The sequence below is a fragment of the Elephas maximus genome, chromosome 6, assembly GCF_024166365.1.
Source record: "Elephas maximus indicus isolate mEleMax1 chromosome 6, mEleMax1 primary haplotype, whole genome shotgun sequence".
Taxonomy (NCBI): domain Eukaryota; kingdom Metazoa; phylum Chordata; class Mammalia; order Proboscidea; family Elephantidae; genus Elephas; species Elephas maximus.
In genome coordinates, this window is record NC_064824.1 from 100,597,908 (window position 1) to 100,742,086 (window position 144,179).

General features: G+C 40.5%; 1 protein-coding gene across 4 annotated transcripts; it reads left to right on the forward strand.

Moving 5' to 3' along the window:
• The first annotated feature begins 13,647 nt into the window (after positions 1-13,647).
• On the forward strand, positions 13,648-117,458 carry CDK15 (cyclin dependent kinase 15). Of its 4 annotated transcripts, none has more exons than XM_049887863.1 (14): positions 13,648-13,770; positions 14,499-14,648; positions 14,860-14,957; positions 18,269-18,348; positions 39,817-39,911; positions 40,684-40,746; positions 50,108-50,231; positions 51,850-51,970; positions 66,444-66,537; positions 69,745-69,808; positions 87,643-87,691; positions 94,602-94,741; positions 111,632-111,774; positions 115,759-117,458. In XM_049887863.1, exons 1-13 carry the CDS (start codon positions 13,648-13,650, stop codon positions 111,739-111,741), a joined length of 1,311 nt encoding a protein of 436 aa, XP_049743820.1. In that variant the 3' UTR covers positions 111,742-111,774; positions 115,759-117,458. The 4 variants fall into 4 exon arrangements, 3 of the variants coding, with proteins under 3 accessions (XP_049743820.1, XP_049743819.1, XP_049743821.1); XR_007517930.1 differs by lacking the exons at positions 13,648-13,770; positions 94,602-94,741; positions 111,632-111,774; positions 115,759-117,458 and adding exons at positions 13,976-14,006; positions 80,081-80,219; positions 86,406-86,459; positions 94,055-94,077; XM_049887862.1 differs by lacking the exon at positions 115,759-117,458 and having other exon boundaries at positions 111,632-113,534.
• The last annotated feature ends 26,721 nt before the right edge of the window (positions 117,459-144,179 follow it).

The window sequence follows — 144,179 nt, forward strand, 5'->3', positions numbered from 1 at the left end:
AAGATGATCCAACCGAATGTAGAAATTATAGAACAATATCATTAATATCACAGGCAAGCAAAATTCTGCTGAAGATCATTCAAAAACGGCTGCAGCAGTATATCAACAGGAAACTGCCAGAAGTTCAGGCTGGTTTCCGAAGAGGATGTGGAACGAGGGATATCATTGCTGATGTCAGATGGATCCTGGCTGAAAGCAGAGAATACCAGAAGGATGTTTACCTGTGTTTTATTGACTATGCAAAGGCATTCGACTGTGTGGATCATAACAAATTATGGACAACATTGCGAAGAATGGGAATTCCAGAACACTTAATTATGCTCATGAGGAACCTTTACATAGATCAAGAGGCAGTTGTTCGGACAGAACAAGGGGATACTGCATGGTTTAAAGTCAGGAAAGGTGTGCGTCAGGGTTGTATTCTTTACCATACCTGTTCAATATGTATGCTGAGCAAATAATTCGAGAAGCTGGACTATATGAAGAAGAACGGGGCATCAGGGTTGGAGGAAGACTTATTAACAACCTGCATTACGCAGATGACACAACCTTGCTTGCTGAAAGTGAAGAGGACTTGAAACACTTACTAATGGAGATCACAGACCGCAACCTTCGATATGGATTGCATGCACCTCAATATAAAGAAAACAAAAATCCTCACAACTAGACCAATAAGCAATATCATGATAAACGGAGAAAAGATTGAAGTTGTCAAGGATTTCATTTTACTTGGATCCACAATCAACAGCCATGAAAGCAGCAGTCAAGAAATCAAAAGATGCATTGCGTTGGGTAAATCTGCTGCAAAGGACCTCTTTAAAGTGTTGAAGAGCAAAGATGTCACCTTGAAGACTAAGGTGCGCCTGACCCAGGCCATGGTATTTCCAATTGCATCATATGCATGTGAAAGCTGGACAATGAATAAGGAAGACAGAAGAAGAATTGACGGCTTTGAATTGTGGTGTTGGCGAAAAATATTGAATATACCATGGACTGCCAAAAGAACAAACAAATCTGTCTTGGAAGAAGTACAGCCAGAATGCTCCTTAGAGGCAAGGATGGCGAGACTGTGTCTTACATACTTTGGACATGTTGTCAGGAAGGATCAGTCCCTGGAGAAGGACATCATGCTTGGCAGAGTACAGGGTCAGTGGAAAAGAGGAATACCCTCAATGAGGTGGATTGACACAGCGGCTGCAACAATGAGCTCAAGCATAGCAACAATTGTAAGGATGGCTCAGGACCAGGCAGCGTTTCGTTCTGTTGTGCATAGGGTTGCTATGAATAGGAACTGACTTGAGGGCACCTAACAACAACAGATACATGAGTCAGGAGATGCCTCCAACCTGACGTCTGACCCATGGACTTGGAACTTGCCAGCCTCTACAACTGCGTGAGCCATTTCCTTGAGATAAATCTCTCTCTCACCCTTTGTGTGTGTGTGTGTGTGTGTGTGTGTGTGTGTGTATGTATATGTATATACATACACTTCACTGGTTTTGCTTCTCTAGAGAACTCAGCCTAAGACATTTGGTACTGGGAGTGGTTCTAGAGAAACAAAATCATAAGGATGAGTTTTCTGAATTAGTTCTCAAGTCTGACTAATCTTAAAGGCACTGATGACTCTGCCCCCAGTAGTAAAGAGGGCACTGCTAATCCATGGCGTGAAGTGTTAATATTAATAAGCAAAATATCACCACCAATAGATCAGGTATTGGTGATAAGCAAGGCTCCAGGTGATCACATATTTGATACTTTTCTACAGTTTTGTCAGAATGAGACGTACAGGGAAGCTGGTTGGTTGATCCTGCTTTTGCTAGAGAAAGTGGTGAAAAAAAGAGATGAGCTCAGGTCTTCAGGGTCATAGCTCAAGGACTGCATAAAAGACCTCAAAGTTGCCACTTATGCCTTGAAAGAAAGCCTTATTTCTTGTAACAGAGCTGATATTGCCAAAAACCAAACCCAGACTCTTATCATAAGAGTGGCTGAGTGACAATGCCAACTGAATTCTCAACCTCAAATCATGTCTGAACATATCCCTCATTTGGGTGTGCTACTCTGGCCTTTGGAGCCCTGGTGACACAGTGGTTAAGAGCTATACCTGCAAACCAAAAGTTTGGCAGTTTGAATCCACCATGCACTCCTTGGAAACTCTATGGGGCAACTCTGCTCTGCCTTATAGGGTCTATGAGTCGGAATCCACTCGACAGCAATGGGTATGGCGTGGTATGACGGGGTTTACCTCATTGTCATGAGGCTGTGAGGATCAACCTTTGTGCCAGCATGGAGTCTGGCACAGAGCAAGCACTGACATGAGAGCTGTTGCTAATATTACTACTATTAGTCTTACTATTATTATTATAGTTCCCCATTGGAAGTAGATAGGAATATAAGGAAATAAATGAATAATCAAAATGTATGAACTTCATGTGAATACATCTTTTTAAAATATTGTTATTTTTCTACTTTTTATTTAGAAAATTCTTAGACATACAAAAATGAACCTCCATATAAATATCATCTAGCTTAAACAGTTATCATCATTTTCACAAATTTTGTTTTTTTCTATTCCCAACTTTATTTATTTTTTATTAACTTTTATTGAGCTTCAAGTGAACGTTTACAAATCAAGTCAGTCTGTCACATATAAGTTAATATACATCTTACTCCTTACTCCCACTTGCTGTCCCCCTAATGAGTCAGCCCTTCCAGCTCTCCTTTCGTGAAAACTTTGGCAGCCTCCAACTCTCTCTATCCTCCCATCCCCGCTCCAGACAGGAGATGCCAACACAGTCTCAAGTGTCCACCTGATATTATTAGCTCACTCTTCATCAGCATCTCTCTCCCACCCACTGTCCAGTCCCTTTCATGTCTAATGAATTGTCTTCGGGGATGGTTCCCGTCCTGTGCCAACAGAAGGTTTGGGGACCTTGACCGCCCGGATTCCTCTAGTCACATCCAGATCATTAAGTCTGGTCTTTTTATGAGAATTTGGGGTCTGCATCCCACTGATCTCCTGCTCCCTCAGGGGTTCTCTATTGTGCTCCCTGTCAGGGCAGTCATCGATTGTGGCCGGGCAGCAACTAGTTCTTCTGTTCTCAGGATAATGTAGGTCTCTGGTTCACGTGGCCCTTTCTGTCTCTTAGGCTCTTAGTTATCGTGTGACCTTGGTGTTCTTCTTTCTCCTTTGCTCCAGGTGGGTTGAGACCAGTTGATGCATCTTAGATGGTCGCTTGTTAGCTTTTAAGACCCCAGACGCCACATTTCAAAGTGGGATGCAGAATGTTTTCATAATAGAATTATTTTGCTAATTGACTTAGAAGTCCCCTTAAACCATGGTTCCCAAACCCCCGCCCTTGCTCCGCTGACCTTTGAAGTATTCAGTTTATCCCAGAAGCTTCTTTGTTTTTGGTCCAGTCCAGTCCAGTTGAGCTGACCTTCCATGTATTGAGTGTTGTCCTTCCCTTCACCTAAAGCAGTTCTTTTCAGCTAATTAATCAGTAAAAAAACCCTCTCCCTCCCTCCCTCCTTCCCTCCCCCCCTCGTAACCACAAAAGTATGTGTTCTTCTCAGTTTATACTATTTCTCAAGATCTTATAATAGTGGTCTTATACAATATTTGTCCTTTTGCCTCTGACTGATTTCCCTCAGCATAATGCCTTCCAGGTTCCTCCATGTTATGAAATGTTTCACAGATTCGTCACTGTTCTTTATCGACGCGTAGTATTCCATTGTGTGAATATACCACAATTTATTTACCCATTCATCCATTGACGGGCACCTTCGTTGCGTCCAGCTTTTTGCTATTGTAAACAGAGCTGCAATAAACATGGGTGTGCATATATCTGTTTGTGTGAAGGCTCTTATTTCTCTAGGGTATATTCCGAGGAGTGGGATTTCTAGGTTGTATGGTAGTTCTATTTCTAACTGTTTAAGATAACGCCAGTTAGATTTCCAAAGTGGTTGTACCATTTTACATTCCCACCAGCAGTGTATAAGAGTTCCAATCTCTCCGCAGCCTCTCCAACATTTATTCTTTTGTGTTTTTTGTATTAATGCCAGCCTTGTTGGAGTGAGATGGAATCTCATCATAGTTTTAATCTGCATTTCTCTAATGGCTAATGATCGAGAGCATTTTCTCATGTATCTGTTAGCTGCCTGAATATCTTCTTTAGTGAAGTGTGTGTTCATATCCTTTGCCCACCTCTTGATTGGGTTGTTTGTCTTTTTGTGGTTGAGTTTTGACAGAATCATGTAGATTTTAGAGATCAGGTGCTGGTCGGAGATGTCATAGCTGAAAATTCTTTCCCAGTCTGTAGGTGGTCTTTTTACTCTTTTGGTGAAGTGTTTAGATGAGCATAGGTGTTTGATTTTTAGGAGCTCCCAGTTATCTGGTTTCTCTTTGTCATTTTTGGTAATGTTTTGTATTCTGTTTATGCCTTGTGTTAGGGCTCCTAGGGTTGTCCCTATTTTTTCTTCCATGATCTTTATGGTTTTAGTCTTTATGTTCAGGTCTTTGATCCACTTGGAGTTAGTTTTTGTGCATGGTGTGAGGTATGGGTCCTGTTTCATTTTTTTGCAAATGGATATCCAGTTATGCCAGCACCATTTGTTAAAAAGACTATCTTTTCCCCAATGAACTGACACTGGGCCTTTGTCAAATATCAGCTGCTCATACATGGTTGGATTTATATCTGGGTTCTCAATTCTGTTCCATTGGTCTATGTGCCTGTTGTTGTACCAGTACCAGGCTGTTTTGACTACTGTAGCTGTATAATAGGTTCTGAAATCAGGTAGAGTGAGGCCTCCCACTTTCTTCTTCTTTTTCAGTACTCCTTTGCTTATCCGAGGCTTCTTTCCCTTCCATATGAAATTGGTGATTTGTTTCTCTATCACCTTAAAAAATGCCATTGGAATTTGGATCGGAAGTGCATTGTATGTATAGATGGCTTTTGGTAGAATAGACATTTTTACTATGTTAAGTCTTCCTATCCATGAGCAAGGTATGTTTTTCCACTTAAGTAAGTCCTTTTGAATTTCTTGTAGTAGAGCTTTGTAGTTTTCTTTGTATAGGTCTTTTACATCCTTGGTAAGATTTATTCCTAAGTATTTTATCTTCTTGGGGGCTATTGTGAATGGTATTGATTTGGTTATTTCCTCTTCGATGTTCTTTTTGTTGATGTAGAGGAATCCAAGTGATTTTTGTATGTTTATTTTATAACCTGAGACTCTGCCAAACTCTTCTATTAGTTTCAGTAGTTTTCTGGAGGATTCCTTAGGGTTTTCTGTGTATAAGATCATGTCATCTGCAAATAGAGATAATTTTACTTCCTCCTTGCCAATCCGGATGCCTTTTATTTCTTTGTCTAGCCTAATTGCCCTGGCTAGGACTTCTAGCACGATGTTGAATAAGAGCAGTGATAAAGGACATCCTTGTCTGGTTCCCGTTCTCAAGGGAAATGCTTTCAGGTTCTCTCCATTTAGAGTGATGTTGGTTGTTGGCTTTGCATAGATGCCCTTTATTATGTTGAGGAATTTTCCTTCAATTCCTATTTTGGTGAGAGTTTTTATCATAAATAGGTGTTGGATTTTGTCAAATGCCTTTTCTGCATCAATTGATAAGATCATGTGGTTTTTGTCTTTTGTTTTATTTATGTGGTGGATTACATTAATGGTTTTTCTGATATTAAACCAGCCTTGCATACCTGGTATAAATCCCACTTGATCGTGGTGAATTATTTTTTTGATATGTTGTTGAATTCTATTAGCTAGAATTTTGTTGAGGATTTTTGCATCAATGTTCATGAGGGATATAGGTCTGTAATTTTCTTTTTTTGTAATGTCTTTACCTGGTTTTGGTATCAGGGAGATGGTGGCTTCATAGAATGAGTTGGGTAGTATTCTGTCATTTTCTATGCTTTGAAATACCTTTAGTAGTAGTGGTGTTAACTCTTCTCTGAAAGTTTGGTAGAACTCTGCAGTGAAGCCGTCCGGGCCAGGGCTTTTTTTTGTTGGGAGTTTTTTGATTACCGTTTCAATCTCTTTTTTTGTTATGGGTCTATTTAGTTGTTCTACTTCTGAATGTGTTAGTTTAGGTAGGTAGTGTTTTTCCAGGAATTCATCCATTTCTTCTAGGTTTTCAAATTAGTTAGAGTACAATTTTTCATAATAATCTGAAATGATTCTTTTAATTTCATTTGGTTCTGTTGTGATGTGGTCCTTCTCTTTTCTTATTCGGGTTATTTGTTTCCTTTCCTGTATTTCTTTAGTCAGTCTAGCCAATGGTTTATCAATTTTGTTAATTTTTTCAAAGAACCAGCTTTTGGCTTTGTTAATTCTTTCAATTGTTTTTCTGTTCTCTAATTCATTTAGTTCAGCTCTAATTTTTATTATTTGTTTTCTTCTGGTGCCTGATGGATTCTTTTGTTGCTCACTTTCTATTTGTTCTAGTTGTAGGGACAGTTCTCTGATTTTGGCTCTTTCTTCTTTTTGTATGTGTGCATTTATCGATATAAATTGGCCTCTGAGCACTGCTTTTGCTGTGTCCCAGAGGTTTTGATAGGAGGTATTTTCATTCTCGTTGCATTCTATGAATTTCCTTATTCCCTCCTGGATGTCTTCTATAACCCAGTCTTTTTTCAGGAGGGTATTGTTCAGTTTCCAAGTATTTGATTTCTTTTCCCTAGTTTTTCTGTTATTGATTTCTAATTTTATTGCCTTGTGGTCTGAGAAGATGCTTTGTAATATTTCAATGTTTCGGATTCTGGAAAGATTTGTTTTATGACCTAATATGTGGTCTATTCTAGAGAATGTTCCATGTGCACTAGAAAAAAAAGTATACTTTGCAGCAGTTGGGTGGAGAGTTCTGTCTAAGTCAGTGAGGTCGAGTTGGTTGATTGTTGTAATTAGGTCTTCCGTGTCTCTATTGAGCTTCTTACTGGATGTCCTGTCCTTCTCCGAAAGTGGTGTGTTGAAGTCTCCTACTATAATTGTGGAGGTATCTATCTCACTTTTCAGTTCTGTTAAAATTTGATTTATGTATCTTGCAGCCCTGTCATTGGGTGCATAAATATTTAATATGGTTATGTCTTCCTGACCAATTGTCCCTTTTATCATTATGTAGTGTCCTTCTTTATCCTTTGTGGTGGATTTAAGTCTGAAGTCTATTTTGTCAGAAATTAATATTGCTACTCCTCTTCTTTTTTTGCTTATTGTTTGCTTGATATATTTTTTTCCATCCTTTGAGTTTTAGTTTGTTTGTGTCTCTAAGTCTAAGGTGTGTCTCTTGTAGGCAGCATGTAGACGGATCGTGTTTCTTTATCCAGTCCGAGACTCTCTGTCTCTTTATTGGTGCATTTAGTCCATTTACATTCAGCGTAATTATAGATAAATAAGTGTTTAGTGTTGTCATTTTGATACCTTTTTATGTGTGTTGTTGACAATTTCATTTTTCCACATACTTTTTTGTGCTGAGATGTTTTTCTTAGTAAATTGTGAGATCCTCATTTTCGTAGTGTTTGGCTTTATGTTTGTTGAGTCATTAGTTTTTCTTGGCTTTTATCTTGAGTTATGGAGTTGTTATATCTCTTTGTGGTTACCTTATTATTTACCCCTATTTTTCTAAGTAAAAACCTAACTTGTATTGTTCTATGTCGCCTTGTATCACTCTCCATATGGCAGTTCTATGCCTCCTGTATTTAGTCCCTCTTTTTGATTATTGTGATCTTTTACATATTGACTTCCGTGATTCCCTGTTATGAGCATTTTTTTTTTTAATTAATCTTAATTTGTTTTTGTGATTTCCCTATTTGAGTTGATACCAACTTAATTTTTTTACGGAATATTTTAAAGCAAATTTTTCAAAGTATGTTATGCTACCTGTAAATTATTTAATATGCATCTCTAAGTAGCTAAGCATTCAGCTGCTAACCAAAAGGTCAGCAGTTTGAATCCACCAGCCGTTCTTTGGAAACTCTATGGGGCAGTTCTACTGTGTCCTATAGGGTCGCTATGAGTTGCAATTGACTCAATGGCAATGGGTTTGGTTTGGTTTTTTAACTGATAAGGGTTTTTGTTTTGTTTCATTTTTTACCTTTTATTTATTTACTTATTATTTATTGTGCTTTAAGTGAAAGTTTACAGATCAAGTCAGTCTCTCATACAAAAACGTATACACGCCTTGCTACTTACTCCTAGTTGCTCTTTCTCTAATGAGACAGCATGCTCCTCCTCTCCACCCTGTGTTCCCCATGTCCATTCAACCAGTTCCTATCCCCCTCCACTTTCTCATCGCACCTCCAGACAGGAGTTGCCCACCTAGTCTCATGTGTCTACTTGAACCAAGAAGCCCACTCTTCATCAGTATCATTTTCTATTTTATAGTTCAGTCCAATCCCTGTCTGAAGAGTTGGCTTTGGGAATGGTTCCAGTCTTGGGCCAACAGAATGTCCGGGAACCATGACCTCCAGGGTCCCTCTGGTCTCAGTCAGACCATTAAGTCTTTACAAAAATTTGAGATCTGCATCCCACTGTTCTCCTACTCTATCAGTGACTCTCTGCTGTGTTTCCTGTCAGGACAGTGATTTGTGGTAGCCGGGCACCATCTAGTTCTTCCAGTCTCAGGCTGATGTAGTCTCTGGTTTATGTGGCCCTTTCTGTCTCTTGGGCTCATCTTTACCGTATGTCTTTGGTGTTCTTCATTCTCCTTTGCTCCAGGTGGGTTGAGGCCAGTTGATGCATCTTAGATGGCCACTTGCTAAGGTTTAAGATCTCAGACACCTCTCATCAAAGTGGGATGCAGAATGTGTTCTTAATATATTTTGTTATGCCAATTGACGTAGATGTCCCCTGAAACCATGGTCCCCAAACCCCCATCCCTTGATAAGGGTTGTTTTAAAAATATAGTCACCATGCAAAATTAAAAAGAAATCCTTAAGATCTTCTAACATCTAATTCATATTAAATTTCCATATATCTTTTTACAGTTGATTTGTTTAAATCATGATCCAAACAAAGTCTATATATTGCATGTGTTCGTTGTGTCTCTTAAGTTTTTAAAATTACCTTCTTTTTTAAAATGCCATTTGATTTGTTAGCAAAATCAGGTCACTTGTCCTCAGTTTGGCTGTTTGGTTCTTTGTGGTGGTAAGTTCTCAGCCCTCTGTATTTCTTGTAACTTGTTTTTCGGTCTAGAAACTTGATTAGATTCAGGTTCAATTTTTTTTTCCTTTAGTCAGAAACACATCATAGATGGTGTCTTAGTTTACTGGGCAACTGTAATAAAGTACTGCAAATTAGATGGCTTATAAGGACAGAAATTTACTGTCTCACAGTTCTAGAGGTTAGTAGTCCAAATAAGGAGCCCTCGTGGTGCAGTGGTTAAGAGCTCAGGCTATTAACCAAAGTCAGCGTTTCAATTCAATACCCGCTACTTGGAAACCCTATGGGGGCAGTTCTACTCTGTCCTATAGGGTTGCTATGAGTCGGAATCGACTTGAGGGTAACAGGTTTTTTGATTTTGGCAGGCCATGTTCTCTCCGTGTCTCTCCTGGCTTCTGATAACCTCAGGCATTTCTCGGTGTTCCTCGGCTTTTAAATACATCTTCTCATGGGTGCCTCTCCCCTTTCTTGTGTGACCTCATGTTAACTTAATTAAAAACATCTTCAAAGACCCTATTTCTAAACAAGGTCACATTCACAGGTACTGGGGGGTTGAAATTTCAACATGTCTTTTGGTGGCTATTATTTAAAAACAAAAAAAAAAAACTGAAAATAACAAACGTTGGTGAGGATGTGAAGTAAATGGAACTCATCCATTGCTGCTGGGAATGTAGAATGGTGTACCCACTGTGGAAGACACTTTGGCAGTTCCTAAAAAAGTTAAACACAGAATTGCCACTTGACCTACCAATTCCACTCTTAGGTATGTAACCAAAAGACTTGAAAAACAAGGACTCAAAAATATACACCAATGTTCACAGCAGCATTATTCACAGTGGCCAAAGGTGGAAACAACCCAAATATCCATCAACAGATGAATGGATAAACAAATTGTGTCTATATCCATACAATGGAATATTATTCTGGCATAAAAAAGAATAAAGTTCTAATACATGATGCCACATGATGAACCTTGAAAACATTATACTAAGTGAAATAAAACAGACACAAAAGACAAATATTGTATGATTCCATTATATGAAATATCTAGAATAGGCAAATTCACACAAATACAGTAGATTAGAGTTTACCAGAGGCTGGGAGGAGCGAGGAATGGGGAGTTATTGCTTAATGGGTCCAGAGTTGTTTGGGGTAATGAAAAAGTTTTGGAAATATATAATGGTGATGACTGCAGGACATTGTAAGTGTAATTAACGTCACTGAATTGCACACCTAAAAATGGTTAAAATGGCAAATTTTATGTTATACATATTTTACCACAGGGAGCCCTGGTGGTGTAGTGGTTAAAGTGCTCAGCTGCTAACCAAAAGGTTGATGGTTAGAACCCACCAGCCACTCTGTGGGAGAAAGATGTGGCAGTCTGCTTCCGTAAAGATTTACAGCCTTTGAAACCCTGTGGGGCCATTCTACTCTGTCCTATAGGATCTCTGTGAGTCGAAATCAACTGGACAGCAACGGGTTTTGCTATATTTTACCACTATAACATTTTTTAAAAAAGCACATCGCAGGTGGTGCTGTGTACTTCCTGTTGCATCACAAATGCATCACGATATCTAGCTCAAACCAGGTGCCTTGACACGTTGTTGTTCTTGTGTGCCATCTAGTCGTTTCCTACTTATAGCAATCCTATATGACAGGCTGTAATCTTTACAGAAGCAGAGCGCTAGGTCTTTCTCCTGTGGTGCTACTGGGTATGTTTCAACCGACAAACTTTCAATTAGCAGCCAAACCCTTAACCATTGTGCCACCAGGGTTCCTTTACTTTGACATAGCATGCTGTTAAAATAGTATTTTACATACACCAAAAAAACAAAACTCATTGCCACTGAGTTGATTCTAACTCATAGCAACCCTATAGTACAGGGTAGAACTACCCCGTAGGGTATCCAAAGAGCGGCTGGTGGATTTGAACTGCCGACCTTTTGATTAGCAGCTGAGCTCTTAACCACTGTGCCATCAGGACTCCATTTTACGCATAAAAAAAAAAAAACCAAACCCTTTGCAGTTGAGTTGGATTCTGACTCATAGGTACCCTGAACATTAAATACATTTATGTGGAAGGAAAGAGGTAAAGAGGGTGGGAGGAAGAGAGGGAGATGTTTCATGCAAACTTTCTCTCTCCATCATTGGCTAATATCATTATCTGTACAGGAAGAACTTATTTACCTTTGGTAGGTGCTCACTACATAGTTTTTGAATAAATGAAGGAATAATTGACTACTCCTTTGGGACTTGGTTAGTGGGTCCTTTGGGACTTTAATGACGTGGATGGAGTCAAGATTTTGAGATCTTCATTTGCTGATGTGGCATGACTAAAAATGAGAAGACACAGCTGCAAACATCAATTAATAATCAGAACACGGAATGTATGAAGTATGAATCTAGGAAAATTGAAAATCATCAAAAATGAAATGAAACGCATAAACATCCATATCCTAGGCATTAGTGGGCTGAAATGGACTGGTATGGGCCATTTTGAATTGGACAATCCTATGGTCTACTATGCCAGGAATGACAACTTAAAGAGGAATGGCACTGCATTCACTGTCAAAAAGAACATTTCAAGATCCATCTTAAAGTACAAACCTGTCAGTGATAGGATAATATCCATACACCTACAAAGAAGACCAGTTAATACAACTATTATTCAGATTTACTCACCAACCGCTAAGTTCAAAGATGAAGAAGCTGAAGATTTTGACCAACCTCTGAAACCGATCAAATATGTGATCAAAATGCATTGATAATTAGTGGTGATTGAAAAGGGAAAGTTGGAAACAAAGAAGGATTGGTAGTCGGAAATATGGCCTTGGTGATAGAAAGATGCCACAGATCACATGATAGAATTTTGCAAGACCAATGACTTCTTTATTGCAAATACCTTTCTTCGGCAACATAAACAGCAACTATACACATGGACTTCACCAGATGGAATACACAGGAATCAAATCAACTACATCTGTGGAAAGAGATGATGGAAAAACTCAATAACATCAATCAGAACAAGGCCAGGGGCTGACTGTGGAACAGGTCATCAATTGCTCATATTCAAGTTCGAGTTGAAGCTGAAGAAAATTAAAACAAGTCCATGAGAGTCAAAGTGTGACCTTGAGTATATCCCACCTGAATTTAGAGACCATCTTAAGAATAGATTTGATGTGTTGAACACTAATGACTGAAGACCAGACAAGTTGTGGGTTGATTGCTGAAAGTGAAGTTTACTTGAAGCACTTACTGTTGAAGATCAAAGACTAAAGCCTTCAGTATGGATTACACCTCAACATAAAGAAAACAAAAATCCTCACAACTGGACCAATAAGCAACATCATGATAAACAGAGAAAAGATTGAAGTTGTCAAGGATTTCATTTTACTTGGATACACAATCAACACCCATGGAAGCAGCAGTCAGGAAATCAAAAGACACATTGCATTGGGCAAATCTGCTGCAAAAGACCTCTTTAAAGTGTTAAAAAGCAAAGATATCACCTTGAAGACTGAGGTGTGCCTGACCTAAGCCATGGTGTTTTCAGTCGCCTCATATACATGTGAAAACCGGACGATGAATAAGGAAGACCAAAGAAGAATCAATGCCTTTGAATTATGGTGTTTGCAAAGAATATTGAATATACCATGGACTGCATGGACTGAATATACCATGGAGGGACCAGTCCTGGAGAAGGACATCATGCTTGGTAAAGTAGAGAGTCAGCAAAAAAGAGGAAGACCCTCAATGAGATGGATTGACGCAGTGGCTGCAACAGTGAGCTCAAGCATAACAACGATTGTGAGGATGGCACAGGGCTGGGCAGTGTTTCATTCTGTTGTACATAGTGTCGCTATGAGTCAGAACTGACTGGCAGCACCTAACAACAACCACCTCTGGGAGTATTAAGTCTGGGACTATTGCTTCAAGGTGAAGAGGTGGAGGGGATATCTTCAGCTTTCTTCCTGTTGTATGATTCTGTGCTTTCTTTATCTACTAAAGTTGGCTAGATTGCAAATTTATTTTAAAGCTGAAAAGCAAAATACTTTCAGATGAAAGGCAGGAAGAAAATACTCCTCAAGGTGTCCACTTTAGCACCAGTCAAGCCTAGTAAATACCATTATCATTTATATGGATAAGCAAAGTAAATTCATATAAATGATGTATACTAACAGCACTGTCTTGTGGCTGCAGTCTGAAATGAGAACCTTAACCATGACTGGTTTTATTCTATCCCACATTAGCCACGCTGCTTGCAGTTGGGCACCTACAAATGAAGACAGCAGCCTTTCTGATGTATAGTGTCTTGCGCTGATAACGGAAAACTGCTGAAGTCATGAGGCTGCTCCAGGCAAAGCCCTCATGTGAGTCATATGAAACCTCCCGCCATTCTGACCTCTGGCAAAAAGAGAGTGAACAAGGTCAGGAGAGGCAGAGGAGGAGAGGTTCAAGTGTGGATTTTCTCCTTGAACCTAGAAGATTATGGGTCAGGAGCTGTGTGCAAAGACTCTACACCCTGGATGCAGCTGCTATCGTTGTTCAGAGAGAAGCAAGGCACACAGTTGTCAGAGGACTCAGCCTGTGACGATGGAGGCTGCGGTCGAGGTATTCGTGTCCCTGGCAGGAGCATCTTTCTCTATCGATAAATCAAGGAGTTCAGAGACCCCCTTTCCGTAGTAGGGTCTGATTTTTCTGCAATAGGTCTAGATCAATATAAAGAAAATTCTATTAAAGTCACAGAGAATTTATGGCTGTTGTTATCATATTGGGAAATGTTCTTGTAAACCAAGAAGGAAAAACAATCCTATGCTTTGGGCTGCATGAAACTTACTGGCCTTAAAGTAAAGTTGTTATTCTCTTATAATCTCTGAGTTGCTCAATTACAGAACTGAAGCTCAAAAAGCAAGCTGCAGTATTGGTATGCTGAAGGTTCAAAATTTTGATAATTAGCTCATCATCCTGAGCAAAGCCGTCTAGAAGATTATTCCCCTAAAAAGATATATTAAGTGGACATGGAAAAAAAAAAAAAAAAGCCTGAGTTAGAAAGAGAAAAATTGGAAAAACAACCATCAAAGAGATTAAGGTTAACCCAAGTATCAAAAACATATTTTTAAGTAAAGAAAGGATGCTGTGTTTCAGCAGTAGATATCATTTTGGTCTTTTTTAGGGATCTGACTTTCAGGAAAAGTACCTTTTGGGAAGGTAGGAAGCTTAGAAAATGTTTGAAGAATGAAAATCAGGCAAATAAAGAAAAAATGGTGTACACCAGCCACCAAGTCTTGACTTCGCATAAATTTTACTTCTGCATTTTTGTTGTTGTTGTTTTTCTCTAGCTAACAGACCTAAAAGAAGCATCATGTTCCATGACTTCATTTCACCCCGAGGGACTTCAAGCTGTCCGTGCCCGGAAGTTTAAGAGTAAAAGGCCACACAGCAACAGCAATTCTTTTCAGGAAGGGGATCTGAAGCAGAGTTTGCAGTGGGTGAGTGAGCAGCTGATGTTTATCCTGAAGAATTTAATGTGTGCTTGTCTAGGGAGGCTGGCTCTTACTTCCAGGGGAATGATTGCCCATGCCTTCCCAAGGACACTAAGGCGATGATGTCTAATTTCCCTGGTGAGAAAAATGTCAACACTAAAAACCGTGCCCTTTCTCTCTTCCCCACCTCTCACCCCGCCCACTCCCCCTCGAGCAGAGGAAGAGTCTCCCTTTTGGGGTGGCCTCGTCTTACTTGAACTTGGAGAAGAAGCTAGGTGAAGGTTCTTATGCTACGGTTTACAAGGGGATTAGCAGGTGAGTGACTCAAAGCTGGGAGAGACTTTACAGATGAGTGTCCCACCCCTTCCTTTTACTTTCTAAAGCTAGATGAGGCATCCAGACCTGTGCAAGACAAGATGGACAACAGGGAGAGGGACAGGATGATGTAAACAGCCTTTAAAGAAAAACAAACCTGTCCTGCCCCAACTAAATCAGTGCACTATAATGTTTGTCAGCCTTTCCTCTCTTGTTTAATAGACTCTGTTCTAGTGGCCTGGAGGCAGGCAGTTCGGTGATAGAATTCTCATCTTCCATGGGGGAGACCCAGGTTCCACCTATCTGTCAGTGGAGACTTGTGTGTTACTATGATGCTGAACAAGTTTCAATGGACCTTCCAATCTACGATGGTTTAGGAAGAAAGGCCTGATGATTTACTTCCAAAAATCAGCCCATGAAAATCCTATAGATCACAATAGTCTGATCTGCAACCAATCGTGGGAATGGTACAAGACCGTGCACTGTTTTGGTCCATTGTGCATGGGGTCACCATGAGTTGTAGCCACCTTGATGGCAGCTAACAACAACAACTACTAATTCAAAGAACAATTACTTCTCTTCAACCTGGTGCTAACTGCAGTTTTTAAGGTATCTCTGACAGGTTTTCTGTATCCCTTCCTAAATCACAACGACAAACCTGAGTTTGCTACTTTGTTATTTCACTTTGCCTTCATAGAAGAAATTGATGTTGGTTTCTGTAAATTATAAAACCAAACCAAACACATTGCCATTGAGTCGATTCTGAGTGGAACCGTCCCATAGGGTTTCCAAGGCTGTAAATCTTTATGGAAGCAGACTACCGCATCTTTCTCCCATGGAGCAACTAGTGAGTTCGAACCTCTGACCTTTTTGGTTAGCAACCAAGCACTTAACCACTGTGCCACCAGGGCTTCTTCTCTAAAGTATGCAAAAAATGATAAATCCTGGGTTTTCTATACTTGTAAAACATACAAAATGGCTGGAGAATTAAACACTGCATACCAGGAAGCAAACTTTCCATTCTGATAAACAACAAACTTTGTTAAACATATATGGAAGATTCATGAGCTTAACTGCCTTTTAGTTAAGGTGGTGAAAATCAAAAGGTCCGATTTCTTCAATTTATATGTTATTCTAGTAGAAAAAAATAACGGTTCCACAGTGGTAAAAGTTAATTTAAAATATTTAATATAAATACTGTAAGAGTAAATATTGTGTTATCTTAGTAGTTGTTATTTATTCGTAATTGTTAAACAGGATTTGTGGGGAAATATAATTTTAAACGTATTGTATAGAGACATGGTTTAATCCAATTCAACAGACTATCCTAGGAACTAAGACCATAAAAGATTTCCTTCAAGGACTCAGCCTTGTAATAGGATGAAAAATACATTAGATATACTTGTCCAAGTGAAAAGCTATGTATACAGAAGCATGTTCATTGAAGCAAGATTTATAATAGAAAAAATAAAAACCTGGTCACAAATATCCATTCACGGAGGACCTGCTAAATAATCATTATACAGTGAAATAGTAAACATCTAAAGTATGATCTGGATGAATTAACATGAAAAAATGCCTAATATTTGAAGAGAAAAAAGGAAGTTACAGAACAATGTACCCTAGGATCCCATTTAGAAAAAATTACTCAGATATAAAGTACATGTATAAATTTATATCTACATAGAAGAGTATGGCAAAAATACACAAGAGATTGTTATATTAGAAAAAGGCAAAAATATCCATTACCCATTACTGTTAAAGATTATCATAAACATTCTGGCCAATACAAGAAGAAAAAAGACAGTATCATTTTTGTGGATTATAGAATCATCTACGTAAAAAAACCAAGAGAAACTGTTTGAAGTAGTAAGGAAACAAAAAGGTGATCAGTTACAAAGCCAGATATGCTTATAAAAAGTTGTCTTATGTATTAGCAATACCACTTAGAAAATATAATAGGGAAAAATTACACTCACAGTAGCCACAAAAACATTCATTAGCATTAAAAAATGGGCAGGATTTATATAAATATTTGCTAAGGGACATAAAAGACTTGAGTAAAGAGTTAGAGAAGAATTCATTCATTTCACTAATACGGGGTGCAGTAGTTAAGAGCTTGTCCGCTATCCGAAAAGGTTGGCAGTTCAAATCCACTAGCTGCTCCTTGGAAACCCTGTGGGGCAGTTCTACTGTGTCCTATAGGGTTGCTACAAGTCGGAATCAACTCAATGGCAACTTTTTTTTTTTTTTTTTAAATGTACCAAGCACTATTTTAGTTAGGAAGGATATATCAGAAAACAAACATCCCTACACTTATGAAATATACATTCTAGTGGTGGTGAGATTTACTGGGTTAGTGGTGGTGAGATAGACAATAAACACAATAGTAAAATACTGAGTTTGTCAAAGGGCAAAAAATGCTGTGGAAAAGAATAAAACAGGAGAGAAATAGCATATTAAAACAATACATTTACATATGTGTTAAAATCGTCTGTGTTCTAGGCACTTAGCTTATTCCATCAAAAAAAAGACAAAACAATGAATAAAGGGAGAATAGAAGGAGTTGGGGAGTCCTTGGGTGGAGAAAATGGTTAACGCACTTGGCCACCAACCAAAAGGTTGGAGATTCAAGTCACCTAGAGGCGCCTCAGAGGAAAGGCCTGGAGATCTACTTCTGAAAAATCAGCCATTGAAAAATTTTTGGCGCACATTTCTACTCTGACACACATGGAGTCACCACGAGTCTGAGTGGGCTTGTCAGCAACTGGTTAGAAGGAGATGAGGAGAGAGTGATAAAGGTGGGCCCTGGGCAGATCTATAGCACCTAGAAGGACATTATAAGAATTTGGCTTTTATTCTGCATGAAATGGGAGGTAATAGTAGGTTTTGAACAGAGACGTTCGTTTTAAAAGGATGCTTCTGGCTACTCAGTTGAGTATAGACAGTAGGGGTATAAGTGCACAAGCAGGGACACTGTTAAGAGACCACTGTAATAATTCGGATAAAGAATGTGAATGGCTCAAATAATTGCACAATGAAAATAAAAGAACAATATAGATCAAAACATTTCTTGGATGGATTTGGTAGGGGGTTTTCTCTGTGCTCTTCTGTATTCTTCAAATTTTCTATAATTAACAGATACCACTTTGGTAAACAGAAAAAGTGTTTTGGAATATATATACATATATATATAACTTTTATTTGGGATAATTATAGGTTTATGTGTTGGAATATATTCTGAAGGACAATTACTTCTGTTAAACCACCATTAGTAAGTGTGTGTCTCCCCCACCCCTCAACTCTTCTAGGATAAATGGACAACTAGTGGCTTTAAAAGTCATCAGCATGAATGCAGAGGAAGGAGTCCCATTTACAGCTATCCGGGAAGGTAAGAGCAATAAAAATGGACCCAAGGGACCTGTTTTGAGTCCTTGCCCTGGTCAAAAAAAAAAAAAATGTGTTGAATTTATCCGTGCAGAATCTAAAACCAGTTGCCATCGAGTTGAAACTGACTTATGGTGACCTTATGTGTGTTAGAGTAGAACTGTGCTCCATAGAGTTGTCAATGGCTGATTTTTTTACAAGTAGGTCACCAGGCCTTTCTTCTGAGGTGCCTCTGGGTGGACTCAAACCTCCAAACTTTCAGTTAGCAGCCCAGCATGTTAACCATTTTCACCACCTATTCAGCACCTAGTGTTTAAAAAATATTTCTAGAGGTAATATGATAATTTTTTTTAATATGATAATTACAATTTTGTTCTTCATACTAATTTTCCCAGAAGTGTTTGTTTTTTATTTGTTTTTGTTTTTGAGGAAATAAGATTCAGAACTATTATATCACTTGACCAAAACTATTAACTCAATGAGTATTTGCTAAATACCATCCACGTGTTTGGACCCAAGCATGTTGCTAAGGCTATTATCTATGTAACTCCAGAAAATCCATACAAAAGAGAAGAATGTATAATAATATAACATAATCACAATAAACCCTGGTGGTGTAGTGGTTAAGTGCTATGGCTGCTAACCAAATGGTCGGCAGTTCAAATCCTCCAGGTGCTCCTTGGAAACTCTATGGGGCAGTTCTACTCTGTCCTACAGGGTCGCTATGAGTCGGAATTGACTTGACGGCACTGGGTTTGGTTTTTGGTTTTGGTAATCACATTAATTCTCAGTGGACAATTTGCCTGAAAATAGCATATTGTTTAGATAGCACTTGAAAAACTTTCTGTACTTTTAGTGTTGTGCATGTATTTTCTCTATTTCCAGAGCAGTACAGCAAAGCGGGTGAGGAACTTGGTGTCAGTTGGACTTGGATTTAAATCTTAGGTCTATCTTGGGTAGATTATTAAGACTTAGTTTCTTAATTGCAAAAAAAGGGGGTAATTGTGGTGCTTATTTCATTGAGTCGTTATGAGATTTAAATGAAAAAATGCATATAAAATATTTATGACAGAGTCCATTTTCAAGGTTCAATAGATGTCAGCTATTATTATTTCATTCTTGTTCCTTTCCTTTGCTGATGTTTTATTCACCATCAAGATTACTCATAATTTATAATAAAAATTTCAAGAAGCCAACATATTGAAAACAAATCAGTAAAAATATAACTTATTAACATTATTTCATGACTCACTTGAAATAAAAAAAAGAATGTAGAGAAATAGCACTTCTGTGGTCTTGCTCTTTGTGTTTTTTAACTACTTATTTTCCCTCCTTTATCGAGCACTTACTATATGCAAAGTATATAGCTGGTTGTTGTGAAGGATGGGAAGAATAATAAGCCCTGATCTCTGTCCTGCATTGTTTCAGTCCAACAAGACAAGGATTCAAGTTACGGTGTGTGTTATAATAAAGGTAGAAAAGACACTGTAAACTAAGAGAAGAACAAGTTATTCTTGGTGTGGCTAATGGAGTCAGTAGGTTTTGAACCAAGGTTGGAAGGCATGGAAAAAGCAATTTAGAAAATGGGTTTATAACTGAATTTGATGCCATTTTCAAAAGTCTTACAGGGCCCTTGGGAAATATATCCTTTTTGAATTTAAGTTGTTGTTGTTGTTGTTGGGTGCCATTGAGTTGGTTCCAACTCACAGCGACCCTATGCACAACAGAGCGAATCACTGCCCGGTCCTGCGCCATCCTTACAATCATTGTTATGCTTGAGCCCATTGCTGCAACCACTGTGTCAATCCACCTCATTGAGGGTCTTCCTCTTTTCCGCTGACCCTGTTGTGCTTCTCCAGGAACTGATCCCTCCTGACAACATGTCCAAAGTATGTAAAACGTAGTCTCGCCGTCCTTGCTTCTAAGGAGCGTTCTGGTTGTACTTCTTCCAAGACAGATTTATTCGTTCTTTTGGCAGTCCATGGTATATTCAATATTCTTTGCCAACACCACAATTCAAAGGCGTCAGTTCTTCTTCTGTCTTCCTTATTCTTTGTCCAGCTTTCACATGCGTATGATGCAATTGAAAATACCATGGCTTGGGTCAGGTGTACCTTAGTCTTCAAGGTGACATCTTTGCTCTTCAACACTTTAAAGAGGTCCTTTGCAGCAAATTTACCCAATGCAATGCATCTTTTGATTTCTTGACTGCTGCTTCCATGGTTGTTGATTGTGGATCCAAGTAAAATGAAATCCTTGACAACTTCAATCTTTTCTCCGTTTATCATGATGTTGCTCTTTGGTCAAGTTGTGAGGATTTTTGTTTTCTTTATGTTGAGGTGCAAGTCATACTGAAGGCTATGGTCTTTGATCTTCATTAGGAAGTGCTTCAAGTCCTCTTCACTTTCAGCAAGCAAGGTTGTGTCATCTGCATAACGCAGGTTGTTGATGAGTCTTCCTCCAACCCTGATGCCCCGTTCTTCTTCATATAGTCCAGCTTCTCGAATTATTTGCTCAGCATACGGATTGAATAGGTACAGTGAAAGAATACAACCCTGGTGCACACCTTTCCTGATTTTAAACCAATCAGTGTCCCCTTGTTCTGTCTGAACAACTGCCTCTTGATCTATGTAAAGGTTCCTCATGAGCACAATTAAGTGTTCCGGAATTCCCATTCTTCGCAATGTTATCCATAATTTGTTATGATCCACACAGTCGAATGCCTTTGCATAGTCAATAAAACACAGGTAAACATCCTTCTGGTATTCTCTGCTTTCAGCCAGGATCCATCTGACATCAGCAATGATATCTCTGGTTCCACGTCCTCTTCTGAAACCGGCCTGAATTTCTGGCGGTTCCCTGCCGATATACTGCTGCAGCCATTTTTGAACCTTCAGCAAAATTTTGCTTGCGTGTCTGTCAGTTTGTCGTACTGTGGGGGCTTGTGTGTTGCTGTGATGCTGGAAGCTATGCCACCGGTATTCAGATACAAACAGGCTCACCCATGGAGAACGGGTTCCAGCTGAGCTTCCAGACTAAGACAGACTAGGAAGAAGGACCCAGCAGCCTACTTCTGAAAAGCATTAGCCAGTGAAAACCCTATGAATAGCAGCGGAACATGGTCTGATATAGTGCTGGAAGATGAGCTCCCCCAGTTGGAAGGCACTCAAAAGATGACTGGGGAAGAGCTGCCTCCTCAAAGTAGAGCCGACCTTCATGATGTGAATGGAGTAAAGCTTTCGGGACCTTCACTGGTGATGTGGCACGACTCAAAATGAGAAGAAACAGCTGCAAACATCCATTAATAATCAGAACCTGGAATGTACGAAGTATGAATCTAAAAAAATTAGAAATTGTCAAAAATGAAATGGAATGCATAAACATCGATATCCTAGGCATTAGTGGGCTGAAACGGACTGATACTGAATTTAAGTGGAAGGGCCAAATGGCTATAGGTTTAGCTAGGGATTCATCCTGGTAGGTTCAGGTGCATCCTGGAGGAATGCGTGGTTTTAAGTGTTTATTATAGTGGAAGCTGCATTTACTAATTTGCTTATTAGTGCTCCCCATGAAAAGATGATCGGATTTAGAAAATGATATATGGGTAGGTTAAAGAGTATTTCTGAACATAATAGAAATTCTCAGGTCACCAGCATAAGGGAGAGTCTCTAGGCCGGGTTTACCTCATCCTCCTTTTGTCCCCTTTGTGTACTTGACACTGCCTGTTGCTCAGAGGCAGATGACCTAATAAGCAAGGTAAGCACAGGCTTACTTGTGCTTACTTAATAATCTGTAGTGAACAATTTCACAGGGGTTTCACCACATTTTTGAAACTTTTCTCTACAGATTAGTAAGTGAGCACAAGTAAGCCCATGCTTATCTTGGTTACTGGGTCATCCGCCCCTGTCAGGGATTATAAATTTGAAAAGAGACTTTGATTCTGTAGGAAGGTGCTGTAGGGTTGGGAGAGAGACAGATGCCAGCCATACCTACAAGCAAAATCCTAGATGTGGTGAAAAAATGTGCAATTGTCCACTACAGATTAGTAAGTAAGCACAAGTAAGCCAGTACTTACCTTGCTCCCTGGATCATCTGCCCCTGTAAGGGGCTGTATATTTGAAAAGAGGCTTTGATTATATACGATGGTGCTGTGGGGTTGGGACAGAGACAGATGCCAGTCATATCTAGAAGCAGAATCTTTGAGGTTGTGAAAAAAAGTAAAATTGTTCTCTACAGATTATCTGGTAAGCAAGGTAAGCCCTGTACTTACCTTGCCTATTGGATAACCCTCCCCCCTATTGCTTAACCCTATACTGGAAACCCTGGTGGCGTAGTGGTTAAGAGCCATGGCTGCTAACCAAAAGGTCAGCAGTTTGAATCCACCAGGCATTCCTTGGGAACCCTATGGGGCAGTTCTACTCTGAGTCGGAATTGACTTGATGGCAATGACTTATTGCTTAAGGCCTGCTTTGCTCAGATTTATCCCATAGCCAGATTTCTCAGGTTGACATTTTGAGGAACAGTGAAATCTTTTGCCAGTTTTGCTAGCAGATGGTTCTCAGCATGGTTCAGAAAAGCTGTATCTGTATTCAGTCTACTCTAAATGTTTCTTTTACTGCATACACACTGAAGAGGTGCCTTTCTATCACAGGTGTTTGCAATTAAATTTAGTATTATTGTGGACTTTCTTAGTTTGTTTTATGCACTTACCTTACTGAATGCTTTGCTTGTATGATATTAAAAACCACAAAAGGATTTTTGACACATTTGAAGCTTGCTAGGTATCCAATTTCCAACAATGAATGTTTCTTTTCCACCAGTGTAAATGCTGGGAGTCCTTGTTAGAGGAGCCATCTCCCCTCAAGAAGATACAAGACCTCATTTGAAAACTTTGGCATTGTCCCATTTTTCCTGTATGAACTTTAAGGATGTGAGACCAGGGAGACAGGAAGTTAAATAAGAAGGGCTGGAAGGCAAAATAAGGACAGCTGGAGTTCATTAGTTAAAATCCAGGGTCACTAGCTAAAAAGGCAACCAAAAGCCACTTGCAGACAAACTGAAAGAGTAATGCAACCTTCTTTAAAAAGCCTTGAAGCAGGAATTACTTTTCCTGAACAGTTTGGCTGCTCTGATGGTATAGCAGCCAAAGATTTATTGGGTAGGATTTTACTACATGTACGGTTTCTCTATATTTAGGTACGATACATATGGCAGTTTATTAGTCTGGTCATTGAGAGCACTATTTGTTTGCATTTGATCTTAACCTGTAATGTTACGAAATTAGAAAAAGTATGAACAGCATTAAGGGAAATAAGCCTTAATATATGTGCCAGGTACTTTTCATGTGTTACCTCTTTCAATCTTCTTAACAACCTTTGAAAAATAGGTATTATTATTCTAATTTTGTATATGCAGAAGCTCCAGCTGGTTCAAGATCACATAGCTAACAAAGGGCTGAGCCATGATTCAAAACAATCTGTCCAATTCAAAAATCTATTTTATAAATGCATTCATCTTATGTATTGCATTGGGCAAATCTGCTGCAAAAGACCTCTTTAAAGTGTTAAAAAACAAAGATGTCACTTTGAGGACTAAGAAGCACCTGACCCAAGCCATGCTATTTTCAATTGCCTCATATGCATGGACGATGAATGAGGAAGATCAAAGAAGAATTGATGCCTTTGAATTATGGTGTTGGCAAAGAATATTGAATATACCATGGACTGCCAGAAGAATGAACAAATATGTCTTGAAAGAAGTACAGCCAGAATGCTTCTTAGAGGAGAGGATGGCAAGACTTTGTCTCACGTATTTTGGACATTGTCATGGATTGAATTATATCCCCCCAAAAATGTGTGTATCAACTTGGTTAGGCCATGATTCCCAGTATTGTGTGGTTGTCCTCCATTTTGTGATTGTAACTTTATGCTGAGAAGATTAGGGTGGTCAGCTCCCTGATCCAAGGTAAAGGGAGTTTCCCTGGGGTGTGGCCTACACCACCTTTTATCTCTCAAGAGATAAAAGGAAAGGGAAGCAAGCAGAGTTGGGGACCTCATGCCCCCAAGAAAGAAGCACTGGGAGCAGATCCTATCTTTTAGACCCAGGGTTCCTGCTCAGAGAAGCTCCTAGTCTGGGGGAACATTGATGAGAAGGCCAACAGAGAGAGAAAACCTTCCCCTGGAGCTGACACCCTGAATTTGGACTTGTAACCTACTAGACTGTAAGAAAATAAATTTCTCCTTGTTAAAGCCATCCACTTGTGGTATTTCTGTTATGGCAGCACTAGATGACTAAGACAGAATTGTTATCAGGAGGGAACTGTCACTGGAAAAGGACATCATGTTTGGCAAAGTAGAGGGTCAGTGAAAAAGAAGAAGGCCCTCAATGAGATGGATTGACAAGTGGCTGCAACAATGGGCTCAAACATAGCAATGATTGTGGGGATGACGAAGGACTGGGTGATGTTTCGTTCAGTTGTACATAGGTTGCTATGAGTTGGAACCAACTTGAGGAACTTAACAACATTGGAATTGTAAACCCAGTCATATACATCATTCTGGCATTATTTTGTTTTACAAAGATGTAACTATGTGCTATGTCCCAATTAAGGGTATAAGCAGGGCCACGCTTTCTCCAAAGGCTCTAGGGGAAGATTCTTTCTTGTCTCTCCCAGCTTCTGGTAGTATCAGGTGCTCCTTGGCTTGTGGCAGAATAACTCAGTCTCTGCCTCTGTCTTCATGTGGCTGTCTTCCCTCTATGACTCTTCTCTTCTTCTAAGGACACCATTTATAAAGAGATTAGGGCTTACTCTAATGAACTCATCTTAACTAATTACATTTGCAATGACCCTGACTCCAAATAAGGTCACAATTACAGAGGTTAGGACTTCAACTTATCTTTTTGGGGAACAACACACTCAACCCATAAAGCTCAGGGTCTAGAAACATTTTTATTCAAAGCACAGTGGGGCTAGGTATAAGAATTGGCTTCATTACAGAATCCTAGATAAACTCATTTTAACTGGCCTGGCCTTCATTAATTCACACACAGTTACTGAACACCAAATGCCAAGGCCTGCACTACATGCTGGAGGTGCAAAGACAACAACAGGGACAATCCTTTCCTTCAAGAAGTTCACAGACTAGTGAAGTCTTTGACTACCAGACATTCACTATGTGCAGTTGCACATAGTAACTTTGAGAGTCAGCCTTCTTTTTTGTCATTGTAATCTTTTATATTTTCTCATAAATTAAAGGAAAACAGAGTAGAGTAACATCAAAACATCATGACCCACTGCACTTGCAAAGCATCAATTTTCCTAAACCACAAACCCCAATGGGATTAACAAAACCAAGAAATTAGATATTCTTTTGTCATTGCCAGAGAAAAATGATAGTCTTTTTCTAAATTATTTAATATCTTATATTTATGAGAATCAGATTAAATTCCATTTAATATTCAACTGCTTGGCCATACTAAATACCTTTCTGGACATTTAGAATAAAAAAAAATGCTTTGAGTTTTTTAAACAAGCTGAATAAAGTTCACTCATAGCTATTTTCCCAGATCTTTTGTGTTAATGTTGTTTTCTTCAGGCTTTCACTTTGGCTTTCAGGGTATTCTCATGATCATACCAAGTTAATAAATACAAATGATCACAACAATGCCTGGCCCATGGTAAGCCCTCAATGAGTGTTAGGTTTTATTATTAATATCATCATTATAAAAATATTTTACAACTGGCTTAAAAATTTCATTTTGATTTGTATGGAATCTTAAAGACCCCCAATCTATTTTTGTCTTTACTTTGAGGAAAAACAAAAATAAGTATACTTAGAATACTTAGAATATATACATTATAAAAATAATAATTTTACAGAAATCAGAATGCTCTGGTTTTAGGATCTCTCTCTTTCTCAATGGACTTTTGCATGCCTCGGCTGATTAGCCTGCAGAACAGACACCACATCCTGCAGTGACATTGATGATGTGACCTTGAAATTAGAAGAACAGCCTTTCTTTCTCATGTTTAAGTCCCACACATCAGAGACTGCAGGCATTTTAGATCCCTTTGGTACATAGACCCAACATTATACTGACAATACTATGAGATAAATGTTTTAATCATCATCCACTATTTCATGCAAATTCCCTAATAATTACTCAATACAATTCACTGTTTCCATATAACTATTTCAGTAGTCCTGGGGTGATAGAAAAACAATAGTAGACCTGGCCATAACACACACAACATTTATAATCTAATGAGGGAGACAACTACAAGAAACAGAGTAAAAACATCTTCAACAGAAATACCCTTGCCAACCAATTATAAGCATATAAATGATAAAACAAAACAAAAAAAAAACATTGCCATTGAGTTGATTCCAACTCATAGTGACCCTATAGGACAGAGTAGAACTGTCCCATAGGGTTTCCAAGGGCAGCTGGTGGATTCAAACTGCTGGCCTTTTGGTTAGCAGCCAAATGCTTAACCACTGTGCCACCAAGGCCCCATATAAATGATAGTAGGTAATTAATGGCTGACTACTAATTCAGTCAACTCCACGGCAATGGGAATAATGTGTACTAATTCAACAGTAAATGTTTATTGAATGTTTACAATAAGCCAGACATTGCAACAAGCAAAAAAGACAAACATGCTTGCTCTCAGTGGAGTGCATATTCTCAAAGGTGGAGACGGACAATTAAAAAAATACATATACTATGTCAGGTGGTGATAAGTGCTAAAAAGAAAAATAAAGCAGGACGTGGGGAGGGAGGATCACTGGAGCAAATTGGGATGAGAGGGCTGCTATTTCATCTAGAGTGGTCAGGGAAGCCCATACCTTATGTATATCATTTGAGCAGAGACCTGAAGGAAGCAAGGGAGCATTCATGCAGAGAACTGAGAAAAGAGGATTACAAGCAGAGACAACAGCAAATGTAAGACCCTGAGGTGGAAATCAAAATTGCCAGATAAATTTTGGATGAAGGACTCTACAGATATAGGTCACATTCAAAGAGCAGAACCTATCAAAGTTGAAAATGATCCTACTAAACCTTTGCAGAGAATTCCTCACTATCCACTCAAACTAGAGGCTATTGAAGGTCTGAAACCAATAGTGGAAATTTTTATAATTAAAGGGTTAGTTAGACCTTGTTCTATTCCTTGCAATACTCCTATGCTGCCAGTAGGAAAACCAAATGGTAGAGGATGGAGATTTGTACAAGATCTTACAGCCATCAACAAAATTGTTGTTCCTAGATTTTTGGTATTTTCAAATCCCCATACTTTACTTTCCAAAGTTCCTTCCATATTTTAATTGGTTTACAGTAATAGATTTATGGGCTGCCTTTTTTTTTTTTTTTTTTTAGCATACCTGTAGATGAATCTAGCCAATACCTTTTTGCATTTACTTGGGAAAATTTGCAATATACTTGGACTGTTATGCCTCAGGGTTTTACTGAAGCACCCTTCCAAACTTTACATCAAAATCTTAGTGATCTAGATTTTTCTGAAGGCTCAACTTTAATCCATTAAGTGGATGATTTATGTTTGAACACTGAATTAAGTGCCTTAAAAGATTCAATTTATTTGTTGAAACAGTTGGTAATAAAAGGCCATAAGATTTCAAAGGAGAACTTGCAATTTGTACAGAAATCTGTTGCCTACTTAGAACACAATTTATCTAAAAATAGAATAAGACTTTCTTCAGGACGATTGATCACTATTAGAAATTTTCCTAACCCACTACTAAGAAACAATTGCATAGATTTTAAGGATTAGCAGGGTATTGTCGAAATTGCATAACCAATTTTTTTTTATAGCCTCTCCACTTCATGATCTAACTAAAAATTCTGTTCCTGAACCATTGCCTAGGGATGAAACATCTGAACAATCCTTTTTAGACCAAAAGAATAACTTAAGTAATGCACCTGCCTTGAGTCTTCCAAATTATGATAAACTTTTCTACCTTTTCATACATGAAAAAGGTGGACAAACTATAGGAGTTTTAGCTCAGAAACACAGAGGAAATCAGAGGCCTATTGCTTATTACAGTCAGAAAATTAGATTCAGTAGCTCGAGCCTATCTAAATTGTCCAAAAACTATAGTAGCAGCTGCTTTGATTGTAGAAGCCTCCTTAAGTTAAGTCTTAGGTAATCTACTGATCTTATAAGTCACTCATGCAGTAGAGGAACTATTAAAAGATTCTCAGACTCAGCATTTGTCAGGAGCAAGACTTACTTCATAGGAATTATCTTTATTAACTCCTTCCAACACCCAGATTAAACAATGTAATTCATTAAATACAGCTTCTCCAACTGCCCCTCTGCTGAACGTGGTGATCCATGTGATTGTGCACAATTAATTGATCAATTAACTACTCCTAGAATAAATCTAAAAGAGACCTCATTAGAAAATCTGTACTTTTTGTTGATGGATCATATGCAAAAAATACCAATGATAAATATCAATCTGGCTATGCCATTATAAATTAATTTTAATTAATAGAGAATGTTCCTTTACCTCAATTTACTTCTGCACAGCAAGCTGAATTATATGCATTAATTTGAGTGTGTAGAATAGCAAAAGATAAAACTGTAGGCATTTATACTGAGAGTAGATATATTTTTTGAGTAGTGCATGATTTGGCACGCTATGGAAACAAAGAGGTTTTTTGACTTCAGCTGGAACTCTGAAAAATAGCCCCTTAGTTAAGGAATTAATATATGTTGTCCAATTACCAAAAAAAATAGCAATAATCAAAATTGAAGCACATACAAAAAATAGAGCCAGAATATCAAGGAAATGCTTTAACTGATTATTATGAAAAATTAACTGCAACCTCATTGATTGCTAGAAGAATTACACAATATGTCCAAACAGTCATATGAAACATTAGAAGAAGTAGGTTGTGCCTGATTACACATATTCAGCTTTTTGATCAAAGATTCTATAGCAGAATCCTGATCAAAAGGGAAGAATGTAAGAACAAAAATTAAATTTCTCACAGATTTCAGACTCTCTGGGACCTCTGAGAGCAATAGTCCATTAATCATTACCCTGACTTGCCTTAACCTTAGGACTCAAAACCGTAAAATTTTTCCATAATGAAATCACATAGAACCTGGTCTTGGGTGGCTGATTAGTAAAATATTTCAAATAGAAGAAGCAGTTCTTTCTCACAAAGATAATCTTTTAATGGTATAAAAAGGTTTGCCTTGACCAAACATGAATCACTCTCCCAAGAGAGATATGTAACTTCTTATTCTGTACCCAGTTATTTATAACCTACATCTATATTGACTTTGGGAAACCCTGGTGGTGTAGTGGTTAAGTGCTATGGCTACTAACCAAAAGGCTGGCTGTTTAAATCCACCAGACGCTCTTTGGAAACCCAATAGGGCAGTTCTACTCTGTTCTGTAGGGTTGCTATGAGTCACAATTGACTCAACGGCAATGGGTTTGGTTTTGGTTATATTGACTTTGATTATAAAAACCTATGCAAAACCCCCTCTTCGAGGGCATTCTCAACTTTGAGTAGAGAGTGCTTCCTTGGTTTGCAAACCATGATAAGAATAAACTTCAATCATTTTCTTAAAATTTAACTCAATCTATTAATTTTGACAGAAGTGTCCAAGGACCAGAAAGGCTTGAGCCAAGTGAGCAAGGATAGGAGAGTGAGAAGGTGAGGGCAGAAAGGTAATGGGGTGGAGCAGGTAGCTTTGCAAGACATTGTTGAGACCTTTGGCCTTTGTTATTTTGTTGTTCCTGGCATAGTAGACCATGTGATTGTCCAATTCAGAATGGCCAGTACCAGTCCATTTCCACTCACTAATGCCTAGGATATCAATCTTTATGCATTCCATTCCATTTTTAATGATTTCCAATTTTTCTAGATTCCTACTTCATAATTCCACATTCCTATTATTAATGGATGTTTGCAGCTGTTTCTTCTCATTTTGAGTCATGCCACATCAGCAGATGAAGCTCCCAAAAGCTCAACTCCATCCACATCATTAAGGTCCACTTTAAGGAGGCAGCTCTTCCCCAGTCATATTTTGAGTGCCTTCCAATCTGAAGGGCTCATCTTCTGGCACTATATCATACAATATTCTGCTGCTATTTGTAAGGTTTTCACTGGCTAATTTTTTCAGAAGCAGACTGCCAGGTCCTTCTTCCTAGTCTGTCTTAGCCTGGAAGCTGTGCTGAAACCTGTCCACCATGGGTGACCCTGCTGGTATTTGAATACTGGTGGCATCACAGCAACACACAAGCCACCACAGTACAACAAACTGACAGAAGTGTGGGGTTGGTCTTTACTCTGAGTGAAATGAAAGGCCACTGAAGCGTTTGAGGCACTGGAGGGTCATGGTCTGACTTCCATTTGAGGTGGATCACATTGGCTGATCTATAGAGAGGATCAGCAGAAGTCACACAAGGAAGCAAGGAGACTAGTGGGGTAGCATTTGCAATAATACAGCCAAGATATGAAAGGTGTCCTGGTGATTTAATGGTTAAGCACTAGGCTGCTAACCAAAAGTTTGGCAGTTCAAACCCACCCAGCAGCTCCATGGCGATCTGCTCCCATAGAGATCACAGCCTAGAAAACTATATGGGGCAGTTCTATTTTGTCACATGAGGTCACTATGAGTCTAAATCGATTTGAGGGCACCTAACAACATGATTGTGTGTGACTTGGACCAGAATGGTGGCAAAAGGAATGGCAGTAAGTGACATATTCTGGACATATTTTGAAGGTATTGACAAAAGATTTCGTGATGGATTAATTGAGGGCATGTGAAAAGAGAAATTGTCATTTACTATGAGTGACTAATCCTCATAAAATGGATTAATGGCTTAAAAAGATTTCTGCAAAGAAATTGTGGATTGAAGATAAGATTTATAATGCAATTATAAAGAAACAATAGTGAAATAGCAAAATGGACACTCCCTTATTCTACAAAATTGACACTTCAAGAAAACTATATGAAATAAAAATATATCCAGTGTTATTAGCAATGGAATCCTGGGTACCACAAACAGGAGTTGCTGGGCTACTAACTGAAAAGGTGGCAGCCCAGATCCACCCAGAGGTTCCTCAAAAGAAAGGCCTGGCAATCTGCTTCCAAAAGGTCACAGCCATGAAAACCCTATAGAACACAGTTTTACTCTGATTACATGGGGTCTCCATGAGTTGGAATTGACTCCATGGAAACTGATTGTTAGCAGTGAACTTCAACCTACGTAGGTATTGTTCCCTGAGATTTTTAGCAAATGGTAGTATGAAGCCATCATGATTAACAAAACATTTTAAAAAAATAAACATCGGAAGTTTAAACAATATCATATTTAAATGAGAATAAAATTTTATTAAAAATAAAAGTAAAATATTTTAATAGTGTTATATATTTCAATTTTACATCATTTTTTTAAAATTTAATATTGGTGTATGCTTTGTAATGTGTGTGTGTGTAGATAGAGATATAGATATTTCTACCATGAAATGGAACACTTGAAGATCTATATCCTAGGCATTAGTGAGCTGAAATTGACCAGTATTGGCCAGTTTTGGATCTGAAAATCATATGACCTACTGTGCCAGGAATGACAAATTAAAGAGCAATGGCATCCCATTCATCATCAAAAAGAATATTTCAAGATCTATACCAAAATATAGCACTGTCAGTGATAGGATAATGTCCATACACCTATAAGGAAGAACAGTTAATATGACTATTATTCAAATTTACACATCAACTACTAAGGCCAAAGATGAAGACATGGAAGTTTTTACAAACTTCTGCAGTCTGAAATTGATCAAACATGCAATCAAGATGCATTGATAATTACTGGTAATTGGAATGCAAAAGTTGGAAACAAAGAAGAAGGATCAGTAGTTGGAAATGATAGAAACTACACAGGGGATAACATGATAAAATTTTGCAAGACCAATGACTTTTTCATTGCAAATACCTTTTTCCAACAATGTAAATGGCGACTATACACATGGACCTTGCTGGATGGAATACACAGGAATCAAATTGACTACATCTGTGGAAAGAGAAGATGGAAAAGCTCAATAACATCGATAAGAACAGTGCAAGGGGCCGACTGTGGAATAGGCCATCAATTGCTCACATTCAAGTTCCAGTTGAAGCTGAAGAAAATTAGAACAAGTCCACAAGAGCCAAAGCACAACCTTGAGTATATCCCACCTGAATTTAGAGTCCATCTCAGGAATAGTTTTGACACATTGAACACTAACGACTGAAGACCAGATGAGTTGTGGGATGAAATCAAGGACATCATACATGAAAAAAGCAAAAGATCATTAAAAAGACAGAAAAAAAAAAAAAAAGACCAAAATGGATATCAGAAGATGCTCTGGAACTTGCTCTTGAACGTCAAGTAGCTAAAGCAAACAGAAGAAATGATGAAGTAAAAGAGCTGAACAGAAGATTTCAAAGGGTGGTTTGAGAAGACAAAGTAAAGAATTATAATGAAATATGCAAAGACCTGGGATTAGAAAACAAAAGGGGGGAACAGACTTGGCATTTCTCAAGTTGAAAGAACTAAAGAAAAACGTCAAGCCTCGAGTTGCAATATTGAAGGATTTTATGGGCAAAAAGTTGAATGAGATAGGAAGCATCAAAAGTAGATGGAAGAAACAAGGCTGGCATTAATCCAAAAAACACAAAATAATAAATGTTGGAGAGGCTGGGGAGAGATTGGAACACTTATACACTGCTGGTGGGAGTGTGAAATGGTACAACCACTTTGGAAATTGATTTGGTGTTCCCTTAAAGAGCTAGAACTAGAACTACCATATGATCCAGCAATCCCACTCCTTGAAGTATATCCTAGAGAAATAAGAGCCTTTACACGAACAGATATACGCACACCCGTGTTTATTGCTGCACTGTTTACAATAGCAAAAAGATGGAAGCAACCAAGGTGCCCATCAACAGATGAATGGATAAATAAATTATGGTATATTCACACGATGGAATACTACACATCAGTAAAGAACAGTGATGAATCTGTGAAACATTTCATAACATGGAGGAACCTGGAAGGCATTATGCTGAGTGAAATTAGTCAGTTGCAAAAGGACAAATATTGTATAAGACCACTATTATAAGAACTTGAGAAACAGTTTAAACTGAGAAGAAAACATTCTTTTGTGGTTATGGGGGGGGGACGGAGGGTGGGAGAAGGGTATTCACTAATTAGATAGTAGATAAGAACTACTTTAGGTGAAGAGAAAGACAGCACACAATACAGGGGAGGTCAGCACAACTGGACTAAACCAAAAGCAAAGAAGTTTCCTGAATATACTGAATGCTTTGAAGGCCAGCATAGTAGGGGCAGGGGTTTGGGGACCATGGTTTCAGGGGATATCCACGTTAATTGGCATAATAAAATCTATTAAGAAAACATTCTGCATCCCACTTTGGACAGTGGCATCTGGGGTCTTAAACACTAGCAAGTGGCCATCTAAGATGCATCAATGAGTCTCAACCCACCTGGATCAAAGGAGAATGAAGAACACCAAGAACACAAGGTAATTATGAGCCCAAGAGACAGAAAAGTCTACATGAACCAGAGACTACATCATCCTGTGACTAGAAGAGCTAGATGGTGCCTGGCTACAAACGATGACTGCCCTGACAGGGAACACAACAGGGAACCCCTGAGGGAGCAGGAGAGCAGTGGGAAACAGACCCCAAATTCTCATAAAATGACCAGACTTAATGGTCTGACTGAGACTGGAAGGACCCCGGTGGTCATGGTGCCCACACCTTCTGTTGGCCCAGGACAGGAACCATACCTGAAGCCAACTCCTCAGACATGGATTGGACTGGACAATGGGTTGGAGAGGGATGCTGGTGAGGAATGAGCTTCTTGGATCAGGTGGACACTGGAGACTATGATGGCATCTCCTGCCTGGAGGGGAGATAAGAAGGTAGAGGGGATTAGAAGCTGGCGAAATGGACACAAAAAGAGAGAGTAGAGGGAGGGAGTGGGCTGACTCATTAGGGGGAGAGTAACTGGGAGTATGTAGCAAGGTGTATATAAGCTTTTGTGTGAGAGACTGACTTGATTTGTAAGCTTTCACTTAAAGCACAATAAAAATTACTTAAAAAAAAAAAAAGTAGATGGAAGAAATACAGACTTATTGTACCAAAAAGAATTGGTCAACATTCAGCCATTTCAGGAGGTACCATATGATCAAGAACCAACAATACTGAAAGAAGAAGTCAGAGCTGCACTGAAGACAATGGCAAAAACAAGCCTTCAGGAATTGATGGAATACCAATTGAGATGTTTCAACAAACTGATGCAGTGCTGGAAGCACTCACTCATCTGTGTCAAGAAATTTGAAGACAGCTACCTGGCCAACCTGGAAGAGATCCATATTTGTGCCCATTCCAAAGAAAGGTGATCCAATAGAATGCAGAAATTATTGAACAGTATCATTAATATCACATGCAAGTAAAGTCATGCTGAAGATAATTCAAAAAAGGTTGCCGCAGTACATGGTCAGGGAACTGCGAGAAATTCAAGCCGGATTCAGACGAGGATGTGGAACTAGGGATATCATTGCTGATGTCAGATGCATCTTGGCTGAAAGCAGAGAATACCAGAAACATATTTATCTGTATTTTATTGACTCTGCAAAGGTGTTTGACTGTGTGGATCATAACAAATTATGGATAACATTGAGAAGAATGGAAATTCCAGAACACTTAACTGTACTTGTGTACATAGATTAAGAGGCAGTCGTTCAAACAGAACAAGGAGATACTGCATGTTTTAAAATCAGGAAAAGTGTGTGTCAGGTTTTTATCTTTCACCATACTTATTCAATCTGTATGCTGAGCAAATAATTCAAGAAACCGTACTATATGAAAAAGAATGTGGTGTCAGGATTGGAGGACAAATGAAAAACCTGCAATATGCAGGTGACACAACATTGCTTGCTGAAAGTGAAGAGGACTTGAAGCAGTTACTGATGAATGGATTACACTTCAACATAAAGAAAACAAAAATCCTCACAACTGGACCAATAAGCAACATCATGATAAACAGAGAAGATATTGAAGTTGTAAAGGATTTAATTTTATTTGGATCCGCAATCAATGTCCATGGAAGCAGCAGTCAGGAAATCAAATGAGATATTGCACTGGGCAAACCTGCTGCAAAAGACCTCTTTAAAGTGTTGAAAAGCAAAGATGTCACCTTGAAGACTAAGGTGCACCTGACCCAAGTATCACTTTATATGCATGTGAAATCTGAACAATGAATAAGGAAGACCAAAGAAGAATCAATGCCTTTGAATTATGGTGTTGGTGAAGAATATTGAATATACCATGGACTGCCGGAAGAATGAACAAATCTGTTTTGGAAAATGTACAGCTAGAATGCTGCTTAGAAGCAAGGATGGTGAGACTTGATATCACATACTTTGGACCTGTTATCAGGAGGGACAAGTCCCTGGAGAAGGATATCATGTTTGGCAAAGGAAAGCATCAGTGAAAAAGAGGAAGATCCTCAATGAGATGGATTGACACTGTGACTGCAAAAAAAAAAAGATGGGCTCAAACATAGCAATGATTGTGTGGATGGCACAGGACCAGGCAGCGGTGGTTCCTTCTGTTTTACATAGGGTAGCTATGAGTCAGAACCCACTCCACAGCACCTAACAACAACAGATATGTATATAATGGGGTTCAAGGTGAAGGCGAGGGCAAGAAGCTGTTGGTGGGATATTAATTCTAATTTGCATCTGTGTAACTTTACATTTACAAAGCATTTCACATGTGGGATTTGATTCCATCCTCATATCAACCCTGTGAAGTAGAGTCAGGAAAGGCTTTATCTCTTTTTCATAGGGAGTTAATTGAGACTTGGCTTGAGATACTCTCCAAGTTCACTCAGATAGGAAATGACAGACACTCAACAAATATGCTTGATAAGTTAAGCACATACTCTCGACTGAGCATTGTACTAGGTGGTGTGGCAGCATGCAAAAAAAGAGAGAAATCACTCATTTCTGTTCCCATGTAGCCTTAAGTCTGGGCTCAGGAAGATCAAACACACTGTGATTTATCCGATGTGATTTATCTTCCAAACAGTGTTAGACTGTTTACTACATTCACAAAGCAACATATTGGTAAAAGTGAATAAATTTTGCCCATAGGTACCCAGGAGGCAAAAAGTAAAAATGTCATTAAAGCAAAGTGGGATTAACAGGTATATTAGGGCTCCTCTGGTGGTAAGAGGTTCCCAGCTCAAACTGACTTCAGTACAAAAGGACATTCACCAGCTCACAGACCTGATAAAGATTTTTAAACATTTCAAAAATAAGCTCTCAGGGTTTAAGCGGTGTCAGCAGGAATTCATGACTTTCTCTGGCTTAATTTTATTAAGCCCATGGGGGGCTCTCGGCATTTGCTGGTAATCTGGCCACAGATACTCTTTCTAGTTCCTGCAAACTCAGCCCTCCCAGTGGGAAAAGAAAGTACCTCTTTGCTGGTGGTCTCCAAGAGAGTCTTGGGTTCTGTGCTTGTCTCTGAACCAATCACTGTGGCTAAGGGAGTGCTCTGATTGGCCAGGCTTAGTTCACATGCTCACTCTCAGGTAAGGGTGGAGTCAGCCCCACCAGAATAGCTTGGTGGGGAGGCGGGGGTGCGCGGCAGGGAAGCGAAGCAAAGGCTGGTTTCCCAGAAGAAAACAGAGGTGTCCCTGCTAGAAGGCAGAATGGATGTCCGAAATGCAAAACAAATGCTCATTATTACAGGATAAGATTCCTGAAGAAAATAATTGTGTTACAAATTTTGAAGGAGGTATTTGAGTTTGTTTTTAATCCTATGGAATTCTGGGCTGGTAGAGAGTCAGAATGACTGGAAAGCAACTGTTTTAGGCTGGGTCCTCTAGAGAAGCAAAACCAGTAAAGCTTATAAAAATATATATAGACAGAGAGATTTATATAAAGGAAATGGCTCATGTGGTTGTAGAGGCTGGAATGTCCCAAGCCTGTGGGTCAGGATAGAGACTTCTTCTGATTCATGTAGCCACAGGTGCTGGTGAACCCAAGATCAGCAGGTCAGAGAGCAGGGCTCTTGCTCACAGGCTGCAAAGATCGGTGAATCTGAAGATCGGCAGGCAAGACTGCAGGTAAGCTGCTAGCTCAAGTCCCAAGAATTGGAGGTCAGATGAACAGGAGCCAGCTGCAGGATCTAGTGTGAGCAAAAAGCCCCCAAGCCTTGCCAGGATGTCTGCTTATATTGAATGCAGGCCGTATGTCCAAGGAAACTCCCTTTCAACTGATTGGCTACTCATAACAGATCCCATCATGGGGGTGATCACATATCAAATCAAAACATGGAAACGATCACATTATACGACTGCGTATGAGAGTCATGGCCTAGCCAAGCGGACACACTAGCTTAACTACCACAGCAACTATCAACAACAGAGAGTTGGTGCAGGCATACCCTGCAGAGCATTTATTTGAGTTTTATACTTAACTTTTCCTTTCCTTTAAGTCTCACAGAAGGAGCCCTGGTAGGGCAATTATTAAGACTTGGATGCTAATTAGAAGGTTGGTGGTTCAAAGCCATCCAGCTGCTCTGTCAGAGAAAGACCTGGAGATCTGCTCCCGTAAAATTATTATGGGGCAGTTCTGCTTTGTCACACCAGGTTTCTATGATTAGAAATCAATGACACACAATGACAAATCTTATAGGCAATATTTCTTCATGCAGGGATCCCTGAATTGAGACTCATCATCTCCTTATGATTTGTGCCTTTTCTGGTCTCTGCCCTGCTGAAGCCAGGGGTCTGGGTAGGGACTAAGTGATCCGTGGCATATAGAGAGAAAGGATAAACCCAAAGACGGCCTTTCAAACTCCCTCCCAGCCAATCATTGGCTTTTTGTGGTAACTTCCCCCCCATTTAAGGCTGCATTTAACTAACTAAACAGTTGCCCTCAAGTCGATTTCAAATTCATAGCGATCCCATGTGTTGCAGAGTAGAACCTCACTCCATAGGGTTTTTAATGGCTGCTTTTTCAGACGGTGATCACCATGCCTTTCTTCTAAGGCGCCTTCGAGTGGGTTCGAACTGCCAACTTTTTGGTTAGTAGTTGAGCATTTAACCATTTGTGCCACCCAGGGACTCCTAGGCTGCATTTAATAACCTAATGGTAACCTGTTACTGAAGTGGCAAGAGCAGCCCCTAGCCCTCCCCACTCCCATTCCCTTACCAACCCCAGTTAGACTCTCACCTCCTTTCAGGTTTGCATTTTCTCTTTTCCACAGAGGTTTCCAACTAGAAAAAAATTCCCTCTACTCTCTATTGTTTCAACAATTCTTCATCCCATTCTCTTAACCCTGCCTCTCACCAATCACATCCATCTGACTAGTAGCTACGCTCCCCTCCCATGTGACGTTGAATTTTGGAGAATGGTCACATGTTGCAAAGTCCTGATCTAGAAGGAGAACACCCCACTTCCTGCTCTCAGTGTCCTTTATCTCTCCAGGTACCCTTTCCATAGCTCGGAAGCCAGGATGGTAAGAATCCCAGAGGAGAGCATTTGCAAAGTGCTCTGACTGCTTTGATAAAATTGATGATGTAAAAGGAAATATTTCTTGCAACTGCTCTAGCCTATAAGAAAAAAAAAAAAAGTTGTGTAAATGTAATGACTCACCATTTAACAAATAATGAAGATCCTTTGCAATTTTAAATATTATTTCACAAGAGATTTCTTTTCCAGCAGTAAAAACTAGAATGCTTGACTTGAAATGTTTAAAAAATAAATACTTCTTGAAAACTAAAGATACAAGAGAAAGATTAGTTCAGAGGACTAATGGACCACAACTACCACAGCCTCTACCAGACTGAGTCCAGTACAACTAGATAGTGCCCAGCTACCACCACTGACTGCTCTAGCAGGGATCACAATAAAGTGTCCCACACCGAGCTAGAGAAAAATGTAGAACAAAATTCTAACTCACAAAAAAAAAGACCAGACTGGCTGACCTGACAGACACTGGAGAAACCCCAAGAGTATGGCCCGTGGACACCCTTTTAACTAAGTAATGAAGTCACTCCCAAGGTTCATCTTTCAGCCAAAGATTAGACAGGCCCATAAAACAAAACGAGACTAAAAAGGCATACAAGTGCAGGGGCAAGGGCTAGGAGACAGAAGGGGACAGGAAAGCTGTTAATAGGGAACTCAAGGTTGAGAAGGGAGAGTGCTGACATGTCACGGGGTTGTTAACCAATGTCATAAAACAATATGTGTACTAACTGTTTGATGAGAAGCTAGTTTGTTGCGTAAACCTTCATCTAAAGTACAATAAAAAATAATGATAATAAATAAATACTTCTTGATATCTTTAAAGTAGCACTTTCATTATCAATGATTGATTTAATATCTTGTTTAATGTTTCTAGCGTCTCTCCTAAAAGGTTTGAAACATGCCAATATTGTGCTCCTGCATGACATAATCCACACCAAAGAGACACTGACATTCGTTTTTGAATACATGGTGAGTTGCTCCAGAATTTTACAAAGTATAATGAAAAATCCTAACACTTATATAATGAATCTCTTAATATTTTATGGCATGATAAAACTTTCATTACAATGTGAAAGTATCATAGAAATTTTCATTATTATGGTTAGTAGAGCCTTATTGTTTTTGCACCCACTCTTTTGTCCTGCTTCTTTACCTACTACTTTTGCTATTCTCTGCCCCTTCATCAACAATAATAAATAAACATTTTGAGTTCACATCCTAAATAAGACTTTTGTATTTTAAAATCTATTTTTGATCACTGTCTGAGGAGAACTTAACATCTTTTCAGTTCACAAGGAAGACATAAGTCACAGAGTTTTTTGTTTTTGTCTTTGTTTTTTTAATTGTATAGAAGCTTACTAAAGAGCAATTCGTTTTGTATTTTGACAAGAAAAAAATATTCAAATAAGCAGAAAGATATAAGGTTCTGTGTACTTGACTTTCCACCAAGGACACTTGGAGGGTGAAAAAAAACACAGTGTTGTGTTCAGTGGCATCCATTTAAAACGAGCATCTCTGTGCCCAGAAACAGGATTCCTTCTAAGAGCAGCCACATTAGAAAGACACGTCATGGCTGCCCTCAGCAGTTGAGTCTCAGAAAACCTGGTTATGTTCCATTTGCACCTTATTGCCAAAAAGTCTGAGCTTCATAATACCTTCTAACAGCCAAGCCTATGTTCTGCTTTAGAATGACTATCCAAACGCCACTAACTTCACTCTCTTTCTCCACCGTTTTGTTTAGGACACAGACCTGGCCCAGTATATGTCTCACCATCTGGGAGGGCTTCACCCTCACAATGTCAGGGTAAGTATTTAAGGATCAGGACCCTCTTATATTTCACCCACAGCAAGAGAATTTTGAAACAGACAGCCATCACAAAGTTCCATAAGGCTGGATAAGAAGATAGACATCATTGATAGTCTAGAGAGAAGTTAAAAAAAAAAAAAAAGATCCCCTTCAAGATACAGAACAATGTCTAGTTGTTCTCTGGACAGCCTAACTCTGTGTGTCATTCACTGCCATCATGCAGTTGTATCTTTAGAAGTATAAACCAATTGAAGAGAATTACATCAAAAGGAAAGAAGTGAAGCTAGGTCATCGTTAAATAAGTGCTTTCTTCATGGCAGACTACTGTGATAAACTTTGCATGATACTTCTTCTTACTTACCCACTAGAATGAGCAAACAAACTCCCTTTGTTCAATCTTAATCAGTTACCCTTTTACCTGTTCTATCGATCAGTTCCTGTTATACATATGGGACCAACTTCCATTTTTCCAGCCACTAAAAAAAAAAAACTAGGATAGAAATAATAATAAACTCTTAACTAGCTGTGTTTACACATCTGTTATAATTTTTAGAAACCATTCGTATTTCATACTTTTTATTATACCCTAAGGTTTTACTGGCATTGATTATTAATTAGCTCTTAAAATAGCCATGAGATTTGTACATGTGTTCATTCATTTAACAAATATTCACTTATTCATTCAAGAAATATTTATTGAGTACTTAGTACTATATTCTGGTCTATGGTTTCAACAAAGAATAAGTTGTGTTTCTTTTTTTCAGTAAGTTTAGTAAGTGAGAAACTTAGTGGACAATAAGTCCAGTAGGAGATACAGACAATTAAGTGGGCAGTGAGAAGCAAAGCAAAGCAATGGTTATGACCATGTTAAGTATGAATTCTGTGGGACCACATAGTGGGGGGACCTAATCCAGTCTTGGAGGCAAGGGGGAAAGGAACACTTGAGAGATAAGGGGTTGAGAAGAGTGAAAAAAATATTAAAATAGCTAAATGGGCAATGGCAAAAAACCAAAAAAAAAAAAACAGCAGAGAGAGCTAATTGGGGAAACTAAAAGGGAATGTCTTGTAGTGTGGTAAGGACCCATTCAATTATCTGCATGATCATGGGATTTCTTTTTATGGAAGTGCTTAGCAATTCAAATAGAGGAGCAGGGAAAGTAGACAGTTGTATTAATCTAGGGTTGGGGTTTTGCCAGATACATGAGAGGGAAAGACAATTGGGCAAGAGAGTTGACGAGATTGTCAAGAAAGCGGTTAAAGTGATAGTCAGTGACTTCTAACCTGAGTCTAATCGGAAGGAAGGAAGCGAAGATAGACAGGTTGCTGATAGCTAGGGAAAGGGTAGAAGGGTCAAGGAATGAGAGGTGTTGATTAAATAGAAGAACAGTTGAAGAAAGAAGAACTGTGAGAAAGACTGAGAAAAAGTTTTCAGGCTTTAGTGACTATCACATACAAGATACTGTGCTAAATGCTTAGAAGGATCAAAAGACGTAGAAGTCATGATTCCTGTTCTCAAGGGACTTACAGCCAAAAACAGGAGATAAGAAATTACCTAAGCATACCAACACTACACAGGACATTTGTGAATAATGGCAAGTAAGAAATAAGAGCAGTTCTGTAGATGTGCAAAGAAGTCACATCTCTCCTAGTCTTAAGGGGTTTCATTAAGCCAGGCCTTAAAAGATGCATTGCATTTCAAGAGGCTGGAATAGGGGAAGGTGTTACAGGAAGAGGAAAAGTCTTCAGCCAAGGCTCAGAGAAGGGAAGTCAAGAATGTGTTCAATGAAGAGCATCCCAGAGTCAGGGACTGTCAGGGTTAGAAAAAAATGGCGTTTTTTCAATCTGCAGGTTCTGATCTATTAGTGAGTTATGAAATTGATTTGGTGGTTAGCAACCAGCATTTTTTAAAATGAAATACAATGAGTGTGAAGAAAATAGAACATACTAGAGTGCATCACACTTAGTAAGAGTAAGTACTGTATTATTTTGTGCAAATTTTTGTTCCAGCTGCAATGGTACTTATATTTATATATAGATATGAATACTAAATATATGTATATTTCGTACTATGGGTTACAGTGTGTTTTTTTTTTTTTAAAAAAAAAACCTTGAAAAACACTCGGCTGGTCTAACTTCTTTACTTTGCAAAAGAGGAAACCAAAGTTTGAATAGGCAAATATTTTGCCTGAGGTTCTAGAACCAGACTTTGTCATTGCTAAAAGTGATGCTTGGTTAAAATTCCTCTTCACTAATGCCATACTATGTCTCTGGTCTGTCAGGCAGAAACACAGAGTGTATTAGTGAAGCAGGGTACATAAATCTGGGGAAACAGACAGAGCAAGTGGCTGAGACCCTCACTTTCTAAGAAATAATGGACTTTATTCTTAGACAGTAGAGTCATTAAAGGGGTTTGAGTTAAGAGAGAATGGCATAACCAGGGGGAATTTATATAACCGTGGTCTGTGGAGTGGATTAAAGAGAGGAAGAGACTGGAGCCAGTTTCCAGTTAGGAGTTTATTGATGTGGTCTAGCCCAGTGCTTCTCAAACTTCAATGAGCAGACAAATGACCGGGTTATATGAGTCAATAAGTCTAGGGTGAGGGCTGGGCTTCTACATTTCTAACATGAGCCAAGGTGATGCAGGTGCTGCTAGTAGAGGACCAAACTTTGAGTAGCAAGAGAGTAGGGAGAAGTAATAAAGACCAAATTATGGTCGTGACAGTAAGAATGGAATGAATGGAACCTATGTGAAAAACAGTAACAAAGAAGAGTTCAGCCAGGACTTAGTGATTAACTGAGTGTGAAGAGGGAAAGGATGGGCCCAAACATGATTGATTTTGAGTTTGATTACCGAAACCCATTGCCGATGAGTGGATACTAACTCACAGTGACCCTGTAGGACAGAGTAGAACTGCCCCATAGGGTTTCCAAGGCTGTAATCTTTACAGAAGCGAACTGCCACATGTTTCTCCTGGGGAGCAGCTGGTGGATTAGAACTGCCAACATTTCAGTTAGCAGCCAAGTGCTTAACCTCTGTACGACCAGGACTTTTTTTTTTTTTTAACAATTTTTATTGTGCTTTAAGTGAAAGTTTACAAATCAAGTCAGTCTCTCACATATAAATTTATGTACACATTACTACATACTCCCACTTACTCTCCCCCTAATGAGTCAGCCCGCTCCCTCCTTCCAGTCTCTCCTTTCGTGACTGTTTTGCCAGTTTCTAACCCCCTCTACCCTCCCATCTCCCCTCTAAACAGGAGATGCCAAAATAGTCTCAAGTGTCCACCTGATACAAGTAGCTCACTCCTCATCAGCATCTCTCTCCAACCCATTGTCCAGTCCAATTCATGTCTGATGAGTTGTCTTCGGGAATGGTTCCTATCCTGGGCCAACAGAAGGTTTGGGGACCATGACTGTTGGGATTCTTCTAGTCTTAGTCAGACCATTAAGTCTGGTCTTTTTATGAGAATTTGGGGTCTGCATTCCACTGTTCTCCTGCTCCCTCAGGGGTTCTCTCTTGTACTCCCTGTCAGGGTAGTCATCGGTTGTGGCCAGGCACCATCTAGTTCTTCTGGTCTCAGGATGATGTAAGTCTTTAGTTCATATGGCCCTTTCTGTCTTTTGGGCTCATAATTACCTTGTGACCTTGGTGTTCTTCATTCTCCTTTGATCCAGGTGGGTTAAGACCAATTGATACATCTTAGGTGGTCGCTTGTTAGCATTTAAGACCCCAGACACTATACTTCAAAGTGGGATGCAGAATGTTTTCTTAATAGAATTTGTTTTGCCAATTGACTTAGAAGTCCCCTTAAGCCATAGTCCCCAAACCCCCGCCCTTGCTCCGCTGACCTTTGAAGCATTCAGTTTATTCAGGAAACTTCTTTGCTTTTTGTCCAGTCCAGTTGAACTGACTTTCCCAGGGCTCCTTCTGAGTTTGATTAACCAGGAGAACTATAGCTCTAGTAATAGAAATAGGGGAAGAAGTTTGTTTAAAGAGGAAGAGCCCTGTTTCAGACATATTGAGCTTCTAGTTCAGGTGGGATATCCAAATGGAAACGAGGGGCAAAAAAGAAGATTAATGCTCAGGAGGGAGATAGGAGCTGACGAGTTTGTAGTTAAGAATAAGAGAATGGATAACCAAAAAAGCAATCATACAAAGTAAAGAGGATTGATGACAGAACTTTGCCTTCAGGGGATGAGAAGAGGAACAGGGCAGCAGAGGACAAAAGGAAGCTGCTTTTAGGAATGGAGAGGATTCAGAAAAATATATTGCCATGGAAGTCAAAAGAAGAGACCATTTCAATAAAGCATGATTGAGCATATCACAAGCATCTGGAATACAACTGAAAATCAGTCTTGACAGCAAGGAATTTATAGATTTGTGAGGGATATACTAATAAATAGATGAAGTTATTAGGGGTTGTCATGGATTGAATTGTGTCCCCCCAAAATATCTGTCAATTTGGCTAGGCCATGATTCCCAGTATTGTGTGATTTTGTCATCAGATGTGATTTTCCTGTGTGATATAAATCCTACCTCTATGATATTAATGAGGAAAGACCCAATCTACAATATTAGATTGTGTTTTAAGCCAATCTCTTTTGAGATATAAAAGAGAGAAGTAAGCAGAGAGACAGGGGAAACCTCGCATCACCAAGAAAGCAATGCCGGGAGCAGAATACACCCTTTAGACCCGAAATTTTTGCACTGAGAAGCTCCTAGATTGGGGAAGATTGATGACAAGGACCTTCCCCCAGAACTGACAGAGAAAGCCTTTCCCTGGAACCAGCACCCTGGATATAGACTTCTAGCCTCCTAAACTATGAGAGAAGAGATTTCTCTTTGTTAAAGTCATTCTCCTGCGGTATTTCTGTTATAGCAGCACTAGATAGCTAAGATAGGGGCATATGGAAGCACAAAGAAAGAAGTTATGCAATCTAAACAGGTGGGAGTAGGGATGATGTTCCCTACAGTGGAAGCAGCAGTGAAAATGCTGTGATGCCAGAGAGGATGTGGTATATTCCAAGAAGTGGAAGTAAGTCAGTAAGACCGGAGTTTAGAACAGAAGCCCTGGTGACACAGTGGTTAAGCTCTCAGCTGCTAACTGAAAGCTTAACCACTGTGTCACCAGGGCTTCCGTAGATGTGGCAGTCTGCTTTCATAAAAATTACAGCCTTGGAAACCCTATGGGGCAGTTCTACTCCATTCTGTAGGGTCGCTATGAGTCAGAATTGAATTGATGGCAGTGAGTTTGGAGTTTAGAATAACACCATTGTTAGGGGTTAGAGATGAGGCTTGAGAGGAAGTAGGAAACAGAGTGTGAAGGGAGAAGGGCCCAGGTATGTCATGCTATTCCATATGAGGAGCCATTAACTGGTTTTAATTAAAGAGGTAACAAATTCAGATTTTCTTTTTTAAGGTTCACTCTGGTGACAGTGTGGTGAATAGATTGGAGGAAGGGCAGTGCATCTTCCTGAAATGGTCTATTCTCCTGACCCCACACTCTCCTTATTTTTTCCTCCCAAGCCATATACTTCCATAGTAGCCTTCTCAGCCTTTACTCATTCCCTAAATGTTGGTATCTGATGGGGTTCCATTCTCGATGGTGAGGCTAATCAGGAGAACAGTGGTACAAATGTGAGACAATAATGGAGAAAAGCGGAGAGATACATTATCAATTAGCCAGAATTGTTGGGAGAAGGAAGAGGCAACAGTGAGAAGATTTTTCTGGCTTTGGGTATTAAGATAGATGATGGTACCATTCACTGAAACAGAAAAACAGGAGGAAAAATGGATTTGGAGGGATATGCCATAGAGAGTTAAGTTTTAAGCATGCTGAGTTTGAGGTGATTATGTGATGTCGAGGTGACCTTCAGATTATATGGGCCTAAAGTTTAGGAAAGAGATTGGAGTTGGAGATAAAAGTTTTGAAATCATTAGATTATAATTATTAATTGAAGCAATGTCAGTGGATATGATAGCTGAGAGAGACTACATAGAGTGATGAGAAGAAGGTCAAGGCTAGAACCCTAAGGAATATCAATATGTTAAACACTGGTAGAGGAACTGGAACCTATAAAAAGAACAGGGAGTAGGAGAAAAAATTGGAGATTGTGGTGCCAAGGGGAGAGAGAGCTTCAGGAAGGGAGAGACAATCAACAATGCCAAATGCTGTAAAGATAAGGAAAGAGAAGTATCCATAGGATTTCATGGCAACAGCATTGGTGACTACATTTGGAATAAAGTGATCATCAGAGAAGCCATTTTATGGTGTGATGAATTTCACATTTCAGAGGACGACCAGTTCCATATGATGGCAAGATCCAGTGTGTGACCACGGGAGTGAGTGGCTAAAGTGGATTAGAGAAGATCATTAGAGCTGAGGAGGTTTCCTGAAGTTGGTTTCATGGGCACTGATGTCATGAAGCAACAGCTGTGAACCAGGAGCCAGTCTTCAGTGAATGATGGAGAGTAATTGGGAGTTTAGTGGACGACAGTAAAAACAGGGTAGAGGAACATGTAACTGGATGGCATGAAAGTCCAAGAGACAGGGATTTTTACTGAAGGATGGAGTATAATGGTTTTGAAGTAGTATTAGGGAATGAGGAGACAAGTGACCCAACCTTTCAGTGACTCAAAAGCATGAGGAAGTTGAAGAAAAACTAGCATCTACTTGAGAGTGCTATAGGGAAGCAGTGAACTCAGGATCTCATTTAAGGAAAGAAGCCAGAAGGAAAGTCATCAGAGAGGTTAGGTTGTAGGGAATTTTTAAACAATGATTGAGGAGTGGAGAGTGAACATCGAAAAAGTTTGGGTTAAGTGAGAGGAAGCACAGAGCCGTATGGAAATGAGTTTATGGTGGAAAAATGTTTATCACAGAGGCCTATATTTTGATTAGTGACCAAGGAAGACAGGATGGAGATCATAGTGAGGTTAGCCTGTTTCCAGTTTCTAATACAACAAGTTCCAAGGATCTCTAGTGGGTGGAAGGACACAGGCTTCCCTATGAGGAGTTGGTGCTGACTGATCTGATTGTGTTTTTGAGGAACCCCTAGCCCAGGTGGCACTAGCCCAGTGGAATTATTCCCAAGAGCCTCATTGTGTTGGAAACAGCACCAACCCCCAGGGTATGGGAAGCCTTTCTGGAAAAAAGTCACCCACATCTGTCTTGATGTTGACTGAGAAAACGTCACTGGATTTGGTTATATCATGAGGAAGTAACTAGTGAAGCTTCAGCAGTGTTGAAGGAAGAGTCCAGGTTGCAAGGGATGAAAGAGTGAGTGGGTGGTGAGGTTAGTCAGCACAGACTGCAGTTTTGAGAAGTGTGGCTATGCAATACCAGACCTTAACACCTCAGTGGGTTACCATGTACAAATGCTTGTCTATGTATGTGGAGGCAGAGAGGAAAGGAATAGAAGTGCAAGAAAGCAGGAGGTGAGTATGACTAATTAGTGAAAACAGTATATGCTTGGGACATGAAAGATGTTTCAGGCTGACCCACTAAGAGGCTCATCTCTGACTGAGCCAGCTGACTCCTTCCCTGTCAGTTTTAAATTTTCTGTCTTTTCTCCAGTTTCTTAGGAGGCTGTAGTGGAGCCAGGCAGGTCTGAATTTGAGTCCTGGCCCTGACTCTTTCTAGACATGTTTCTAAAGCTTCTTTGAGCCCTAGTTTTCTTATCTGTAAAGCAAGGACAAGCATAGCTGCCTCACAGGGTTGTATTGAGGATTACAAAAGACAGTCAGCATTTAATAACGTTATTTTTCTCTTTGTTCTTTCATCTCTATCCTGCAACTGTCTCCATCTTTCTACCTTTTGTCTCTTATCTGTCTCCAATTCTCTCTTTATTCCTTTCACATTGAAAAACATATTTTAAAACACATATTATAGCATCTTCTCTTTTACTTGGAATTTAAGTTCATACTTTATATTGTCTTTCCCATGAACATTTAGATTTACAACCAAGTGCAGGGCTTAAATATCAGTATATGAATTTTGTGCTCTGGTAGCCTAGTGGTATGGCAAATGGTAAAATGAACAGTGTGTGTGTTTGAAGCACCAGAGAGAGAGAGTACTGGGGAGACTCATAGAGCCACTGAACATTTGAAGTAGGAGTCACAAAACATTCTTAACTTTCTTAAGTGGGTTGTGCACCTGATGTGGGACCTAAGTGGCACGTCCACAGCCACAGTTGTGCTGTGACAGGTAAATTCTCCAGGTTCCCGTTTCAGTATCAGCCCATGCTATTCATTAACTTGGCTCTATTGTCTCCATGCCATTGTTAACTCAGTACAGGTCCTAGCATCTCTGAAGTTCCTAGTTTCCAAGATGCGATGGGAAAAGATTTAGTCACACAGCTCTGCATCTGTCATTTTGCCTATGTCACCAGGAATGCTGCAGCTGGCTCTGTCTTTTCTAAACTGCCAGAACATGTTCTCAGTTGGCATAGACCTTTCACTAACATTGGTGTTTGAATTCTCAATTGTCAGTAGCATTGGAAAATAGCAAGACACTTGGAATACTAAGCATTCTTTCATTCCTTAAACTTATATATTGGTAGAAATCTAATAGTGTCTTTGGTTTCTGTGCCTCGTACCCACATGAAACATTTTTAAATTTGGTCCCAGAATGTATTTTTCCTGTTTTCTTTCCCCCCCTCTCTTTCTTCTCTTTTCCCTGTACTGTTTATTTCTTTTTCTCTTTCAATTTTTTTTTTTGGCAGGGGGAAGGTGGCAGGAAGAGATCTAATTTCTTTTGGTTTCTTTTTTAATCTGTACTATGTATTTCACTTGTTTTCAACTTTGAACTTAAGACTTTAAAAATAGGTTTAAAAAGATAATGAGTCCTTTATTTCCTATTCTCCATCTAAGGATATATTTCCCAGTCTAGTCTCTTTGTGTAGTGTTTTTTAAAGAGTTTCGTATCAGAGAGGCTGGAAAACTTAAACAGTTGTAACCTTAAAATATAATTTCCAGGTCAACTTTGATCTTAAATGCCAATTCCATTTGTGGGGAAATAATTTTTTTTTAATATTTCACATTTAAATCAATAACTAGTGTTCCAAATGGAACTTCAAAGTCTCACTTTAGATTTTTAAGGAAGGGTAATTGCTTCTTTATCAAAGAAATGAGACACCAGGATAAGCTAGAATCCCTTTGTTTGGAACATGGTCGAGTTGCTTGCCTTTCCTCGTGCTTTTTTTTCTCTCTCTCTCACTGAATGTAAAATCTTCATTTATTTTTAGTTTCTCCAGAGACACTTTTTACTATATTCTTTCAGATGACTGTTTTTGATTTAGAGGGGAAATCAACGTATAGTGGCTCAAATCTGCTTAGTATGGTATTCATTCCTTCCAGCTTTTCACGTTTCAACTTTTGCGGGGCCTGGCATACATCCACCACCAACACGTTCTTCATGGGGACCTGAAACCTCAGAACTTACTCATCAGTCACCTGGGAGAGCTCAAACTGGCTGATTTTGGTAAGTCGGCCCTTGGGTCTCCTTCTGGGCTGTGAACAATGATGCTTCTGTGTGCACATGTTTAAAGCATTGACTAGGCCTGGTCTTTGAAAACTGGAGGCCAGAGGAGCATGATGCTTTGTGGGGATGTCAAACTACCATATAGGAAGCGTGAGGCAAGAAACGAGGAGATTGGTAGCTTCTTAGGATTCCATCAAGACCCCATCCAATCAGATGCCCAAAACTTGGGCATCCTTATATCCCACTGCTATTTTTGATATGGTGATATCTGTAGAGTGAATTGTACTTAGTAGGTTTCACTAAATGTGAGTGGATATACAAATTCTATCAGAATAGATCAAGGTTATCCCAGGATGACAAAATAAAGGATATCTCTGTGTAATAATTTCATCTCTTCTACTAGATGGTAAACATTTTGAGGGCAGAGCCTGGGTCTGTTTTTGCTTATCGCTGTATCCCTAGTGCCTGGCACCACAGCAGGTGCTCAGTAAGTTTTTGTTGAAAACTGGTTCCACCTGGGCAGAGGAATCTTTCCTCTTTGTTTGACATACATCAAACAGTGATACTATACCTACAGCACTTTATTCTGAGATAGAGGCTTTCATCCTGACATGTAAGCATTTAGCAGACATTTATCAATTCCCCACAACAGAAAACTCATCTATTGAGTTCCTTTCTAGCTATGCAAAAAACAAACCCATTGCTCATGAATCAATTCTGACTCACAGTGACCCTATAGAACAGAGTAGAACTGCCCAGAGGGTTTCCAAGGAGCAGCTGTTGGATTCGAACTGCTGACCTTTTTGGTTAGCAGCCATAGCATTTAACCAGTATGCTACCAGGGCTCCCTTCTAGCTATAGATCATGTGATTCTATGAAATAAGTGGCTGACCGACCAAAAAAAAAAAAAAACTCATTTTGCAGAGGAGCCCTTGAGAGAGACTCATAAGGTCCTACTAAACTAATTTGGATTAACAGTCTCCACTCTTAAAAACTGCGTGTTCCTGGACTGCAAAAATGAAGGGCAACCATATTAAAACAGAGCTCAGTTGCTGTAATAGAGACCCAAAACTAGAGAGGCTTAAACAATTTAGAAGCTTAACTTCCCCTCACATAACAGTCCAACCTAAGCAGTTCAGGGTTTGTATGGTGGCCCTGCAGTGTCTTGGTCCAGGTTCCTCTGGTCATGAGGCCCCACCATCCCTAGGGTATTGCCTCAACTGCCTATTTCAAGATGGCTGCCACCTTCTTCTCACTTCAGCCCAGAGGAAAGAGAAAAGGGAAGCGGAACATTTGACCCCTCCATTAAGGACGTAATCTGGAAATGCACACATCACTTCTACTCATATCATATAAGCAAGAACTCAGTCACCTGACCACACCTAGGTGCCACAAAGGCCACATCTAATTGCAAATCAGGCCAATTATAGAGAAATTCCCTAGATGAAATGGTACATGGGGGGCAAAATAGCTGAGTAGTTCTATTAAAAACACCCAAAGTTTGTACATTATTTTTAAAATGTTGTTTACCAGTTATACCCTCCCTGGTAGAATGCACCACTATGTCTCTGCAGCATGTCCCAGGACAAAGGGTTCTGTGCTTTTCCCCTTTGGACAGGTCTTGCTCGGGCCAAGTGCATTCTCAGTCAGACATATTCTTCAGAAGTTGTAACTCTCTGGTACCGCCCTCCAGATGCCTTGCTGGGAGCCACTGAATATTCCTCCGAGCTGGAAATATGGTAAGAACCAGTACCAAGAAAACGTGAGTCATCCCATTCATGAGGGTTGCTTTATCATCCATATGACGTTTTTAATAATAGTTCTAATAATGACAATCACTAATATTTGTACACAGAAACATAAAAGGCTTTAATACATATTTTATTTAGTGTTTGCAATCATTCTATGACTTTTTACAGTTAAAGATTCTGAGAGCTAGAGAGGACTTGCCCAAAGCATCTTCTGAATCTGATGCTCTTTCTACCATGCCCCTCCTCGTAGTTCTCTTCAATCCTTGGTCTTTTCTTCTCCTTTACGCCATGTCCTCAGAGGAACACACGTATACCCCCAAATGACAGATACACACACAACATACATGCATGCACACTCACACATGCCCAAACACAGTTCAGAGCCTACTGAAAAGAGCATACAGTCCAAGACTCAGGAGATCTGAATTTCTAATCAAATACTCTTGATTATGTTATTTTGAAGAAGTCACATATTCTGTTCGTGTCTATATGTTTCTTTATTTTTTAAATGAGAGTAATAAACTCTCCCCATGAAGAGTTAAATGGGCCTGTAGTGCAAGGATAAGAACCAGACAGGTGCTATAGAGCAGAACCAGGTCACTGAGGAGCCTCTCAAATTTATAAGGTACGGTAGTAAGTGCGGGATCTCAGGCACTCATCATCCTACAACAGTGGTGTTAACATTATCTGGATCTTATTCCTGGAGTTATCCCAGTCATTTAGGGGTCACAGCTAGATGCGTGGTGACTTTGAATTCATTGCCAACCCCTCAAAGGGATGCCGTAAGGATTGTTGTTGTTTGTTAGGTGCCGTCAATTCCAACTCATAGTGACCCTCTGTACAACAGAAGGAAACGCTGCCCGGTTCTGCGCCATCCTCAAAATCATTGCTATGTTTGAGACCATTGTTGCAGCCACCATGTCAATCCATCTCATTGAGGGTCTTCCTCTCTTTTGCTGACCCTCTGCTTTACCAAGCATGATGTCCTTCTCCAGGGATTGATTCCTCCTGGTAACATGTCCAAAGTATGTGAGACCAAGTCTTGCTATCCTCCCTTCTAAGGAGCATTCTGGCTGTATTTCTTCCCAGACAGATTTGTTCATTCTTCTGGCAGTCCATGGCATATTCAATATTCTTTGCCAACACCATGATTCAAAGGCATCAGTTCTTTCTGGGTCTTCCTTTATTCATTGTCCAGCTTTTGCATGCACATGAAGCGATTGAGAATACCATCGTTTGGATCAGGCACACCTTAGTCCTAAAAGTGACATCTTTGTTTTTTTAACACTTTTAAAGAGATCTTTTGCAGCAGATTTGCCCAACCAATGCGTCACTTGATTTTGTAACCATTGCTTCCATGGACATTGATTGTGGATCCATGTAAAATGAAATCCTGCTGTAAGGATTAAATATAGTAAAATACATGGGCTTCTTGTAGTTCTTTAGAAGAAAGGGGTTATGGAAACAAAAGGCCCTTTTTTTTTTTAATAAATAATAGATTTTTTAAAAAATTGTATAATAGAGTTCTAAAACGCAAAAGTAGGCTTTTGGATTTCCAAAAAAATCGAGAAAGGTTGCAGAAATTTTCGTCCAGAGTATATGGAGTCCTTGATTTCCTGATACCCAGTATCATTTATAGAAATATCACCTACTTTTTTTTTTAGTCAAAACCCTCCTGAAACTGTCAGCTCACACTGCTCTGAACTGGCACTTCAAAGGCCTTCCGCAGGCTCTGAATTTCTCAGCTATTAATGATCATTTCCTACTCGGGCTTCAAGGACAGGGTGAAGCTTCTACCCGCCACTTTAAAACTTTGTTTTATTATGGAAATTTTAAAACATTCAAATATATATAAGCAACTAGTCATTCTCAACCAGGGGCAATTTTGCTCCGCAGGGGACATTTGGCAATGTTTGGAGGTTTTTTTGTTTTTTTGGTTGTCACAACTGGGTGGGGAGTGCTACTGGCATCTAGTGGGTAAAGGCCAGGGATGTTTCTAAACCTACTACAATGCCAAGGACAGCCCCCCACAACAAGGAATTGTCCAGCCCAAAATGTCAATAGTGTCAGGATTGAGAAACCGTGTTGTAGATTACGAAGTATAGTAAAGTGAACTCCGTGAACCCACCACCAACTATCAGAACTACAGCGTAGTCAATACTGTTGCGTGTGCTTTCCTATCCACCTGCCTCTCCATCAGAGGTAACGTCTACCCTGAAATTTTGGTCATCATTCCCTTACCCTTTTTAAAAATATTTTTTACATTTTTTGTGTTTTCTAAATAACACATTGTTTTGTTTTTCTCTGCTTTTGAGCTTTTATAAAAATGGTATCACATTGTTTTTAGTCTTTTGTGGTTTTTCTTTTTTCACTCAATATACTTTTTTTTTCCTTTGTAATCAGTATAGTAGAAACTTTACTTGCCAGTCTATATTGACTCAGCCATCAGAGGGCTCATATAATGGAGAAACTTTATGAGTACAACTCATCCTTTCTTTCTTTCTTTTTTTTGACTTTTTATACCTTTGCTGAGGTATAATTGATATTCAATAAATTGCCCATATATCTGAAGTATGCAGTTTGATAAGTTTTCACAAACGAATACATCAGTGAAACCAACACCAGAAGCAATGTAATAAACATAATCATTGGCCCCCCAAATTTCCTCATGTGCCTTTGTAGTTCCTAACTTCCCCCACTTCTTCTCCAGGCACCCACTGACCAGCTTTCTGTTACTATAGACTAGTTTGCATTTCTTAAACTTTTATATAAATGGAATTATACAGCATGTACTCTTTTTTGTCTAGTGTCTTTCTCTGAGCACAATTATTTTAAGATTCATCCATGGTGTTGTCTGTATCAGTAGTTTATTCATTTTTATTGCTGTATACTATTCCAGTGTATGAACATACTGTACCACAATTTGTTTATCCATTCACCAGTTGATAAACATTTGAGTTGTTCCCAGTTTTGGGCTGCTACATGTAAAGCTGCTATTTCTATTCATGTACAAGTCTTTGTGTGGACATATGTTTTCATTTCTCTTGGGTAAATACCTAGGTGTGAGATGGCTGAGTCATATCGCAGATGTATGCTTAACTTTGTGTGTGTGTTTGTACTTTAGGTCAAACTTTACAGAGCAAATTAGTTTCTTATTTAAAAATTTGTATACAAATTGTTTTGTGCCGTTGGTTGCAATCCCTGCAGTATCTCGGCGCTCTCCTCCTTTCCACCCCTGTTTCCCTGTTTCCATTTGTCCAGTTTTCCTGTCCCTTCCTGCCTTCTCATCTTTGATTTTGAATAGGTGTTGCCCATTCAGTCTTACATATTTGACTGATCTAAGAAGCACATAGCTTTAGTTCTGAGTTAGCAGAGTGTCCCAGGCCATAGTCTTGTGGGTTCTTCCAGTGTCTGTAAGATCAGTAAGTCTGGTCTTTTTTCATGAATTTGAATTTTGTTCTACATTTTTCTCCTGCTCTGTCCAGGAGCCGCTATTGTGATCCTTGTCATAGAGGTCAGTGGTGGTAGCCAGACACCATCTAGCTCTTCTGGGCTCAGGCTGGTGGAGGCTGTGGTCCATGTGGTCCATGTGGCTGTGGTCCACTTAGTCCAGTGGACTAATATTTTCCTGGTGTGTTTGATTTTCTTCACTCTCCTTTGCTCTAAACATGATGGGACATTAGATGTACCTTAGATGGCTGCGTGCAAGCTTTTAAGACCCCAGACACTACACTCCAAAATAAAATGTAGAATTTTTTTTTATGAACTATGTTATACCAATTGATCAGAATGTCCCCTGAGACCATGATCCCCAGCCCTCACTCAATATGTTTTTAAGATTTATCAATGCTGATCTGTGTAGCTACAATTTATTTTCTGTTGATGAACACTTCAGTTTGTTTTTTGTTTTGTTTTGTTTGTTTTTGCTTTGTGAACATTCTTGGTATTTATATTTAAGGATTTCTATAGGGTACTTACCTTGGAGTAGGTTTGCTATGTCACAGGGTATGTGAATATTCAACTTCATAAGATAGTGCCAAATTGTTTTCCAAAGTGGTTGTAACAACTTACATACCAGCAATGTATTACATAGTCCCGTTATCCACATCCTTACCAATGTTATATCAAATTTCTTAATTGTTGCTAATCAAGTGGGTAGAACAGTATCATGTTGTAATGTTAATTTGCACTTCCCTAATTACTAATGAACCTGGACATCTTTTCATGGGTTTGCTGTTTGTGTTTCACTTCTAGGAAATATCTGTCCATGTCTTCTGCTCCATTTTCAGTTGTGAGCTCTCTTTCGATTCATAAGAGTTCTTCATATATTTAGGATACCAATCTTTTATCGGTTATGTATGTTGCAAGTAGCCTCTCCCAGTTTGTGGTTTATGTCGTCTCATCTTTGTGCTGTATTTTTGAACAAAAGTTCTTAATTTTAATAATGCTGACCTTATCCGCCATTTCTTCTATGGTTAGCCCTTTTTGTTTCTTGTTTTAAAAATCATTCCTTCCTTGAAGTCACAAAAGTTGTGAAGTTTTTCCTTTCACTTTGAGTCTTTAATATGTTGGGAATTGACTCTTGTATATATTAGCCAGTTGTCTCACCCCACTGTCTTCACTGAGCAACCATGCCAAATCACTCATATGTCAAGTTCCCATAAATACATAAATCTATTTCTAGGTTCTCTATTCTGTTCAGCTGGGGTCAATTTATCTGTCCCTGTACCAATGCCCCACTATATGAATTTTTATAACTTTATAATAATGTTTGATATCTGGTAGGACAAGTCTCCTTACCCACTGATCTTTTTCTTCAGGAATATTTTGACTGTTTTCCCCCCTGTGATTTTTCATATAAATTTTAGATTCAGTGTTTCAAGTTTTACGAAAAATCCTTCTGGGATTTTCTTTAAAATTGCATGGAAATTACTGAATGAGGATAACTAACATCTTTATAATATTGTCTTCCGATTTTTGAACATGGTATATCTCTCCATCTGTTATTCCTTAATGCCTTTTAGTAAAGTTTTATCAGTTTCTCCCTAAGATGTTACACATCCTATTTTAGATCTATTCCTGGATGTGATATTTTTATTACTATTGTACATTGTATCTTTTATTTTTAAAATACATTTTCTGTTTTGATTGGGTATATATAAATGTAGTTGATTCTTATTTATTGATATCATATTCATCCACCTTTCTAAACTCTCTTATTATTTCTAGTATTAAGTAAATGGAGCCCTGGTGGCACAGTGGTTAAGAGCTTCGCAGCTAACCAAAAGGTTGGCAGTTCGAATCCACCAGCCGCTCCTTGGAAACCCTATCAGAGCAATTCTACTCTGTCCTATAGTGTTGCTATGAATTGGAGTTGACTTGATGGCAATGGGTTTTTTGTTTTGTTATTAAATGTATAGCCATTTCATCCATAATGACAATTTGTTTTTCTTCTTTTTCCAATAATTTTACTTTGTATTTTTTTTTTTTTTTTACCTTATCTGCCTTATTGCACTGGGTAGAAACTCCAGTCCAATGTTGAATAGAAGTAGTGACACTAGGCATTCTTTTCCATTCTTCTCTTGTTCCAGAAACCAAAGGAACTGCTCCTAATAGTCACCATTTAGAAACATTTTTGCTGTATGATTTTTATAAATACCCTTTATCAGGTTAATTATGTTTCCTTCTATTTTTATTTTGCTAGGAGTGTTTATCTTAAATGTGTGATGAAAGTTATTAATTTTTTTGTCATCTGTTGGGATAATCTTATGGTTTTCTATTTCAATTCTCTAACGCAGTGAATTACTTTATAGATTTCCTGATTGCAGTCCATAACCCAACTGGATGTACATCCTCTTTTATACAACATTGGATTCCATTTGCTAATATATTGAGCTGGGAAGTATTTCTTTTTTCTTATTACCTGGGAAAGTTTGAATAGATTGTATATTTGCCTTCTCTACTCTCTTTTTTTTGGCAGGGGGACCAGTTTTGCCAAAAATCTATTTTATAAGTCTTGTCAAAGGAAACACTTTGAGCTTCGTTGATCCTCTCTATTGTTAATCCTTATTTTCTATTGTATTAATTTCTACTCATGGCTTCATTCTGTCCTTCCTTGTACATTGTCCTCCACCCTTACCTATTAAAAACCTGTTGCCTTCAAGTTGATTCCAACTCATAGTGAACCTATAGGGCTTCACTAAATGTCTAAAGTTTGCCCCATGTTGCTTTAATTTTCAATTTTTTTTTTTAGTTGGGAAATATACCATACATCTAAAGAGCGTTTGAACATATATATATATAATACATGTTTTTAACAATAACAAAGTAAAAACCATGAACTCAGATTATAAAATAAATTATTGCCAGTATCTGAGTAATTTGTTTTATGTCTCTTCCAGACATTGGCCAGAGGTAATCACTGTTCTATCTTTTATCATGGTCATTCCTTGCTTTTGTCTATAGTTTTACCACCTACATACACATGCCTAAAGAAAAATAGTTTCACCTATTTTTTAACTTACGCAAAGGGAGTCAGTCTATGGGTGATCTTTTGTGATTTGCTTCTCTCACTCAAAATCATGTCCGTAGAGTCATTCATATTGAATCGTGTGCTGGTACTTCACTCACTTTTATTTCATTGCTATATAGTTCTCCACTGTATGAATATGTAGCAATCAGTTGTCAACTCTACCATTGATGGATATTTGGATTGCTTTTAGTTTTTTTTTGTTATTGTGAATAATACTGCTATCAACATTTTTGTACCTGCTTCCTGGTGCAGAGAGAGATTTTCCACCCGGGAGTGGAATTGTTAGGTCATAGATTATACATTTGGCCAGCTTTAGTTGATACTGTTATACTGTTTTCAAAGGTAGTTGTAACAATTTACATTCTCACCATCGTTTATGAGAATTCCTCAATTTGTTTGATATTGTTTGATTTCTTTCTTTTAATTGTCATTCTTGAGGGATTATTATCGTATCTCATTGTGGTTTTAATTCGCACTTCCCTGATTAGTAACAAAATTGTGTGGTATTCCTGGAAAACAAAAATAACCTGAATCTAATCATGAGGAAATATTGATAATCCCAGTCTGAGGGACGTTCTGTGAAGTACCTGACCTCGGCTCTCTAAAAAGGTCAAGCTTTTAAAAGACAAAGAAACACTGAGGAACTGCTCCAGATAAAAGGAGACTAAAGAAACATGCCAACTAAATGCAATGCAAAGTCCTAGACTGGATCATTGGGGGAAAACAGAACTATAAGAATATTATTGGGACAATAGGTGAAATTTAAATATGGACAGTATCTTAGACAGTGGTATTGGATCAATGTTAAATTTCCTGATTTCGATAATTGTATCATGGTTATGTAAATAAGTGCCTTTATCCTGAGAATATATACACAGATGTATTTAGAGGTGAAGAGTCGTGATATCTGCAACTTGTTCTCCAATGATTAAAAAAAAAATAAAGAGATGGAATGATGAAGCAAAAGTAGCAAAATATTAGCAATTAGTGAATCTGGGTAAAAGGTATAAGAGTTCTTTCTACTATTCTTATAACTTTTTCATAAGTTTAAATTATATCAAAACAAAAAGTTACCCAAAATTTGAGAAAAACCTAGTTGTCACCAAAAATGGTGTGAAAAGCACTGGCCTAGTATATGATCATTTTGTAATTATTTCACGTGTGTTTGAGAAGAATGTATATTCCCGATTGTTGGATACAGGGCTTTACATATGTTCAAGGCTGTTAATTGTGTTATCCAAATCTTCTTTATATCATTTTAGTCTGTTTCACCTCAGTGAAAGGTATGTTGAAATCTTTTACTACATTGTTGATTTATCAAAATTCTTCCATTTTTCCTTTATATATTCGAAACTATTTTAATTAAGAGCAAATAAATTTAAAACTGTTCATTATTCCTTCTTGCACTTTAGACCTTATTTCTGGAATAATTTTCCTTTCTTCTGAAGTAAATCTTCTAGGATTTTCTTTAGGGTAGGCCTGTTGATGGCAAATTCTCTGTTTTCCTTTTCTGAAAATAAACTCTCATTGTTGAAAAGTAGTTTTGATGGGGGGTATAATTCTAGATTTGAGAGTTATTTTCTCTCAGAACTTTGAAGATGTAATTCCCCTGCCTTTTGTCTTGCATTGTTGTCGTCGAGAAGTTTGCTCTTAGCCTGATCGCCTTTCTTTTGCAGGTAATTTCACTTTTTCTCTGGCTGCTTTTAAGAATTTTTTCTTTCCCTTGTTATTAGGCAGTTTTCACTATGATGTGCCTTATGTGGATTTCTTTTTACTTCCCCTGCTTAGTATGTACTGTGTTTCTTCTAATTATGAATTCAATATTTCTGTCACAATCACTTACTTTTGATTATTAAGTCTTTTCCATTCTCTCTATTCTGTATTTCTGGGGCTCCAATGAAAGATTATTAGATCTTATCTTTCTATTACCTATACCTCATTCTGTCTTTCATATTTCCTATCTCCTTAACTTTCTGTGCTCTATTCTTGGCAATTTCTTCAGCTCATCTACCAGTTCTTTAAGTCTCTCTTCAACTGTGTTATTCCTTGCCTTTTTTCTATTGTTGTTGTTAGGTGCTGTCAAGTTGATTATCACTCATTGTAATTTCATGTATATGAGACCTTTTTACTACCACTAAAAACCCACTGCTGTTGAGTCAATTCTGACTCATAGCGACCCTATAGAACAGAGTAATGTATGATAAGTATTTCATGAAGTTAACCGTGAATAACAATGACATTTACAAAATAAAAATCCAAATTATAAGTTAAAATTCTTGTGGTTCATCACTCTGATTCATTCCATTATCTTTGTTCTTGCCTGGTAAAACTCGAAAAGTAATGTAGAAATAGAACAATAGCCATCTTCAAGTGGGTTTACTATATTTGTTCACTCTCAAAGTGATTGCTAGATATTAGGTGTTTACATTGGGATCCCCTCCCCCCCCCCCTTTTTTTTTCTTTTCAGAGTGATAACAAGGGAAGTGGGTAGGGAGATTTCCAATTGACAAAGGAAAAAAAAATCCTGTTTTGCTAGGTTATGCAACCCCACAGGTTTCAAACTGAATGCCTTTGCAGGAGGCAGATGACGGGGGTAAGCATTAGAGTCTTTGTCTTAAAGAAACCAATTATAACTAGTAACACAAGAGCCTCTCATTCAGAATGAGCACTGGTAGCAGTTGTGCCAGTGGGGGGCCCAGAGCAAATGAACAGATTATGGAAAACGTACAAGTAGGGCACACTGGTTATTCCCAACCTTACAACCAACATTCTCTAATCTTCTAACATCTTTTCTTCTTTCACTGCTAGCTTTTCAGACCTTAAAATATTCCATAAGGGGTTTTTAATGAGAAAAACTCAATGTTTTAGGATGGTTATACTGGCTTTTAAAGAAGGATTTATTTTGATACACAGAGTTCTCTATTCAGAACTGAATTCAAAGCTGACGGTATTAGCACCTCTGAAAGTTGCTCCTGCTTAAGAAGTTCTTCACAGCCGGGTTTCTCACTGCCAACTTCCAAATATAAAGAGTAGCCCTTGGAAAAGCAATTTGAAATGCCTAGTCACTGCCATATATTGTGTTGCTCTGAATTAATTTCAGTGGAGAAAAACGCAATACTGATTCATTTCTCCCAGCAACATTTTTTATGTGTTCCTTGCACCTCTGAAAAACCTAAAACTCCTGAGATGGTTTATTTCCCCAAGGATTGCCTAAGGAATTTGAGGAATCTTTTTCTCTCTTAGAGAAGAATTTGTTCGCGCTCAGAATAAAGAGTTCAAAAGACTGCCAGAAAAAAACAGAAAACATGTAAGCTGCTTCCTTTGACTTGACTGAAGAGCCACAGTTAGAGCAGTAAAATGACTTAACGCATCTCTCCCTTCTGGAATGATTGACTGTTTGATGCCACCCGATCTTTTTTTACCCCTGTGTGTGAAGTTCCCCTTCATCTACATGGGCTGCCCCAAAGGTATCGCCACAGAGCAGAAATCCTCAGAGAACCCTAAAGATACATAGTGTAAGAAGAGCCACAGGAATGAAGATTTAAGGACAAAACAGGAAAATGAAAGGAAATAGGAGCTGGTTCCCTATCTGGACCTGCATGTTCAGAATATTTAAAACATTTGCTTAAGGCTAGTCTGGAATGGGCAAGATAGATAATAACCACATGACTTATATTCTTAAACTTAAGAAGCAAATTAAAACAGTTCTGAAGAACAAATGAAAAAAATAGGAAGATGAATTGTAGTTTTTAAAGAGCAGTGTTTACACCTATAAAACATCTTTCATCTTTCGAACTTAAGGTGAACAATGCATTTTCCTATCAATGAGTACATATTTATGGAGGATTCCATGTGCTGAAATATAAGTGATTTAGGAATTCTGTCTGCCTTGTAAGTGTTCTAAATGTTGAGACTACTAATCAGTGATGTTTATACACGTGTGCATGTGTACACTCATGTACACACAAATAAATGAGTAAGCTTAGACTCTGGATTTCTTAGGTAAGCAAGGTATCACCTTGTCCCTAAGTAAAGCTTAAAAAGAAACTCAAAAGAATGACTATATGGCATCCATCCAAATGCAAATGAAGGATTTCCAACCATATATTAGCATTTTATCTCCATAACACAAACATCTTTTAATTTTTGGTGCTTGCATAATGGCCTGAATTTTCTAGGTTTCTGTAATATGTTTTACATAACTTTGTGCACAGCCCTAGGAGTGTAGAAGTTAAAAGACACTGAGAAATTGTGTGACAAAAGACTTCTTTCTTGGTTTGCCATAATGACCAGTATGAAAAGACACCAGGAAAAGGCGGCAAGCTTTTTCTAGACCGTGAAAGCCTTTTTTTGGGGGGGGGGAGGGAGGGATAGGGCAGAGGGGATGTGAACTACAGGTTTAAACCTAGGAATGACTGTGTTTTTTTAAACCCTGTTTAAAAAACTCTCAGCACACCTTCTCTGACTAGTGGTTTGTGAGCTCCTAGGGTTTCTGGAGTTTTTTTTGAGGTAGAGGGTTTCTGGAGGGTGTTTGGGGATGGGTGGATTCAAGTCTTCAAAAACCATTACAGTTTCATTTCTATTTTATAATCAATCAATAAAGTAATTACTTTCATGTTTCTCACACACACACACACACACACACACACCACTTCGAAATGGAATGGTTTGAGACCTTCCAAATGCATATCGAGAAAGCATGGGGAGTGGTAGGTTGGTGGTTCTTACCAATTTGGTTTCTTAGTTGGTTTATCTCTTAGTTGGCTGTTTTTAGTGACCAGGATGGTTTTTAACCACTAGACATTTTTCCATTACTTTTACTGTCCTCCATGTATTGTCTAATTTATACCTTTTGTATCTAACAGATAAATAAGGAAGTGCTCATGATCATTAGCCATTAGAGAAATGCAAATCAAAACTACAGTGAAATACCATCTCACCTCAACATTACTGGCACTAATAATAATTTTAAAAAAACAGAAAATAACAAATGTTGGAGAGGCTGTGGAAAGATTGGAACTCTTTTGCTCTCCTGGTGGTAATGTAAAATGGTACAACCACTATGGAAAACGACATGATGCCTCCTTAAAAAACTAGAAATAGAAATACCATATGATCTAGCAGTCCCACTACCAGGAATATATCCTAGAGAAATAACAGCCATCACACAAACAGCCATATGCACACCCATGTTCATTGTGGCATTATTCACAGTAGCAAAAAATGTAAACAACCTAAGTTTCCATCAACACATGAATGGATAAACAAATTATGGTACATACACACAATGGAATGCTATGCAACGATAAAGAACAATGGTGAATCCATGAAACATCTCACATCATGGATGAATCTGGGGGGCATTATGCTAAGTGAAATAATTCAATCACAAAATGACATATATTGTATGAGACCACTATTATAAAAACTGAAGAAAAGGTTCATATACAGAAAAAAACAATTTTTGATGGCTATCAGGGAGGGGAGGGGTGGGAAGGGGGAATCACTGTCTAGATAGTAGGCAAGTGTTAACTTTGGCAAAGGGAAAGACAACACACAATACAGGGGAAGTCAGCACGACTTGACCAAGGCAAATTATAGAAGCTTCCTGGACACACCCAAACACCTTGAGGGACCGAGTTACTGGGGCTGAGGGCTGGGACCATAGTGTCAGGGGACATCGAGGTCAATTGGCATAATGTAGCTCATAAAGAAAATGTTCTGCATCCTACTTTGGTGAGTAGTGTCTGTGGTTTTAAAAGCTTTCATGCAGCCATCTAAGATGCATCTATTGGCCCCATTCCATCTGATGAAAAGGAGGATGAAGAAAAGCAAAGACATAAGGAAAATACTAGTCTAAAGGACTAAAATGGGTTACATGTACCACAGCCTCCATCAGCCTGAGCCCAGAAGAACTAGATGGTGTCTGGATACCACCACTGACCACTCTGACAGGGATCACAATAGAGGGTCCTGGACAGAGCAGGTGAAAAATAGAGAACAAAATTCAAATTCATGAAAAAAAGACCAGACTTACTGGTCTGACGGAGACTGAAGGAACCAACAAGACTACGGCCCCCGGACACCCTGCTAACTCAGAACTGAAGCCACGTGCTTCTTAGATTAATCACGTATATGAAATCAAATGGGCAATACCTGCCCAACAGCAAAGACAAGAAGGCATGAAAGGATAGGAAAACTTGAGGAGTTGCAACGGGGAACCCAGGGTAGAAAGGGGGAGAATGCTGACACATAGCGGGGATTGCAACCAATGTCACAAAACAAGTTGTATATAAAATGAGAAACTAATTTGTGCTGTACACTTTCACCTAAAGCACAATAAAATTTAAAAAAAGAAATCTGCTTTCTCCTACACAATTAAGATAAATTAATTAGCAGGTTTCCAAAGTACACCTGGTGGATTCGAACTGCCGACCTTTAGGTTAGCAGTGGAACTCTTAACCACTACACCACCAGGGTTTCCATGTGTGCCTACAGTCAGATGGAAAAAGTCAAATTTATCATATGTAATGAATACATATAAACAATATTAAAGATCATATTTAAAATGAACTTGATAATAAATCTTTAATGGTATGATGATCTATAATAAAATACTTAAAATTCTTTTTTTATGATGCCACACAAAAAATGGCAAAACAATTAAAGGAAACTTGTACAACTTTGTGTTAAAGGGGTTTGAAAGTCAAAATTGAGAAGTGTTGGATGAAGGTCATAATCTCTGTAATTGATTGGTCATCTGAACCATTTTATCACTTAAAAGACTTACAAGAATTAAAATTTGAATTATTAACATAATAAAATCTAACTCCTTATTATCCTTCAGAAATTATCCTCCGGTTTGACCACATAGGAAAGAAATTTTATTTTATCCTATTGAATCTATTTTAAGATTCACATTTTCTATTAAGTCTGTCCAAACATGCTTCTTAAAATCAGTGACATCTTCCAATAGCAGTCAGCCAGGCTGCAGTTGTGATGGTAGTTAGCATTGCACACGCGTGAACATCAAACGTGCCAGCACCAGAATTCGCAGAATGGATGTCAGTGACTTGGAAGAAAATCTTGCAGACAAGAAAGTTTTTAAACCCTAGAAACAAAATGGTTGTGGGGAAGGAATGAATCACACATGCTTAGCAACATCCTTTAAGCAGGAGTCAAAAGTAGGCTAACTCTATGTAATTGCAAATCCACTTTAGGAGCTCAAACACCACTGGCTTTTAGTTCTTTTATAGATTCTTTTAAGAAATGCTACATCATCAAACTGTTGATACAGTGGATGATACCATGTGTAAACATAGACATCAAAGTGTCTGGGTTGAATCCTGAATGTAAAAAAGTTTTAGGAATACCTAAACCAATTTACTTCGCTTATGTTTCATTTTTTGTATATACAAGTATGCTATATGATAAAAATATCTATGTGTAATTAAATTTATAAAACCATTTCAATAAGTATAAAATAAACATTCTGGTCATCATGTCATATTTAATTTGCAGAGGTGTTTTGTTTTTGCTTTGGTTTTTTAGTGGTACATGAAATAATGGTGCCTCTTACAATTGATTTCATCTTAGATTCAATGAATGAAGGTGTTAGACTTGGGGTTTTGGTATTTTCTCCCCTTCTCATAAAATACCCAAACCCCAGTGCCATCAGGTTAGCTTATTAGCTAATAAGCTGTCTATACGATGTTCCTAACTGCTGGTTGTGTTCCATTTTAACGAAAAATCTGCAGGCTGTTCTTAATTTTGATATAGGGATTTTTTTTTTCCCCCAAGATTTTCAGTAGCACGTGGCCCTATTTAACTGTCGCTGAAATACTTCTAGGGAGGAGAAGTGCTAGTAGTTCTGTTTCATGTGTATGGTTTCCTTGAAAACTTCAGGTTAATTCTTGTTTCCTTTGCTAGGGGTGCGGGCTGCATCTTTATTGAAATGTTTCAAGGTCAACCTTTGTTTCCTGGGGTTTCCAACATCCTTGAACAGCTGGAGAAGATCTGGGAGGTAAGAAAAGAATTCCTCCTAAGTTTTGAAGGAAATAACTGCATTTCAAACTTTGAACCAAATTTGCCTTAGAGGCAAATGAAGCCGTCCATCTGCTTTGAGACACTGAGCCATATATTAAGGTTGGTGTTTGCCATAGATGTAAGCATCTTGGGGGTGAGTGGTCAGGAAACCCCCTGTTGGCCCATAGCAGCCCATGAATCCACCTCACTGATGACATTCAAGTTGCCTGCTCTCTATTATTATTATTATCTCAACCTCCCAGGGCAATTTCTGCCGTTGCTACTTAGGCACATCCCTCTGCTCTGACACACATGGGGTTGTCATGAGTCAGAATTGACTCAATGGCAACTGTTTTATTTGAAAAATATTAATATTAACACATTGTTGTGTGTTTTAGTATATTTGAAACATTGTATATAAATTAATTTTTATATTACTATTTGTAAGTAGCCATACTCTTAAAAGGAATCATTTACAGTTCTTTGCAGTTAGCAATGAACAACAACAACAACAACAAAGAAAAACCAAACCCATTGCCATTTAGTCAATTCTGACTCATAGCAACCCTATAGGACAGAGTAGAACCTCCCCATAAGGTTTCCAATGAGGGGCTGGTGGATTCAAACTGCCAGTTAGCGGCCGAGCTGTTAACCACTACCAAAACCAAAACCAAACTCAGTGCCGTCGAGTGGATTCCAACTCGTAGTGACCCTACAGGACAGAGTAGAACTGCCCCACAGTTTCCGAGGAGTGCCTGGTGGATTCAAACTGCCGACCCTTTGGTTAGCAGCTGTAGCACTTAACTACTGTGCCACCAGGGTTTTCTTAACCACTACAGCACTTAGAAATCCTGGAGCAGAAAGAAGAGGCTAGAGTTTTCCCAGGATCTGATGGGAAATTTCAAGTTTCAAGAAATGACCTTAGTGAATAACACTGGCCATCTGTAGGATATTTTAGGTAATTCAGTAGATAAATGACTTTGGACTTGAATCTGGACATAACGTACCAAAGAATGAGTGATGCAGAAAAAAAAACACCACGTCTTAACAAATCAGTCCAACAGATCCTGCCTAGGAAGCCATGTTCATTTCTACCATTATCTTTATCACACTGCAGTAAATCAAAGGGACTTTATTTTGACATTTATGACAGCTCATTACAAATTTAAAACAAATAAACGTATTAGAAATACACTGGCCTGGAGTCAGAGGACGCAAGTTCCAAACCCAGCTCTAATGAGATATGAAGTAGAGAAAAATCACATAACCAACCTCCCTTGGCCTTGGGGTCTTAAATTGTATTTGATTCTCTGACCCTATGAAGTTCTGACTTTTTGAACAAAATTTAAAGAGAATGTCATCACTCCCATCATTCATGATCAATATTCTTCTCTGTTCATTTGATTTCACCCTCAATAAGTTAAGGTTACTGGGTTAAGTTATTTTTTCATGTTTACCAATCTGCATAGCTCATTGCTGACTTTCAACCTGTACTTCAAAGAGACAGTTCCATATTTCTTATCTATACTTTATGGGCACCGGGAGGCCAGATTCATTACATTTTACTTTCCTCTGGTCCTGTTCAAGCAGGTAGAAACCACAGTTTTGTTATCATATCTGTAGTTCCAAGATCTGAGGACAAAATGTGAAAGTCACCAGTACATCTCAAGCATGTTAGAAAATTAAACATATTACCAACAGCCCCCTGAATCTGTATTTTACCAAATGTAGTCTACACAGAGAGAAATACAAGAGCTATTTTGGGTTCTACGGTATTTGATGCAGGAATTGCTTTGTTTACACATGCATCTGTGCAAGGACATAAGATGGTAGGTTAAAAAAGAATTAGCTCCCCATCCTCTGGCCCTCTCCCACAAAAGAAGAATTAGTCCAGTTGGTTTTTCAAAATGGACTCCAGGATTCTTAGTGTTCCCCCAGGCTCAGGGTGGTTAATAGGAAAAGCCTATAATCCTCTCAGTAGCTTTTCAGTTTGTTTAGGGAATGGATCAAAGAAGAAAGATTTTACTGGGTGGCATGATTTTTTTTATTAGAAGGGAAAATAGCACTTCAATGTCTTTTGTGTAAGGGCAAGCTTAATAAAAAATAGGCACCAAAAAATGTACCTCTCAGCCAGAGTCCTACTCAGCAAGCCTGTAGATATTAAGATTCCGGATTCTTCATTGATTATATTCAGTCAATGTTGGGCAGTTGACTTCCTGCCAGAACAATTAGGCTGGCATCTATATCCAGTGCTTTACAGATAGAGTCACTAGACTCTTTCCATGAGAGATGATTCTAAGAAGAGTTATATTTTAGTGGTATAATGAAATCTATTAGTGTTTCACTAATATATATTTTTTACTAATACTTTGCTAATGTAAAAACAGTGTAACTTGGGCTCCCATACATTACTGGCTATGGGTTTTATGATTAACAGATACTATACTTAACAGAATGGTAAGATGATGCCTACAGTGGGAGTCCTAGTGACAGCTCCATCTAAAGTCTGAACTTTTTTGGCTTTGTACTGTAAAAGATTTCTTTTCACACACATTCTTAATTGAAACTAGACTTTCAGTTTGATAAATCCAAAGCACAGGCCAGTTGTTTTTCAAGTGATATTGTTACCATTACAATTCAACGGTGACGAACCAAAAACCATATTCCAAGCGTCTGGACCACAGAGAAAATAAACGGATGAGATGAATTTGGTAGAGAGGTTTGGGGTCATTTTTAGCCAGCATTCCATAAAGGTCAGTAATTTGAATCCTTTTTAATTTGAGCCCATCAGGGAACAGCTGAATGCGCATGCTGAGGCATAATTTACGTTGTCAGGTGTCTCCTGTCAATATATATATATATGGTCATCTGATGTAAGGTGAAAGGACATTTGCTCCTACCTCTTTAATCCCCAGCTCCCAAGATGGCATCCTCATGCATCATGATCATGCAATAAGTGTTTAGTGACGAGGATACGACTTTAAGGAAGGCTTTGTGGTCTGCCTTACAATAACAAGTGAGTTAGTGAAGATACAGGCTCAAGACCATAGGAATACACTACAGTTTTGTCTAAGAAGTTACCAGTGTTAGAAACACATCAGCTGGTATAATGTGACATGTATCTACTTCTTCCCTATTCCTCCCTAGTCTTTCCTTCACTTATCTGTATCTGCCTCCACCCTCACCTTTCTTTGTCTTTATACAGGTGTTGGGAGTCCCTACAGAGGATACTTGGCCTGGAGTCTCTAAGCTACCTAACTACAATCCAGGTAATATTGACCCAAGCTTCCAAATTCCCTGATGATTAAAAATGTAATGAGAGCACTGGCCACAAAAGCAGGGTGTTCTTCTTGCATTGTGAACTCAACAGCAAAGATAGCTCTAAATGAATTTCTAGTCATATATTCCTTAGTGAATCCTTTCACAAGTGAGGACACTAAAATAGTAGTCAGGGTAAGATCAGTTCCCCAACTCTGCAAAATACAAGCAGTAAACTGGATAAGAATTTGCAATGACTATCATAGTGAATCATATGGACTCCACATCCGCTTCTGAACAAGATGGATCGACACAGCGGCTACAACAATGGACTCAAGCATAACAATTGTGAGGATGGCACAGGACCGGGCAGTGTTTCGTTCTGTTGTACATAGGGTCACTAGGAGTCAGAACAGACTCAAAAGCACCTAACAACAACAGCAATGGCACAAAAGAACAACTTGAAAAGATGGTCTCACATTTGAGCCCCATGACTATCACTGAGTTTATTTGCTAGATTATTGTACCTCATAAAATATAAAAGAAAGCTAATGTAACTGAGGGAGTTAGATACTCACTAGGCTTAGGATAGGCCAGGTAATATATCTCTAGGTTATACTTACCAAGAATTCATCCTTTGGTAACGACCCTTGGTGATTTTCTGTTGCACGTTTGGTTCTCCAAGACTGGCTCCTGGGGCTGGGGGCGGGGGGTGGGGGGGGGCGGTGGTAAATTAGGAAGTGATAAAATTGTTTGCCCATGGGGAAATCTTTGAGAAGGACTCCCATGGCCAAGCCAAGGGGATCAGATTGGCCAGTAGTCTCTTCAAGGATGTTGAGAGAGAAGGGAAGAGACAAGCAATGAGGATGAAGGGCTGTGTCAGAGGCTAGGGAAACAAGAGTAACGGTGATACCAAAGCTCAACTCTTACTGTCAGGACCAAAGGGAAGATAGATACAAACAAGGACAAGGACAAGGTTAGGGTGAATGTGGTTCAAGCCGTATTTTCTAGCCTTTATATTTTTACATTGTCCCATTACTACAAACAGATTGTGTGATTACAAATTGTTATGATTACTAACTTTGGTATGAAATAATTCTGGAAGTGTTTCATTAGAGAAGGAAATTGTAGGAAGATTAAAAAGTGATTAAAGAGGGAAACAGAAGACATAAGAGGTTGGGGATTTCTTCCCCCCTTTCTTTTCTCCAGAATCTAATAGTTTCACTCAAACAGCCCTATGTAGAGATTAGACATCTTAATTTCACGAAGATTACAGGAATCCTACAGCAGGCTAAAGATTAAGTATAAAGTCCTTTTAGCTGCTTTGTGAATGGTCATATCCACTGCTAAATAGTCTTAGTATTATTTACAAATGATTCAACATTTCTAACTCTTTTGCTAGAGTTTAGCACATGAGAAAAAAGGCCACTCTCTGACCACAAAGTTTAGAGTAGTGCCCATTTCCTTTCATTTGGAATAGGGAGGAATAATAACAGGCTTCCTGTGAGACTATGGTCCAGTCTGCAATAGCTCCTATCTCCAGTTGCCGTGGTTTCCAGGAGAACCTGGTTCTCATCTTTTCCTACCCTGCCAACACCTCTCCCTACCTACCCTCCTCTTCAGATGAAAATGGGACCATTTTATCTTCCTCAGCTTCCTTAACATGGATGCAAGGAGAAGTTTAGGGCCCATATGGGTTTTAGAAAACATGATTTGAATCATGTCCAGACAAAGTTGCCATGGTGAGCATATGTTTCCCCCAAACCTCAAACATTTGGGTTTCAGGTTGGTCCAGGTATTAAGCAGCGATCCTTAGCACAGAATGCTTTGGTGAGAACAATAATGATAGAAAAGGGGCCAAAATGCTTCTTTCCTGCTGGATTCTATACTAAATAAGATAGCTAGGTTCCAGTAAAACAGGAAGAAACATGCTACATTTTTCGTTTTGCTGGCATTTCAAAATAATGCCCAATTTTTTATTTAAGAAGAAAATTTTCCAGATCCAACTTCAATAGGGCACATATTTTATATTGTTTTTCTTGTAAGGATTCAATTTAATTCAAATCACTCAAAAATGTTCGAGTGCCTACTATCTGTCATAGAAGAAGTACAGCCAGAATTCTCCTTAGAAGCAAGAATGGCAAGACTACGTCTCACGTACTTTGGACGTGTTATCAGGAGGGATCAGTCCCTGGAGAAGGACATCATGCTTAGTAGAGTCTCAGCGAAAAAGGGGAAGACCCTCAATGAGGTGGATTGACACAGCGGCTGCAACAATGGGCTCAAGCATAACAATGATTTCGAGGATGGCACAGGACCGGGCAGTATTTCATTCTGTTGTGCATAGGGTTGCTACGAGTCGGAACCCACTCGACAGCACCTAACAACAACAACAACAACAACTATCTGTCAGGTGCTGAGTGATGTGTGGGGCCTGCATGGATGGATAAGGTATGTTCTTTGATTTCTAGAGCTTGGGTTTGTACTTCATGCATTCATCTACATCCTTTCACCGGCTCTCCGTATTCCTTGGGTGCTCATTTGCGAGCCCTGCTTCCATAGGCTTGGGCAGCTTGTGGCTGTGTGCCAGGCTGAGCTTACGGAAGAAAGGGAGTTGTAACCTTAGCCACAGCCAAGATGTCTAACTCCATATTAGTAAATCTTGAATCTCCAGCCTATCTTGGACATGGGGTCAGCACTATTAATAACACAATTATATGTACACATAGGTTTTAAAAGGGTCATCAATCTCTGTGTTCTAGGAACATCCCCTTATGTGAATCAAGAAGTGCCTTTTGAACACCTCCCACACCCATCCCCGCCTGAACTGCATCTGCTTCCATACACTCGAACTCCAGTTATTAAAGGGATAAGCGAGTTGCCATGGAGTCGACTTTGACTCATGGCAACCCTGCGTGTGTTAGAGTAGAATTGTGCTTCATAGGGTTTTCGATGGCTGGTTTTTTTTATCACCACGCATTTCTTCTGAGGCACCTCCAGGTGGATTTGAACTTCCAGTCTTTCAGTTAGCAGCCAAGCCCTTTAAATATTTGTACCACCCAGAGACTCCATTAAAGGGGAGAACTGGAGCCAGAGAAATGTTACAAACGAGAACTGTGTTCACGCCATTCTGGATATGATTTCCATTTCTTTCCTTTTCATTCTAAGTAGTAGTAAAAGCCCCTGAACTTTCAGTTCAACCAGTACAATTTTGAGGGAGCTGGAGAGCTCAGAACTTGACAGAGCCATCCAGCGTCCATCCATACCTACTCTGCCATTTTGAGGCCCTATCTGGATTCTGTCTAGGAGGACAATACAATTTCTGTTTGTACAGGTTAAGAAAATAATAATAATCACCTGGTGCTAATCTAGCAGCACAGATTTCTCTCACCAGTTACCTGCTTTCTTGGGCTCTGATGAGTAGGGTTGTAGGTTTTCTAGCTATCAGTTAAGACTCTTGTGCCTGATTAAATGTGGACAAGATAAGAGTGATATAAAAATTTTGAAAACTGGCCTTTCTCTCTCTTCTTCCTCCCTCCCTCCTTTCCTTCTTTCCTTCTTTCTCCCCTACCCCTCATTTTAAGCAAGCTGGCGAGAGCTCTGGGTCCTCCACTTCAAAGGGCCAGTTGTCTTATTTTGATGTGGGCAGATTGAGAAGTAGGCTTTGAAAAGTAGGCTCTCTTTTTTTGTTGTTGTTTAATCTTTTCTCCTGGGATAGCTTTCAGAGCAATATATCTGAGTGTCAGTAAGGGGGTTCTGACGAGCACGGATTCCCAGACTCTCAGCAGGATCATTCTCTAACAGAAATATAAAAGTGAAATATTAAAAACCCTGGGACGTGAACTCCATCTTCAGAGTAGCCAGTGTCTTGCCTGCTTGCACCATGGGAAAAAAAGATCTCCTTGAAAAAAGAGGGAGGAGAAAGAAAGTGCTTTGAGTAAGAGGTTTACAGGTTTAGTAGAGCATAGTAACATCCCCTCAAAGAAGTGGGTGTTGCTCTGTGACCCCCCAAAAGGCTCCTCCTTTGACTCAGCCGCCAGAACACTCACCCTCCCCCAGCAACACACCTCCTTTTCACATGCTAACCGAGGCTGCAGTGATTGGCTGAACAATAAACTGGTCACACTTTTTAAAGGACTGCCATCTTTCACACAATTAGCCAAGACACATTAATCAAACTGGCGGGGAGCTGGGACTAGGCAGTGGGGGAGGGGAGAAATCTCGGTGATCCTTCCTAATGGTCCACGGGAAGCAATACTAATAAAGAATAGCATTCTGGAGGGGTCTCTACTATCGGAAAATCTGAAAAGAATAAAACCCCAAATGATGCCGTATCTGGGATGTCCTGGGTTCCTGGCACAGAGGAGCCCAGAAGCTTAGAGCAAACTGGATAACTGTCTTGGCTAAACTCAGCTAATACAAGCCGGTAGCGTGAATTTGAACAGTGAACCTCTAAAGATATTTTTACAAAGTTCCTCAAGCCCTATTAGCTCCTCCTTTCACCCCCCCCCCCCAAGAAAATACTCCGGAGTCAGTGTCCTTTTGGGTCTCAAGCACTTCAGGATCCAACCGGACAGTGGGTCTGCCGAACCACAGCCTACGTTTTACCATCAGGACCGATGGGAATAAAGCATATAGAAGTACCATTTAGAACCTATTCAGAGAAAGTACTAACTGGCAAGGTGTTGATCCTAAACCAAGTATTCGAAGAACATTAAAACAGTTAATTTTAAGAGAAAAAAAAAATGATTATTGTTTATATTTTCAATGGTAACATCCCCTGAGTTTTTCAAAGTCCTTTTAAGTCGATTTTCCCGATGGCAGTATAGAGCTGATAAGATCATCCCCTAGAGACCAGTTTGCTACAGAATCATGTAGGGCTTTCAGAGAATCAACTAAATATTTAGACATTTCTCAGCTCAAGTAAACCGAGGCCTTGCTCCTCTGGAGGTTGTCCAGTCACCATCTCATTAGAAGCGAAGATCCTGTGATAAAGAGGAACTTATTTTTCCCTGTGCACATGATTGCAGCCCAGTTGTGGTTTTTAATGTGTCATTGATTGTTTCATCCAACTCCTTTTGCTCCACTGAAAGGGTCTGTCGTGGCTCTGTTTGCTTCCTTAAACACGGTTTCTGAAAGCGCTTCATGCTGTGTGAGCTCAAATCCTAGCATTAGTGTACTGCTGGGTTCATTTCACCACACTCAAAAGCACTGAGTTTAAATCCCTCTCAATTCCATTTGAGGCACCAGAAGACTTTATCCTTCTCCACTAATGGTTCCAAGTTTACATCTAGATACTGGGGGTCAAGGACAGGAGAGGATTTAGAAATAACAGTGCATGACATTAGTCAATGCATTTGCCAAATTGGCAATTAGTTCCTGATGTGCGTGCAAAGCATTTTATTCCTGTCTCTTTGATGCTTGTTCCCATAGAGAAGGGAATAGAGTCCACCGAGGCCTTCAAACTTTTAAAGAAATATCTGCTGAAAATCATGCCTGATTTGTGACATGAGCTCAGCCGCAGGGAAGCATCCGGGATTATCCTGGTTCTTTCAGTCTCAGGAAAGAACACTGCACGTGGAAAGTTTTCCTACTAGAGGAACTTAGGGGAAATCAGAAAAGCAGTACTAAATTAGGTGTACAATAAACAGTAGGCAAATGGATCCTACTGATGCCCAGTCATTTTCAGAACGCTTGCTTTTTCAACTTCTGACCACCAGGTGGAAGCAAGAAATAACAGGGGACTAACTGAATACTGACTTCAGACAGGATTATATTACAGCCGTGTAGCCTCACTCGCAGAATGTTTTATTTTGACCTTAAACCAAATGTGAAAGCTTCTCTTCATCTGACTGCACTGTGGGACAGATGAAGAGTGAAATCTAAATGGATCCTGGCCCCTATTGGGATGATAAAGATCTAGAAATGCTTTGAGTTCAGAGGGTTCTAAGCCTGTCTCTGTGTATTTGCTTGAACACAATCTGCAACCCATACCCTCAGCTCCGTCACATGAGCTATTAGCTGAGGGAGTTACTCTTTGGATTGAACTAAAGGAAGGATATGGGCTTCAATTCTTATATGGAGTCAGTGGTGTCACTAGGGGTCTGCGGGGTGCTTTTGACCTTACTAGGTGACATTTTCAAAGGGGGTGACACTATCAGAGAGGGTGTCTATATAATTTTTGTGCAGTGTTTCAGCAGAAATTTATTATTTTTTATAAAAATAACCTTGTAGTTAGTTTTAACAACAAAAACATTTTTTGTAAACTCAGCTTACATGTATCAATATAGCTACAAGGCTAAAACTCTATGCTAATTTACTTTTTGAACCTTCTAAAGGCCTTCAGTCAGAGCTGTCATTATTACCTAATTACGACGCTTCGAATCCTGTGATTTCATGTGCGTGTTCTATAAGCATGCGCTGTTGTTTTCGTTGCTGCCAGTGTTTTTATAGTCAATGATTTTGTCAAATTTTCTGGTATGTTAGCTACAGTATTGTGGTAATTAGCACAGGCGGGGGGTGACACCATGAGTTACTGAACTGGGTGACACCAACCCTAATGACACCATTGTATGGGGTGGCAAGTCCAGGCTCCACCTTTAACTATTTGGAGGAACTGGAGGAAGTTACTTATTTCCCTGTTCCCTAAACTGCAAAGGAGCCCTGGTGGCTCAGTAGTTAAGGTGCTCGGCTGCTAACCCACCAAAAAGTTGGCGGTTCGAGCCCACTAACCACTCTACAGGAGAAAGATACGGCAGACTGCTTCCATAAAGATTTACAGTCTTGGAAACCTATGGGGCAGTTCTACTCTGTCCTACAGGGTCACTATGAGTCGACATCAACTCGACGCCAGTGGGTTTGGTTTTGGTTCTAATCTGCAAAATGGGAGAAATTCTGTCATTTCAAAAGTGCTCTCTGTGTGTCAGGCATTGTTGTTGTTGTTAGGTGCTGTCGAGTCAATTTTTCAATTCATAGTGGCCCCATATGACAGAGTAGAACTGCCCCATAGGGTTTTCTAGGCTGTAATCTTTACAAAAGCAGATCGCCAGGTCTTTCTCCTGCAGAACCACTGGCTGGGTTCGAACCACCACCTTAACCTTTGAACATACATAGTTGCTAACCCTCACTACAGCTGGCAAGGCCAGTGCTGGTAGGAGTAGCACTATTTTACAGATGAGGAAACAGAGGCGTTCTCCCAGGTTCAAACAGAGGTGTTCCCTGAACTGGAGATAGGTCAATTCACAGCCAAATCTTGTACTCTTTCCATTAATGATGTTGTATCCCTCAATCCCATTTTGCAGGGTGGTTCTGAGAAATAAATGAAGTTCTTGAAATGCACCCACCATCATGACTAGCTTCGAATACGTGCTCAATAATAGTTAGTACCCGTAATGTTTTTTACGCGGTGTGGTAGTTTAGCAGGAGTCCTGTTGACAGAGATTGGCTGTTAGAACCCAAAAGCTGCTCCACTGGAGAAAGATGTGGCACTCTCCTTCCGTAAAGATTGTGGTTGTTGTTATGTGCCGTTGAGTTGGCTATGACCCCCAGCAACCCTATAGGACAGTGATAGAACTTCCCCCATAGGGTTTCCAAGGAGTGGCTGGTGGATTCAAACTGCTGACATTTGGTTAGTAGCCAAGCTCTTAACCACTTCACCAGGGCTCATCTACTCTATCCTTTAGGGTCAGTATGGAAACCCTATGAAGCAGTTCTACTCTGTCCTGTAGGATGGCTGTAAGTTGGAACCAACTCGACGGCAATGGTTTTTTTTTTTTTTTTTTTTTTGGTTTGGCAGTTTAGCAGCTCAGTGGCTTGCCATGGTTCAGACCCAGTTACCAGCGTGTGAGAACTGCTGCTTTCCAGCGCATCTCCTCCCCTAAGCCTGTTTCTTTATATTTAGCTCATTTAGAATTCTTGGCTCCCCCTGATTGTCAGGCACATCTCTTGGCTCCAGAATTGACTTTGGTCTTGCTTCCTTGGCCCTAAACCTTACCTGGATTCACACATGCTGAGTGCTAACCCTCAGTTTTCAACAGCAACCTATATTAGCTTGAGCACCTGGTAAGGCTGCCCCTTTCTGGTGAAGGATCCATTCTGTTCCCTCCACCTGAACCACTGTGAGATGTCTGCCCACTCCATGCCCACACCGGCCCTTCACTGGGAGGATCCCTCACTATCTACATCCTACATAATGAATACCCAGCACACACACACACACATATACACAAACCGAAACCCCTTGCAGTCCAGTCAATTCCGACTCATAGTGACCCTATAGGACAGAGTAGAACTGCTGTAATCTTCAAAGAAGCAGACTGGCACATCTTTCTCCCACGGAGCAGCCGATGGGTTCAAACCACTGACCTTTTGGTTAGCAGCCAAGCATTTAACCACTTCACCACCAGTGCCCCTTTGGCTACCTAGGACCAAAAACCCATTGTCTTCGAGTCAATTCCAACTCAGTGTAACCCCATAGGACAGAGTAGAACTGCACCATAGGGTTTCCAAGGAACAGCTGGTGGATTCAAACTGCCAACCTTTTGGTTAGCAGACAAACTCTTAACCACAACACCACCAGGGTGTCCTGAGTGCCCAGCAGAGGCTATTAAATGACAGACAGAGTTAGGGTTATCATTGTTAATTTTACCAAAAGCATTCATTGCACTGGGTGGGGGCAGGGAGGGGAAAATAACAGCGTGGTATAGTGGAAAGAGTGCTGAAGTTTTCTACAGAGCAAACCTGACCACTTCTAGTGCTTCTAGTATTTTACACATGTCCCTCGCAGGCACATAATAGGTACTCAATAAATATTTGTTAAATGTAATCAATTACTAGGGGTTAGAAAAGCTAGATTCTAGTTCCAGTTGTACCCTCTAGGACTCCGATGATCTTTATCCTGGCTGCCTGCCTTGCCTAGAAAGTGTATGTAAGTTATTATTCACCTTATTACTATATTTTCACACAAATAACCGTGCCTTCTGAGATTGTCTGCTGGCCAAGTCCTACCCCTCCTGTCCCCCCAGGTATTTTCATAAGCACTCTATGCTAATTTTTTTTACAGCAACATGTGGAAGAGGATTGGCATGAAGGTGTTTGTGAGGGTGTCTTGAGGGGGTGCAGCTGGCAAACAAACACAGAAGATGCACATTATTTGTGTAAAAATACAGTACTGGGTAATACAGTAAAATTTGTGAAAGCTGAAACCTGTGAAAGGTGGAAACCTGTCAGAAAAGGAAAACTCAAATATTTTCTACTAATAGGAAGGAATAGAAGTGGTAAGCTGCACGCTGTCAAAGACGGAAAACTCGCACGACCCGGAAAAACAAGGCAGTCCCATCGAGTTCTGGCTCTGCCAGGTTTAATTGTAATAGCTACTATTTACTGAACAATAACTATGAGTTGGGCACTTTACATACATTATGTCACTTTGATTCATAACGGCTCTATAGAGTCCTGGTGGTACAGTGGTTAAGCGTTTGGCTGCTAACCAAAAGGTCAGCAGTTCCAGTCCACCAGCTGTTCCTTGGAAACCCTATGGGCAGTTCTAATCTGTCCTATAGGGTCGCTTTGAGTCACAGTTGACTCGATGGCAACCGTCCTATCACACAGAGGGAATGTTATCATCCCTACTTTACAGATGAGAGAGCTGAGGCTTAGAGAGGTAGGTGTCTTGTGTAGGGTCACCCAGCCAGTAAGAGGGTGACCAGAACACCCAGACTTATTGCACTCCAAGACAGAGCTCTTAGCACTATTCCGCACTGCTTTCCAGCCATCAAAGAGCAAATGTTAAAACAATGCGCTAGACTCGGGGCCCACTAATAACACTTTTCCAAGTCTGTTTGCAAATGATTATGTTCTTCAACCCAGACTTACATTTAGGATCTGTGAGCTTGGCGACATGTTTCTGAAATGGAATGTGAGTGGGACTCCGGCAGCCCTCACTCGCTACAGCTAATGAAGCCGCTGCGTTCTTGGAATCTATGAACCGTGATTGGGCTCATTACCGTTTCACTTCTGGACAGCTGCCGAAAGCTCCCGGGGAGTTACTATTAACATCTTTATTAACCCGACCCCAAATCAGTCAGTGAAATTAATTTAGATACACAGTCCACTTTGATCTTCATTAATAGTTGCTTCTAGTTTCTACATTTATTTTTAGTTTCCTCATTTTTAATTTATTTGGTGGCAATGATTAGCTTTTATTGAGGGGGACTAGATGATCTTAGAAAGAATTGCAAGTAAGTAAAAAACAGGTTAAAAAAAATTTTTTTTTTTTTTAACAGGGAAAACACTGCCATGCTCCTTTTCAGTCCAAAGAAAAGGGGCCTTAAGGTTCCAGTATCATGGAACTGGCTCAAACCAGAGAGGGTTTTTTATCCTCGAAGCCAGTACCTTATACATCTCTGTAAGACAACAATGTGGGTAAGTGGGCTGCCCCGAGTTACTTTTAAGATATTTTAAGATTAAGGTTTAGTAAATTTATTTCATTTTTATTTTTTATGCAAGCATCTGTCTTAGTCATCTAGTGTTGCTGTAACAGAAATAGCACAAATGGAAGGCTTTAACAAAGAGAAATTTATTCCCTCACAGTCTAGTAGACTAGAAGTCCAGGGAAAGGCTTTCTCAGCCTTCTCTTCAATGTTCCCCTGGACTAGGGACTTCTCTGTGCTGGGACCCCAGGTCCAAATGACATGCTCTGCTCCTGGCACTGCTTTCTTGGTAGTGTGAGGTCCTCTGGTCTTTCTGCTTGCTTCTCTCTTTTATGTCTCAGGAGATTGCCTCAAAACACAGTTCAATCTTGTAGACTGAGTCCTGCCTTACTAACACAACTGCCACCCGTTCTCCCTCATTAACATAAAAAAAAAAAACCATTGCCATACAGGCAGAATTTACAACATATAAGAAAATCACACATTTGGGAATCATGGCCCAGCCAAACTGATACACACAGTTTTGGGAGGACATAATTTAACCCATGACAGCATCAAATTCTCATTCACAAAGCAAATATTTATTGAACACTAGGTGGTAGGAAACCCATTGCCGCTGACTTGATTCCGACTCATGGCGACCCTATAGCACCATAGAGTTTCCAAGGAGCACCTGCTGGATTCAAACTGCCCACTTTTTGGTTAGCAGCCATAGCTCTTAACCACTATACCACCAGGGGGTCCATAATAATAAGAAGAGGAGGGGGCAAATCTAGAAACATCTGAGAGGTGGAGTCAATGGGAGGTCCATATGTGTTGTGAAGGAGAAACCTATGTCTGTTGAAATGAGAGACTGATAGCGCTATTCACTGGGACCGGTAATAAATGGGAGAAGGGACAAATTTGTGAGCCAGGTAATGAGTATAAGGTTTGAACACCTTGAGAGTAAGATAACATGGGACTACCAGGTAGAGATGTCTAAAAAGCAATTAGAAATACAAGCCTCTGACTATAAAAGAGTCCCTGATCTAAAAAAAATACAGAATTGGGAGTGTGTAGAAAGAATAGAAAAACCCATTGCCGTCGTGTCAATTCTGACTCATAGCGACCCTACAGGACAGGGTAGAACTGCCCCACAGGGTTTCCAAGGAGCACCTGGTGAATTCGAACTGCTGACCTTTTTGTTAGCTGTAGCACTTAACCACTACGCCACCAGTGCTTCTGTATAAAGAATACAGAGGTGATATTTAAGCCCCAAGCATGAACTGGATTGCCCAAGGAGGGTGTATAGAGAAAGAAGACCACAACGGAACCCTTGGCGACCAGTTCTGAAGGATCAGGCAGAGGAAAAGGAGCCTTTGGAGGCTGAGAAGCAACAGCCAGAGAAGCTAGAGAAAACCAAGAGGTAAAAATACCACCGACCATAATAAGCTCATAGAGGGCAGGGTGCTGTGTATTTCAGTGCTCAGCAAAAGATCCCATGTAGTAGGCCCTGAAATATTTGTAGAGACTAGAAGGGAGTGATGGAAACCCTGGTGCATAGTGGTTAAGCGTTTTGCTGCTGACCAAAAGGTCAGCAGTTTGAATCCACCAGCCACTCCTTGGAAACCCTATGGTGCAGTTCTACTCTGTCCTATAGGGTTGCTATGAGTTGGAATCAACTCAACAGCAATGGACTTTTTTGTTTTTGTTACAGGGGAGTGGTGAATATTGTCAAACAATGCATCGTCAAATATGACAAAAACACTGAGAGTGTAAGATCAAGCTATTACGGTTCAAAAGTTACTTGTTGGGTGGACAGACATTAAGCATGGTACTGCCCCTGGCAGAAAGGAGACTCCCTCCACCTTCTCCATCCACCCTGGGGTAGGACCTGGCCTCCCCTTCCTCTACAGGGGACCTGGCCTCAGAGGATGGGATATTTTCTCAGAATTCTCAGCAAATTTTGATGCAGAGTTAGAGAAAAACGATAGACTACAAATATGAGCGGGAATACCAGGTTCCAATGCCAAGGAGCACCCTCAGGGAGGGCGCTGGCATTTAGTGTCCTAATGAAGCCCACAGGACCCTAAGGCCTGGTGATGCAGCACCAGAGAGCCAAGTTTAGAATTCTTGAGCCAAAGATTGAGGAAGCTACCATGCCAGCCACCTGAGGAAGAGTGAAGCAAGTAGCTGAGAGAGCAATGAATATGTGTGTTTGTGGTAGAGGTGAGGCAGAAATAGAAGAAGAATAGCTATAGATTTTTCAGTGTGGTTTCAAAGTTTTAAAGTTGCTGCTTGAGGTAGCTAAATAAGGCCAGCAACATTATCAACTGTTAAAATATATGGTATCTCAAGAATTCTTTGTATTCGGGAAATTCCAGAGGAGTAGTTCGGTAGACCACGCTATAAGATAAACCCTAGGGTGATTGTGGCCAAGTCTATACTAACTAGAAAATGTTTTACCTTAAGCTAAGTCTCAAAATGGTCCTGGTGATGTTTTATCCATCCATCAACAAATCTCTGTTGACTAAGGTTACCATACTTGAATTGGTTGTGAAGTAAACTTTATTAAACAGTTATGAAAAAAGGATTATTTTACTATGGTAGCAACAGTTCTGCCCTCATTTTAATTTTACTTCATTTAGTTTGCAAATTAAGCTGTTCAGCCTTTTTTGTGTCCTTTTGCAACTTACTTTGTCTTTCCTGCCTCAGATTCCAATTGAACGCAAATGGCAACTCTTTTTAAGAGAACTGCAGAGGATGGAGGCAGTGAGAAATCTGGTCTAATGATTTACTATAATCTTAGCAGGAGGAAGGGAAACAAGCTAGATCCAGACCTATTATTTTTAGGGGCTATTGAAACCAGAGAAACCAACTCATTTTTAAAGGGTGCCGTGTAAAACGCCTGTCTGTTTGTGGATCATTCTCTCATTGATCGCTAGCAGTTTAACTACTGGGAAAAATCAATGCCAGAGAGGCAAGGTCACTCAGCATCAGGTTATCTGCATAGGAGTGGGAGGGTAGGACACACTTAGGCTTTGGGCTATGGCTCTTCTTCATCAGGGCTCCCTGACTGATCCTGGACACATCAATCCCTCTAACTCAGCTAGGGTAGCTACAAAATAGGTGCGGAAAAAAGTCAGGCACAATCAGTCAGCGAGAGATGTGGAACCTCAAGTACAAAATGTTGTTGCTCCTGGGTCAACTCTTTTGGGTCGTCCTTTTCTAGTAGGATTTATGAGAACTGGTTTTCCTTTCTCATGCTTCCTCTCTTGCAACCTTTAACAATGTAGTAACTGTCAGACACTGTGTTCTGCAATTTTATGTACATCGATGAATTGCATTCTCACCAACCTCACCTGAGTTATTATAGATGAGGAAATGAGCTTCAAGAGGTGTGTGGCAAGTTGCCGGTGAGTGGTAGACTCTGCCCTCTTTGCTAGACCAGAGATCCTTAGTCTTAGCTTCACAATAGAAACATCTGGAGACAATTAAAAACAACCGTAACAACACAACAACTAATCAACACCTGGACCCCCCTCCCCAGACTAGTTGAATCAGACTCTCTGGGGAATGGAGCCAGGGTTTCATTTCTTAAAAGCTCTCTAGATGGTACTAATATGTAGCCAGGCTTCAGAACCCCTGTGTTAGAACATGCTGCCTCTCCAAAATGAGAGGTTCAAAATAAGAAAAAAAAAAAAAAAAGGAATAAGACTAACACATATTGAGCCCCTTTACATATCAAACGCTTCATTTTATTTAATCCTTCCAGCAGCTGGAAACCCTGGTGGCATAGTGGTTAAGAGCTATGGCTGGCTGCTAACCAAAAAGCTGGCAGTCCGAATCCACCTCCTTAGAGACTCTATGGGGCAGTTCTACTCTGTCCTATAGGGTGGCTATGAGTCAGAGTCAGCTTGACGGCAACAGGTTCTTTCTTTTTTCTTTTTTTTTCCCCCAGCAACTGGAAAATTATTTCTATTTTACAGATTTGGAAACTTCTCTGTTACTTAAGCAGAGAGGTTAAGTAATTTCCCCAAAGTTCTAGATCTTGTACATGGCAGAAAAGAGATTCGAGCCCAGGCGCGTGTTCTCGTTACTACACCACACCACACAACTTGGAGCCATGTCTTTGGCCCATGCTGAGGGCTCAGAAGAAACCCAGCCAGGCTTGTAAGAACTGGAGGTTGGAGCCAGTTAGAATTTAAGTAGAAGGAAACGGCAAGTATAGAAGGTTTCAAAGAGAACAAAAAGGCAGAAATATCTAGAAAGGACAGAGAGGAGCATAAGGGTAGAAGAGGAGAGAGTATAAGGCAGAAATATCATTTTAAGTGAGAATTGAGATAGGTGGCACAGTGGTTAAGAGCTTGGCTGCAAACCAAAATGTTGGTAGTTAGAATTCACCAGCCGCTCCTTGGAAACCCTCTGAGGCAGTTCTACTCTGTTCTATAGTGTTGCTGTGAATCGGAATCAACTTGATGGCAGGGGTTTGGTTTGGTCTGGTTTCTTTTTTTCTCAGTTTAGAGTGGGAAGTAGAAGGGATTTGATAAGGTATATCAGACAAGGGAAAGAGGCAGAAAGGAAGGAAGCGAAGTCTGAGGAAACACTCAGTACCCAAATTCTTACAACAACCCTGTGCAGTAGGGACTAGAATTATTCCCCTTCTGTAGATGGAAAAACTGAGGCCCACTGAGGTTAAACAACACCCTCAGGTCATACAGCTAGTAAGTGCAGAGCCCAAATTCCAACCCCAAGTCCAGGGTGCCAGTGCCTAACCACACACTGTCCACAACTGCCCATCACGGTTCAAAGGAAGAGAAAGAAGGAGAGACAAGTAGAATTTATTTTGTTACATGCTCAGATGCAAACACTATAAGTTCATTATCTCACTGAATCACTTCAGTGTCCTTGCGAGGTGAATATGACCTCCACCTTCAGTTAAGGAAACTGAGCTTCACCTTGGTTAAAATACCTCCCTTCAGGTCACTGTGAAATTCAAGAGGTGGAGTCAGTATTCAAAGCCAAATTCAGCTGACTTCAAATGTATGCTCTTTCTATTGTTCCACCAGAAGTACAACTCTAAAATTGGGAATAGTACTAAAATACTAAAGGCTGTTGAGCTTTGAGTTCTTTTAAAGAATTATCTATATGGGATTAAACTGACAAGAGCAACTTGAAAGATTAGGTAAGAAATTTAGGGGGCAGTGAGTTTATGGCAATGGGGGGCAACAATTCAGAAAAGGAGAGTGAGAATGGTTGCATACTCAAAGAATGTAGTCAGTATCACTGAATTGTACACATAGAAATTGTTGAATTCTTGTATGTTCGGCTATGTATATTCTCAACAACAATAAAATAAATTATTTTTAAAAAATTAAGACCAAAAAAAAAAAAAATGGCACATAAGGCTCTAAGAAGGGAAAAACAGAAATTGGGAGACGATTGAAATGACTTTCATTATGTTTGTTGGAAAATAGGCTCTGACTGAATGAGGAAGTATTTTCATCTTGTTTGGCCAGGGAAGAACTGTAAACAGGCAGCATGCAAACACATTTCTTTGTAAAACAGACCCGTGAGGGGGAGAAATAAGGCAATATCTAAGAAAGTGGTTTGGAAATAAACATACTAAAGAAATACCGGGTATTCTTATCTTTACTGCTTATTTGAATTTAGGTACAATCACGCTGAACAGAGAGTAAGTCACCTGTACGACCAAGTGCTTCCCTTAGTGCCCACCTGGAACTATAAAACACCAGCAGAGTGTGCACGTTTGATTGCATCTGACCTTGAAAACTCAACTTAAATCACTTGCTTTGATCACGCTTTTACTCTACTGCTCTTAGCACTATAAATTCTACTTTTAATTGAACTTACTTAAAAAAAAATTTTTTTCATTGTGGTGAACTATATGTAACAAAACATTTCGACCATTGCTACATGTATTTTCAGTGACATTAATTACATTGACCATGTTGTGCAATAATCACCATTGTCCATTTCCAAATTTTTTCATCGCCTTTCACAAAAACTCTGTATCCCTTAAGCAGCATCCCTGTCCCCTCCTCTCACCGTCTCTGGTAACCAGTAATGACTTTGGTCTATGTAAACTGAACTTTTCTTTTTTTTTTTTTCCAAGTTACAAAAGTAATATATGCTTTTTTATATTAAAAAATAAATAAATTTTATTTATTTATTTAAGAAAGTGGTATGGAAGTAAGAAAAGTAAATCTTTGTAACTACTATCAACAACTTGGTGAGTAGTTTTTTATGCACACAAATGTATGTATTAGCAAAATAATTTTTGCCCAAATATGATTAAATGTTTTGTTGTGGTAAACAGCCTTCTTTTATCCCATTCCGATAGGAGGTGGAAGAAGAGACGTTTTAAACCCCCAAAATAACATTTCAGGCCCAAGAAGGTTATAAGGCAGAAGTATCATTTTAAATGCGAGTTGAAATACTTCTTTCTCAGTGTGGAATGGGAGTAGAAGGGATTTGTTAGGGAGCATCGTCCCATAACTTCTTATATCCCCCAAAGCTTATGGCCTGTCTATAAAGTGAGCATTCAGTTAGTATTTCTTGAATGAATGAGAAATTGTTTCTTTTCATGGTGGTTTTATTTTGGGTTAAATAGTATCAATATCAAGAATAATAGAAGCACCTGTATCCGAATATAAATGTTATCAAGAGTGCTCCAAAGAAAATGATAATTTTTACTATCATACATTTTGGATTATTCAAGCCAGGATTCACTTCCATTTTTACCACAAGTGGCATATAAACTCAGTCCTGTTACTTTTTTACCACTTATTAGACTTTTGAGACTTTGCCCTGTCATCCGTCACCACATGACTTTTCATGCGTGTATGCTTTGTTCTCCCAAATGAATTGTAAGCTCTGCAAGGGTGGGAGGTTTCTTTGGAGTTCTTTTGTATACGCCACAGCACTTGGTACATGCTCTGCACACTCAAACCAAGCCGTTTCCATCGAGCCGCTTCCAACTCATAGCGACCCTGTAGAACAGAGTAGAACTGCCCTATAAGGTTTCCAAGGCTGTAAATCTTCACAGAAGCAGACTGTCATATTTTTCTCACACCAAAAACCAAAAAAAAAAAAAAAATTTGTTGACTTTCTGCTTTTTGTGACATCCCATAAAAATCATAAAAATTTACAGTGAGAAGAGCCCTTAAAAATCATCTAGTTTAAAAAAAAAAAATCTAGTTTGCCGACCCACCCAATACCTGACTCCTATTTTACTCCCAGCCAAGAAGAGCACCTAGGTTTTAATAATATTTTTGGCAATAAGATTTTAGGATTATTTGTGTGTGTGTGTGATAAATATATAGGTAACAAAACATTTGGCCCTTCTATAATCTTCACAAGTACAGCTCCATGACATTAATTATGTTCATTGTGTTTTTGTGTGCACTTTCCAGAATGGTTCCCACTGCCTAAACCCCAAAGCCTTCAGATGGTCTGGAACAGGTAAGCACCTTGGGGAGCTTATTCTTAAGCAGCTTAGAAGGGGCATTTCCCTGGACCTCAGTCCACTGAACGAGCCTCAGACAGAGGCCGCTGGGATAGCCAGGGAGCCACCTGTGATTCTGTCAGTTTTTCTCTGTGCACCATTTTACTGTCAGTGAGTTTGGTCATTAAAACTGTTTTGTGCCCCTCAGCCATGCCCCAGGCCCCGAGAACCAGGCAGTGTTGGCCTGCAGGAAAACCTAGTGGGTTTATTATTCTCTGACATAGAGAAACCAAATAACATCATTGAGTGGCTATTGGGGTGTAGGGGGGCGGCTTGATTCATGGAGGTCATGCTTTCCCAGGCCCTCTCTACGCAGTCTCGGCTCAGACCAGGGCAGACTTTTATTACCAGCTTTCAACAAATCCCTAGTCTCTTTCGCAAAGTAAAACAGATAATAGAGACATTCTCAGAATAGTTAGCTAACTAAGCTGTGCCAGGCAACCTCAGGGCTCAGAAGAAGTCTGTGTTTTCGGACAATGACCAATTACAATAACCAGTATTATTTGATCTGAGAGTAATTAGCCGAGGCTCTGTTCTTTTTGCTTCAGTGAGGAGGCAAAAAGGGCAGTGAGGAAAACATCAGAGACGGGGGAAACGAGCTCAAATGTCAAAGAAAAACACACCCTCGCAGGTGGGGAGAAATGGGAGAGGGCTCCACTGGCCAAGGTCCTAACTGATCATTTGAACGTTGTTCTTTGCTGAAACTGTGGTGTCATTTAACCTAACCATATTTCGTTTGATTTCTCTATACTTGCTGTTCATATACTTTAAAAAGCCTTCAAGTAGACTGAATATCAGGATCCAAAGAGTAAAGTGAATGAGGAGCACAGAAGTATGGCTACCAAAGGATCTTTTATGGGGAGGGACAAGTCTCCCTGCGATATCTGTATGTCCACTTATTTTCAAAAGCATGGTACAACCTGAAACTCCTCCTTATTTTGGAAGACAGGTTCCCGGAAACTGCTATTTATTATTTCATTCAAGAGGTGCAAACTTTCTCTTGTTCGCATTGCAGGGCCCCCCTAACCCCTGGCTAGAGATATTGGTGGTGCCCTGTGGCTTTCTACCCTTTCACTACTGGGTTCCAAAGCATATGGTAACTGCAAAACAGCAAAGCACCTTATTACTCTATGTTGGGGCTGCCACCACTGCCACATGGCAGAAGATGGTGCCGCCAGCCTCCTGCTATGGCCCCATCTGCCCTTTCTTCTGGCCCTGAGCAGGACTTGAATTCGCTGGATATTCCTCCGACTTTCCTGCTTGCCCACAACAGCCATCTTCCCTGCGGCTCCCTTGCCCCCAACAATGTCTGTTTGCCTTTCCCCAGATGTTTGGCTTCTCTGCTCAAATCCTCAGACCTGGAGTAATGGGTACAGCTGTGCTGTCTAATATGTGTAGTTATTTAAATTTATATTTAAATTAAAATTTCAGTTGCTCAGTTGAACTAGCCCTCAGTAACCACATGTGAGCAATGGCTACCACATTGGACGCTGGAGCTATAGAACCTTTCCATCAGCATAGAAAATTCTCCTGGACAGCACTGAACTAGATTATCACATGACAAAATTCTTGGGTCTGGGAAGCATTTTGTCACTGCAAAAAGAGAATTAACATGTGGCTAACAGTGCTCTCCATATGTTACTTCATTTAATTCTCACAAATCTGATTCCCATTTCAAATATGAGGAAACTGAGGCTCAATGAACTTAAGTAACTTGTCCAAGCTTGTCCAGCTAGTAAGTGGTGGAGCCAGGATTCATTTGGTAGAGGTCTGTGTGGTTTTGTCAATTCAATTAGATTGCAGATGTGGTTTGCACTGGCCAAGGTGCCAGTGGTTTTTCTGAAGATTCCTGCAGAGCTATAATGGAACCATGCATAGACCTGTAAACGCATCTCAGGCCTTGCCTGGGGTTTGATGGTGACCTGATTCATGTGGGCCCACTAAGTGTGCACTTATTTTTCAGCTTGGTTGTTAAATTGTAGCACAGCTTCTCTGATGTGGTTTCTTCTTACTGTTGTACATATTTTTTGTGGTGGGCATCTACTTGACCACATCCTAAATTGACAGCATTAAAAAAAAAAAGTACCTACTCTCTACTCCTGTCCTTTTTCTCTTACTGTAACTGTAGGTGAAAAACACAAAGAACCCAGTGGAGCTCATAGTGAGCAGCCTTGTATTGCAAACACATAAGGCCCTTGCATGGTAAAGGCCGATGGCAGTGATGGGGAAGGGATTTTTCAGACTTGCAGCCAGGCCAGGCTAAGAAATCAAGACTGTCTCCTCAGGCCCCTGAGAACCACCAGGTTTTTAGATGTGTCGAGGGATGGATTAGTAGATGGTGCTTTACATAATTACCAAGTCTGATTGTGTATGTTTCTATTCTGGACTTCTAAAATTAAATGTGGATGTCATTCTCACCCAGCACATCTTTTAAGATCAATGTACTATTTCCACCCTTTATAGGACTTTTATAATCAATGGGAACTGTGGCAATTCAGGTTGGCTGGAATGAATCTTAACCTCGTACACAGGGACAGGCACCCTCCCATGCTGCTCTCCACGGACTACTGGAAAGTGGGGCAGCTCTTCTAGTTGATACTACCCAGAAACCAGTGCCGTCGAGTCGATTCCGACTCATAGCAACCCTACAGGACACAGTAGAACTGCCCCATAGAGTTTCCAAGGAGTGCCTGGTGGATTCGAACTACCAATCCTTTGGTTAGCAGCCGTAGCACTTAACCCGTATACCACCAGGGTTTCCATAGGCTGATACTATGAATCAAATTTTAACATGTTATATGTCCTTCAACCTAGGAATTTAGGTTCTGAGAATTTATCCTAAGGAAGTAATTGCACAAGTGCACAAAGACTTCTCTTTGAGGATATTTGTCACAGCATGATTTTAATAATACCCCCCACCCCAACAAAAAAGGTGACAACTTAAGGTTCCAGGTATATAAATTATGGTATGCCCACGTAATGGAATGCTATGCAACCATTAAATGTCCTAGGGGGCTACTTGTAGTATGGAGAGATGATCAAGACAGACAAGTGGGAAAAGCAGGTTGCAACAGCATATATAGTATAATACCACTGTTTTGTGAAACAAAAAATACATTTGAGAATGTATTTTCAGAGAAAGGACTAAAACAGAACAGCAACGCAATGGTGATTAAAACTGAGTAATGGGGTTATTTCAGAGCGATGGAATAGTTTTGATTTCCTTTCTCTGCATTTTCTAAGTGTTGTACAATAAATATGTATTATTTTGGCAATGGAACACATCTCACTTCTTCAAATGTTACTTGAAGGAGTGGTTCACAACAGGGCTCTTTGTCTTTAGTAACAGTGTTTCGTTAACTGGGTAGATTCTTTTAATCCTGCAAGATACTCCTGGCAAATTCGGTAGTTAAAATCACAAACCAAACAAATAATATTTATTAACATTTGGCATATATGGAAAGGTGCTGGTAGGCAAATTAATGTTTGTAATGTTCACTTTTCATGACAACTTTCATTTCCAAATTAGGAGTTGTAAGCAGCATGTAAAGAATTGTTCTCCTAGGAGTTAGAGGAGGCTACAAATTGTAGAACTGTGACAGTAAGGGCAATGGATAGTAAACAATGTCCACAGCAGAAGAAGCAGAATGTTACAAACAGGGAAGGGGTAGGAAATGAACATTTGTGTCCAAAGAGGCAGGATTTGCAGTCCTGGGCTTTTTTCTAGCTCCCAAATGGGAGTGCACTATGTTAAAAAAAAAAAAAATGTTAATAGCAAGGTGGAAATTATGAGTACCTTGCCAAAGGCCTACACCTCGTGCCCCCACCTATGCTGCTAGTACACGTTTAGGCATAAAGGGGAGACCAAGAGCACTCTGGAAGGAGAAATCCCTGCGGGCCCTTCTTCAGGCCAGGAACCGAGAAGACTCTGCCCTGGGCCCCCTTCTCTTCTAACTGGCCTGGAAGACAGCACTGAGGATTTGCACATAGGTCTGTGAAGCAATTATTCCTGGGTTGGAGGGGAGTTATCTGTTGGCAGAAATGGTTTTATGTCATGGGAATCAGGTATCTGAAAGTCTCTTATGTAAATTGTATGCAAAGATTATGCAAATTATAACTTCGAGCCAAGACTTCTAGCATCTCTGCATCATGGCTCCTGGAAAGGTAAAGGGTGTCTGCTCCTTCTCGCTTTAAATTTTTATGTGTATTGGACTTGAAGTAAGCCCATCGATTTTTGCTTATTTGGGGATTTGGTAAGGTGTTTCACGGCCACACAACTTAATTTTTTTTTCCTTAGACTTGTTTTTTTAGAGCAGTCTTAGGTTTACAGAAAAATTGTACAGGAAGTACAAAGTTCCTATGTACCTGCTCTCCAACTGCACACTGTTTCTCCTGTTCCTAGCATCTAGCATTCCTGGATCATGTTTATTAGAATTGATGAACCAATACTGATACATTGTTGTTAACTGAAGACCATAGTTTACATTAGGGTTCACTCTGTCTGTTGTATAGTCCCATGGCTTTTGACAAATGCATATGTCCCCTGTTACAGTATCATACAGAACACTTTCACTGCAACTGTAACACAAAATCCCCTGTGTTATACCTGTTCTTCCCTTCCTTCCTCCCCCTGAGCCCCTGGCAACTACTGATCTTCTCACTGTCTCTATAGTTCTGCCTTTTCCAGTGTGTCTTATAGTTGGAATCATATATAGCTTTTTAGACTTGCTTCTTTCACTTGTTGTTGTTGTTGTTACGTGCGATCGAGTCGATTCTGACTCATGGCAACCCTATGTATAATAGAATGAAACATTGCCCAGTTCTACGTCATCCTCAGAATCATTGCTATATTTGAGCCCATTGTTGCAGCAACTATGTCAATCCATCTCATCGAGGGTCTTGCTCTTTTTCACTGACGCTCTACATTACCAAGCAATATGTCCTTCTCCAGGGACTGATCCTTCCTGATAACATGTCCAAAATACGTGAGATGAAGTCTCGCCATCCTCACTTCCAAGGAGCATTCTGGCTGTACTTCCACCAAAAATGATTTTTTCGCTCTTCTGGTAGTCCATGGTATAGTCAGTATTCTTTGCTAACACCATAGTTCCAAGACATCAATTCTTCTTCAGTCTTCCTTATTTGTTATCTAGCTTTCATATCCATATGAGGCAACCAAAAGTACCATGGCTTGAGTCAGGCACACCTTAGTCCTCAAAGTGATCTTTGCTCTTGAACACTTTAAAGAGGTCTTTGCAGCAGATTTGCCGAATGCAATACGTTGTTTGATTTTTGACTGCTGCTTTCACAGGCGTTGATTTTGGATCCAAGTAAAATGGAATCCTTGACAACTTCAAGCTTTTCTCCATTTATTATGCTGCTGCTTATTGGTCCAGTTGTAAGGATTTTTGTTTTCTTTATGTTGAGGTGTAATCCATACTGGAGGCTGTAGTCTTTGATCTTTATCAATAAGTGCTTCAAGTCCTCTTCACTTTCAGCAAGGAAGGTTGTGTCATCTGCATATCGTAGATTGTTAACGAGTCTTCCTCCAATCCTGATGCTGTATCCTTCTTCATATAGTCTAGCTTCTTGAATTATTTTCTCAGGTACATATTGAACAGTATGGTTAAAGAATACAATCCTGACACACACCTTTCCTGACTTGAAACCACAAAGTATCCCCCTGTTCTGTTTGAACGACCGCCTCTTGGTCTATGTATAGGTTACTTATGAGCACAGTTAAGTGTTCTGGAATTCCCATTCTTCGCAGTGTTATCCACAATTTGATATGATCCACACAGTTGAATGCCTTTCACTTAGCAATATGCATTTAAGATTCCTCCATGTCCTTTTGTAGCTTGATAGCTCATTTCTTTTCATGGGGGACTAATACTCCATTGAATGGATGTACCGCAATTTGTCCATTTACCTATTAAAGGCCATCTTGGTCATGCAATTTAATTCTAAATGTCAGACAAACAAACTTCCCCTGCTCTCGGTTCTTCAGCTCTCAGCTGAAATGGCACCTCCTCAGAAAAGCCTTCCCTGACCACCTCCTCCTGTTAGAGGCCAGGTTCCAGGACTTCTTATTCACAGCTGTACTTATGCATTTGAATGCGAACTTGATTAATGTCTGACTCCCCTACTAGACTGTAAGCTGTTAGTAGGCAGAGTCTTGTATTTCCCAGGGCCTAATTTTTTTTTTTTTTTTTTTTACCACCTACACTAGCATATAGTAATTGCTCAATAAATAGATTTGCTGATCTCTAAATATGTGATGCAGGTAATTAAGTGATCTTTCTTCCTATGCTTTATCTCAGGGGAAACCAAGAGACCGTCTCAACGAATAACTCTGGGGGCTGAGCTTCAACAACACTGTAAATAAGGGTATTTTCTACCCAGGCTTCACCCTCAGAATCTCCTTCCTCTCTCCTTCCCCATAGTCATTCTATGCTTGTGGCTCTTAGAGTCTAGAGCCTGGAGAATATTTTTAATTGGGCTTTTCTGCTTGGTTGGGGCTGCCATGTCCCTCAAAGAAGAATCCTTAATTATGTATTTCTGTTTCTATAATTATAATTCTGTGTCCTTTATGTGCACATGGTGCCCACAGACACAGTGGGGGCAGGGGAGCGAAATAATAGAATGCTGAGATTGTCCCCCTCATCTTAGTTACAGGACAGGTAAGAATTTCACTATGGGGGTGATTTTCCCACCTGCCATTAATTTTAGTATTCCAGGAAAGTTGTACTTGAAACACACTTGCCAATCTAGCCACATCCTTTCCATTCTTTTTTTTCTTTTCTCTCCCTTTATATTTCAGAAGAGAGACCTGTGGAGAAACTTTATTTTTCTCTCCCACTTTTCCAGGTTGGGCAGGGTTCCTGAAGCTAAAGACCTGGCCTCCCAAATGCTGAAAGGCTTTCCTCGAGCCCAGGTCTCTGCCCACCAAGCACTTGTTCATGATTATTTCAGTGCCCTGCCATCTCAGCTGCACCAGCTTCCCAATGGTGAGTGAGGGAGAGAGGGTGTGTGTGTGTGTGTGTGTGTGTGTCTAAGTGTTTTCTCTGAACAGTGGAGAATCATAGAATTTACAACCAGAAGTGTAGAAATCGGTTTGCCTGGGAAAACAAGACGGAACTCAATCTTGCTTGACTTTTTTAAGATTCTCTGAAACTCTAAAATCCTGGTGGAGAGAGGTGACAGGACTTCCTACTAATAATCCAACATTTCATTTAGGCACATGGAAGTTGCCTTGGACGTGTTTGCTTTAGCTAGCATCTGCCAGGAGAAACAAAACCAAATTTCTAACCACTGCCTTTCTCTTTCCATAGAGAGTAAGATGATAGGTGGCATGGATATGTCAGGAGAGGAAAGCTGGCGGGTCCTTATTGGTAACATGATACAGCAGAAGGAAGACCCGGGTGGATCCTGGGGGAGGGGTGCATCCTCCCAGGCTGGATGCCCACTGGGGACACACAGTTACCCTGAAATTAGCCTTTGCTGCCTGGGCCTGAAGTCATGCTCCAAATCTGAAATTTGCGGAGGGGTCATGTGATGGGAGTACATCTCATGTTTCTCAGGCTGTGGTCAGGAAGGGCCATGTGGAGGATGTGGGCAATGTGGGCACGTCCGGGCTGCTTGGGGGGTACTATCCCTGGGTGGGGTTCCTTGGCAACATCTACCATCAGACTGAAAGCAGTTTTTAAAAGCAGGACTTTGAACGGATTGGTTCCGGTTTAAACTCCTGCTGTGAATTTTCATTTCTAACAAGTTCCCAAGAAGTTATACTTAAGAATCACCTGGGGATCTTGTTAAAATGTAGATTCAGATTCAGTATACCTGGGGTGGAAATTCAAATTCTCAGCAGGGGTTTGAGCTAGAACAAACTGGTTAGAAGCCCTGGTTAGAAGTCCTAAGCCCAAGAAAAGAAAGCTAAGAAGGAGGGTCTAGGGGCTCGGACTGGCAAGAGGGTATTGGAATGGAATTGGGGGAGGAAATGGGGGTAAGATATGATGGGGTGGGGATGAGGTGGGGAGCTACTGCCCAAGAAGCTTGGACATACAGTGCAGTCAAAAGTTCCAGGGTTTGTAAACATGGCCATTTAGTATCTAGGACATTGTCCTGCAATTGTCTGAAGCTCTCAGTTTGGGACTTCTCGGGGTATTTTATTTTTTTAAAGTAAGTCATTTAGAATCTTCAACTATCACCGTAATCATACAGCTGGGGTTAATGTCTTACTTAACCCCGAAGGACGAGTCAGTCATCAGTATTTATTAAGTTGCCATTAAGTGTCAGGAACACATTAAGTGCTATAAAAAGTTGAGGAAAAGGAGACTTGGCCTTGGCCTCAAGGATCTTATGGAGTGGGAGGAAAAGAGAGTGAGGAAGAGGAAACGGCACCCTCGTACACATATTAGCACAAATCATATCTAAGCAACTAAAATCTGTGCATAATCAACTGCAGATGTCCAGAGAAGATGTGTGTGCTAAGGCAATGCTTTGGAGGGACTAGAATAATTCAAGTGAGATGGATTAGACTGGAGGGGAATCTGCAGTGGAATTTGGAAGGAGGGGAGGGACATGGTTTGGCCTAAGGGTGGAATAGAACACACTCCAGACCGACTTACAATTCTTTATTCGTCCCTGATACCTCTGCCTCCATTTCATCCCCATCCCTCCCCGAATCTCACCCCAATACCTTCTTCCCAGTCTGAGCCCCTAGATTCCTATTTCTTAGCTTTTTTCTCTTGGGCTTGGGTCTTCTAAATCTACCATTTCATGTAAATATACAAACTTGGACACACACACACACACTTCTCTCCACTTAAACTCCCCCTTGGGCCCTTCTCCTGGGTCTGTTGTTCCGGGTACTGAGCACCTTTGCGGATCTTCAAAGTTTTCTGGGCACCAGCTTTTGCCCAAAGGGTAATTAGGAAGAAACAATCACTGCCTAAGCTGATGTGTTATTAGAAAGTGTGGTTTTGATTCTTCCTGGCAGACCCAAAGCAAATCCACCAACAGAGGGGCTCTGGTACATGTCTGTCTAGATGAGTATGTTTGTGTATGTGTCTGCGCACACACATGCACGGGTATGAGAGGAGAGGGAGAGGGAGAAAGATCTGTATTCCTTCTCTGTTCACCCAGCCACAGAGCCCAAATCTACTCTGACACTTTTAGAGAAATGAAAAGATGGAATCTTGCAGGAGCCTGCCTGCGATGGGGCCGGGGGGGGGGGGGGGGGGGCGGTAGCCAAGGAGTGCTCACAGCAGGAGGGAAGTTGACTTTTCTTTATACATATAGGGGTTTTTCCATGCAGAGTTTAAATTATGCCTGATAAAAGGAGTTTCGTGGATGTTTCAGTTCTTTCAAATTCTCCTGGCTTCCTCCCAATTAAATGAGGTTTGTCAAAGCCACAGGGCTCTGCTGCTGCTGTCGCGGCCGACAAGCACTTCCTGTAGCGACATCTCCAATCCCCGAATCCCTGAGGGAGAAGATGAAAGGGCCGGCACCAAGAGACAGGGGTGGGGGGGTGGAGGGGTGGTACTGAGTGTGCATGTGTGGTGGTGGAGGGGAGGGGAAATAGGTACGGAGACAGACCAACAGGACTCAGGACAAGGAGACAGAAAGCAGAGCTACCAGGAAAATTGGAAAGAAAAATAGAGGGCTGGGGCCAGTTTGTGCACTTCCAGGACAGCAGTCCTCACCAAGGGCATGCTGTCTACTAAGGGTTACATTCCCTTGGCCTGGCACTGCCAGTCTGCTTTTTCATTGCTCCTGGCAATGCACCTTTATTAAGAGCCTCCTTTTTTTTACATAGGCAGAGAGAACCAGAGGGCTATCACGGTCCCCAACCTGCAGGGACACAGAATCTCCTTCTCTGTGGTTGGCTGTCACAGGCATAAGAAATATGCAAATATAAGACATGCTCTTGGGAGTGACTTTTAAGGAGAGTTTCTCTGCCATAATTATGCAAAAAATTTAGCTCTCCAGTGGCATTTCGGTATGGAATCATTTAGGGGCTTATATTTATAACATTTTATTATTCTGGTTGCAGGATAACAGAGTTGTCACTTTAAAATATATTCTGTTTTCCACAGTAGCCCCCAAGAAGATAAAATACTTAGGAATAATTCTTACCAAAGATGTAAAAGACCTATATAAAGAAAACTACAAAGTACTACTGCAAGAAACTAAAAAGGACCTACTTAAGTGGAAAAACATACCTTGCTCATGGATAGAAGACAACATAGTAAAAATGTCTATTCTACCAAAAGCCATTTATACATACAATGCACTTCCGATCCAAATTTCAATGACATTTTTTCATGTGTTGGAGAAACAAATCACCAACTTCATATGGAAGGGAAAGAAGCCTCGGATAAGTAAAGGATTACTGAAAAAGAAGAAGAAAGTGGGAGGCCTCACTCTACCTGATTTCAGAACCTATTATACAGCTATAGTAGTCAAAACAGCCTGGTACTGGTACAACAGGCACATAGACCAATGGAACAGAATTGAGAACCCAGATATAAATCCATCCATATACGAGCAGCTGATATTTGACAAAGGCCCAGTGTCAGTTCATTGGGGAAAAGATAGTCTTTTTAACAAATGGTGCTGGCATAACTGGATATCCAGTTGCAAAAAAATGAAACAGGACCCATACCTCACACCATGCACAAAAACCAACTCCAAGTGGATCAAAGACCTAAACATAAAGACTAAAATGATAAAGATCATAGAAGAAAAAATAGGGACAACGTTAGGAGCCCTAATACAAGGCATAAACAGAATACAAAACATTACCAAAAATGACGAAGAGAAACCCGATAACTGGGAGCTCCTAAAAATCAAACACCTATGCTTATCTAAAGACTTCCCCAAAAGAGTAAAAAGATCACCTACAGACTGGGAAAGAATTTTCAGCTATGACATCTCCGACCAGCGCCTGATCTCTAAAATCTATATGATTCTGTTAAAACTCAACCACAAAAAGACAACCCAATCAAGAAGTGGGCAAAGGATATGAACACACACTTCACTAAAGAAGATATTCAGGCAGCTAGCAGATACATGAGAAAATGCTCTCGATCATTAGCCATTAGAGAAATGCAAATTAAAACTACGATGAGATTCCATCTCACTCCAACAAGGCTGGCATTAATCCAAAAAACACAAAAGAATAAATGTTGGAGAGGCTGCGGAGAGATTGGAACTCTTATACACTGCTGGTGGGAATGTAAAATGGTACAACCACTTTGGAAATCTATCTGGCATTTTCTTAAAAAGTTAGAAATAGAACTACCATACAACCCAGAAATCCCACTCCTTGGAATATACCCTAGAGATATAAGAGCCTTCACACGAGCAGATATATGCACACCCATGTTTATTGCAGCTCTGTTTACAATAGCAAAAAGCTGGAAGCAACCAAGGTGTCCATCAACAGATGAATGGTTAAATAAATTGTGGTATATTCACACAATGGAATACTACGCATTGATAAAGAACAGTGACGAATCTGTGAAACATTTCGTAACATGGACGAACCGGAAGGCATTATGCTGAGCAAAATCAGTCAGAGGCAAAAGGACAAATATTGTATAAGACCACTATTATAAGATCTTGAGAAATAGTATAAACTGAGAAGAACACATACTTTTGTGGTTATGAGGGGGGGAGGGAGGGAGGGTGGGAGAGGGTTATTTACTGATTAGTTAGTAGATAAGAACTACTTTAGGTGAAGGGAAGGACAATACTCAATACACGGAAGGTCAGCTCAACTGGACTGGACCAAAAGCAAAGAAGTTTCTGGGATAATCTGAATGCTTCAAAGGTCAGCGGAGCAAGGCAGGGGTTTGGGGACTATGGCTTAAGGAGACTTCTAAGTCAATTGGCAAAATAATTCTATTATGAAAACATTCTGCATCCCACTTTGAAATGTGGCGTCTGGGGTCTTAAATGCTAACAAGCGGCCATCTAAGATGCATCAGTTGGTCTCAACCCACCTGGATCAAAGGAGAATGAAGGACACCAAAGTCACACGATAACTGTGAGCCCAAGTGACAGAAAGGGCCACAGGAACCAGAGACTTACATCATCCTGAGACCAGAAGAACTAGATGGTGCCCGGCCACAACCGATGACTGCCCTGACAGGGAGCACAACGGAGAACCCCTGAGGGAGCAGGAGATCAGTGGGATGTAGACCCCAAATTCTCATAAAAAGACCAGACTTAATGTCTGACCGAGACTAGAGGAATCCCGGCGGTCATGGTCTCCCAACCTTCTGTTGGCCCAGGACAGGAACCATTCCCGAAGACAACTCATCAGACATGGAAGGGACTGGACAATGGGTAGGAGAGAGATGCTGATGAAGAGTGAGCTACTTGTATCAGGTGGACATTTGAGACTGTGTTGGCATCTCCTGTCTGGAGGGGAGATGGGAGGGTAGAGAGGGTTAGAAACTGGCAAAATTGTCACGAAAGGAGAGACTGGAAGGGCTGACTCATTAGGGGGAGAGTAAGTGGGAGTGTGGAGTAAGGTGTGTATAAGCTTATATGTGACAGACTGACTTGATTTGTAAACGTTCACTTAAAGCTCAATAAAAATTATTAAATATATATATATATTCTGTTTCCCCTTTGATCTGGAAGATGCCAGCTATTATTGTCTGCCTTCTTTTTCTGAAGAAGACAATTAAATCATGAAACCTGTGAATGATATATATGAAGAGTGGAAGAACAGTCTAAATCCCAGTGACACAGAAATTCCCATGAAATGAGAGAATTGGTCTCACCCATCCATTTCTGTTTTCGTGAAGCTGGCAAGTTCTGAATAACACTTTCTCTAAGTTGTGGCAGTAAGCTTATAAAGTCAGAGAAAATTTGTCAGGGAGTTACTTACTATGAAAAACCAGGAATGCCAGGATTAGTCCCCTTTTGGAGCACACACTTACGTGGAGAAGCATGAATATTAGAATGCCAAGCATGTGGGAACTTATGCCAAGCTCTGACATGTTCCCTTATTGACTTTTGAACACCTGAAGAAACACTCGTTGAAGGAGAAATTATCGGTAGTCCCTCTCAAAACACACCCAACAGCAAGCTAATTGCTTTTGCAGATGGCCACTCAGACACCAGCTTTCGGCCACACTTGTGGTCCTCCTGGCTGGAGCCCACGGTGCAGGATGTCAGCTGGGGCAGCTAAGACCTAAAATTAGGCCCTTGGCAACTCTCTAATCTTAGCTGCAAGTTCAGCTTCTTTGCTTAATTCCCTTTGCCCTCAGCATGAACTTGGGCTCTGGGACTGGAACAGTGTTTAATGATTTGGGAATGGGGGGAAGGCAAAAATCATTAAGCTGCCCCTTCTAGAAACTGGCTCCACTTCGTTCTTGCAGGAAGCCTTCCAAATGTTATCCTTAGAAAATTAAGACTGATTTTGGATACTAGCCATTTTGGACCACAGACACTGATCTACAAAAGTATTTTTTATCTGAGGCAAATAAATGCTGAGTGATTTAAGAGTCTGGTCCTTAAGCCACGGTCCTTGATCATCAGGACCTCAAGGCTGACTCTGTCTATGGGCTGGTCCCATTTTGCTTTCCAAATCCCTGGCTTGAGTCTCTCCCATTCCTTCCTAGACTAAATCCTCATTCTTCTTTAAAACAGACTTCATAGAAGTCTCAGGCAGAGCAATAAGGCAAGGTAAAGAAATAAAAAGAAGAAGTAAAATTATCTCAATTCGTGGATGATATGACCTACCTATATAGAAAATCTCAAAGGATCCACGAGAAAACTTCAAGAGCTAACAGAGAATTTGGCAAAGTTACAGGGTACAAGGTCAACAAACAAAGATCAGTTGGGTTTCTATACATGAGCAATAAGAAATCTGAAAGGGAAACAATTCCATTTACAATAGTATCTAAGAGAATAAAATGTTGTTGTTCTCAGGTGCCATTGAATTCTGACTCATAGCGACCCCATATATAACAGAATGAAACACTGCCCAGCCCTATGCTATCCTCGCAGTCGTTGACATGCTTAAGTCCATTGTTGCAGGCACTGTGTCAATCCATTTTGTTGAGGGTCTTCCTCTTTTTTGATTAACCTCTACCAATTGTGACATCCTTCCCTAGGTACTGGTCATTCCAGATTATCATCCAAAGTATGTGAGACAAAGTCTCTCCATCCTCACCTCCAAGGAGCATTCTGGCTGTGCTTCTTCTAAGACAGATTTGTTCATTCTTCTGGTAGTCCATGGTATATTCAATATTCCTTGCCAATATCATAATTCAAAGGCATGGATTCTTCTCCAGTCTTCCTTATTCATTGTCTAGCTTTTGCATGCATATGAGGTGATTGAAAACACCGTGGCTTGGGTCAGGCACACCTTAGTCCACGAAATGACATCTTTGCATTTTAGCACTTTAAATAGGTCTTTTGCAATACATTTGCCCAATGTGAAATGTTTGATTTCTTGACTGCTGCTTCCATGGGCATTGATTGTGGATCCACCCAGCATGGATCTCTTGCGGTCCCTTGGCCAGGTAGCTGTCTTCCAAATTTCTTGGCATAGATCAGTGAGTGCTTCCAGCATTGCATCTGCTTTTTGAAACACCTCAACTGGTATTCTGTCAAATCCTTAACAACTTCAATCTTTTCTATATCATGATGTTGCCTATTGGTCCGGTTGTAAGGATTTTCATTTTCTTTACATTGAAGTGTAATCCATACTGAAGGCTGTAGTCTTTGATCTTCATCAGTTAGTGCTTCGAGTCCACTTACCTTTCAGCAAGCCATGTTGTGTCACTTGCATATCACAGGTTGTTTGTCTTCGTCCAGTCCTGATACCCCATTCTTATTCATATAGTCCAGCTTCTCAATTATTTGCTCAACATACTGATTGAATAAGTATGGTGAAAGGATACAACTCTGACATACACCTTTCCTGATTTTAAATCACACAGTATCCTCTTGTTCTTTTTGAAGGACTGCTTCTTGGTCTATGCACAGATTCCTCATAAGCACAATTAAGTGTTCTGAAATACCGATTTTTTGCAATGTTATCCATAATTTGTTATGATCCACAGAGTCAAATGCCTTTGCATAGTCAATAAAACACAGGTGAACTGTTTTCTAGTATTCTCTGCTTTCAGCCAACATCCATCTGACATCAGCAGTGATGTCCCTCATTCCACATCCTCTTCTGAATCTAGCTTGAATTTCTGGAAGTCCCTGTCGATGTACTGCTGCAATTATTTTTTAATTATCATGAGCAAAATTTTACCTGTGTGTGATATTAATGATACTGTTTAATAATTTCTGAATTCTCTTGGATTACCTTTCTTTGGAATGGGCACAAATATGGATCTTTTCCAGTTCATTGGCCAGGTAGCTGTCTTCCAAATTTCTTGGCACAGATCAGTGAGTGCTTCCAGCATTGCATTTGCTTTTCGAAACATCTCAATTGGTATTCTGTCAATTCCTGGAGCGATGTTCTTCGCTGGTGCCCTCAGTTCACCTTGGACTTCTTACTTCCATACCATTGGTTCTTAATCATATGCTACCTCCTGAAATGGTTGAACGTCTACCAATTCTTTTTGGTACAGTGACTGTGTATTCTTTCCATCTTCTTTTGATGCTTCCTCTATCGTTCAGTATTTTGCCAATAGAATCCTTCAGTATTGCAACTTGAGGCTTGAATTTTTTTCTTTATTTCTTTCAGCTTAAGAAATTCTGAGCATGTTCTTCCCTTTTATTTTTCTAACTCCAGGTCTTTGCATATTTCATTATAATACTTTACTTTGTGGTATCAAGCTGCCCTTTGAAATCTGCTTGGCTCTTTTACTTCATCATTTCTTCCTTTTGCTTTAGCTACTGTGTGTTCAAGAACAAGTTTCTGAGTCTCTTCTGATATCCATTTTAGTCTTTTCTTTCTTTCTTGCCTTTTCAATGACCTTTTGCTTTCTTCATGTGTGATGTCCTTGATGTTAGGGACATGAAGGACTTATACAATGAAGACCATAAAACACTCCTGAAAGAAATTAAAGGAAACTTAAATAAATGGAAAGATGTTCCCTGTTCATGGATTGGAAGACTTAATATTGTTAAGATGTCAATACTACCAAAAGCGATCTATAGATTCAATGCAATCCTGATCAAAATTTCAACAGCCTTCTTTACGGAAATAGAAAAACTAATCCTCAACTTATATAGAATGGCCAGATGCCCTGATTAGCTAAAGCAATGTTGAAAGGGAAGAACAAAGTAGGAGGACTCACTTCCTGATTTTAAAACATACTGTACAGCTACAGTAATAAGAACAACCTAGTACTGGTATAACAATAGACACAGAGACAATTGAAATAGAATTGAGAGTCCAAAAATAAACCCACACATCTATGGTCAACTGATTTTTGACAATGGTGCTAAGTCCATTCAATGGGGAAAGAAGAGTCTTTTCAATAAATGGTTTGGGAAAATTGGATTTCCGCGTGCAGAAAAATGAAACAGGACTCATGCCTCACACCACATATACACAAAAAAATTCAAAATGGATTAATGACCTAAATGTGCAAACCAAAACCATAAAATTCTTAGAAGAAAATACAGGGGCAATGCTGTCAGGCCTAGCTTTTAACAATGGATTATTTGATATAATAACAAAAATACAAATAGCAAAAGACAAAATAAATAAAGGGAACCTCATAAAAATTAAAAAGGTTTTTCATTACAAGACTTTACAAAAAAAAAACCTGAAAAGACAAGCTACCAGCTGTGAGAATATCTTCAGAAACCATATATATGATAAGAATCTAACAACCAAAATATGTATAAAACGGCAACAACTTCACAACAAAAAGACAAATAATCATAAAATGGGCAAAAGACTTGAATAGACATTTCACCAAAGAGGCCATTCAAATGGCCACCAGACACATGAAAAGACGCTCAGCATCATTGGGATCAGAGAGATGCAAACCAAAACCACAATGAAATACCATATCACTCCCACTAGGATTGCTAAGATTTAAAAAAAAGAAAATAACAAATGTTGGCAAGGATGTGGGAAAATTGGACCCTCATCCATTGCTGATGGGAATGCAAAATGGTACAGCTGTTGTGGAAAGCAGCGTGGCGGTTCCTCAAAAAACTAAAAATAGAACTACCATATGACCCAGCAATTCCACTCCTAGGTGTATACTCAAAAGACTTGAAAGCAGAGACTCAAAAAGAGACTCGTACACCAATGTTCATTGTAGCACTACTTACAATAGGCAAAAGTGGAAACAACCTAAATGCCCATCATCAGATGAATGGATAACAAAATGTGGTGCATATATATAATGGGATACTACTCAGCCAGTAGGAGAAATGAAGTCTTGATACATGGAGCTTGAAGACATTATGCTGAGTGAAATAAGCCAATCGCAAAAGGAAAAATATTGTATGACCTCACTTATATTAAAAGACAAGAAAAGGTAAATGGACAGAGACCAAAATTTAGTAGTGGTTACCAGGGGCAGGAGGGAGGAGGGAAAGGGGAGGTTATCAGTGATGGAAAAATCACAATGATTAAATGTAGGGTTGTACAACCAATTATTGCAATTGCTGTCAATAAGTTTTTCACCTATAAAAAGTTGAATTAGCAAAAGTTTTGTGATACATATATTTATAATTTTAAAAAAAGGGGGTGGGGGAGAGAATAGCTTCAGAGGCTACTTATGTACAACCAAACACCTCGTGGGATTTGGTTCCTTGGTTTTGGAGGTTTAGAGTCATAGTTTCGTGGGACAGCCCAGTTAATTGGCCTAATAACATGCTTAGTGCTTCTGCTCTACCTCCTAGTTCGTTACATAGTGCCTGGGGTTTTATAAGCTTACAAGCAGCCATCCACAGCACAAAAATTGATCTCTTCACCTGGAACAACAGAGGAAAAAGGAGAGTCAGGAAAGGGAGGAGGATATGGAATAAGTGGCTAATTGCCACCATTAACAACTGCCTTCTGTACCATGAGACCAGAAAAACTGGATGGTACCCAGCTACCATTACTGAACATTTTGATCAAAGATTCCATAGATGAATCCTGATCAAAAGGGGGAAAATGCAGAACAGAATTCTAGACTTTATCAAGCCATGGAGGGTGGATAAACCCCTGAAACTCCTACCCTGAGAATCTTTAAACCTTAAACCAAAAATATCCCTTGAAATCATCTTAAAACTGAACAATACCTTGACAAGTAAAAAAAGAAAAAGGTCTGCCTTGAGCATAACGCTCTTTTAAGAACTATCTATATGGGATTAAATTGACAATAGTAACTTTAAAAAGATTAGATAGGAACCTTAGGCAACAGTGAGTTTATGTTAATGAGGGAGGAACAACTCAACAAAGGAGAGTGAGAACAATTGAACAATTGGAAGAATGTAGTCAATGTCACTAGACTGTACGTGTAGAAACTATTGAATTTGTGAATGTTTTGCTGTGTATATTCTCAATAACAAAAACAAAATAAAATTTAGAAAAAAAATAGATTTTAGCATCTTAGGAAAAAAAATCTTAAAACTTAAGAGCTTGCAATTACTTCACAAGTGTTTTTCACAATGTCCCACAAGCCATGTTATCAACCTATACTTACACTTGTAGGGAGAAAGAAGGCATAAAATGTACCTCCACCATTAGTCACACCATCCTAGCATCTGCACTCTGGAAATTCTTCAATAAGCATTACTCATGTTGCCCCATAATACCTGAGTGATTTTGTTAGTTATTTTGTTTTTTTGATCTACTAAAAACTTCAGGCCTTTTTAAAATATTATCTCTTTACATGTACTTGAAGATACCTATAATACCACTTCCCAAAGCTCACACTTTTCTGAGCTGAATCCCTTTAACCTTTTGCTTTGTTTTTAATAAATCATTTCTCCCACTCTTCAGCCATTTTGTTTCATTGTTGTATTCTGAACCTGTTCCAGTTGTTTTGCTTATCTTTGAGGCTGTGTGGCCAGCTTGGACTCAGGTTTCTACCATAGTGGGAAAATGCCCTGGTGGCCCAGTGGTTAAAAGCTTGGCTGCCAACAGAAAGCTCAGCAGTTCGTTATTCACCAGCCGCTCCTTGGAAACCCTATGGGGCAGTTCTACACTGTCCTATGGGATCGCTGAGTAGGCATCGACTAGATGGCAACAGGTTTGGTCATTCATTGAATACTTACTGAGTGCCTCTTGAGTGTGATATCGTGAGGGACACAAAAATGAATTAGCCATGGGTCCTGTCCTCAAAGAGCTTACAATCCTTAAGGAAATGAGACAAGCATATAAACAGCTGCAGATCAAATAATACACATGAAGTATTCTGGGCACTCAAAAGAGGCAAGATTAACTCCAGCTGGGAGTTGGAGGATGCCTTTGTGAGTGGGTCTTGAAAGATGATCGGATCTTTCAAGGGTATTCCAAGAACATTCCAAGCAGAAGAATGTCATCTTCCTGTTAATACTACCATCATTCTGAAAGTCATTTTCTTTTTAATAACAATGGCACACTGCTGACACATACACCATGGTAGTTTTTATCATTATGTCTTCTTGCAACAATTTAAACATTCTTTAACATTTATTTTAGTTCTTTGTGTCCTTCCTCAGGATTTCAAATCTATTTTTTTTTTATTGCTTTTATTGTCTGATCTACTAAAGTGTGTCCCTAGGTGGAGCAAATGGTTAAGTGCTCAGCTACTAACTGAAAGTTTGGCTGTTCAGACTCACCCAGAGGCACCTCAGAAGAAAGTCCTGGCAGTCTGCTTCCAAAAGGTCACAGTCTTGAAAATCCTATAGAGTTGCAGTTCTACCCTGCAACACATGGGGTTGTCATGAGTTGGAAGCAACTCGACGTCAACTGGTTTGGTTTATTTAAAGTTTATTCAGAACGTTGTCATTCCACAAGCAGGTTTTCAGGGTTTGGGGAATGATGGGGAAGAGGGAAGGGAGATTCTGAGCCAGTTCTCTTGACCCTGTGCTGATTACAGGAGTTTGTAATCTAAGGCCACCCGCTCTACCTTTTAAATTCTCTATTAATCAATACTAGTCAGTGAGAAACAAGTTAGGAAGTATCCTCCGTAGCATAATTCTTTACCTTCTGTGTTCAAAGTTGTCCTCAATCCATTCCCATACATTAGAGGAGATGCTGAGTTGAGAGATGGTTTCTAGTGTTGCATAGAGCTGTGTTGCTAGGAAAAGTCTGGGTAAAGCAAGTCTCCCAAACCTACCAAGCCCTCAAATTGGTTAAATTTGTTAGCTTCATGGGCCAGAAGAACTGTCAAGTAAAGCTAAACCCACTCAGGAAAGAGTTTGAGCCTCTAATAGTGGAAAAGCATCTTAGAGATTAGCTATTCCATATTCTCATTATATAGATGAGTCACTGACACACCAGTAACAATACTCGTAGCTGCCATTTGGTAATAGGGAAACACTTACGCTATGACATGAGCTAAAAGACAATAGAACTCAAAATTGCATATAATAATATACCTGTGAAAATGTGTTATGCATATGAACAAAACTGAAAGTTAGCTTCCAAAAATAAATACTCTTCTAGCATAGGGGCTTATGGATGATTTCTTTTCCTTTTTCAAAGCTTTCTTTAATGTTCGTGTTATATTAGCTTTACAGTTAAAATAAAGTGAGAAAAATGGTACAAAATATCAGAGCTCTGGGTTGGAAGTTGAAGGACCTGAGTTTTCTTCTTTTTCCAACTTAACACGCATTTTTTGCCTTTGTGAGCCTCAGTTTCTCCATCTGCACAATGGGTTAACACTAATTTCCATCACCCCAGACTGACCGACTGTTTATTTTACGAAGTTCTTAACTCACTGAATGCAAGGGTTCATAGGAATGCAGTCCTGGGAGAGTGAGGGGCGGGAGTGAGGAAAAGATAAATAGGCACTAATTAATTTTAAAAGAAAGATCATCTGCTTTAATTGGAAATGCATATGTGCTGTGCCCCTAGTCAGAGTTTTAAGTGCACTCCCTGTTAGGTAGCAACTTCGATTTGAAGTGCTATGTGATCCTTTGGGCTTTTGAAGCTATGAAGTCTATATACATACACATGAGTTAAAATGACCGTGTAATCACGAGGCTGTGTGCACTCTGAATAATTCAGTGCACTAAGCAGCCCTGGCTGGTAGATCAATGGTGTCCAAGAAGAGCGCAAAGACCACGTGACAAGGAAAATTACCAGACATTTTGGAATGATACTTTGATTTCCAGGCTTTCTTTTTTAACTGGTGCTTTCTCTTTTAGCCGTTTCAGGCAAGTAAGAGGTTTGATTATCTTGTTTCCTGTGAAAGGTTATTTAGTTCCTCAATCCCATCAGGTCACTTTCTGCACTTCAGTGCACCAAGCCTTCGCCAGGTTATCAGCCAGGCAGAGTAAATGGAGACACCAGGATCAGATTTCTAAAGGAAGGAAAGTTAAAGCAAAGTTTGAAAGAGGTGACAGCCAACAGCCACAAGCTTAGGAACTCAATTAGACTGAAAGACAACTATCTCATTATCTCGTTCTTGAAATGATCTAAATACATGAGAATCTAAAAGTTTTAAATAAATTTGTCCTACTGACTGTCTAGATGACTGAATTTCTCTTCTCAAAAAATTTCTAAACACCGACTTTCATATTTATTTATTCTCTGCGCAAAGCAGCCACGATAATTATGCTGTCAGATTCAGTAAGCTAATGAGGAGTCACCAGAGTGGAAGGTTTTGCATTTGTGAGATGGCTAGAGAGTCGCTTCACTGCTTTTTTCTTTCTTTTTCTTTTTCTGCGTGTTGGGAAGGAGAGTGTGGCAGTCCAGGCCAGACTGGGATCCTTTTGATTAACTGGTTGCTTTCCCAGCACTGTTCTGCCAGATAATGTTTTTCTCTCTCTCTCTCTCAATCTGGGAGCTGCTGCTTTTGAGAGGCAAGGAAGCCTTAGGAAAATTCCAGCCCTTCATGCCACTGTCCCCAAGGCAAGAGGACGCTTCTCTCTGAAATAAGTTCCGGAGATGATTTGGACTTGAGTTGATTCAAGAATAATCTTTAAAGTTTACACACTGTTTATTTTAGCCAGGCAGCTTGAATGTCTTCCCTTTCCAGCCTAGCAAATGTATAATTTCAAAGCAAAGGAGTCAGCGCGACAGATCACCCACAGCATCTAAGACAGAAGTTTAGGCGGAGGGAGGCATAAGACAGAAGTTTAGGCGGAGGGAGGCAGAGCTGGCCTTGGGGGTTCATTTCTTCCCTTTGGCTCTGAGCAGCTTCCAGTAAACAATATTATTAAGTCATTTTACACTTTCAGTGATTCAAAGCTAGAAGCTTTTCACTTTGTTAAATTGTATAATATTTAACACATAGAGCAACCTATGTTTGTTCAGGCTGAGAACCTTAGAAAAGCAATGCCCAGGTAGAAGGATGCCCTGAGCAGGTTTTGTGAATGTGCTTTGGCGACCATGTGGTCCCTGCCTCTCGCTGTTTTCCTCAGACAATTATGTTGCTTATGCTTTTAAACATAGTTACTATTTATTAAGAACTTACTGTGTCTCAGGAAAGATGCAAGCTTTTTTTTTTTTTCATGTATTATCTTCTTTAAACTTACAGCAATCTGCCAGGAAGTTTTATTATCCATATTTGCCAGATGAACCCCTTAAAATGTTAGCTTTTGGAGAACTTGGTCCATAACTTTAGTATAGTAAGCACCCAGGAAAAATGGGACTAAGAGGCATTTACAAAATGGAGATTTCCAGTATTTGAACTAACCAAATACATGAATTGAGGACAAAAGTAGTATATATATTTAAAAAAAAAATTTTTTTTAATTACAGAAGTTGCACTTTAGAGTATTTAAATAGATTACCTGATGCAGTTCGAATCTGCCAGGCGCTCCTCGGAAACTCTATGGGGCAGTTCTACTCTGTCCTATAGAGTCGTTATGAGTCGGAATTGACTCGACGGCACTGCGTGGTGGGTTAATGCAGCTGATAGAATTTGAGACTTTTGAAAACATATTTCACCCAGCATGATGCTTATTGCCTAATATCTTGGGGACTAAACTCTAGACTCCTTGGCATAATATTAAGTCCCTCCACCATCTGGTCGCACCCCATTTTTCCAACTTTGTCTTCTAATCTGTCTGGCTCTAATCATGCACGATGACTTGTGGTTCTCTCAAACACTTTGCTTCCTCTGTGCCTTTGCTCCTGCTGATGCCTCAGCCAGGAATTTCCTCCCTGGAAGTCCATGACTATTGAGGGCATAGTCATCTTTCAAGACTCAAATGGCACCTTGTCTACGCTTGTCCCATGTTCCTCAGTAGACTTCGCGTTAGGGTGGGAATTGTCATTTTTTGTTTGCACCTCACTTTTGACCCTTGTTGGTTAGTGTGTGTGTCTCACAGTTCTATTCCTGTTTTTACTGTCTTCAACACCTAGCGTAATGCATTGCCCAAGTATTCATTCGGTAAGTATGGATTGAATTGAGTTGAATAGGAGCCACTTGACAACTGTTAGTAGATTTATACTGACTCGTGTATAACTGACTCATATTAACTGAGGATATTCCTGGCTGAGGGATCAGTAGGAGCAAAGGCACGGAGGAAGGAAAGTGTTTGAGAGAACCACAAGTCATCACACATGATTAGAACAAGATAGACAGGAAGACAAAGTTGGAAAAATGGGTTGCAACCAGATCGTGGAGGGAGTTAATATTATACCAGAGAGTCAGTTATACATGAGTCAGTATAAATTATTGGTAAATAAGTCTGGCTCTTGTTTTGACATCTCTCTTGGTGACACATATTGCAACAGACATAAAAAATACACTGTTAAAGCCCCCAGGAAATAATACGTTGGTGCTTTTCTCTTTTTCTCCCTACAGAGGAGTCTTTGTTTACAGTTTCAGGAGTGAGACTAAAGCCAGAAATATGTGACCTTTTGGCCTCCTACCGGAAAGGTCACCACCCAGCCCGGTTTAGCAAATGCTGGTGAAAAGAAAGGGAGTGATCACCAGGATTCTTCCAGGCAAGTGGTGACCCAACAGTGAGGCTCCTTGCGGCTGGAATTGAAAAGTGATCGCTGTCAGGTGGAGAAGATATTGTTCACGGAGTCAGAGCTCCTCTGTTCTGTGTCTGGCTCTTCATCTCCAACTCTGGGGACAGGTGGCCTAGCTCTTCAGGCCTCCATTTCCTGAGCTGTGAGAAAAGGATCACAACATGCATCACCTACCTGTCTCTCCTGCTCCCAGGGGATGAGAAGGCTCCTAAGACAGAGCTTACAGAGCACTCTGGGACCTTCAAGGGGTGCTGGTGGTACAGTGGTTAAAGCACTAGGCTGCTAACTGAAAGGTTGGCGGTTCAAACCCAGCAACAGCTCTGTAGAGAAAGATGTGGCAGTCTGCTTCCGTAAAGATTACAGCCTTGGACACCCTATGGGGCAGTTCTGCTCTGTCTTATAGGGTCTCTATGAGTCAAAAATCGACTCGACGGCAGTGAGTGTGGTGGGACCTTCAGCTGAAACATATGGAATAAAGGATTAGAACTGATATTATGCTCCCTTAACTAGGTAGTTCTCTCTATCAGTGGGTATGACAAAAATCGGCAGGGGGACCACCTCTTCCAATTTGCCCGAGACTAAAGGGTTTCTTGGGATGTGGGACTTTCAGTGTTAAAATTAGGACAGTTTCAGGTAAAGCAGATGGTTGGTCACCTTAGTGACACAAATTACCACCTGGCCTGGCCTGCCCACAGGTGCCAGAGAAGATCTGGTTCAACAAGTCTTTGGCCCTACCCAGAAGGTGATTTTAAAGGCCAGTGAGAACCCAGACTTCATTGCTGCAGGCTTCTCAGGCTACACCTTCTGTCCAGTTGGTCACAGGAAGTCCTTTCATTTCGGGTCAGTGCTGGGGACCACAAGGGCCTGATGGGGGAGGCAGGAGCCATCACAGATGTCAGAGATGCAGCTGTTCCTGTGAGTCGCCTCAGTTGGCCTAGGGCAGCCTAGCCTTCCAAGGTAATTTTGAAGAGGAAGGGGTGCTATGGAGGATTTTCTGAAAGTTACTGTTCCTAAAAGCAGTTCTTCTGGCAGGCACAGGAAGTCAGGTGGGAAAACTTCAAAAGCCACCATAGTAAAGACACCCCTAGGTGTCACAAGGGTGCTTCCCATACTGGATCTTCCATTCTGGGTAGAGGGGATGTTGATCTACATAGAGTAACCAGGGTGGAACCCATGTGCAGAGCCAGCCGGCCAGGACTTTGGTGACCTTAGCCATATCCTAAACCATAAGCACTATGGTTTGACTATCCCTTTCTCAACCACTGCTTGGCCATGCTTCCTAATAGTACCTTTGGGGCCTAGATGGTAACCACTGGCATACTCCCTACACATTCACACCTGACTTCATTCACAGGGCAGGCATCAGCTCTTTGCCACTTTCTCTTAGATGTCTTATCTTTGACTGTCACTACTATTTAAAGGCATATCAAAAATACCTGCTTTCTCTTTACATGAACAGATACATGCACACCCCCGTTCACTGCAGCACTGTTTACAATAGCAAAAAGGTGGAAGTAACCGAGGTGCCCATCAATGGATGAATGGATAAATAAATTATGGTATATTCACACAATGGAATACTATGCATCAATAAAGAACAGTGATGAATGTGTGAAACATTTCATAACATGGAGGAATCTGGAAGGCATTATGCTGAGTGAAATTAGTCAGTTGCAAAAGGACAAATATTGTATAAGACCACTATTATAAGAACTCGAGAAATAATTTAAACAGGGAAGAAAATATTCTTGATGGTTACAAGAGGGGGAGGGACGGAGGAAGGGTGGGAGAAGGGTATTCACTAATTAGACAGTAAATAAGAACTACTTTAGGTGAAGGGAAAGACAACACGCAATACAGGTGAGGTCAGCACAACTGGACTAAACCAAAAGCAAAGAAGTCTCCTGAATAAACTGAATGCTTTGAAGGCCAGTGTAGCGGGGTGGGAGTGGGGTTTGGGGACCATAGTTTCAGGGGACATCTAAGTCAATTGGCATAATAAAATCTACTAAGAAAACATTCTGCGTCCCACTTTGGAGAGTGGCATTTGGGGTCTTAAACACTAGCAAGCAGCCACCTAAGATGCATCAATTGGTCTCAACCCACCTGGACCAAAGGAGAATGAAGTACACCATGGACACAAGGTAATCATGAGCCCAAGAGACAGAAAGGGCCACGTAAACCAGAGACTACGTCAACCTGAGACCAGAAGAACTAGATGGTGCCCGGCTACAACTGATGACTGCCCTGAGAGGGAACACAACAGAGAATCCCTGAGGGAGTGGGATGCAGACTCCAAATTCTCATAAAAAGACCAGACTTAATGGTCTGACTGAGACTGGAAGGACCCCGGTGGTTATGGCCCCCAGACCTTCTGTTGGCCCAGGACAGGAACCATTCCCAAAGGACTATGGGATGGAGAGGGATGCTGGTTAGGAGTGAGCTTCTTGGATCAGGTGGACACTTGAGACTATGTTGGCATCTCCTCCCTGCAGGGGAGATGAGAGGGTAGAAGGGGTTAGAAGCTAGCAAAATGGACAGGAAAAGAGAGAGTGGAGGGAGGGAGCAGACTGTCTCATTAGGGGAATAGCAACTGGGACTATGTAGCAAGGTGTATATAAGTTTTTGTGTGAGAGACAGACTTGGTTTGGAAACTTTCACTTAAAGCACAATAAAAGTTAAAAAAAAAAAAAAGCAAAAACCTACTTTCTGACTCTTCTAAGATCATTATATTTAGACATTCGGGAAGAGGAGGGGAGTTTGGAATTAAGGCATTTCATGAAATACCAAAGTTTGTATTTTGACAATATACAATTAGAATTATAATTGGCAACAAAATAATATGGTTTTTCCCAAGTAAAAATGTTTTTCTAGAGCAGAGTTTTTACTGTGTAACTATGCCATTTTAAACCCAGACTTACAAGAACAGGACCACCCTTTTTTATAAAGTGAAGGGTTTGCCCTCCGTGAGATAATGGTTATCAAAGACTCTGATGGAATGGTCTTAGATGGTGGTGCTCAATAAACATTATTATTATTTCTATTGTTGTTATTAAATTGTTTTACTAAGCAGTCAGAAGGTGGAGGGATAATCCTGTCTCTCTTATCTACAGTGGCCTTGCAGAAAGAATTGTTACCTGTAGACATAAATTGGTCATAATAGAAAATCAATTAACTGCAGCATGTCAAGCTTGGTGCCTGTGCCAGGGACTGAGAAGGGAGGAGGCAGATTTAGCCTCTATTGGAATAATCTCATGATGTCCCTAGGCCCTTGGTAGTAATGTAAGGAGATAAAAGCCGTAGGAGATGAACCACAATAGGGAAAAGCTAGAGCAATTAAACTGTTTAATAAATGGCTTGGGATCAGCAAAATCTGGGAGTGCTGGAATTAAAGAGGATGAAAGCAGTAATCACACGGACACTTGGGGTCTGTGAATCTTTTCCGCTAAATTGAATTTATGTTAAAATATTCTCTTTTCAGAAGAGTCAAAATGTAAATTGGGATATTAGGACTTGGCAACTGGTAGCAATGCCTCAAAATTGAGACATTAATCCTCAAATGCCAGTTTCAGGTATGAAAAAAAAATTTCCACTGATGTTTCCAACGTAGAACTGGAGGGGAGCTAAAGTTTACTGGGTCGTATATGCCACACACCAGTGCTACAGTGGGCACTTCACACATCTTTCAAAGCTTGGCCTGATTTGTACAGTGGATTGTGGTGAGTTACAACTGTAGTTTGCACACACGAAGATAGAGTATGATTATTTTTAAAGTTGTCTTAGTTGTCATTACCAGGGCAAGAAGCTGCCTCTGTTTCAATTTGTCATCACCTTTTCTATCAATATCTATGATTCCATCAATTATTTTGTGACCATGTTTAACAGATTTTCCTTACTCAGCGTGTACTATATTATTCATTACTTTGATCTTATTTATTCTTTATTCACATCTAGGGCTACTTTGCTGCTATTTCAGTTTTCATTTGCTTCAGCTTACGAAGAAATTTGAAAGCTAACTTCACACTGGACCAGGGATTTTATCACCTGTGACCTGGAATATTTTAACCATTATGTTCAAGGCAACAGCACATAATGCTTGAAGGAAAAGCAATGGAAGGTTTTTGCTGTTGTCATTCACCTAGAATTTAACATCTTGGATCTATGATTGGCCCAAAAATCAGACATAGACTGAGATAGCCTAAGAACAGGGCTTCTGAATAATTCCGTCTATTTCATCATTTGATAGATCCCTGGGCCAGAAGGTCGGCTTCCCAATAGGACAGATGGGAAACTGACAATTGAGAGAATTTGGAGACAGAGCTGGTGCTTACGGAAGCCTGTCACTCCTGTGTTCACTTACAATTTCCCCCAACAAAAGGACTTCTGTGGCAAGGAGAGGATTAGTCTAAAGTTTAGAAAAATCTCCCAGGGAAGATGGTTTCTTGGATAAAGTTGTCAACAAAAGGACTTGCTTAAGACTATTTGTTACGATTTCCTAGGGGGCGCTTCTCCCATCACTGACAGGATTATCAGAATACCAGTTACACCCGCATCCCACCCCAGCTGAGTTTTAGGAGTTTGGATTGAGTTGCTGATTAGAATTGAATTTCAGGCTATCTCCTTTTACTGAATCCTAATTGTCTATGATGATGACAATATGATGAGGAATCTAAGCCCTGATTTGATGGTGAAAATACTGAGTAGATAAAAAAAATAGACAGGAGCAAATAGTTCCAAAGATGTAATTCAAACCCTGTTACACCACCAGACACACACACACACGTACACACACACACATCACCATCAAGTAAAATGAGAGATCTGTCTCAGCTAACATGTGGACCATTTTCTACAATGACTCCTTCTAAAAGAAGCTAAAAGAAACCAAGGAAACTCAAATTACTTCTGGTATTACTGTCTGCCTAAAGACCATCTGCTAAGGAAATGTAGTAGTCTAGAAACCAGAGAGCCTTATATATCTTTAGAAGATCAAGGAAGAACTTTTTAACGGAGAATTAAAAAAAGCAGTAACTGCTTACCCAAAGTCTGAGATGGAAGAAAGAAAAACTCGTAGCGATAGTCCAAAGAAATCTACCTTAGTGAGTATCTTGATTCTCCTAAGGTAATCGACAAAACCTGTCCAGATATGCCTGAAGACAAGATGAAACAGTGTGGGCTGGACGAAGGGGAAGATATGTGTCTTAAATAATGGTGGTTATCCAACCAAGAGAAAAGTCCACAGTGATATGGGACAGGGTTCAGCCTTAAGTCACATCCTGCTCAAATGTTTTTATTAATCACTTGAATAAAATCAGAGAAGATATACAACATATTCATACAACTCACTGAAGTAATTATTGCTGGTATTAACTTATCCCATTTTAAAGAGGAGAGAACTGAGGCTCAGAGAAGTTAAATAACTCCTCCACATGGTGGAGGAGCTAAGCCAGAGCTAAGATACAGATCTGTTGACTCCAATGTCTACTATCTTCTCAGCAATCACAGGCCTATCAAATTTGTAGAATACATAAGTTTTGAAGAGGCAGCTGATGCATGTATTGGACCATGATTCAAAACACTGAGACCTTGCTAAAAGCTAAGGAGCAATGAGCCAATAAGGCATTTACTCATATCAAATTTCATCTGATTTAAAGTCTTAACACAATGGGCCTTCAAATGTCAACGACATAAGTAATTCCCTGTGATTTAAAGGGAATTGGTACTTTTAATTATGAATGAATAATATGATCTGGCCACCCCCAAAAGCTAATGCTAATACTTTTAGGCTACGTAAATGTAGGAATAAGATAGTGTGCCAAAGAAGAGAAATAAAGAGTTTTCTCTACTGATCAGACCACATCTAAACTATTGATATGTTCAACTCCACACATCACATTTTAAAAGAAATTTCATGTTGAAGTAAATATTTATTGTGCACCTACTGGTATATAGATATTATCCTGTTTGAGCCTTTTAACAAGACTAAGAGGTAAAAAAAAAAAGAAAAAAGACTAAGAGGTAGGTGTGTTTATTCCCCATTTTACAGAGATCACTGAGAATCAAATAGCTAGGCTCCCTGGGTGGTGCAAACTGTTAAATGCTCTACTATTAGCAGAAAGATATGGCAACTTGATGGTAACTAACAATAGGATTTGGTGCTCAGATTCTCTGGCCCCAAAGCTATAGCCCCCAACCCCCACTCCCACTCTGTGCTGCACGCTCTTAGGAGGGCGACCAAGGGAGTAGAGGGCATGGGGACCAAGGAACAAGGAGGAAAGGTAAAGGAATGGAGAGTTTAGCCACAAAAAGAGAATACCCAGGTGGCAGAGTAACTCCCTCCAGATGGTTAAGGGCTCTCAAGGAACAAAGGGGCTGGCCCTGGGCTGGGTGGCTACAGAACAGAGCCTACAGATTGACCACTCAGGGATGCTATTTTTGATGCAGCAGGAAGAGTTCTCTGCCAGTCCCACCTGTCCACAAGTGGAATGAATTCCCACAACAGTAGTGGCCTTCCTCGCCATCCCATATGTGGAATGCTATAGGAGGGATTTCCATATTGGAGGTTGGAATACCTGACCTCCAAGATTTCATCTAATTTTAAGATTCTCTGATACTGACTTTTGAATGACTGTCTCACTTGTGCACAGACTACTCTTTGAATTATGTTAGGATTCTATTGTTGCAAGAATAGGTCAATTCAGTATCATTTTTTTCTTTTTTAAAAAAGGATTTTATGCAAAAATGGAAATTGATAAAATTATCCTCTTTAAATTACAATTCAATATAAATTATGCTAGTGCTTCTTTTTCTTTTAATTAATGGATTTGCCTATTCAAAAGCTTAATAAAAATCATGTATAAGACACCCAAAACATCATTTCAATCTTCTTTCCTTCCTTGATTTTGTGAAAGGAACATCCCTGGACTTGTGCATATATTTTTCCTCTCATATTTTTTGTTGATTCCTTTGTATGGACACACACTGGACTTTTAAAACTGCAATTTATTTGTGCTCAATTAAACATATGAGTAATTTTGGTGGTCCTTACTTATTTAGTTATTAGTGCTACACACCTAATATTTCTGTCTCCCAGACTACATAATTGGGTACACTTCCTGGCCCACTCCTTGGTGGATAGGGCCCTGCGATTAATTCTGGCCAATGACTTTTTCCCCCCTTAGAAAAAAATACAGAATAGTTCCATTTACATAAAGCACAAAATATGCAAAGCTAAACTATGTATTGTTTGGGAATAAAAATGTGGCCAAATTCTAACGAAAGGCAACCAGTTGCCATCCAGTTGACTTTTACTCATGGCAACCCCACATGTGTCAGGAAAGAACTGTGCTCCAGAGTTTTCAGTGGCTGATTTTTTGTAAGTACATCACTAGGTCTTTCTTCTTCTTCTTTTTTTTTTTAAATAATTTGTTTTATTTTTGTTGTGGTTGAGAATATACACAGCAGAACATACACCAACTCAACAGTTTCTACATATACAACCCAGTGACATTGATTACATTCCTTGAGTTCTGCAGCCATTTTCACCCTCCTTTTCTGAGTTATTCTTCCCCCATTAACATAAACTTACTGACCCCTGAGGTTCTTATCTAGTCCTTCAAGTTGCTGTTGTCAATTTGATTCCATATAGATATATCTTAAAATAGCACAATGCTCAAGGCAGACATTTTTTACTAGTTATTGTTTGGTTTTAAGAAGATTTCAGGGGATATTTTTGGATTAAGGTTTAAAGATTCTCTCAGAGCAATACTTTCAGGGTTTCATCCAGCCTACATGGATCCAGAAAGTCTGGATTCTATGACAATTTGAAATTCTGTTCTGCCTCCTCCCCCCCCCCCCCATTTGATCAGGATTCTTCTGTAGAATCTTTGGCCAATGAATTTTGAGTGGAAGTGATGTGTTCCACCTCTGAGCCAAGCAGTCATTTGATTGTCATTGTAAGACCCTCCATATTTCTTTTTTCCTCTTTTGTTACAGTGATTATCAACATTCAAGATGGTGGCCTGGTCCCAGAATTAGGAAATGTAGGACAGAGTCTCCAGATGACATATGATGAATATGTGGTGGGAATAAGAAATAAAATTTTATTGTTTTAAGCCACTAATATTTTGGGATTATTTGTTACTGCAGTATACCCTATCCTACCCTTACAGTTCCATAGGCGTATAAACCATAGAGCTATGCTGTCCAATATGGTAGCTACTCACTACATGTAACTACTTAAATTTAAATTAATTAAATAAAAATTCAGTTCCTCAGTCACACTAACCACATTTCTAGTGCTTGATAGCTACATGTGGCTAGTGGCTACCATACCGGATGATGCAGTATAAAACATTTCCAACATTGCAGCAAGTTTTATCAAACAGTGGTGACATAGTCTAGGGTTTTACTAGAGTAGATAATATCTTCTAACATTTCTTGATATTTGATATTTTAAGCATGTTTCTAATACTAGCTTAGAGTTAGTCTCAAAAAATTTCACTGTTTTAAACTAAGTCTCGGGAAACATCCAGCGGAGGTTATCTTTGGGAAGAAAATAAGTCATTCTAAGCAGTACATTTCTTAGAACCAAAGAGCTCGGAAAGTCTGTTCTTGAAGGCTACGTTGATATAGAGGATTAACACATTTTTGTTACTCTTGACACATTTCATAAATGAATTCCCAAAGTAGTTTTCTTTAGTCCAGTGAACCTATTCACATTCTCTATTTCTAACTCTTCTGTATTCCTAAGTGAGTTAATGTGCATCAGGTATAAGATCTAACGTGCTTAATAGTGAATTCATCCAAGTTTATTGTCGTTCTTGTAAACAGCTGTTTCTATTCCATGAACATATCCAATAATATCACTGGATATTATTTAAAAAAAAAAACAAAAAACCTGAGAGAGCCCAAAACTTAACAAAGATATAAAATAATCCTTTCTATCCATTCATTAATTCACTCAGCAAACATCAAAACACTAGAAGTCAAAGATAAACAGTTGCCTCAAGGACCTCATAGTCTAATGGGGAGTTAGATGGAAATAAATACAAGATCCAGTGACAACCTATAAACCTGTCTTTTCTCAGAGGAGATGAGGATTAGGCTTTTTCTTCAAGTGAAGTTTGCTGGCAGGTAGGCAATCGAGGGGGTGAGAAGAAGACAGCCCTCTGTGAGGGAAATGGAGAAGGGAGAGGTTGTCTCTGACTGCAGGGAACTGAAAACCCGAATTCAATGGCTTAAGCCATGAGGATATTATTTCACATAATAAGAAATGCAGACATGACAATGCCCAGTTGAAGAAAAGGGTACCTCTCCCTGTGTGCTTTTTTAAAGAAAGCCTTTCCCAGACATCCCAGCACAGCCCCCTTCACGTCTTACTGGTCAGACTGTCACAGGTCCACCCAAACTGCTCGCAAGGTAAATAAGATGTCTGCTTTATAATTTGCATGATTTACTTCTGATCTGGAGATAAGATCACCTTTCCTCAGGGGCAAATTCCTGAATAAAATCACAGTTGCCTTTTAACTGAGGGAGAAGTGGGGAATGACTATTAGGGAGACAACCAACAGAATCGGCTAAAAAAAACTAATTGACTATGGGATTGAGCGGCATGGGTCACCGTGGAGAGTGAAGAAAGCCGTAAGGTTTCCAGTCTGGGGGCCTGGATCACTTGTTACATCCTCGTATATACCAGTTGTCATCAAGTTGATTCCAACTCATGGCGACACCATGTGTGTCAGAGTAGAACTGTGCTCCATAGGGTTTTCAATGCTGATTTTTCAGAAGTAGATAGACCTTTCTTCTAAGGCACCTCTAGTGGACTTGAACCTCCAGCCTCTCAGCAGCTGAATGTGTTAACCGTTTGCACCAACCAAGGACTCTGAAACATGGTAAGCACTGTAAACATTAGATGTTAGATTTATTAGTAATATATTTATTAGTAGTAGTTGTGGTGGTGGTGGTGGTGGTGATCATCATAGTGACGGTAGTAGCAGCGGTGATGGTGGTGGTTTTCACAGTCAAGGTAGTAGTTACTAGTCATAGTGAAATGGAAGATCAAGAAAAGGAAGAATTAAAGGTGCCAAAGACCACAAGGTTCTGCCTGACAAGAGAAGGCAGGAGGCCAGGAGTAGAATAAGAAACCAAGTTAAAGAGCAAAAGAGTTAAAGAGGTTGAGGTTTGAGATGAAGTTGGTGGGGGAGCAGGTAACAACACATTGCTCTGTTTGTGATGATAGTTGGCCTTGGCACCTCTGGCTAGTTAGGGCTGCAGGGACTTTTATAACAAAGTGTACTCGGGTTTCATTAACCTCCTGCTCTAATAACAGATTCAGAAAGTGAGGATCAGAGTTTTAAAATATAGATATTTTTCTCTCCAGATGAATTTCAATTCCTGCAAACTTTTATAGATATCATATGGCACTTATTTTTTCTGTCTGATTTTTTTTCTTTTTTTAAGTTTTGTAGGTGTTTTGTAATTTATTATATTTAAAAAATGTTTGGAGAAAGACCTAGGGAATTCAAGGCAGGAAAATGCAAAAGGCCAGGCTAATAGCAGTGGCAGAGCCCACTACAATGGCTACCACAGAATGCACATCTCTGGAAAAGACAATTCCCCAAAAGGGTGGCTGGCGAAGGCAGATAAAAGACTGAAGTTGGGTCATGTGACAAATATCACTGGAGTAACAGTACTGGGGCCATAGATAAAAGCCCACTCCTTCTGGTCACGTGAGACAGCTTCATTACGCTCCCAGCAGGGGGCTAGGGAGTCTGGATGCCATTTTTATTTATTTATTTATTTGTGGGTTTTTTCCCCCTCATTCTGTGATAATGAGAAAATGTTTAAACTCCCATCTCTGTGTTTAAACATTTCTTCCTACTGACAGCAGCGGGATACCCCTTGATCAACTGTCAGATTGGAAAGTGCTATTTTTCTGGAAAGTAAACAGCATGTTAGCCGGTTGGAAATAATTTTCTGTTTATTGGTAGCTGTTGTTCTAGGAGTCATGGAGCCCTGTGACAGCACTTATCAAGTGAGGAATGAGAAACTAGTTTGGAAATATCTTTAAGACACAGCTCTGACAAGAGGGCCTTACTATTTTTTGATAGAATATACTCTAGAAAAAAAGTTAAATTGAAATGGGCAAAAAACTTGTCCCGTGTTACCAGCTTCCGGAGATACTTGCGGCAAAAGTGACACAGAATCAAAAGCAGGTTCATGGAATGCCTGAATTGGAAGGGTCCTTGGCAGTCAAGAAATCCTTATTTTACTGTTGGTGAAACTGAGGCCCAGATAAATGCCTTGGAGTTCTCTCACAAATAAGAGGAATACCTACTTTGTAGAATGAATGTATGGGTTCATGGTATAACACTCAGTAATGTGCCTGACACAGAGTAGGCACTAAAAAAATTGAAGTTTTCATTATCATAGTAAGTAAAACTAATTGAAAAGAAAGTTAAACTGAACAGCATGTCTGTTTATACATCTGTCTCCTCTTCAGAGTGTGAGTTCCTCAAAGGCAGAAACTGTCTGATTTATCTGTGTGTTCCCTGGGACCAGGAACTCAGTAGGATTCATTAACTTATCCAGTCACTCAATAGCAAGCATTTATTAAGCTAATGAATGAAATGAATAATATTTGCGTTAGAACAATGGCTTGCTGTTTGGGGGCATACAGAGACTCACAGACTTCCCATCTTACCTAGGAAACTGAGAATCACAAACTTGGCTGGTGCAGGCTACCTTAGAGGTCATTTTGAAGCTCTTCATTTACAGGTGAGGAAATGGAGATAGCCAACCAGGAAAGCCAATTTAATTTTAATATTTAATAAAGATTTTCTGAGTTATGAGTTGATGGGTTACTATTAGTCGGAATTGACTCGACGGCAACGGATTTGGGTTTTTTGGTTTAGTAGGAATATAAGTCCATGTCTGTAAAGGTTGGCCCTAACAGTAGCTTGTCAGGTGAGGGATACTTAGCTAGGACAGCACCAGGTTTTTCACATGGTGAGAAACTGAGAGGTTGAGACAAATTTTAAGAAAAATCACTGGAAGCACATTTGAGTAGTGTCAATTCCAGGCTATGCAGTTCCTCCCTTGGAAAAAACACATCTTACTCAATATGAATTTAAATTTATTTTGCTCTGTCCTTTCTAAAGGCAGGTAGAAGGCCCAATTTAGATCATTTAACAGGCGTCATTTAAGCAACAGCAAAGAACAAATAAATGCGCATAGCAGATGTAGTCCTATAAATAGGCCTCGTTTTTAAAATGAGCCCCTTCAATGAATGTGTCCCTGTGATTCAAATCACTCCTAGGCAGGTCTGAAAGCCACTTTCGGGCAGCCTAGCATGGAGTCTCCCAGATGAGTGAAAGTGACTGGACTTGGCCTCAGGAAGGCTGATCTGGTGTAAGGGGACAGCCCAGAGTGTTGGTGACGGACGTGTAGGAGGAAAATCAGGAGGTTCTTTGTGCCAGCCACCACCACTTTGTGTTGCTCTGATGCTGGAAGCTATGCCACTGGTATCTCAAATATCAGCAGGGTCCTGGTGGTCAGGTTTCAGTGGCGTTTCCAGAATAGGACAGATTAGGAGGAAAGGCCTGGTGATCCACTTTTGAAAATTAGCCAATGAAAGCCTTGTGGAACCCAACAGAACGTTGTCTGACTTGCTTGCTTTGGACATGTCACCAGTAGGGATCAATCGCTTGAGGGAAGGCACATTTGGTGAAGTAGAGTGCCATTGAGGGCATGGGAGACCCTTGGTGAGAAGGATTGGCACAGTGGCCACAAGGATGGGCTCGAGCATGCTGGTGATCATCAGGATGACGCAGGACTGGGCAAAGTTTCCTTCAGTTATACATCAGGTCTCCATGAGCTGGAGCCCATTTGATGGCACTTATGTCTATCTATCAATCCATGGGTTGATTTTCTTGTGCCAAATGGCCAGTGCCATTGAGCCATGGGTGCCTTAATGCCCAGGAAGCATTTTGACACAACGAAATGCTACACCTCTTTGGGAGGTATAGGTGCTCTCCTCCAGCCCTGTGTGCCCTACTGTGGTATAAGAAAAGTCTGGTGTGGAGGTGTGTGCTGGCCTGAAAATGGAATTTAGGCCTCTTAGCTTCAAGAGGAACGAGCCCTGATGGCACATTGGTTAAGCGCTCAGCTGTTAACCAAAAGGTCAGCTATTCAAACCCACCAGGCTCCACAGGACAAAGATATGGCAGTTGGCTTCCATAAAGATTACAGCCTTGGAAACCCCATGGCAATGGCAGCACTAGGGTTGGTGTCACCCAGTGCAGTAACTCATGGTGTCACCCCTCTCCCCTGCATGGGTGGGGTGGCCAGCGAACCATGCCCCTGATGGGCTAGCGGCCCAGCAGCTGCGCAGGGCGGAGCTCTGTGCTGCTCAGCCCCACCTCTCCCACCTCACCCCTATGGCTCCTTGCAGCTGCTCCCATTGGCCAAGGCAGAGAGCCTCCTTTCTGCCTAACGACCGGAGTGAAGTCAGTGCAGCTGCACCCTGGCTGCGGGAGGGTGTGTGTGACGAATTACTGCACTGGGTGGTGGATGACACCAGCTCTAGTGAAGCCATTGCCTTGGCAGCCCCTCCACTGGTGGCCCCAGCCTTGCCCGCTGCCACCAACACTGCGGACCCTGGGGTCATCTTGGTGTCACCCCTCTGACAGTGTAGGGGGTGCGATCCACATCCCCAAACCTCCCTAGCAAGCCACTACACTATGGGGCAGCTCTACTCTGTCCTACAGGGTCGCTATGACTCAGAATCCACTAGATGGCAATGGGTGGTGGTGGTGGCAGCTTCAAGATGGCTGTTGACTTCTGTCACACAGAAGTAAAAAAATAATAATAATAAAGGTTCCAGACCAGCCAGGGACTGAGCTGCAATGTCAGGTTTTCCTCTGACCACTCAGGGTTTTTTTTAGTGCGCCTGTGTGGAAGGCCCATGGGGAGGGGTCCGGGAGAGTTCCGGGTGGGCATGGGGGTAGGCAGGCAGCCCCCAGTCCCAGATAACAAGCTGCTCTCCAGGAACATGTGTCAGGAAAAGTGCTTGATCAGAGTGTCACTTGTGGGCCGAGCAAGAGCACTAAGTGGTTCTGTCTGTCACCTCCTCCACCCCCGCTGGAATTTGGCCACAATCTGATGGGAACACTTTGTCCACTTTGAGGAGAATTCTCCACTATCAGTAAGGCCGTTTTTCATACTTAGGCTATCTCCAAAGGCTTTCAGAACAGCTCTCCCCAGGGCAGCTTGTGAGGGAGGGGGTGGGGGGTAGAAAGTGGGGTGGAGGAACCAAAAGTCACTCAGCGCAGGGCATGTTGAGTCGAGGTTTTCATTTGCATTTGCGTTTAGAATTAAAACAAAACCTTTGCCTTCAAGTCAACCCAGACTTATAGCGACCCTATAGGACAGTGTAGAACTCCCCCATAAGGTTTCCAAGGAGTGGCTGGTGGATTCAAACTGCCGACCTTTTGGATAGCAACTGAACTCTTAACCACTGCACCACTAGGGCTCCTGCGTTTAGAACAGAAGCCCGTAATGGAAAACGAAAAGAAAGCGCACTGTAAGTTTGACAGACCCTGTTTCCTGAGGACCAATATGTGCTACACGCTGCTCCTGCAGCATCAGGCCTTAGTCCTGATTACAGCCAGGAAACTTGGGAGGGGTCCCACGGCAGATAAGTGGTAGGCTAGGCTTCAAACTCAAATCCAGTATATGTGACTCAAACCCCTGCTCAAGACTGTCCTCATGTCACTGTGAACAGCACTGGCAAGGCTTCATAAACAGCTTGGTAGGAGGGGATATCAGAGGCCAGCTTGGGAGCCAGCATGTCTGGGTTCAAATCCTGACTCTAAAACTTTGTAGCTGAAGGCCTTTGGGCCAGTTAATTAACCTCATTAGGCCTCAGTTTCCTTGGGTGTAAAAATGGGTCCAATAATAGCACCTATAGTACCTATCTCTAAGAGCATTACAGATTGATATGAGTCACAAATACGATCATTATTATTGATATGAATTGGTATGAATAGAAGTGTGTGTGCACACAATGTGGCAACAAAGAAAAACAATACTCATGATCCATGGAGCATCTGAGGTCTCAGGGTGGAACAAGTTTATGCTCATCTACTAACCTAAAGGTTGGTGGTGTGAACACACCCAGAGGTGCTGTGAAAGAAAGGCCTGGAAATCCGCTTCCATAAATTACAGCCAAGAAAACCCCATGGAGCAGTTCTACTCTTAAAACATGGGTCGCTAACTGTTGGAATTGACAGCAACAGGTGTTTGGTTGGTTGGTTGGTTGGTTTTTTATGGAGCATCTACTACATGCCACACTACAGCCTAGGTGCTTTATATATATGACCTTATGCTTTACATATATGATCTTATTTATTTCTTGTAGCTATCCTGCAAGGTAGTTAGTATGAAGCTCAGAGAAGTTAAGTGACTTACTAGAGGTCACACAGCTAATAAATAGTGCAGCTGCCCTTTGATCCCAGGACTGCCTCAGAGCCTGTGTTTCTAATCACTATGATACATTGCCTTTCTCAAGAAATAAACTTTTTAAAAAGTAAATTTCAAAAGTGATTACCTTCAAATGTGTGTTGTCTTCTAAAGAAATCCCTCTGAAAGGTGCCAACTTATCCCATCAATACTGCCATTGTTCCAACTCCCTGGCCGTTAGAGCCATCCACAAGCCTTATGAGAAAACTAGTCTCATTTAATTTTTTTATCCTTGTCTTTTAACCTAAAATAGTATTACGTAACTTGATTATTCACCTTATTCCCCAGCCTTTGATCTAAATGAATTCTGGCTGTTGTTACAAACCAAATCCACCTCTAAAGGATAAATATTTGCCCCATCAGGATACTCAAAAAGAATGTACTTCAGTATCCAAAAAAAGATGATCCAGAGTGTTTTTCATAGCATCTTTGGAATAAGTGATTTGCTTTCCAAGGAGACTGCTTTGAAGGGGAGACTCATGTGGGATGCATAAGCTCTGGTATGTTTATGCAAAACATAGCTTAAATTTCCTTGTATAAATTCACATGTAACTTGCCTGGAAGCCCCAGACAGTCAACTCTGTTAAGACAGGGGAGATTGATCAGGTCACCCAGTCCTTTTGAATTGTGTCTTGCCTGAACTTTTAAACTCTTATTTAGTGGGTTACAAACATGACAAAAGGCCTCATTGAGGAAAGGGACTCCCAACTAAACACAGACACCCTCACACACATCCCTTCCACCATTCTTTCTGTGCTGCAGTGCTGAGCCCTAAAGCAGAAATGGCAATTGTAGAGACAGTGTGTGTTGGGTCCTGTAGAGACAAATGGGAGTGTTGGGTACAACTTTTTTCATAGGAAGTCAACAATTCCCCCATCTTGGAACTACCCTGGCACTTAACATCAGTGCCTCCCGATTGTTAGAAACTTGATGTTGCACACAAACGCAGATAGTGCCAAGCCAATGTTGACGCCCCCAAAATTGTCGATTTTTCTATGGCCTTCCATTTGATAACAAATTTAATGTCAGACACAGACAACCATCCTTTCATGGCCTTTCTCAGTTTCCAACACTTGATGAGTCAGGTTGGCTAACCCAGCCCAAAGACATTCTAACTGGGTTTAGTCATTAGACCGGGCCCTACTTAAACCTCTTCTTGCAAACTTAAAACATAGCACCTTCTACTTTTGGCTGTAGCATAACTTTGGTTTCTTTAAACTCTTGTTACTTTTAGCTTTGCTTACATTACTGCCTAGTTCTTCCCCAAAGCCTCCTTTCTCCTCGTACTCTGCTTCCCAGATGTTCAGAACCCTGAATATCCCATATGACAAAATGTATGTACACTGTAATTGTCCAAGTCAGTCAATTTTCACTTACTTTGGTCTGGTTCTATTAGTCTTATCGGTTAAACAGTAAAGCTTCGATTGTTGCAGCAGGCAGAATAACGATCCCTTGAAGATATCCACGTTTTAATCCCAGATATCCATGTCCTAATCCCAGGAACCTGTGAATATGTTAGGTTACGTGGCAAAGGGGAATTAAGATTGCCAATGGAATTAAGGCTGCTAATCAACTGACTTTAACACAGGGAGAGTGTCCTGGGTGAGCCAAACGTAGTCGCAAGGGTCCTTAAAAGTGGAAGAGGGGGTAAGGGTGATACAACATGAGAAATGGACCTGCTATTGCTGGCTTTGAAGATGAGAGAAGGGGGCCATGACTCAAGGAATGCGGAAGGGAAAGGGGAAGGAAACAGATTCTTCCCTAGAGCCTCCAGAAAGAAACACATTGTTATTGACACCTTGATTTTAGCCCAGTGAGACTCATTTCAAACCAATGAATTACAGCATTGTAAGATAATAAATTTGTATTGTATTGCCCCTAAGTTTGTGGTAATTCGTTACAGCAGCAAGAGGAAACTAATACAATTAAAAATTAGCTAGGACCTAAATAACCAGAATACTCATTTCTCTGACATTTGTTTCTGCATATCACTTTTGAGAGAAATACTCAAATCTCAGGAAGAGCTTAAATCAACAACTTACTTGTAAGCAAGATCTTAGATTGGATTCTCTTAAATCAGTCCCTAAGAGGAAGTGTTGGGGGCTGAAGGTTTATTGGGAAAAACTCTCAGGAGATGCACTTGTAAGAAGTGAGGAAGGCAAGACTTAGCAGAGGGAGATGCTGGCCTGTTATGCAGCTGCAACTGAGGCCTGAGCTGATCCTACAGGCAACACTAGAGAGCTGGAATGGTCCTTCAAAGCTATCCCAAACTGAGGAAAGGGGCTGAACCTTTGTATTTACATCACCCAGTCTGGGAGAGAGCATAACCTCGGCAGGTACAGATTACCCAATAAGCAAGGTAACCTGTGTGAAATTGTGCACTACAGATTAGTAAATAAAACACAATTAAGCCTGTGTGTACCTAGCTTGCTGTAAGGCTGTGTGTACCTTGTTTACTGGTTAACGGAGACTGAGGGCGATGCCCAGAGAGGAACACAGCCAAGCCATCTCAGCTGCTAGGGAGATGGCAGGAAGCCCCCATGGTGTGCAGCGGTTAAGCACTCAGCTGCTAACCAAAAGGTTAGTGGTTGGAATCCACCAGCCGCTCCGCCAGAGAAAGGTATAGCAATCTACTTTTGTAGGGATTTACAGCCTTGGAAACCACAGGGGCAGTTCTACTGTGTCCTGTAGGGTTGCTATGAGTTGGAATCAACTTGAAAGTAATGGTTTTGGTTTAGGGATGGGAAGGAGCCCTGGTGGTGCAACGGTTAAGTGTTTGGCTGCTAAACAAAAGGTTGGCAGTTCAAAACCACCGAATGGCTCTACGGGAGAAAGACCTGGCAATCTGCTACCATAAGGATTACAGTCAAGAAAACCCTATGGGGCAATTCTACCCTGTCACATGAGGTCTCTGAGTCAGAGTTGACTCAGCAGCACCAAACAACAACAAGGGGATGGGTGAGTCGGTCCTGAGGAGGGATCCTGGCAGAAGAGTACTATAGTATTCACTACAAGCAATCAATATTTCTAGGACATGTCCTGAGATCAATATATATTCCACCTCATCTAAAAAATGATAAGAACCATTATTTGTTTAATGCTTCCTATGTACCAGATGGAGCCCTGGGCAACACAGTTAGCACCTGGCTATTCAACCAAAAGGTTGGTCATTGAAACCCACTCAGAGATGTCTTGGAAGAAAGGCCTAGTGGTCTGCTTCTGAGAGGTCACAGTCATGAAAATCCTATGCGAAGTTCAGTTCTGAAACACAAGGGGCTGCCGCGAGTCGGAATCAGCTTGACAGCAACTGGTTTGGGTTTTTTTGGTTTATGTACCAGATGTTATGCTAAGGACTTTATACTCCTTATCTCTAGTCCTAGCAAAGCAACTATTCAGCTACATTTCACAGATGCGAACACCACAACTTAGAAGCTCAGACTGGTGAAGCAACTTGTCCCAGGCCACCCAGCTAGTTAAGTGGCAGAGCTGGATTTTGACATCAAAGTCGGCTCACTTAATCCCCTGTTCACCACAGAGCACATGGAGCATGTCCTCAGGATGCTTCGAAGACAATTAACATCCACAAACATCATCCAGACACTGCAAGATTCTTGGTGCTCAAAGAAAGACAAGATTATACTCAGCCAACTCTGCTTCCCAAATAGGAAAGGGGCCGAGACCAATTGATAAAATTTTAAACAAGGGTTGAAATGAAAAAGAACTTCTGGTGGCCCAGGAGTGGTTGAGTAGATCAAGGTTTGTACTACACACTCTAAATCAAGATTAATTATGTTTTTACACCATATTGTACATGGTGAATTGGGTCATTGTTTTTTACTTATGCCTCAGTGTTCTCTTTCCAAATGGAAGCTCCTGGGGGATAATTGTCAAGACATGCTAACTCTCCTCATGTGGCCCCAGAGTACTGCGTCATACACAGGACAGCACTTAATAAATACCATCTGATGGTTTTCTTCTCTCACATTTGTGGTCCCAAGCCCCATCTAATGGCCTACAATGCGGTGTCATTCACTGTAGCACTCTCCCTGTGGGTTAGGTCCAAAAAAATATGGCACTCTGGAAAATGCTATAAAAGCTCTCTTCTTTAATAAGTAACCTGGTGTCCCGTGATGGATGCTATAAAATCACCGGCTGGCTGCTGTGTTCATAGCCGTGTGGGCCCATTAACAGCGTCTGGCCCTGTGGTAACATACTTCATATCCTGGAAAGGAGAAGGTGGTCACCAAAGTGCAAAAGTGAAAGCATTTATTATAAATAACACTAGGTGACCCTGGAGTAAACACAGCTGTGCCCTCCCAGTGTCATGTCCATGGTGCTCCCTCGGTAGATTAAAGAAATCCATGCTTTATGGGGCTATCGCTTATTCCGTGTATACACAGAAGTCTGTTTTTCTATCAAACTGCAGCTTACTGCATATAAGTTTTCAGACCCAGGAATTGTGTGAAATGGAGATGCTTCACTCAAATGTTTATCCTCGCATGTTGTAGTACAGTAACACCTGTGAAAGCTGGAGCCTGTGAAAGGCGGAAACCTGTCAGAGAAGGAAAACTCAAATATTTTCCACTGTTGTTGTTGCTAGGTGCCATTGAGTTGGTTCTGACTCATAGCAACCCTATGTGCAACAGAATGAAACACTGCCTGGTCCTGCGCCATCCTCACAATCGTTACACTTGAGCCCATCGTTGCAGTCACCATGTCAGTCCATCTTGTTGAGGGTCTTCCTTTTTTTCACTGACCCTCTACTTTACCAAGCATGATGTCCTCCAGCAACTGGTCCCTCCTGAAAGCATGTGTGAAGTATGTGAGACAAAGTTTCGCCATCCTTGCTTCTAAGGAGCATTCTGGCTGTACTTCTTCCCAGACAGATTTGTTCATTCTTCTGGCAGTCCATGGTATAGTCAATATTCTTTGTGAACACCGTAATTCAAAGGCATCAATTCTTCAGTCTTCCTTATTCATTGTCCAGCTTTTGCATGCATATGAGGTAAGTGAAAATATCATGGCTTGCGTCAGGAGCACCTTGGCCTGCAAACTGATATCTTTGGTTTTCAGCACTTTAAGGAGGTTTTTTGCAGCAGATGTGCCCAGTGCAATACATTGTTTGATTTCTTAACTGCTGCTTCCGTGGACATTGATTGTGGATCCAAGTAAAATAAATCCTTGACAACTTCAGTCTTTTCTCGCTTTATCATAATGTTGCTTATTGGTCCAGTTGTGAGGATTTTTGTTTTCTTTATGTTGAGGTGTAATCCATCCTGAAGGCTGTAGTCTTTGATCTTCACAGGTAAATGCTTCAAGTCGTCTTCACTTTCAGCGAGCAAGGTTGTGACATCTGTATATTATAGGCTGTTAATGAGTCTTCCTCCAGTCCTGATGCCCTGTTCTTCATACAGTCCAGCTTCTCGGTTTATTAGCTCAGCATGCAGATTGAATAAGTATGGTGAAAGGATACAACCTTGCTGCACACCTTTCCTGATTTTTAAACTACACGGTATCCCCTTGTTCTGTTTGAACGACTGCCTCTTGGTCTATGTACAGGTTCCCCAGAAGCATAATTAAGTATTCTGGAATTCCCATTCTTCGCAATGTAGTCCATAATTTGTTATGATCCACACAGTCGAATACCTTTGCGTAGTCAATAAAACACAGTAAACATCTTTCTGGTGTTCTCTGCTTTCAGCCAAGATCCATCTGACACCAGCATTGATATCCTTCATTCCACATCTTCTTCTGAATCTGGTTTAAATTTCTGGCAGTTCTTTGTCAATTTACTGCTGCAAACGTGTTTTTTTTTTTTTTTACCCCCACTAATAGAAAAGTGGTAAAACTGCACCCTGTCAAAGGTGGAAAGCTTGTGAGACCTGGAAAAACAAGGCAGCCCCATTGAGTTTCAGCTCTCACGGGTTTCACTGTATTTTCAAAAGCGAATGAGTGAAATGGAAAACAATTTCTCACATACATAGTTATCACAAAAGCAAGGATAGGGGCATGAGGTTGGGTTCCTATTTGTTCCTAAATGGTTTACACAATATTTTTGGCTCTGCACAACTTGTAGCTGCCCTTCTAACTTCTTTCTGGCTCCTCCCACCTTTCCCTGACTGCCTATCCTGCCTCTGTGGGTGGTAGAGTGAGTGGGAGACTTCACCAAAGAAGGTTCAGGGCCTGGCTCTGCTCTGACATTCATTAGTGTGGGGCTTGGGCTATTCCTTTAACTTACTGACTTTTATTTTTCTCTCCTGAAGTTGGGGAGAATGAGCTCGGCTTCCTGGAATTGTGCTGAATTCTACTGGTTGTCCTCAAAGTGGGTAGCAGAGTGGGAAGAGAGTGGGGGCAAGCAGATGTTTTCCCCTTCTTTTCATTGACAAGAAAGGTGTCAGAAAACCACTGTGAGTCTACTAAGAGTAGCCCTTTTGTGTATTTGTGTGAGGTTATTGGGGCCTCCTTTAGAAATATAGATATAAGGTAATTTGGGAAGCCTCCCTTTTATTTATTTTTTTTTTCCCTTTAAAAAGGCCAAAGTGCCTTGAAATCACTGAAGATAGCCTGCCTTTGACAGAAGAAGGACAGAGGACTGAAGGAAGGAAATGCGAAGAGGCAGGAGGTGGCCCTTTGTGTTTTGGAAGAAGTGGTCCTGCTCCCAAAAGGAAGACAGGGGGATAGCAGATCTCAGCCGGCAGGAGCTGATGGAGAAACAAATCCTGGCCCAGCTCTCCTGGACTAGCCTACATGTGAATTGAAAGAATAACTTCTGCACAAGAGCTCACTTAGGTGCCTGAAGATGTCACTAGAACAGAGGACCTGACCCGTGCCACTGCCTTTCAGCTGGGCTTTCAAGACTACTCAATTTCAAGACTCCTTCTCATCGTCCACCCAGAGTGATACAGTTAATGCACTCAGCTGCTGACCAAAAGGTTGGAGGTTTGAGTCCACCCAGGCACCTCAGAAGAAAGGTCTGGAGATCTACTTCCAAGAAACCTGCCAAGAAAAAACCCTATGGAGCATAGTTCTACTCTGACACAGGTGGGGTCGCCATGAGTTAGAATCAACTCAGAGGCAACTGGGCTTTTTTTCCCGTCCTCTTCAGGAGTTGGGCTGGACTTTGAGACTATTGTAAGCCAATTCTCATAACACGCAATGGGGAGAGTGCTGTTCTGAGTTCATTGATATTAGGGGCTGGGAAGTGTGGTATTTTTAGGGGTAAAGTTATTGGAGATGGACTAGGACATATTAGTTAAGCCTTACATAATCAATCAGTGTTTAGTTGGGTTAATTACCACGTGATCATAGAACACTTTGTAGAATGTTATTCCATTATCACAATTAGGGCACACACACAAACACAAAACCAGCTATAACTTCACATCACTATTTCCACAAAACAGGAACCTATTCATTTTATTTAAAAATTCAGCTCTATTGAGATGTAATTCACATACCATAAAATTCACCCATTTAAAGTGTGTAATTCAATGGTTTATTAGTACATTCACAGTTATACAGCCATTGCCACAATCAATTTTAGAACATTTCATCACCAGAAAGAGCCCTCATAGCACTTAACCACCACTTCCCAGTGCCTCTGTCCTCCTCAGCCCCAGGCACCAAAAGATCTATCTTCTGTCTCTACAGATTTGTCTGTTCTGAACATTTCATATAAATGGAATCATACAAAACCATATGGTCCTTTGTGTGTAACTTATTCACTTAGCGCGCTTTCAAGGTTCATCCACTTTGTAGCATGTATCAGTACTTCCTTTCTTTTTGTTGCTAAATAATATTCCTTTGTATGGCTATTGGAAACCCTGGTGGCATAGTGGTTAAGTGCTACAACTGCTAACCAAGGGGTTGGCAGTTTGAATCCGCCAGGCACTCCTTGGAAACTCTATGGGGCAGTTCTACTCCGTCCTATAGGGTCGCTATGAGTCAGAACAAACTCAACAGCACTGGGTTTTGTATGGCTATACCACATTTTACTTATTTATCCATCAATTGATGGACATTTGGATTGTTCTCGCTTTCTGTTTGTTGTGAATAATGCTGCCGTGAACATTTGCGTATGTGTTTTTGTGTGGATGTATGTTTTTGTTTCTCATGGTATATAAGCAAGAACGAAATTGCTGGAGCATATAGTAGCTCTATGTTTAACTGTTCGAGGAGCTGCCAGACTGTTTTCCAAAGCAGTTGCACCATTTTACATTCCCAGGAGTGAATGAGGGAAACATACGCATTTTAAGGCCAAATTCTCATTAACCCCTCTAGGAATTCCCGTTTGGAGAGAAGGACTGGATGTTGGCCCTCAGTCTTAAGGGAAGAACTAGGCAGTGGTTACAGGGCAGGCTTTGCTTTCAGCCCTACTTGGAACTTGTTTGTATCTAGGCCACCCCCTTTGTTTCAGGCACCCTCAGCCTCTGGGACAATTGAAATGTAATGCTTATTTTCCTGTTTCATAGTAGTGTTTTGAGGAGAGAAATTCTTTGGGATCCTTGAAACGGAATACTCCAATTTTATGGGGTCTGTTACGGGTGGTTGCCACAACAAAATGAATAGCTGTAATACTTAAAATTATTGAATGTTAGACCTGGAGGGAACAAGCAAGAGACCATCTTAGTCCAGGCATGGTAAATAAACCTCTGCTCACAAGGAAGTCTGGTCAATTGTAGGTGCCTGGGATTATGGAGCTCTGCTCAAGGTCAGGAAAAGGGCCGTGATTGATTAGCAATGTCTGCCATGGCGTCAGGAGGGCGCTGATGATGGCACATATGCCATCCCCAATAGAAGCCATCCATTTTACAGCTAAGGAAACAGGTGAGAATTCATCTAAGGTCACACAGCTGGCTAATGACAGAGCTGAAACTAGAGTCAGTTTAAAGTTTTTCCCTCCTCACCATACCGCCCCCAGTTCTGAAAAGCGCCTCATAAGGGGACTTGTATGGGGACAGGAGTAGAGTTACCAAGTCAGCAGGTCAGTTTCGATTCCGCTACGTTCAGGCAATTCCCATCAGTGCCCGTGGGAATTACTCCATCAGGATAACTAGTTAATTATTATAAATGCTTGGTAAATGTTAACTAATAAAGAAGGGCCATTCCCATCACCCGAACCCCCATATCTCCAGTCCTCATTCATGTAAAACTTCCTTTGAAGTCCACAAACTTGATGCATTTGTACACAGGGCTGGTTGAGGGGGATGGGTTTGGACCAAAGAAAAGAAGTTAAGCCCTTTCTGATTTAAGGAGAATGCCTGTGCGTGTCTTCTCCACTTGAACAAAGAGAAAAGGAACTCCAGATTCCACCCTTAGATTAATCAAACCTCAATTTCTGGGAAACAATAAGGACCAAGGTCATTCTGGGGGAGAAAAATGATTTTTTATAGGAGAGAAATGAATACTGACTACTTTAAGATAAAGCCCTCAAATCTATTTATTTTATTAGGATTTAAAATATGACTGAGTTTCTCCTTTTTCACTTTACGTAGAACTCAGAGCTGCTTTGTAATAATTCCTTTTTTTAATGTTATTATACAAAATAGGAATAAAACAAAGTGATTTTTCTTTCTCTTTTTCTTTTCCATCACCACTGGAGCACCTACTCTATGTCCTGCATTCTCCTAGAGCCCAAGTGAGCGAGTTGTGGCCCCTGCCCCTGAGGCGCTCACTGTCCAGTAGGGCCTATGCTTGTTCCCTACCCAGGGGACAGCCACAAGCTGTGTCACGGCCCAGAGGAGGGAGCAGAGACCAACTGCCTCCAGTGAAAGGGAAGGTCAGGAAAGGTTCTGGAAGATAAGTAGGTTGTCACAGGGCAAAGAAGCAGGAGAAAGGCATTCTCTGGTCAGGATGCACAAAGACATGGAAGACTTCAGGAACTACAAATAGTTGCTGAAGATGCTGATAAGGTGAGTGTGGAGGAGGGCCATTCCAGGTGTCGCAGGAGATGAGGCCAGGGAGAAGAGACCTTCTTTCCCAAGGTGAGCCTGGCTTGAGATACCTTCTGTGGAGAAGTTGCCTAGTTTTTCCATCAAACTGTGGAAAATGAACCATGAATACAGGCAGAGATGTGTGTGTGTGTGAGAGAGAGAGAGAGAGAGAGGAGTTTGTGATGAATACATTTGTTAAAAATTGAAATTCATGTCTAACAGTTCCTTCAGATCTCCTATTGCATAAGATATCATTTGTTTAATTTGATACACTCATGACATCCACCTCAAAGGTTAGGACTGCCTCTGTCAGCCAGAGATTTGTTTAAACATCTCATGAAAGTCATTGTTATATTTTTTCATATTGCATCATCTCTTGGGTGACAATGAGATGTGTAAATTTCCCACCTATTGTGCTCCATCACTGCACCAAATCTACTTCCCTCTCAAGCCAGTATGTGTCTTCAAGCTCTGGTGGGCAGAACTGGGGAACCCAGCCAGTGAAAGAAGTGAAAAGTCTGAGAGGAGTAGGAGGAAAAGAAATAGCTTTCAGTCACTGAACCTCATCAGTGTTCAGCAAGGGTTTCTTTTTTTCCCCACCTCTCTCCTTCCCACGTACTGTTTTCTAAAAAAATTGAAATATAATCTACATACCATACAATTCACCTATTTAAAGTGTACAAGTCAGTGGTTTTGTCTGCCATACACTGACCAATGTCTCCGGATCAATTAGGTTAAGGACAAAGGCCTAGATAGTTCTGAGGGCTCTGAATTCCCATGGGAAGGAAAGCCCAAGTGAGACACTTGTCATGACCAGAAGACCTGGGCAATAGCTCCTTGACTGGCTGGGTCCCAGTAGCCCAGACTGGGGAGAGTGATGGGATGAAGCAGCATGTAGCTATGCCAGATAGAAAGGCTGGGACAGGAAGGGCCTGGCCTGCAGAGCTAATTGCCCACCCACTATTTGCCAGTAGCTCTGTGTCCAGCTCCTTATTTTCCCCCATTTTTATAGAGAAAGAGACCAAGAGCTCAGAGGTAGAATAACTTGTCCAATGGCCCTGAGCAATAGAGGCCAAACTAAGATGAAGACAGAGTAGGTCTGAATCCCAGGCTGGCCTCAGAACCAGCCCAGCATCCTTGTGATCTGGAGCCTACAGACCAGGCATCGATCCCAGATCATTCAGCCCAGCATCCAGTGGAGTGGCTGTCACTGCGATTTCCGATTTCGGAGGCAATCATATATTTTTAATGACTTGCAAAATTTCCCCGTGAGAAGGGAGGGAGAGTTGAAATTATAGCTAAGCAATTTGCATTGCGAATCAAGTTATCCTCCCTCCTACTCTCCAAGAATATGCAGAAATAAATGCCTCCTAATGAACCCTGGCAGAGGGGGGTTAAGAATTTGATATGAATTCTGCTGGAAGGGGGAAGAGTTCTAACCAGACTGAGAGCCAGTGTGAAGTGGGAGCTGGAAGGCTCGGCCAATCCCCTGTAGACAGGGGAAGGAAGGAAATTGGATTATCTTGCTAGCAGTTGGCATTTTTTCTGTCTTTTAAAACCACAGATGAGAGCCTTCTCCTTCAGATGGTGGAATTAGATTTAGGCCTATTCAATTAGTTGGGTCCCCACCCTACCCCACCCTCCCTACCCTGGCCTCACTCATGAACCCTCCAGCCCCATCCGGACTCCGGGCTTACAGAAATCAGGAGCTCCAAAACCTTTGCGTTTTCCAGGACTTGAGAAAATAAATTAAAAATGGATGGATGGATGGATGGACGGACGGACGGACGGGCGGACGGGTGGACAGATGGGTGGACGGACGGACGGGTGGATGGATGGACGGGCGGGCGGGCGGATCGGTGGATGGATGGATGGGTGGATGTTTTTAGGTGCCTTCCAGTTGATTTCGACTCATAGTGACCCCATGTAACAGAGTAGAACTGCCCCATAGGGTTTTCTAGGCTGAAGACTCACATAATTTGGAAATATTATGAGGAGGAACCAGTCCCTGGAGAAGGACATCATGCTTGGTAAAATAGAGGGTCAGTGAAAAAGAGGAAGACTCTCAACAAGATAGACTGACACACTGACTGCAACAACAGGCTCAAACATAGCAAGGATTGTGAGGATGGCACCGAAGTGGGCAGGGTTTAGTTCTGTTGTACAGAGGGTCACTACAAGTCGCAATTGACTTGACAGCATCTAAACACAACATAACAACAACAATCTTTATGGGAGCAGATAATCAGGTCTTTCTACTGTGGAGCCGTTGAGTGGGTTCAAACGACCAACCTTTCAGTTAGCAGCGGAGTGCTTAACTATTGTGCCACTGGGTCTCCAGGATAGATAAAGACAACTCTTTTATCTGAAATGAGGTATCCTCTAGTTCTAGCTGCCACCAGGAAAGCACCATCCCTCCCCCAAACCACCACCACTGCCTCCAGGATCTGTGTTTACCCAGCAAGTGGAAGTTTGTGTGTGTGTCAGCATGTATGTGCTTGTGGGAATGAGATGTATGGGGGCAGAGCCCAGCGGCTGGGTCGGTGCACAGTATGGGTCTGAGGGCAGCTGATGCATTTTTCGTGTGGGCTTGAGAGTGTGTGGTAATGATGGGTTGTATGGACTTGTGAGAGACAGGGGGTGGGGAGGCCTGTTCACTGCCTCCCTCAGGGAATGTGAGGTGATCAGCACAAGCCCAGAAAGGACAAAGGAATTTCAGAAAATTCCAAGCTTCCTGTTAGCTATTCCTCTCAGCTGTCTCCTTGCCCTAACCTTTCCCCAGAACTGCAAACACATCCCACTGATCAAGATTTCATATCCTTGGCACTTTGCTGCTGGTCCTTCCTGAGACGCACACGGAGGCCCAGCCAAGCCCCTGGGCAAATGAGGCCTTGCCTCTTGAGGTAGGCTAAGCAAGTGGGTGCTTCCATCAAACAACCTGAGTTCAAAGTCCAAACTCACAGATTAGAAAGAATAGGTCAAATTGTTCTACATCTCCATTTCCTCATCTGTAAAATAGGGATAGTAAAGGACCTATCCTATAGGGTTGTGATGAATACTTACAATGTGCTAGCAAATGTGAGTTATTACTGGGGTGAATGAGTTGGTATCCTCTCAGCACTTTAGGATCCCATTATTGCAACTGGTCAGGGATAAGATGATTTAACCTCCTTAAGCCCTAGTGGTGCAGTGGTTAAGAACTCAAATGCTAACCGGAAGGTTGGCAGTTCAAATCCACCATCTACTCCTTGGAAACCCTGTGGGACAGTTCCACTCTGTCCTATAGGGTCCCTATGAGCTGGAATTGACTCCAGGGCAACGGGTTTAGTTTTTATTTTTTTTAAGGCTTTCTGAAGGAGCCATGATACAGAAAAGGTTAAGCACTTGGCTGTTAACTGAAAGGTTGGTGGTTTTAACCCACCCAGGGACTCCAAGGGAGAAAGACCTGTTGATCTACTCCTGTAAAGACTACAGCCTAGAAAATCATATGAGACAGTTCTGTCTGTCACATGGGGTCTCTATGAGTGGAAAATTGACTCGACAGCACCGAATAGCAAGGCTTTCTGAGGGACAGTAGGCAGAGGCCTGTGGGCTAGGACCATGCCAAAGAGAATAACGGAATTCGTGGTATAAGGCAGGTCTCTGCTCATTACAGTGCTTTCAGGATTTCTTCATTAGCGATGGCACAGTTTATATGTTTTGGGAGTTTATCTCCACAAAGGTGACCCTCAAAAGAGAAAAGAGTACAGGGGGAAATGTTATAGATGAAAAGAAACATATAAGTCATATTATGTAATGGGGGACACTGTTTGGATCTTGATTTAAATGCATCAAATATAAAAATTCATTTATGGGAGGGACAATGAAGAAAATTTGAACACTGAGTGCTTAGATAATATTAAGGAATTATTAATGTTTTTAGATGTGATAATGGTATTGCTGTTAAAAGTCCAGATAGTTTTTATCTCTTGGAAATATATACAGAAAAATTCATAGGTGAAATGATATAATGTCTCAGATTTAATTTAGAATAATCTACCTGGAGGGGGGCAATTCGGAGAGCAAGGAGAAGCGGATAAACCATAAATAGCAAGGTGAGGGCTCAGGGGACTCCATTATACTATTTTCTCTAATTTTGTGTTTGGATGTTTTTATAACTAAATTATTAAAAAGAAGCCCCCTCTGGAGCTGCCCCTTGGAGAGCAGCTTCTGCCCTTCCACTGTCACCAGGGCAGGGTGATTCACCCAGGCGGGGCTGGAACAGTGTTTTCTAGGCCCTGTATATCAACACGCACAGCTGAAGCCATTTAGTAGGAAGCTTGTTAATAAGAAAATTCTGGTTTAAACGGGTCATTTTATTGGGGGGAGGGAGGATGCTAAAGAACAGAGCTGCCCTGGCAATAAGGTTTATAACTAGTGCCAAGCTCTCCCTTGTAGGCAAGGGCTGAGTTATATTAACTCTATCGCCACATCAAGTCTTTCCCATGAGGATGTGGAATCCAAGATGGCAGCAACAGGAGTTAAGATGGGCTTGGAGAATAGGCAGGGAGAGTGCTCCCTGGGTTATCTACCTATCATAGATGTGCGGGATCTACAAGGGGAGACGGGGAGATTTGTATTCCAGGGAGGCCTCATTTAGGATGTAGCAGAGACTCTCATGCATGACCCAGGGCAGAAAAGTCAAGGAGAGAACAGTTAGCTCCACACGGTTTCAAGTAGAGAGACTGGGCCAAAGAGAGACAGGAGGACTCCTAGAGAGGTGAGACTCTGAACGGAAACCTTAAGGGCAGAGGACCCAAGAGGGACCCTGAGAAATAAATAATGTATCCAAACAAAGGTGAGAACAGTTGTGGTTAAAATGCAGTGGAAAGTGGTTTTTGATGATAGTTGCTCTTGGAAGGTCATATGACTTAGCTTCCTCAGTCCAAGGACTAAGAGCATCTGAGTTCAGGGATTGGGTAATGACAGGCCAAGGCAAGGAACCTGAAGAAACTATGAACTCAGTTTTCTGTTTTGCATTAATTTGCCAGTAACTGACGGCCACTACAGGGGTCAGAGAAAGAGCACTGAATTTGGAGTCAAAAGACCCAAGTTCCAATTTTAGCTATGCCATTTCCTAGTGATATAACTTTGGGCAATCAATCCCTTGGATTCTCTCAGCCTCAGCTTTCTTATTGGCTAACAGGGTGAACAAGACCTATTTCACAGGGTTGCTATACAGGGGCATTCGTGCAGTAAAAAGTACAAAGGCTCTGGAGGTAAGGTGGGTGTGGAAGCTCAAACTCAGACCTTACTCATTCTGACCCATATGACTTCAAGCCAATCAATGCCTCTGTTTTCTTATCTGAAAAATGGGAGAGGGAAGCCTGCCTAACAAGAGGAGTTCTTTGAGGATTTAAAGAGAAAATGTAAGTAATCATCTTACCACAGGGCAAACACTCAACAAATGTTAGTAATTAGTATTAGTGATACAAAATGTTGTTGTTGTTAGTTGCCATCAAGTCGGCTCCAACTCATGGAGGACTCATATACAACAGAATGAAACATTGCCCAGTCCTGCGCCATCTTCATGATCGTTGTATGCTTGAGTTCGTTGTTTTGACTATTGTGTCAATCCATCTCATTGAGGGTTTCCCTCATTTTCTCTGACCTTCTACTTTTCCAAACATGATGTCCTTTTTTTTAGAGATTGGTATCTCCTCATGACTTGTCCAAAGTAAATGAGCTGAATGAAATCTTGCCATCTTTGCTTCTAAGGAAGAATGATATAAAATAGAAGAACACAAATGGGGTTAAATGTGGGGAGTCAATGAGACGGGCACACAGAAAACATCCTGGGGTCAGAAAAGGAAGCTCAGGTCTTCCCAGACTTCTCCTGGTCCAAGTGGTACCTTCATAGCATTGTGGGGGAAAAAAATCACAAATTTTAGTAAAGCAAAAAGAAAGTTTTATTTTGGCACGTATTCAAAAGGACAAAAGTGGGAAGCGGACAAGCATGTTGCTAGAGCCATGTCTGCCCGAGTCCAGAGAATATTACAGAATAAACAAGAATGGGGAAAAACAGACAAGCATGCTGCCACAGCCTTGTCTCCTGGAGTCCAGAGAATATTACAGAGTCATCAGTATATATTAACATTACAAATGGGCAAAACCATTGAAAGTTTCACCTTTTCACAGACTGGCTAGAAACTGTGATCCTACATTTTGAATTAACTTTCTTAATCATTGGTACAGGTTTCAGTAATGATAGTCAGGAGGGTCTTCATTGGTCCAACAAATTTCTATTCACTAAATGGTAATAGAGGAGCCAAGATGGCGGACTAGGCAGACGCTACCTCGGATCCCTCTTACAACAAAGACACGGAAAAACAAGTGAATCGATCACATACATAACAATCTACGAACCCTGAACAACAAACACAGATTTAGAGACGGAGAACGAACTAATACGGGGAAGCAGGGATTGTTTCCAGAGCCTGGAGCCAGCGTACCAGTCAGGTACGGCACAAGCACAGAGACCTGCTCTACCCCCCTGAACTAACCCCGGGAGGGGGACTAGCCGGTTCCACGGGCGGCGTGGGACGCAGCCGTTAGGAGAAGTCCCCGGGAGGCAGTGACTGATCTTGGAGCAGAAAGAGCAGCATCCGAGCCGGGGAACCGTCCCGCAGGGATTTGGACTGCACGCAGGCGGCTTCATTAACATCTGAATAGCCTGAGCCAGAGGGAGAACTCTGATAGGGATCTGACTGCTGTTTTTTTTTAGCGGATTTTCTGGAAAAACTAGTTTCCCAGTGATGGCTCGGAGACAACAATCCATATCAAACCACTTAAAGAAGCAGACCGTGACAGCTTCTCCAACCCCCCAAACAAAAGAATCAAAATCTTTCCCAAATGAAGATACAATTTTGGAATTATCAGATA

Excerpts from the sequence above, each read along its gene's own strand:
- CDK15 (XM_049887863.1), top strand. The coding sequence starts at position 13,648 with ATGGGTCAGGAGCTGTGTGCAAAGACTCTACACCCTGGATGCAGCTGC. Across the intron at positions 39,912-40,683 it reads CATTCGTTTTTGAATACATG|GACACAGACCTGGCCCAGTA; the intron begins GTGAGTTGCTCC and ends CGTTTTGTTTAG. Across the intron at positions 50,232-51,849 it reads GCTCAAACTGGCTGATTTTG|GTCTTGCTCGGGCCAAGTGC; the intron begins GTAAGTCGGCCC and ends CCCTTTGGACAG.